Here is a 109,499-nt window from a genome sequence, read left to right as displayed (position 1 = left end):
AGTACCATCCTTGTCTCATCCACATTGCCACAGTGCATGTCAGATTACTTGTGGTATGGGATAGGCAAGTGGGAAGGGAATAACAACACAAAGCTGCCAGGGAATAGGTACAGGTAAATATTGCCAAACATCAAGGGCCACCATTGACCTGGGGTAATGGTGAATAAGGTTGAGGCTACTTCTTGGCATAGTGGCCAATGGTCCCCAGCAATAACCCAAAGAGAGTCTTTCCCACCTCTCCTGGTTAGCAAGAGGCCTTATTATAGCTGTGGTTTCAGGCATGAACCTCCCTACAAATTGCCATCTTGGCTCTGAGAATACTTTATTAGGTAAACCACTCCTGGTTCCTGGGTTTTTGGAAATACCTCCCATTTCTTGGGAAACTTCATTTATGTACATATCATTAGCACAATCATTAAGTCTTATCCATAAAAGTACCTGACACTGAGGGCTCAGGGCACTTGACTACTTGGCCAAGCTGCCTGCCCTCAGTTTCCTTTGCAGTGTACCATCACTTTATGACCCCTTGTGATTTAATAAAACCTAGTTTTACTTAAATAGATATGCTCTTTTGAAGCCTCTTCTGTGTGCCTACCCCTGAATTCTTTTTTTGGAAGAGACCAAGGCCTTGCCATTTTTCTCCCCTGACACTTGCATACTAGGTGCCAGGTAGAAGGAAGGGGAAAGGGTACTGGAGCTTCCAAAATAAACGAGGAATAAGAAAGTTATAAAAATGCATTAACACCACTGACTGGAGACTGGCAAGAGGAAACTTTCTGGGGTGATGGAAATGTTCTAAAACTATTTTATGCTAATGGCTGCACAAAAGTATACTGTATATTCTCAAATAATTGAATTTACAATTATAAGGGGTGAATTTTATGCTATGTAAATTAGACCTCAATGAATACCTTTAAAAATCCTAGGGTCCAAGCTTCCCTCCATATCCATTATATTAGAAAGTTTGGGACAAAGGCTGAAAATTAGTGTATTGCTTTTTGTGTGAAGACATTTACTTTTCTCTTGAATATATTTGTAAAAGCAAAATTATTGGATCATACAATTAGCTTCTGTATAAATTTTTGAAAAAACAGCCAAACTATTTTCCATAGTGTACCATTTTTCATTCTTACCCACAGTAACTAAGTGTTCCATTTTTTTTACCTCCGTGCTAATACTTGGTACTGTATGTTTTTAAATTTTTAGCCACTCTAGGCACTATGTAGAAATATGTCAATGTAATATTCATACTGTTTCCCTAATGACTGATATTAGATACCTTTTCAAGTATAAAAAAACCCCTAATATTAACAAAATGTTTGTGTAACCCTTGGATGGGCAGTATTATTGTAGCCCATCCAGTAAAACTTTGAGAAAAAAGAGAAGAAAAATTTTATTCACCATCAACTATTCCCTAAGGTTTTGGTTCATTGTGATCACAACCTACTTGGCCTTTGGTTCCACTGCATCCATCAGGTGATTTTGCATTTATTCCACAAAAAGAGGATGTATGACAGCACATACGGAACCATGGACGGTGTAGAGCAGAGCAGGAATGGAATGCAGAGATGAGGTCAACAAAGTTCCTCATTTTACAGATGAGGAAACTGAGAATATAATGTAACAATTTTAACCATTTTTCCATGAGCTCCAACTTGGGTGATCTGTTTGAGGGAGAAGGAAAAAAAGTGGGAAAAAAAGTTTTCTCGGTGAGGAAACTGAGAATATAATGTAACAATTTTAACCATTTTCCCATGAGCTTCTACTTGGGTGATTTGTTTGAGGGAGAAAAAGGAAAAAAACTTTAAGGCCTGATTTGATGGTGTCACGTGCCCTGATTTCTAAGACATTCAGGACACTCTGTCTCAAAAACAAAATAAAAACATAGGGGCTGGGGTCTGGCTCAAGTGGTAGAGTGAGGGAGGTCATATGCCTGTGCTTCTGAGAAGGGAAGGGTAAGTATCTGCGCATCTGATCCACTTTGCCTGTCCTGGTTCAGGGAATCCAGTGGAAAGTTATTTGCAGTCATTATGCCCTCAACTTGGATGCCTCACCTTGATATGGAGAATGGAGTATAAGGAAGATATGGGGCCATTAACTTAACCAATGGTCCAGGATATGAATCATATGGGGTTTTAGAATGGAATCTTGTGCCCTGAGACATTTCCTTGTTCCTACTAATGTCTATGTAGCTATCTCCTCTGACAGCATCTTCTTTTTTACTATAAGCAAAGTTAAACTTGGACAGAGTGGTTTCTTGCAAAGATCATGTGGCCCAAGAATTTCTTAACAGGTCCTAACTCTCAAATTTTAAACATAGTTAAAATTTTAGACATAGTTCTCTGTCTAGTACAACCATAATTCAACTTACCTCCCTGCTTATCAGCCCTTCCACTTTAAGACTCACTGAGTTATTGCCTTATATATCAGTTAGTGTATTGTATATAAAAAAAACCACCCAATACAGTATTTCTTGAACAGAATCTCTCTGTTCTACACACAGGTCTCTATACATAACAGAGTGGGATGTGGCCAGGGCAGTGCCAAGTGTGAGCTGTAGAGAGAAGGGTCCAGTCTCAGGCCCACATTGGAAGCTAAGACCCTAGTTGTGTGAGGACCACTGAAGGAGAGAGGCAGATAGTTTCTTTATAGAGAGATACCTCTCCCACTGAGGTCCCCATGGTAATAGAGGAAAATGGGCATAAGAGGGCTGGAGATATGGCTGAAGTGGTAGAGAGCCTACCTTACAAGCACAAATCCCCAGTACAAATCACAGAACCACCAAAAAGAAAATGAATATTAAGAGAAGGATGACACATTTAGAATACCTGCTCTGCCATTTACTTGCTGATATTTTGGAGTTTCCTTTTCAAGATTTAAAAAAAAAAACCATTCCATGGTCTTATTGCTGTTTTGTTATCTGCTATGATACTTTTGTTTGTGAATAGGTTGAAGAACCTTTAGGCTTGACACCCATTTTCTTGATCAATCCAGCCTTCCACATCTATTTGTCCTATACCACACACTTTCCTCCAGAACTGCCCCACCTGAAGGCATTAAACTTTGTGATCCTGGACTTATGTTTGAACCCTGTCAAATGTCAGACTCTAAAGAATGGTTGAACATAAAGGTTCAAGAGATACTTGCAGGAGATAATTGAGAATACCAGTCTCTGAAGGTACCAATGCCAGATGTGCAGACAACACATTTTCTGTTTTTTTTTTTGTTTTTGTTGCAGGAAAGCAATCTTACCCTGAGAATGGGTGGCCAGGTTGTACCTATTTACTTTATTAACTTCACTAGTGCAAAAATTTATCTTTAAGCCATCAATCAAAGAGAAGCTAAGCCTGACGTCCAGAATGGGCCTCATCTTCAACCACTCAGCCGCCACATCTGTGCCATCCCTAGGACATAACAGTTATGGGAAGGAAGTTGAAAGGAGAACAAGAAGTAATAACATGTGCTCTAAAACTACTGCTGCCTGCTCAGATGTGAGGTCACAGAAGGAAGTTGACTCTGAGGAAAGATGAGAGGTATTGAACTCAGATGAAATTTGATACAAATCCTGGCTTGCTATCACCTCCAAATTGGCCCTGAATCAATCATTTATGTACTCAACCATTTATCTTTCCATTAAGGAGGTGAAAAAAGAGTGATGGTTCCTTACCTAAAGAAAATTCTTAAAAGACTGAAAAGTAATAGTGAATTTAAAGTGATTTGTAAATCATAAAACATATCATAAAAGTTATAGCTAGATTGTGCTTCCTTCCTGCCTCCTTTCACAGACATGTATTTACTTCTGGCCTACTGAGATAACTCAGGTCAGAGTTAGTAAGAGTTAGAAGTGGAACTTTTCAGGCATCCAAAGAGTTTGGCCATAAAGCCTTTCCCATTTATTATAGCAGTCTGTTCTTTATCCTGTTTGTGTCTCAGAATGGGTCTCTGGAAAGTGAGCAAGACAGGGATGATTTATATATGGCCCTTGGACCCAGGGCTAAGTAAGGTGTGACCATAAGTAACCAAATCTGGAAAGAATAATTTTCTATTTTTAGAACACATCCTTTCTTAAGCTTCCATTAGGAATTTATTGTCATGTTATCTCCCATTGGATTGAACTGTGTCAGATGTCAACTCTCTTGTAGCTAGCCTGCTAAGCTTTTAGTTGGCTACTATCACAAGCCTGAACTCACCGGGTCCTGCAGCGTTCTATTTCCTCTTTTGTAATGGTACTGTGTTTAATGGGAGTCAAACCCAGTGCCTGTGCTTCCCTCACCTGGGCAGACACTGTGTACTTTGCAGAGGAGTCACCAGGTGAGAGCCTTCTCACCACTTAGAAACCCCACCCTATTTGACAGTAAAATCCCAAGTCCCAACAGCTTTGATGAAGTAAGTCCTTATCCAACTGCTCACCTCATGCTGCAAGGTGTCCTTTCCCCTGCTAAAAAATTGTTTCTTTCTGTCTTTCTACTCTTGTGGTTCTTTTGCTGTATCTTAATCTTAGAGTTTGTATCCAAAGGACTGGGAACATCTGGAGTACCTCCAATCACTGGTAAAAGTACTAATCCATTCCTTCTATAATTATCAATAACTGGGTGTTGTAAGGACTCCATGAGGCAATTTGCTTGCAAATGAAGTCTGTAATTGAGAGGGTATGATGAAATTTTCAATAGCAAAGCACCTGTGAGTCACTATGTGTTGCTCTTGTTATTCCACAGTTAATGCAGATGGGATAACTTTCTTAAACAGAAGGAGACACGAAGCTCTATGAGGAACAAGACTTGCAGATTCTTCAGATTGCAACAATTGGAAGAAAAGATATCTTTAGGAATTCTGTGAATTAGAGGATCCTTTGTTTCTCTAAAGTCATGGATTTCTATTAAGATTCCTTTTATCTCAATTGCAACACACATTAGCAGAAGCATTTTTGTGGATTACAGAGGGACATATTTCTAGCACTTCAACATATCACGGATCTGACACAAGAAATAAGAGTAGTTATAATAATTGAACTCTAACCTAAATTTTGTGCTGTAATATAAAACTTGAAACTATTATAAACAGGAACACTGGAAGAAGATCCTACATCTCATATCTGCTTTCCAATTAGAAGTAAGTTGTGCACTTTGAATGAAAGTACCCTGTTAGCTGATAAGGAAACCAAAGAAGATATAATTAGAATCAGTTCAGACACACTCAGGGCAGCCCAGCCCAGTGGGAAAGTATCAGCCATGACTCATGCAGCCAGGAGGTTAAATTCCAGCCCCTCCTTTTCTGGTACTTGGTGTTATCAGCTGCAAATTATGCCTTCAGAAAAGCAAGGCATAATTTAGTTCAAGTTTGGGAAAAGTAAACCGCCATTCATCCCACAGGTTGGTTTCAGTGTAGCATTTAGTTAGCTTCAAGAGAGAGTGTTAGGAAGAACACAGGCTTTATTTTATGAAAAATCTTGTTGACCTTGAGTTTTAGCTTTGCCTTGAAGGTTTTAAGGCTACAATTTCCACATTTGGCAAGCCTCAGTTTCCTTACATCTAAGAAGTTGACTGATTTGAACCTTGTAAAGTTGCACTTGAAAATATGCTCCAAAAGGGCAGCAGCATTTGATTTTTTATTCTGTTTATTGTCATATTGTTGGGGCTGAATGCTTGACACATAATACATGCTCAGTAAATATTTATACAATTACAGGATTGGGGTGTAGAAGGGTGAATACAGTGGAACTATTATGTACTTATGTATGAAAATCAAAAAATAAGACCTAGTGAGACTCTTCCAGAAATTGAGGGAAGGGAGGCAAAGGAGAGATGGAGAGGGTGAATTCGACTATGATATAATGTAAGGACTTTTTTTTTCTTTTTTTTAAATTTATTTTTTATTATTCATATGTGCATACAATGCTTGGGTCATTTCTCCCCCCACCCCCACCCCCTCCCTGTAAGCACGTTTGTAAATGTCACAATGTACCCCCAGTACAATAATGTGATAATGAAATATTTTTAAAAAGGAATTACAAGATTGGGAAATTATTTGAAATAATTTGTGGAACATATTGCTCAAGTGTCCAGAATATGCTGAAACATTTTGATATTGATTTTACAATATTATTACTTAAAAATACCCTTTGGAATGAGCTGGCTCAAAACACAAGAGAATATTCATTGTATCTACTTTTCTACTTTTCAAGTACTTGCCATATACATATACTAAGTGGAATTTTAAAGATAACTAAAATTTAAAACAATAAAAACCACTTTAGGGAGTGCGTATAAAGCACAACTCAACCTATTTAAGCTAGTGTCATTTATAGTCTCCATGTCTTGTTAAAGGTAAGTAGATATTTCATTTTCCTTTTTGTTTCTGCTTCTCCTTATTAAAAATCAGCTCTACTGCTGGGTGAGTATTCACCACTATAAAGGAAATTAGGTCATTTAAAAACTCAATAAAGATAGCCAATATTTAAATTTCTTCGTCAGGAAATACCACAGTAAGGATTACTCTCTATAGTGGTCTGGAAAACAGAATGAAGTTGGGGGAAATCTCTATGATAGGCAAGAGAGGGCTTAGGAAGTAGAGCTGGTCTGAAGCAATGCCCGGTCCAGGGAATGCTGGGCTGTGACCAACAGCAAGATGGCGTCACACTGGGGAAGGTTATCTGGAGACATCCCATTTTAAGCCATGGACTATAGGGATAAGAGGAGGAAAGGGTGAAGGAAGAGCTTTGTATTCTCACTCCTATAAATAACCAGTCACCCATTGAGAATTCCTCTTTTTAAACTGTCCATTCTCCAGAAAATACTGTCGATTGAAGGGGTTTAGGATGGACACGCTTTGGAGTCCCTGTGCAGTGCAGTAAAATTATTCAGGATTATCATCCCCTACAGAAGGCAGCAAAGAGTCAAAAGTTGACCTATGGAACTCACCTATGCATAGAGGTGGTGGTCTTTGGACTCCGTGCTGGAGCCCGCTCATATCCACACTTCTACCATTTGCTGAGCCTAACCTTCCAGGGTCTTCCTCTTTGTTCAGGAAAACCTAGAATGATGAATTGGAAGTGCTTTGTGGGATTTTACCAAGGCAGTTATACTCCTCCTTACTAGAATGGATCTTCTCTACATGGACAAGTCAGTGTATGTCTTGGAGAGAGGACATATGAGCACTCATGGGAGAAATGGAGATCAGGTGGTCAATCCACATATCAAATCAGATTTGCTGCTTAGTGAAGTGAGGATCATGGCAGCTCCTCAAAGGCAAAGGACATCTCCTTTACCTCTATTTCTCCATTCCCTTTCCTCCAGGGTTGAAGATTCTGCACCCAGTACCTCCACAGTGTTAATAATAGATTCAGGTATCCATGGAAAGGAACCCCTGTTCATGAAGGCACATGACAGATCCCTAGAGAAACCAAAGTGAGAATTTCCCTTCCACTGGTTCATCCAACCTACCATCAAGGCTGATTCTTCTTTTTTACATCTGTCTTGATTCTGTCACCTTGATTCCCTGTACTTGATTGGCACTTTGGTGCAGGCTGCCATCTTGCTTGCTAGACTCCTGTAAACACTTTGTAACAATACTCCACTTTCTCTATTTCCCCTTTTAATCTTCTCTGTACCCTGAAAAGTGAATGGACTTTGATCAAGACTTGTTGAAGTCATAGGATCCACCTACTCTAACTTGAAACTCTGAAATGGTTCCCATTATATTTAGTGCCTTCTGACCGGGATCTCAATCCAGTGGTCTTCTTTCCATTTCTCAGACAGACCACATTTGTCTTGCCAGGAATGTTCCTTCATATTTGTCTAGCTAAGTCTTAATCACCCTTTAATCCTCAACTATAATGTCACTTCCTTCAGAAGCCTCCCCTGGTCCTTCTGTCTCTAGCTACACACTCCAGTTGGTCTGCATCCTTATAGATGAGTGAGTGTTTATCTTTGGGCAGTCATTATGATTTATAAGTAGGTACTTGCATGCTTGTTTTGCTCAGGCTTTTTTCCAGACCCTAGCATTCTAGGTGTTTACAGAATCTTGCTTGGATGAATAAAGGATAGTACCTGCTATTCTGATTATGAGGCTTTGTATATATTTGCATGTCATTTCATTCCCACATGGAATTTATGATCTCAGTTTAGATGCATTTTACAAATGAAGAAAGTGAAGCTGTGAGAGGGCTAATTAATATGCTCAGGGTCACAGCATGGGGGAGTAAGGCCATAATTGGAGCTATGACTATTTGATGTCAAGTCCATGGCTCATAACCTCTGTTGCAGACAGTCAATTAGAAATCTCACTGCTCAGGATGGTTATTAGAGTTGATGCTAAAAGTCCATAGTAGAAGCAGTCTTTAGAGGTGAACTGGATCACTGGACTTAAAAGAATGACTAGAAAAAGTGGAAACAGTACCTTGGAATTCACACCTCAGCCTCTACCTATATTTGCTCAATTTTTGTATGAAAACAGTAAATGCAGCAGCCACTTTTCTGACATTTCAGTGACAGTCACCAAGCAGTGTCCAGTGGGTTTGCTCTTCTGGTTCTGCCTCTGGAGACTATACCAAAGAACATTACATTCCATTGGTTTTAGACAAACAAGGTCCACAGAGGCTGACCAAGATGATTAGAAAACAGGAGCAGGGACTGAAATTGCACAGTGTGGAGAGAGGATGCTGGAGGCGCAGGAGGGCTCTCTGCAGAGATCTTAAGAGTGGTGGGTGGTTGTGCTCAGAATTCTGTCTGTGAAGTCAGGGAATTTAACAGGGACCAATGCAGAAGAATTAAATGGAGATTACTTACTAAATTCAAAGTAAATTAGGTCCTATGGAGTGAGTATGGCATAGAATAAATGATCAGAAGAGATCTGGTTTTAAATTCAAAATCCTATCACTTTTTATAGTTGAGAGATCTCATGCATTTTTCTGAGCCTCAACTTCTCAGTCTGTGAGATGGGAATCACAGTTATTCTGAAAACTGAGTAAGATATTGTGGAAGATGTAATATGTTCTGTGCATAATTGTTGCTTATTAAGTGTTTGCTCCTTTCGCTCCCTTTCTAATAATTGATTTTGCATACTTTTTGTGGTGCTGGGATTTAAACTCAGGCCCTTGCACTTGTTAGGCAGACTCTACCACTTGAGTCAGGCTCACATTCATTTTTTGGTTTAGTTATTGTTCATATAGGATTTTGTATCTTTGGCCAGCATTCTCCATGGATTGAGGTTTTCCTATCTAAGGCCTCCCATGTAGCTGGGAGATGCACCCCACCACACCCAGCTTATTTGTTGAGATAGGATCTTGCTAAGTTTTTCCCTGGCTGGTCTGGAACCACAATCCTCACAATCTTCTGCCCCTGAGTAGATAGGATGACAGGTGTGAGCCACCACATCTGGCCCTAATATTGCATACTTTAGGTTGACTTTCTTTGTCAGACAGAAAGTTCTCTGTCATGGTGCTGCAAGTCATAGCTAGAAAGATACATGTGAGGACATTGTATTAGAAATATCTGTTTCAGTGTGATAGTATTGCAGTTTTCCATGTGCCCTTTCATATTCTTTCATAACCTTAGGACGGTGAAGAAGAATTTCCTCTCTCTCTTTCTCTCCCTCTCTCTGTGTTTCCATCATCTTAATGGGCATACGGAATCCATTAAGATATAATATCTTTCCTTCAATATGCATGTTGTATGAATTGTTTTGTTTTTGAGACAGAGTCTTGAAAGTAGATAAGGCTGGCTTTGACCTAGTGATCCTCCATCTGCGTTCTCCTGGGTTCTGGGATTCTAGACATTCACTACCACTCTCAACCCTGCATGTTGTATTTTAATAATCACCTGTTAATGTCTTCCAAACATTTTTGTATGGGATGCTCAAGTCTTTCTTATTGATATATAGCACTATTAATAAAAAGTTAAATATAATTTCTTTTCATTATGTGAAAATTTGAAACAATAGATGACAAAATCTTACAAAAGTGTTTATGAGTATGTATGTGTGTATGAGTGTGTGTGTTCGTGTGTACATGAGTGTGTTTGTTAGTGGTAGGGTGGATACAGGAGGGGCAAGATTATCTCTAGCTTGATAAACTTTAGTTTAAAATGTCTCATGTGTATTTACTGATTTTATATCTAAAAAGCACTTTGGGACTGGAGGTATGGCTCAAGCAACAGCACACTGGAGTACAAATCCCTGAATTCAAACCCCAATATCACCAAAAACTTAACTAATAAAGAAAAATGAAAAAAGAAAAATTTATTGAAATAAAGAATAAATCATTATAATAGTGGTTCTGGTGTTTTGAGTCATGGAATCCTTTGAAAAACCAGGGTATGCTATGGAGCTCTCCAGTAAATCCTGTACACATGAATACAGTTATGCATGTCTGTGTGCATTCCCTAGGACCTATAGAAACCTTCTCAGGAAAGTGACCTCACAGGTCATCTTTTGAGAGAGGTTGACTATACAGGAAAATGTGTAATTCACAGCAGAAGATGACATGCACTATAGTGCTGCAGAAAAGGATGTGATGCTTTTGCAAGAAGAGATGTTTTTGCACTGCAAATATCAGAGAACAATTCTAAGGGTCAGTAGTACCAGAACCAGATCTTAAATGAAAGTCAGGATGCCCAAAAAAGATATGTAGGTAAGACAAAAATATTTTAGGTTATGGGAAAAACAGAAGCAGATCCAAAGGCTGAGGAATGTTCATGTGTGGGAATAAAGGAATTACCCTGTCTGTTGGAATGAAGTTTCTCTAGAAAGCACTGCCAAGTCACAGGTAAATAACAGGTGCTGGGGAGGTCGATACCCCTGAACTTTAAGAAGGTCAGAATCTAATGGTGATAGATCAAAAGTCAGTTCTTACTTTACCATGTGTCTAATAAATTACTTGATGAGTGGAAGTTAGAAAGTACATAAGAGGACCAGGAATAGGGAAGGCTTCTGAAAAAATAATAGCTTCTTGTGACAAGGGAGATGGGCTGGCAAGTCTTAGACTTAGGAATCTTATCACCACATAAAATATTTGGGTCTCATTTGGCTTCCAATTAGGAGCCTGAAGATGCTTGAGGAGGAGAGGTGTTATAATGAGTTTTGAAGGGTTTGGGCATAGTGGTCCTATAACTGGTTTGAATCCAAGTTCTGTTTCTACTTCTACTTTCAGTGTGATTTGTAGGCAAATTACTGAAGTTTTGTATTTTGAAATGAAAAATATTTCTAGTTACCATAATTAGGTTTGTTATCATAAATAACTTTAATAATAGAATCAATATTTAAATTATCATCGTTATTGATATTTTAGGGAGTGTATTTTAGAAATGTGATTTTGGTAATGGTAGGATAATGGTATGGAAGGCAAAAACCAGTGAGCACACTATTGGGCTTATCCAGAAAATGGTTGGATAAATAATGCCTGGCATGAAATCAATAGTTTTTCTGGAGTTTGTTGCAATAGCTTTTCTTTTGTTTTTAGCAGTATTGTACTTTGAAGTCAGGGTCTTGTGCTTGCTAGGCAAGTGTTCTATACTTGAGCCATTTCTCTAGACTTGCAATAAACTTTCAAAGAAGGACATAGAGTGAAAATAATATTAATATGCACCAACAATATGCTAAGCATCCTGGAAGTTACTTGATATTCATCAACTTATTTTACATTTATAATACTCTTATAAAGTACTCCTAGTTTTAGAAAGAAGAGGCAAAGAGGTTTAGCACATAACTAGTGAGCATAATGCTTGTACAGAGTGTAGGTCTCCTCCCTCATGAAAGGATGAAGACATTTTTCCTCTATTCTTTTAAATGATGGAGCTTCCCCAGTATTAGCTGGCTACATGACTTTCTTATCAAAAATCACATTTCCTAACCTCTCTAATTGTGGCCAATCAGAGGTGAATAGTGGTTGTGTGTGTAACTTCTGGATCATAGCTTTAATGAAAGCTGCTTTCTTGCCACGTCCCCTTTGCCCCTTCCCATGGGCTAGAACTGAAATAAGATGGTGCTAGTGGAGGACTGTAACAATAACATGACAGGAACTAGTATTTTTGCATAATGTGTGATAAGAAACATTCACCATATCATGGATTTCCTGTGTACATCTGAACTCCTTTGTAAGAGAGAAGTAAATATCAATTTTTTCATCATTATATTTTTTGGATCACTTTGATACAAGCAGTTTGCTTGGTTACATGTAAACTAATATATTTATCTGCCTTATGTACCATTCTCCTACTTTAGTTTGATAAGACTTTCTTTCTGAAGTACTCCTGCAATCATGTAGTGAGAAAAGCCACATCAAACCTGCCACTACCTAGTCCTGTCTGGGTGTTGAGACTATTTAAACTGGAAGAATACAGGTGACTAAAAACTCCAACCAATGACTTGGACACAGATGCACAAATTCCAATGCAGAAACATAAGAAATAGCAATAGACAAGGCCATATGACTTCTACAAAAGCCAATAACCACAATAGTGGTTGTGAAGTGGATGAAATTCCAAAGCATATGAATGATCAATGAAACTAAAGTGGAGATAAACACCTGAGTTAAGTAAAAGAGAATACAAATAAATAACTGAATGAAATAAGGAAGACAACACAGGATCTGAAAGAAGAATGCCATAAAGATATGAGCCTGCTGGCTGAGTGTAGTGGTAAATGCGTGTAATCCCAGTTACTTAAGAGATGGAGATGGGAAGACTGTGGATTAAGGCTAGTCTGAGCAAAAAGTTAGTATGATCCCATCTCAAAGTCAAGTTGAGAATGGCAGTCCCAGATATGTAGGAGACATAGGTAGGAGGTTTATGAGTTGAGGCTGGCCCCATGCAAAAAGTATGAGACTCCAAGTTGGTATTTAATATAGCAAAAAAAAAAAAAAAAGCTGGAGGCAAGGCTTAAGTTGTAGAGCACCTGCCTAGCAAGTGAGAGGCCCTGAGTTCAAGACCCACCAAATAAATAAATAAATGACCCAAATAAAGATGCTGATAAAAATCTGAAATTCTAGAAATGAAAAGCTGAATAAATCAAATAAAAACCTCAGTTGAAAGCCTCACCAATAGCCATTTTCAAACCATATTTTCCTGACTCCAAACAATACCAAGACAATGCAGTGTTACAAAGGAAAACTATCTTTTACTCTTTATGGGTTCATAACCAACAGAAAATTATTCAACATCTACCCCAATGGGCTTTCCTTTGGGATTATTGGCATGCCTCCCACTCTGAAAACAAAACAACAATTTACACAAGTGCAAACACAAACAAACCAGGTAAAAGTTCAACAGATATTTAGATTGCCAAACACAGTATAATAGGGAAAACTCATGGTGCTGTTTTTATTCATAAGATCACCCAAAGAAAGAAGAGTTCCTTGCTGTATGCACCAGAGTGACTTGCCCTTCTCAAGTTCTCAGTTTGTAAATTCAGTTTCCCGTTTTCAAGCATAGATGAAAAGGCATTTGGTGATGGGTTAGGTATTCCTGGAAAGTCTCCAGAGGGAAAACAGTTCCAGCCACTGGAGACCACTGGAGACTAACCTGGAAAGGGCCCAGGCCAGGGCCAGCTAGCCACAAGCAAAAAACCGTCCTGGCTGGCTTGCCACAATTTGTTACTAAACCCAAGTTCATCTATTCTTTTCCTTGATTACACATCAATATAGATGTTATAAGTAGGAGGGTGACAGGGGAAAAAAGGAAAGGAAGCATATTTGAAAAAATAATGGCTATAAATTTACCAAATTTCATGAAAAACATTAATGTGCATATCCAAAAAGCTAATGGTCCCAAATAGGATAAATACAATGAGATCCATGCCCAAACACACCATAGTAAAACTGCTGAAATACAAGGAGAAATATATTACAAGCAACATGAGAAAAGTAGTTCACATAATACAAAGGAACCTCATAGGATTAACAGCTGACTTGTAATCAGCACAATGGAAGCCAGAAGGTAACAGTATGACATATTCAATGTGTGAAGGAAACACAGCAACACACACACACACACACACACACACACACACACACAGAGAGAGAGAGAGACAGAGAGAGAATCAACTAAACATCTTATGTTCATAATAATTTTATTTTCAATAGTGATAGCAAAAAAGATATCCCTGAATTCAAAAAGAAAAAAATGCCAGAATATTTTGCTAGCAGACCTGGCTTATAAGAAATACTTAGGAAGATCATTAGGCTTCTGGGCTTGATGGAACTTGCCTGTAATCTCAGTTATTTGGGAGGCAGAGGTAGGAGGATTGTTGTCCAGGAGCTCCCTATACAAAAATGTGTGATAATTTTTCTGAAAAACAGACTAGAAGAAGAATAAAGACTGGGGACATGGCTCAAGTGGTAGAGCACTTATTTGGCAAATGGGAGGTCCTGAATTCAATCTCCAGTATCTCCAAAAAAAGAAAAAAAGGAAATAGAAAGGAAGAAATGAAGGAAGGAAGGAATGAATAAAGGAAGAAAGAAAAAAGGAAGAAGTTAAGAAAGAAATTTCTTAGGCTGAACTAAGAATTAGGCAGTAATTAGCCTCCTCATGAAAACACAAAATGCAAATGTAATTATGCAATTACAGAAGATAGTATAAATACACATTCCTTCTCATTTCTCCTCTTAACTGGTATAAAGTGCATTTGTAAAGATGTCTTTTCCAGTCTAGTATGTAAGGGGCTTGGAACGCTCTAAAAATCAAATTATGGTCCTCTTTATTGTATTAGTACTAAGTTTACTAAATGTGTTAAATTATTTTGATTATGTGCATGCTGGAGCAGTTATGTATTAGATATTATGATGCTAGAATTAACTTAAATGATGGCTCAGAAAACATAAGTAGGAGTGAGGGGGTAAAGGGACTTGTTCACATGGGGAGAAAACATAAGCGGACCTTTGAACATAAAGAAGATACTTAGGTGATAAGCCAATAACTTCTGTCCTATTTTTGGTTTTGTTTCTTGATAGCTATAGAGCTTTCAGGGAATCACCTAACCTTTCTGAACTTCACCTTCAATGAAGGGGAGAGGAGCAATTCTAATTTCTTTCCATCAAAACTTCAGGGCATTCCAGTGAGATAGTGATTGTGAAAATGATTTGTGAAGTGCTTCTATTATGATATGTTTTATATTTTAATGAAGTTTCTCTTTAGCATTTATGCCCTGTATTAGTTATTTGCACTATTATACATACTAAAATTACTTTATGTGCATACTTTTAACTTGATAACTTTTATAAATTTGAATAATTCTATGTTTTAGAACAACTATACTAATTCAGACCATCACACACACACACACACACACAATATGGTATTACTGATTGAATTTAAATTTATGTTAAGTGCCTTCCCTTGTTTATTATTTTATAATCCTTTTACTTTGTTCTGTATACTTCTGACAAGGTATACAAATATTAACCCAACATATCTGATGAGATGGGAAAAACCAATGAAAATGAAGGAAGTATTAAGATAAAGTAACTATTGCAGAGGCTACTGAAGGTGATAAAAATGGAAAGTGATAAGGAAATGATATGCATTACACACATAAAGAGAGTGAAATATTTATTTTTAATAATAAACTCATGCAAGCAAAAACATTCACTATATATAACCAAAACCACAAAATGATCACAAGTCTAATTTGAAACTCAGAGTGCAGGATTAGAACTAGGAGAAGATCCCGGATTGGATTCAGGACATCTCCAAGTATCTAGTTTGCAGGAACCATTCCACCATCCTATCTGGTGCTGCTATTAGAATGAGTTTTTTTTCTTTTAGCTAGGAACTCCAGAATTAATTTATTTAGTTGTTTACTTTCTTTTACTTTTTTATTATCATATAATTGTTGTACAGGGAGTACATTGTGATATGTACAAGACTTCTCACACTATCATATAGTTGAATTCACCCCCTCCATCATTCTACTTTATCTGTCTCCCCACCTCCCATTCCTAGAATAGTCTCAGCAGGTCTCATTTTTCCATTTTCATATGTGAGTACATAATATTTTCACTACATTCACCCTCTCCCATCCTTTCCTTATATTTTCCTCCTAGTACTAATCTCCAGAAAGAAACTATTTCACCTTCCTGTTCTTTGTTTAGGAAAAAAGGCATTTTTGTTTGTTTAAGATATCTATACAGGGAGTTTATTGTGACATTTCCATGTATATATGTATTATAACCCTAGTTGGTTCATCTCCCTTATTTTTCTCCTTTCAGAATGAATGGTTTCCTGGTTTTTTCAGCACTCCAAATTTGAGAAGACATAATCCTGCCGGTCATGTACTTATTGCATGACTAGGAGATCCAGATGCCTTGATTTGTAACCCCATCAAAATCCACATAGAGTAAAAGCTATAACTTTGCCAAGAAAATTAGGTGCTATTAAGATAGGAGTGAGAAAAGAGGCTGATATTCAAAAAGGATATCTATGTATATACATACATGCATATATATGAGCACATACACATATATATTATATACATATAGAATTATAAAAGGTATATATGCACATGTAATGTGTATACACATATAGATATTTCTATACACACATTGCATCATAAAATAAGTAAAAATGCTAATAAGTGACACAAATCAACAAGAGACAGGGAAAGGAATTGATAAAATAGAAAATCAGGCTGGTGGGTAGGTGCAGTTGGAAGAATAGCATTGGCTTTTGGTGTGCTTTACCCCAATATCTGTCCAGATGAAGGTGAGTAGTTTGAGAACTGAAACGTTTGGTTCAATGACCGGGCACTGCAGTAACTCTGGTTACAATTCTACAATTCCCTTGTCTGGGTGTTAACGCCCTTTGGACTTTGTGCTAGTTCAGTGCAGGTGATGAGTTGGCCAATAGGTATTGCTATCAAGTAGCTGATAAGGAATTTTATTCCTCTCTGTCCATTGCCAATTATTGAACCTTTATCAAGCACCAGGTTATCTTAACACTTGATCTCCTGACCACAGATACAGCAGGAAGAGGACAACACCTCAGCTCTTGTAAAACTTAGGTTTACATTATGGGAACCTCACAATAAACTAATAAATAAAAAATAGAAAAATCTGATAACCCTATGAACTATTAAGAAAAATAAAACAGGGTTATATGAAAGACAGTGACTGGTGGCTTCTTGAGGTTTGGTGGCTTAGAAGTCTCCCTGCAAAGGAGCAGCGATTTACATATATATGCTAGTTAGGAACCAGAAACATTAGTACAGTTGAGGCAAGGTTGAATAATTCCTTGCAGAAGGACTACATAGTGTAAAGAACTAGTGGGAAGAACTGTGGCATAGTCACATGACCAGGACAGTGAGATTTGCTATACATACATTGCATCATTGTGACAAAATACCTGAGATAAACAACACAAAAGGAAACATTTCTTTTGGCTCACTGTTTCAGATCATTGACATTTGGTTTTAGTACTTTGGGCTTGAAATGAGGAAGGACATTATGGCAGGCTGCTTTTCATGGGGCAAAACTGATTACCTTCTGGCATCCAGGAAACAGAGAGAGTGATCTAGGTTTTATATCAAAACCCCTTGCCCAAAGGCACCCAGCTATGAATCCATAAAGGATTATGGATTAATAATCCATCCCTGAGGTCAGAGCCCTCATGATCCAATGGCTTCCCAAAGGTCATACCTCTGAACATTACTGCATTGGGGACCAAACCTTCACCACGTGAGCTTTTGGAGGAACATTTAAATTCCAAACAATAAGATTCCATCCCTGACCTCCCAAGGCTTATGTCTATCTCACAATTCAAAATACATTCAGTCCATCTCCCAAAGTTCTTATAGTATTAATGGTATCAGCATTGCTTGAAAGTCCAAGTTCAAAGTATCCTCTGAGACTCAAGACAAACTTGGCTGGGAGCCCATCTAAAATGAAAAAAAAAAAGTTGCATACATGTGAGACACAGGGCCAGAGTAAAATTCTCATTCTAAAAGGGAAGAATTGGAAAACAACAATGAAGAATTGGACCAATTTGGCAAGACCAAATGCCATCAGGGAAAACATTAAATCCTGTAGCTCCATTTTTGGCATCCAAGTTGCATGATGACATGATGTTAGGTTGAAAAGATTTGGGGAGTCCTGACTCTGTGGTTGTAGACTACATGGTCAGTACTTTGTTTAGTTCTCTCACTGTCTTCACCTTCCCTTAGCAGACATTCTATGTTCCTGGCATCTCCAAATACATGCAGGGTCCCAATTGCAGCTTTAGCTTCAGTCTCACAGTTTCATGCATCACCACCTCAAAGCTCCTTGCAAGGGCTACGACCTTGCCAAACACTGTCTGACCTCCCTTGCCTTCCTTTGAATTCTGGGTGAAAGCCTCTATGACCCCTCAGCACTTGAATTTTGCATGCCTGAAAAGCTGGCACCACATGGATGATGCTAAGGTCTTTCACTGGTAGGAGAAATAGATGGGCCCTTTAGATGGCTGCAGCACCCTGTGAGGGTTTAGAGGGCTTAGATGGGTGGACATAGGGAAATGAATCCTGGAGAGACAATTCCCTATGTGTCCCAGTGTGGCCACAGTGCCCAGGGCTCTTTTCCCAAACAAAAGTCTTTGAAAGTAGTTAATACTTTACACCCTTGAGCTTGCTATACTGATTCTGAAGATGCTCCCAAGACAGCTTTCCTCTTGTACCAGTGCAACATATTTGACTTATTTTAAGCAGATGTGATCTCTTCAGCAACCACAACTTTCTTGACATCACATTTTCACATGATGCTTTTCTGGTTAAACTGCAAATTTTTTAAATGTTTATGTTCTGCTTTTCCCCCGCAACAAACTCTCACTGCAAATCTGCTTAGAAGGAACCAGCAATGCCCATTCTGCAGCTTGAATGCTGTCCTACCATAAAACTTCTTCTACTTGATTCATTAGTCCACCACTTTTAAATTCAGTTTCACACAAAGTCTCAAGGCATGGACAAAATGTTCACAGGTTGTTTATCAGAAAATAAAATGAGTGGTCTTTAGTACACTTCCCAATAGAGTCCTCATTCATAACTGATACCTCACCAGCTCAGTCTTACTTGCAGCATTCCCATTGGCATTAAGTACCACGTAAAACATTCTGAGGTTTTTTTTTCAGCTTGCTTTTCCAAATTCCTTCCACAAACCAGCTCAAAATGTTTCTGAATCACATTGTCAGGCACAGTGACAGCAACAACTGTACTTCTTATCTATTTTCTGTTTAGTCACCTTTCTGTTGCTGGGACAAAATACCTGAATGAAACAGGTATTTTCTCATTGGTTCATGACTTCAGAGGTTTCAGTCCATGGTCACTTGTCCTTGTTGATTTGGGCCTGAGATGAGGCAGAGCATCATGGAGAGGGGTACATTCTAGAGCAAGCTTGCTCATCTCATGGTGGTTGGGAGAAAGAGAGAGAGAGGGAGAGAGGGAAGGGAAAAGAGGGGGAGAGGGAGGAAGAGGAAGAGCAAGAGAGGGAGAGAAGTATAGAGAGAGAAAGGGGGGGGGTAGAGCACTTTTATAATAAACCCCTCCCTCATAAGCCCATTAAGCTAAGAATCATAAATGTATTAATCCTCTCATGTGGTCAGAACTCTCATGATCTACTTTGGGGATTAAGCCTTCAACACATGAAATTTAGAGGAATACATAAGATACAAATCAAAACAGTGGGTGAAGGAGAAGGAGATTGAAGGTAAGGTTTGAGGGTCTAAGGGTAGACTTCAGTAGGCCAAAGAATTTGTAAGTCAGGGTAAGGAATTTTTGCCCTTATTTTAATGGTCACATAAAAGTTGTACATATTTGTAGGCTACCATATGATATTCCAATACATGCATGCATTGTATAATGTTCAAACCAGGATAAGCATAGATAGATAGATGCATAGATATGTAGATAAACAGAAAAACAAACATATAGCTGTAGATAGCTGGTTAGATCAATAGATGATATCCTCAAACATTTATCATTTCTTTGTGGTGAAAACAAACAAAGTCTTTTCTCCTATCTTTTTGAAATATATTGTGCATTATTATTTCTATACTCAATATACTATGTAATATAACACCATAATATCTTTATATAAGTATAGCTTAGTATCCATTGATCAATCTTTCTCAATCACTCCCTCCACTCTACTCTCCCCACCTTCTGGCAACCGCCATTCTACTTTCAACTTTTATATGACCAATGTTTTTAGTATCTACATGTGAGTGAGACCATGCAGTATTTCTATTATAGGAGTTTGCAGTATTAGGTTTCATTCTAAGTTTTATTAGAAGCCATTGAAATTTTATAATAAAAAGTGACATAATCCAACATTGTTTTCTATTCAAAATTACTGTCTTCCTTAAATGATAGGAGCGTCTCATAGTGAACAGGCTGGGGCATGACAGCAGCTTAGATTGATGATGGTAGATATGAAGGGAAGCACATGAATTTAGGACATGTGATTTGAGGTAGAGTGATTAAGACAAGCTGGCTCATAAGAAGAGAGTAATCAAAGATGAAGGCAGTGAGTGTACATTTTGAGGGGCTCTATGTGCTGGGCACATGGTAACGCAGTCTGTATAACCACACTCTGAAGGGGCATTATTATTATTATCCCCATTTTTCAGAAGAAGAAACACATATATTAACTAATTTTGAACAACTAAGTACAATTTGGGTAACATTGCAATTTCAGGTGATGGTGCTATTTGTTGAGATGGAGAAAAATGAAAGAAGTACAGGTTTTCTGGGAAAAAAAACTCTTCTCTTGATATTAAATTTGATGTGCTCAATTTGATACCCAAGCAGACATGTCATATAGATAGTTGAACATTCAGGCTTTGTATTTTTGGAAGAGTACCTTTATGTCACAGGAATGACTGGTGTCACCTAGGAAGAGGACATATAGAGGAGGAAAGATGTTCCAAGACAGTCTTGGATTTGCTGAAACTTAGAAGTTGAAAGTAAAGAAGAATCCACCAAGAGCCCTCAAATAAAGACCATACAAATGATAGAATGGGGAGGAAGTTTTTCATTGTTAGTAGGAGGGAAAGTCTGAGAGTACAATTGGTTCCCACTCCGAGTATTCACATGCTTTATGGGCACATGGCTAGCTTAGGAGACAATGGATATGGAGAGAGAGGAATGTGTGATTGGGACTATGTACATGTTAGCAAGAATTCTCCTAAGTTGGTAGCTTAAAGGCACACTAGTCTGGTGTTAGGAGAAGGGCAGCCTTAAAAGCAAGGTAGAGACTGCCTCTCCCATTTGGTAGCTTAGGATGGCAGAATGCAGACTGTATCCCATTCAGTATCCTAAGCCCCCAAATAAAGTTGTTTTTCTCATAAATGTCCTTGAAGTTGTTTTTAAGAAATAATGATCCCCATGAAGCATGGGCCAGTGACCAAGAGTCAACAAATGCTGCAAGGCATGTCTCATAATGGCAGCACAAGAAGATCTCCTTGATTATCTTCCTGGGGAAACAACCACATCTGGTAAAAATTATTCATAAATGCCCACTGTTTGAGCCCATGGAAATTGTTCTGAGGACACTAGCAAATGAAGACATTTTTGTCCAAGAAAAATCCTCTAAATCTTGGTTAAAGCTGCCAGAATCTGAGCCATGACTTGTTCCTCCCCCCTTTCTCTCCTCAGTGTCTAACTTTGCATGTACAGTCAAGAACATGTTCCCTTACTCCAAGTTGAAGTATATAGTATCCCTGAAATGGAAAGGCATCTGGCATTTCTCATCTCTACCTGTGATCTACTTGCTGCAGAAGCTCTATTCAAGGAAACAGTGACTAAGTGGTCCAGGGATATCACTTTCCATCCAGCCCCCAGTTGTAAAGCAGAAATGTTACCTGAGGCAACAGGTTGAGAATGTTGTGCCTCCCTTGGCCTCCCCAATTTTGCCTATAGAATAGAGGTCCCTCATTGGACAGGATGTTAGCCATATAGATCAGACATTACTGTCCTAAAAATAGAGATTTTGATCCTCGACAATTAAGAGAAGTCTGGTAGCTCCATGAAACAGTAGTAAAACTGCTGGTGGGTTGAGTATTCAGGAATAATCAGGGAAAGAGACAGCTTAGAATAGCCTTCCTGGGAACATAGCAAAGCCAAGACTGTCCTCAGACTCTTTCTGACAGGGAGCCCAAGCTTAAGTAGATCAGCGTATAAAACAATTTACTCCCTAGGGCATTGTTGAGAGTAACACAGTTGGAAGTTAGTGGAGACTAACTAACTGAGGTGTACAAATGGAAAAGTTTATGTGAACTTCATAAGCAAAGAACAAAAACATGAATAAACATATTCAACAAACACAGGCGGGCGTTTTGTAGGCAGGCTATAGCAAAGTGGGGAGGAAATCCATTCTATATGTTTCACATGATAAAGGCCTTCTCAGCTTTGGAGTTGGTGGATCCTCCTTATCTACTGAACTTAATACATTCTGAGAGGTTTACCTAATGGTCAACACATGTTAGGTCAGATTTCAAAGTGAAATTAAATGATGTGTTTTATTAAGGGATCTGAGGCAGCCCAAGATTGTTACATGGCTGTAGATGTGCAACCTTCCATTTCTTCACAATCACAAAGTTCTACTTAGACGTGGTCAAACAGTCTGCAGGGTCTATAATATTGATGTGGCTTCCACAGAGAGCTTCAGCATCACAGCACACATTCCAGCAATATAAGATCAGAAATGCAATGAAATGAAACTTTGTGAGAATGTATTGGGATGCAGCATCAGACTGAGGATGGAGCCACAATTAGACTATGAAGCTGGCTGGGGTTTTAACATATTGTTGTCTGTTCTTTAGGCATTTGGTAGAATTCATTGGCTAATTCTTCTTAAGTCAGTGTCAGTAGTTAATGATTTTTGGTTTTAGATTTTAGAGAAAATTTTCCATTTCATTCATGTTATGAGATATTTTATAAAAATTATAGGTGCTCATTCTTTTTATTTCTGAAATGTCATTAGTAATACACCTCGATTTTCCTGATCTTAGTACTTTGAATTCTCATGTGTCTCTCATCAGCTTAGCCAAAGTTTTTCAGCTTTATAATTTTTTCAAAGAACCAACTTTTGAGTTTTTATTATATGTATTTTTTTCAATTCCTTGTTGCATTTATGTCTTATCTATGTGATTTCCTTGTACTTATTTGTATAATTTACTTTCCTTTTATGAGTTTCTTAAGCCTTAAAAAGATGGGTTGTTAATTTGTGATTTTTTAATGTAGATGTTTACACCTATAGCTTTATTTCTACCTATTGCTTTAGCTGAATGCCACTAATTTGTTTTCAATGATCTCAATGTATTATCTAATGTCCTTTATGATTTCCTTTTGGAATCACTGGTTAGGCATCACAGGTTAAATTTTAAGTTAATGTTTGGGGTCCTTTATTCTTTAGTACTTACCAAAGCATGAAGAACATCTTTTAGGGTCTTTTGTAGACAGATATGCTACCAACAAATTCTTTGGTTTTGTTTGTCTGGAAATGGCTTATCCTCTCCCTTGTTCTTATAGAATGGATTTTCTATGTATAGGATTGATGATTGATAGGGCTTTTCTTTGAACACTTTTATATGTCATCCCACTGCTCTCAGACTTCAGTGAGCATGCAGTGATAATGACTGAAATAATGCAATAATTTCTTACTCTTTTCAAGATGCTCTCACTGTCTTTGTCTTTTGACACTGTGAATACATTTAGGTCCTTCATATTTATGCTATTTACAAGTTTAAAATGTAACTTTGCAGATTAATGTTTTCATTAAATTTGGGGACATGGGGGTCACTATTTCCCTAACTAAACTTTCTTCAGTGTCCTTTAAAATTCTCTCATTGTCTCCCCTCATCCATCAGTTAATACACTTAATGGTGTCTCATGGTCTTGAAAACTGGGCTCCTTTTCTTCATTCTCTTTTCCCTTTGTCCCATATACTCAAAAATTTCATTGACTGATCTTCAAGTTTAGCAGTCCCTCTTTTTGCCAGTGCAAGTATACTACTAGGCACCTCTAATAAATTTTAAAATTCAGTTATTATGTTTTTAACTCTAAAATACCTTTTGTTTGAAAATATTTTCTATCTCCTTGTGATTTTACATTCAATAAGAAATTATTTTTGCATTTACCTTCATTTCTAGAGGCATGGGTTCTTTATGTTCTTTGGACATACTTATTTAGAACTTCTGACTCAAATCCAATGCCTGGACTTCCTCAGGAATAGTTTGTAGTTTTTCCTTTTTCTTAACCCTAGAATGGATCATGATTTCCTGTTTCATTGCAGGGTTGGTAATTTTTGTTGAAATTTTGACAGTTTAAATGATATGTGCAAACTGTAGAAACCAGACCTGCTCCACACCAACCTCAGACCCTATTACTACTGTTTTTATTGCTTCTTATTTAGAGATTTACTTGGACTAATTCTGTAAGCATTCCATTCTTCATCATGCGCAGCCATTAGACTGTGGTCTGTTAGCGTAGTGTTCTACTAATTTGGGGCAGAATTTTGCTTACATGCCTGGAACTGAAACGTATGGAGGCCTCTGCCAAAGTGTTCTGTATGACTTGGGTTATACCTTTAACACTCCAACAGGTGGCTCATGACTGTTTTAGCCTTTCCTGCTTGCCTCAACAGAGCCTCACGGTCAACTAGGAGGAGAGATGATGTCCTTATTATGTCTTTTCCAGGGCATGCACATGGCTGTGCTTGCTCATGGATTTCCAGATGCCTAGGAATATGTTTGAATTTTTGAAGCCCCAGTGAACATCTCTTTCCAGTCTTTCCTTTTAATTCTGTAGTTAACACCAGCCAGTATTGCCACCTTGGGTTACTGCAGTGTTGTACAATATTCATTGATTCATTTACTGCTGTCACCTATAGGGGAGTTTACGCAGAGGTGAGCTTTAAGTCAGGTCAAATTCAAACCTGAAAAAGGAGCAAGCCAAAGTATGCAAAGTCACTTGGACTCACTAAAGCTCACTAAAGCCATTTTCTTACATTCTATTGCTCAAAAGACATGACTATCTCTGCTTGGAGTGAACAGAACTATAAGTAGATCTTACCTCTTGAAGGGAAGAGTTTAGAATCACTTTGAAAGAGTCTAGATACAAGGAAGGGAACTATTCTCAGCTAGGCTGAAGTTTATAAAAATAGCAGAGCATGGTATCAAACCTGCAGCCCTAGCTACTTGGGAGGTTGAGACAGGATGATTGAAAGTTTGAGGACAGTTGTGGCAAATTAGAAAGACCATGAAATAAATAGGAACTAGGAAGGTAGTGATATAGCTCAGTGATAGAATGCTCTCTTAGCATGTGAGGTTGTTGATTCAGTATGCAGTATTGAGAAACAAAACACAACAACAATACAACTGTGTGACGAGACTTCTATTTCAAACTGTGATTAACTAATATTGAACTAGCCCCTCACCATACACTTACAGAAAAATGGACAAAGTAAGTATACTAAAGTTTTCAGATATTTGAGAAGTGGAACTGCTAGACTGTGATTCCCTGAGAAAAGCAGAAATGAGGTGAACTCCACAACTATGAACATTCTTCCTGGATGCATTTAGTGGACTTTGCCACATGGAAGGAAACAATCAGAGCACAGTTGTCTTGAGCGGATGAAAAAAATGTAGACTGGTATTTGGGGTAAATGACATGGATGGAATTTGTAGGGCACAGAAGGGATGAAGCTGTGTCAAGGAAGAGCTCCATAATCTTGAGAGTGAGCAGCAAAATACTCAGCAAAACTGTGAACATGTAGAGCAATATTCCATGAGGCTGTTCAAAGAATAAATACCAGAGATAAGTAAGTATCAGAGAACTATAGACATAATTAGTGCCACAATTTTACTTATTGGAATTATTTGATTGCTAACTAGAGTGAAGAGACCACATTGAATATCTCTCAAGTAACCAGTAGAGAGGAAATGACACCTTGGGAAGCTACTCTCAACCCATTCTAACAAAATTTTATAAAAATCTTCAAGAGAATTCAGGTATTCTATAGGTAGATTAACAATCCACCAAAACTAAAGTCAATGTATTTGATACATTATAAGAATTTATAAATGCCACAGTGTACTCCTACCCAGCACAACAATAAAGGGAGGAAAAAAGAACAGTTTTTAAGGAAGAAAGCATATTCAAAAACTGAACAGTGAAAACCAACATAGTCATCTGTAATTACTAGACATATGAAGAAGTTGGAATATGTGATCTTTAACCAGATGAATAATCAGTAATAATGAAGAAATTATTGAAATAGTGCAATTACCACATAAGGAATTTAATTTAATTTAATTATTTTATTTTATTATTCGTATGTGTGTAAGGCTTGGGTCATTTTTCCCCCTGCCCCCACCCCCTCCCTTACCACCCACTCAGCCCCCTTCTTCTCCCCCCACCCTCTCAATACCCAGCAGAAACTATTTTGCCCTTATTTCTAATTTTGTTGTAGAGAGAGTATAAGCAATAATAGGAAGGAACAAGGGTTTTTGCTGGTTGAGATAAGGATAGCTATACAGGGAGTTGACTCACATTGATTTCCTGTGTGTGTGTGTTACCTTCTAGGTTAATTCTTTTTGATCTAATCTTTTCTCTAGTTCATGGTCCCCTTTTCCTATTGGCCTCAGTTGCTTTTAAGGTTCTGCTTTAGTTTCTCTGTGTTAAGGGCAACAAATGCTAGCTAATTGTTTAGGTGTCTTACCTATCCTCACCCCTCCCTTGTGTGCTCTCGCTTTTATCATGTGCTCAAAGTCCAATCCCCTTGTTGTGTTTGCCCTTGTTCTAATGTTCACATATGAGGGAGAACATACGATTTTTGGTCTTTTGGGCCAGAATAACCTCACTCAGAATGATGTTCTCCAATTCCATCCATTTACCAGCGAATGATAACATTTCGTTATTCTTCATGGCTGCATAAAATTCAATGTGTATAGATACCACATTTTCTTAATCCATTCATCGGTGGTGGGGCATCTTGGCTGTTTCCATAACTTGGCTATTGTGAATAGTGCCACACATTTATTGATTTTCATATGTTGAATCACCCCTGCATCCCTGGGATGAAGCCTACTTGGTCGTGGTGAATAATCTTTTTGATGTGTTGTTGAATTCGGTTTGCCATTATTTTGTTGAGGATTTTTGCATCAATGTTCATTAAGGAGATTGGCCTATAGTTCTCCTTTTTGGAGGTGTCTTTGCCTGGTTTTGGGATAAGTGTAATACTGGCTTCATAAAATGTGTTTGGCAGTTTTCCTTCCCTTTCTATTTCGTGGAACAGTTCAAGGAGGGTTGGTATCAGTTCTTCTTCAAAGGTCTGATAGAATTCAGCAGAGAATCCATCAGGTCCTGAACTTTGCTTTTTGGGGAGACTCTTGATTGCTGCTTCAATTTCATTTTGTGTTATAGATCTATTCAGGTGATTAATTTCCTCTTGGTTCAGTTTTGGATGATCATATGTATCTAGAAATCTGCCCATTTCTTTCAGATTTTCAAATTTATTTGAATACAGGTTCTCAAAGTAGTCTCTGATGATTTCCTGGACTTCCATGGTGTTTGTTGTTATCTCCCCTTTTGCATTCCTGATTCTACTAATTTGGGTTTTTTCTCTCCTCATTTTAGTCAGGTTTGCCAGGGGTCTATCGATCTTGTTTATTTTATCAAAGAGCCAACTTTTTGTTTCATTAATTCTTTGTATGGTTTTTTGGGTTTCTAGTTCATTGATTTTAGCTCTTATTTTTATTATTTCTCTCCTTCTATTTGTTTTGGGATTTGCTTATTCTTGTTTTTCTAGGAGTTTGAGATGTATCATTAGGTCATTGATTTGGGATCTTTCAGTCTTTTTAATATATGCACTCGTGGCTATAAACTTTCCTCTCAGGACTGCCTTAGCTGTGTCCCATAGGTTCCGGTAGGTTGTGTTTTCATTTTCATTGACTTCCAGGAACTTTTTAATTTCCTCTTTTATTTCATCGATGATCCATTCTTCATTAAGTAATGAGTTATTTAGTTTCCAGCTGTTTGCATGTTTGTCTTTACTTTTGTTGTTGAGTTCTACTTTTACTGCGTTGTGATCAGATAGAATGCACGGTATAATTTCTATTTTCTTATATTTACTGAGACTTGCTTTGTGCCCTAGGATATGATCTATTTTGGAGAAGGTTCTATGTACTGCTGAGAGGAATGTATATTGTGTAGAGGTTGGATGAAATGTTCTGTAGACATCTACTAGGTCCATTTGATCTATTGTATATTTTAGATCTTGGATTTCTTTATTGATTTTTTGTCTGGATGACCTATCTATTGATGACAATGGGGTGTTAAAGTCTCCCACAACCACTGTGTTGGCATTAATATATGCTTTTAGGTCTTTCATGGTATGTTTGATGAAATTCAGTGCGTTGACATTGGGTGCATACAGGTTGATGATTGTTATTTCCTTTTGGTCTATTTCCCCTTTTATTAGTATGGAATGTCCTTCTTTATCTTGTTTGATCAATGTAGGTTTGAAGTCTACTTTGTCAGAGATAAGTATTGCTACTCCTGCCTGTTTTTGGGGGCCATTGGCTTGGTAAATCTTCTTCCAGCCTTTCTTCCTAAGCCTATGCTTATTTCTGTCGGTGAGATGGGTCTCCTATAAGCAACAAATTGTTGGATCTTCCCTTTTAATTCATTTCATCAAGTGGTGCCTTTTGATGGGTGAATTAAGTCCATTAACATTAAGTGTTAGTACTGATAGGTATGTAGTGATTCCTGTCATTTAGTTGTCTTATTTGTTTGAAGGTTTGATTGTGTGTACCTCAGTTGAGGTTACTCTCTACTGTCTTGCTTTTTCTTTTCCTGTGGTTTGGTGCTGCCTGTCTTTTCATGGTTAAGTTGGGTTTCACTTTCTGTGTGCAGAATCCCTTGCAGAATCTTTTGTAGTGGTGGCTTTGTGGTCACATATTGTTTTAGTTTCTGCTTATCATGGAAGACTTTTATTGCTCCATCTATTTTGAATGATAGTTTTGCTGGGTAGAGTATCCTGGGGTTGAAGTTATTTTCATTCAGTGCCCAGACGATCTTACCCCACACTCTTTTTGCTTTTAATGTTTCTGTTGAGAAGTCTGCTGTGATTTTGATGGGTTTACCTTTGTATGTTACTTGTTTTTTCTCTCTTACAGCCTTCAATATTTTTTCCCTAGTTTCTGAACTTGTTGTTTTAATGATGATATGTTGTGGGGTAGTTCTATTTTGATTTGGTCTGTTTGATGTCTGGAGGCCTCTTGAATCTGTATGGGAATATCTTTCTATAGATTTGGGAAATTTTCCATTATAATTTTATTGAATATATTACACATTCCCTTTGCTTGTACCTCTTCTCCTTCTTCGATGCCCATGATTCTCAAGTTTGGTCTTTTGATGGAGTCGGTGAGTTCTTGCATTTTCTTTTCACAGGTCTTGAGTTGTTTAATTAATAGTTCTTCAGTTTTTCCTTTAATTACCATTTCATCTTCAAGTTCTGAGATTCTGTCTTCTGTTTGTTCTAATCTCTTGGATTGGCCTTCCGTTTTGTTTTGCAGTTCTGTTTCATTCTTTTTTCTGAGGTTTTCCATATCCTGGGTGGTTTCCTCTTTAATGTTGTCTATTTTTGTCCTGAGGTCATTTATCTGTTTATTCATCATGTTCTCTGTTTCACTTTGGTGTTTATACAGTGCTTCTATGGTTTCCTTTATTTCTTCTTTTGCTTTTTCAAATTCTCTATTTTTGTTGTCTTGGAATTTCTTGAGTGTCTCCTGTACATTTTGGTTGACCCTATCCAGTATCATCTCTATAAAATTCTCATTGAGTACCTGTAGTATGTCTTCTTTTAAATTATTCTTGTGGGCTTCATTGGGTCCTTTGGCATAGTTTATGTTCATTTTGTTGGAGTCTAGATCTGATTATCTGTTTTCTTCATTTCCCTCTGGTTCCTGTACTAATTTTTTGCTGTGGGGAAACTGGTTTCCCTGTTTTTTCTGTCTTCCCATCATTGTCTTTTGTGTTGTTACTGTCCCTGTACTGTGTGCAATTAAGTATTTTCTAGCTTGTAATACACATAAGGAATTTTAAATGGATAGTATAAATATAGTCAAGAATTTAAGAGAAAGCCACCAAAATAATCTAAAGAAATGCAAACTCTATCACCATCTCATTCTACAGTATAAAAATATCTGATATAAAAATAATTAATGGCTTAATGGGAAATTAAATACTGAAAAACAAAAAAAGTGAACAGTAATAGAAAGTATGCAATCTGAACCATAACAAAGAAGGATGAAAAAGGTTAATGGAACCACAGTGACCAGTAAGTCAACATGAATGAATCTAATATACATGCAACTGAAATTCTAGAAGCAGGAGAGTAGGGGATAGGTGTTAAAAATATTTGAAGAAATAATGCACAAAATTCATGCCAATTTTCTTAAAGCGATAAGCTCAACAATCTCCAGTTTAAGAAAAGACAAGGAAAACTGCAAAATAACATTATAACCAAATTATGGGGAAGTGATGATAAAGAAAAAAATCTGAAAAACAACCACTGGAGAAAGACTCTGAATGAAAAAGAACAAATATATGAAAATGTATAGCAATATTAATGAATAAGAACAAATATATGAATGACTGTGAATCTTTCATCAAAAGCAATGGAAGCCAGCAAACAATGGAAACCTTCCTAGTGCTAAAAGAAAAAAAAAGTGTTAATCAAGAGCTCTATATCTTATGAAATTTTTCCTCAGAAAACTAAACCTGAAAAGGAAATTCTGTAACAGAAGAAGAGTGATAAGGAAAAAAAGGAGGAGAGAGAGAAAATAGGGAGCAAGTCCAGGACACAATGTACTGCACTGGTTTTCAAGAGGTGAGGTGGAGAGAGTCACCCTGTGGAACTCTGCTAACATATAGTCCTTCCCACAGGAGATTGCTATGCAGTGATAGAAGTGGGGAAAGACGGTAAAGAGCTGTATATGTTTGACACATTTTTTCTTTTGTATTCATTCTCCAGTGGGGACCACTAATACTCATTCGTTTACTTCATGATAATCTCCATCCTCCACTCCATCAGCCCTGGAATGTGGACACTGAAATGGCCCTGTAGTTCCTCTTGTTAGACAATGTATATCTGTCCCATAGTATATGGCCAATAAATACTAGTTGAATTGACTTGAAAATACTGTTAATTTGAGGATTGATTTTGTAGTCGAACAACATCCACTCTTTCCAAGCAGAAGAAATAATGGCTAAGGCTTGGTTTTTCCACATTTAGAAAGACACCACCAGCATATGTGGGTATTGGAGAAAGCAATGTAATTTTAACAAATAAGAAAATGTTGACTGAGTAGCCATATTGTAGAATGCTGCCATGTGTACAAACTTAGTAAAAATAAAACAAAGGAGCATCTGGCATTACAAACATATCTGGAACCTGACTTTCAGAGTTTTAAAGATCTGCCCTTGACATTTGATTATATTCATCATCCCCTACACTTGGTATCTGATTAGCCTGGCCTGCCTTCAGCAAGTATCACATCAAGTTCGTTTAATCAGAACTGATGTATCCTTTCAGTAATTTTCTATCTGCTGATTCCCCTACACTGTTTCTGATACAAATTCCCAGTTGTCCAGGCTGTATTTGTAATCTATCTCAGTTCTGTAGTAAACTTTTCCAATTGCTCCTGAATAAATTTATGTTTGTGGAGTCAATTTCTGTACAGTTCTGGTGTATGCTGAGAGGAGTGTCTTGCTTTTTTCCCACATATCTCATATGAGGTGTAAGAGTGGCATGGATCCCCCTCACCAGGTGAAGGGAGTAAGCACAGCTGGTCTCTTACTTGCATTTTTCCTTTACAAGTCAGAGGGACCAAAGCCTTCTCCCTGTATCAAAAACTCAACCATTTCCTTCAGATACTTGTCCTTGACTCTCATAGCTATTAGGGTGACTCTAGCCAAACACTCCCTGTCCTACACTTTTCTCAGGCTGTTGATTGCTTCTGCTTTTCTCTGAATCCCAAGTATCAGGAAAGAAAAGCACCACAGCCTATTTGCCCATCTTGTTCTGTGCTATTTAAGTTCCTTATATCTAGCCAAGTCAGGAAAAAAATCTTTCAGTATGGCTTATACCAGTTTAACAGGTTGCTATGTTTGTTTGTTTTGGGTTGGGGTCAAGACCACATGGACAGCCAGCCAGTGTTACCATGCTTTCCATATTATAGCTGTTGTAAGGTGGCTCAGACAGTGAGGCAGGGTACCAAAACTTTCAGGAAGCCAGTTTATTAAGCAGGCTGGCAGAGAATCAGCTGATTCACATCCAAAGGCTGAGCCTCAAGAATAAAAGGGGTTCTCCTTATATACCATTTAGAATGTGTTATAGAACTGGGGTACAGCTTGTCCATTCATAGTCACATACTATTTCATTGGCCATTTTAACCTCTGGGGCGAGGTGACCCTTCTCTGGTCTCATCCCAGATGACATTCCTCAAATCTGTTTTTTGTTTGTTTGTTTCACTGTTGCACTTGTCTCTCATTATCTCCCTTTCCCTTCCCTGCCTTCCTGCCATGTTTCCCCCTTTGATGCTGGGATCTGCTTTTGGGTCAAAGAGCATCATCTTAATCTAGGGGTTTATATTTCCACAATGTCATTACATGAGCAGCTTTCCTCCTATAGTGGCTTCCATAAGGACTGCAGTACCAGAGGGTAATATCAGGCAGGCTCCTAAGACAAGGAACATTGCCCCTATTAATGTCTTGAACCCATCTACAGTTGAGAACCAGCCCCCGAACAGGTCAAGACTCCATCCCTTCCAGGTCTGTACAAGGACAAGGGCAATATTCTCATCTTGTAGGTAATTTAGTCGATTACCTTTTCCTCATCATCAATCTGTAAACAGTAGTTACTCAGATTGAACTTTCCACATACTCTGCCTGCTGAGGCTAGCAAATAGTCCAAAGCCAAACAGTTTTGGTAGATGCTGTTGCATATTTTAGTTTGTTGTTTGGCTAATATGTTAAGGGCTTTAACTACTTCATTAGTTATAATTTCAACCACTGACTGAAGCCTAACGATGTGGTTGAGCATCCAGACTGGGCTGTGATAGCCCCAGGAGCCATCTTCTGCCCATGTAGCAGGACCATAATATTGAATGATCTGTTCTGGAAGCCATTCATTGTCCTTCCAGTTCCCTATTTGTAGGCCATCTCGCTTTTTCCTGTTTATCCTTTCCTCGTATATGTAGGTTTCTAATTTTTCACCTTGTCTGAGGGGGAGCAAGAAGAAAGAAGGCCAGATGGTGCCCAGCACACAGGATCCAAACCAGTCATTGGGAAGCGTTGTGTAAGCTTTTTCCCCATAGATCCAATATAGCACCTTAGGCATCCACTACTCTTTGCCTGCAGTCAGATTATTCCAGGCTATTGCAAGTTTAGGGAAGTTAGCCAGTAGGTGGCGTTGGGGCTCCATGTGATTGGGAGCCTCCCACCACTGAGTCTCCTGAGCAGTATCTTTGTAAAACTTTTGTTCCAAGCAGATCAAGTCCCCTACTGGGGTGGAGAATTGGCCTTTTGGACAGAAGATACAGTAATTACCAATAATAGAAGTGTGTAGGAGACAAATGCTCTCCCCGTGGCTAGGGATAGTGGATTCATTAAAGAGCTCTTGTGGGTTTAGTTCTATTGCCTCCCATGGCCAATGGTCTCCCATATAAAACAAACATAACATGAAGTTACATTTAGAGTTTGGGTTATGGACTCAGCTAATTAGAGGACAGGTTTTTGTTTTTAACTGAGATAGGAAACTCACTTTGCATCTCCTTGTAGAAGGAGTGAAAGACCTAGCATGAGGAGTTACTAATTTGAGGTACAGTAGAGTCTGGGGATCAAGCCCCTTTCCATTTATCAGTATACCAACCTTATGTCCCTGTTCCCAACCTGAGGGCTTAAGTATAGTAAAACTTATGGGGTTACAGGTACCAAGAAAGCAGTTAGAACTTGATATTCATTTGTGAAGGTGGGTGGAGAGTTCTGCCTTTTGCCAGGTAGCCCATGAAACACAACTCCAGTATGGGTAGAGGCTCCAGCATTACATGGCCAAGAGTTGTTTCCCCAGCACATATGCTTATCATTTGACATACAAGCTTTCTCCCAGGCTGGGCCTCCATAGATGCTTCCAATACCCTGAGGTTGAAAGATTTTGTTTTTAGCTATTACAGTGCACACATCAAAGTATATAGATATTGGCTTTTTGGGGTTATAAACCTGTGTCTGGCTAATAAGCTCTCCACTGTTGGTGAAACTTTAGACCTCTAGCCATTGCTCCTGAGCACAATAGATGGTATTAAAATGGATATACTGACCATCATGAGAGCATATTGAGTATGTGGTATGGTTGTGGGCGCATGAACCAACAATTGTGTCTGCACATAAATAATAAGTGTGGAAAACCAGAGTTTTGGTAACAACACTTCCTGCTCAGGTAGTGTCTATACATGGGTCACAGTCCAAGGCCTGGGGGTCCCCAGCTAGAGAGTTGACCAAGATTAGCAAGAAGAAAACACAGAAGGCACTCATCCTCAAAGGTGAGATGGGCGACTCTTCAAGCTTCTGCCATGTGTAGACTAGTCAGCTTCCAGAGTGACTACAGCAGAGCTGATGTCTTGTCATTCATGGTCTCCTGTTGTCTCCTGGGAAGCAGGATCCTGCTGGGGAAGGGTGTGGGCCTTCCGGAGGGTGATCTTGCATGGAGAGGCTGGGTCAGGGATGCACTCCCACTCAAGGGAAGCTGGCTTCCCTCGGCTGTGGTGGATCCAGGGAATGATCTCTGCTACCTTAACTTTTGTTGTTGGATGAAACAACAACAAAAGGGCCTCTCCAGTGGGGCTTTAGTGGTTGAACATTCCATTCCTTTACCCAAAGAGCATTCCCTGGCTTATAAGTGTGTGTGGGGGTTGTCAGGCTAATGGGGAGTCTCTCCCTTATCCAGTCATTGATTTTTGAGAGAGTCAAGCTGAGGGCCTCCATCTGCTATCTCAGGGTGATGTTGACTAGTTCCTTAAGGTCCCCTTGCAGGCCCCTGACTAAAGAGATTGGTGCCCAAAAAGAATTTTAAAAGGGGAAAGACCCATCCACTTGGTGGGGCTTGACCTAATCCTTAGCAAGGCTATGGGCAGTAATTGATCCCATTGTAGGTGGGTCTTCTGGCATAGTTTTTCCAATTGAAATATTAGAGTCCTGTTGATATGTTCTACTTTCCCTGAACTCTAGGGGCAGTAGGTTGTGTGCAGCTTCCAAGTTATTCTTAAGCCCTTAGCCACCAATTATATCACTTCAGCCATGAAGGCCAGCCCATTGTCAATCCAATAGACATAGGTATTCTGAACTGAGGGGTGATTTCCTTTAATAGGCACCTGGCTACTTCCTGGGCTTTCTCAGTCTGAGTAGGGAAGGCTTCCACCCATCCTGAGAAGGTGAAGACAAATGCCAGCAAATATTTACATCCTTTGGCCCATGGCATCTCAGTAAAGCCCACAATCAGGTTTTCAAAAGGAGTTCCTCCAACACTTTGCATCTGGGGTGGTGCTCGTGGCTCTTGTTGGGGATTGTTTTTGGCACACAGACTGCACTTTCACATACTGTCTTACTTATGCTGGAGAGCTTGGGGATGTAAAAATGCTGGGCCAAGGTGATCTTGAGAGTTATCCATCCTGAGTGAGTTCCTTCACGGAACTGCTTGACAAATGTGGCAGCTAGAGACTCTGGAATTGTAATATGGCCATTAGCAAATTTCGACCACCCACCTAGCAGGAAACTTCCTCCTTCATTATCAAACCAAGGCTATTCTTGTGAAGTATACCATGGGTCCCATTCAGAAAAGGGGTACAGGAACAAGGCAGCTGACAGTGAGTTTGAGGTTTGTCCTCCTATGAGGGCTGATTGCTTGGCTTTCCTATTAGCTCTTTGGTTTTCCTGAATGGCTGTTGTCCCCCACCTTCTTGTGTCCTTGGCAGTGCATGACTGCTACCTACTTAGGGGCCCATACAGCTTCTAAGAATTCCAGAATTTTTTGTCCATACTTAACATGTTTTCCTCCTGAGTTAGTGAGTGCCCTTTCTTTTCATAGGACTCCATGGACATGAATGGTAGTAAAGGCATATTTGGAGTCCATACAGATGTTTACCCACACTCCTGCAGCAAGTTGGTGCACCCACATGTGAGCAATGTGCTCAGCCTTTTGTGCAGAGGTCCCGACTGGCAGTGAATGTGCTCCAATGACAGCATCCAGAGACACTACTGCATATTTGGCAAATGTATGTTGTCCCAGACAAAACTGCTGCCATCTGTGAAATACTCAAGTCTGGATGACTGATAGACTGATCAGTCAAGTCTGGCTACCTGGATAACACCTCATCCATCACCTCTAAACAGTCATGCTCTGGGGAGCCAGAATAAACCAGCAATAGCGTGGCTGGGTTTAGAGTCTTAACAACCTCTAGTTAGATATGCAGGTTTTCACATAACATGTTTAATATCTGACAATTTGGGAGTTTGTCAACCAATAATTTCCTTTATATTCCATAAGAATCAAAACAGAGTGGGAAACTTGGACTGAGTTCTTGTCCCAAAGTAAGTTTGTCTGCTTCAGCCACCAAGACAGCAGTGGCCACCAGGGCATGCAGGCAGAGCCACCAGCTTCAGGAAACTGCATCAACTTGTTTTGATAAATAGATCACCAGGTGATGCCAGGAACCTAGCAGCTGGGTCAAGACTCCTGTAGCTGTCCCCAGTCTCTCATGTACATATAGGAATAAGGGCTTCATCATATCTGGTAAGCCCAGAGCAGGGGTGTTTGTGAGTGCCCTCTTAATTTCTTTAAAGGCCTTTTCTTGCTCTTTTCCTCTTTCCATGGGTTCCTGTTCTCCCCCCTTTGTGGCTTCATAAAGGGGTTTTGCCAAGAGAGAGTAATTGGGGATCCAGATCTGGCAGCCCCTAGAAATTCTTTAATCTGTTGATGGGTCTTGGGGCTGGAATGGAACAGACAGCCTGTTTCCTCTCAGGGTACAGTTTACATTGTCCTTGTGACAGGTGAAACCCAAGGTATTTGACAGTATCCTGGAAAATCTGAGCTTTCTTTTGGGAAACTTATATCCTGTCTTCCACAAAAGGGAGAGAAGGAGGCAAGTTCCTTTCACACAATGCTCCTGAGTTGGTCCAGCCAACAGAAGGTCATCTACATACTGGAGAAGTGTACAGCCATGCTGGTCAAATCAAGAAAGCCTTTAGGTTGGATGCCAAGGCTGTCCCAAAGATAGTGGGAGAGTTTTTGAAGCCTTGTGGCAACCAAGTCCAAGTCAATTGTCCCTTCTCCCTAGTACTAGGAATTTCCCATTGAAACGTGAAGATGGGTTGGCTCTGTAGGGCCAAATGGATGTAGAAAAATGTGTCCTTAAAGTCCAGGTGGGTAAAGAACTTCGTCACAGCTCGGATAAGGCCTGAGAGTATGTATGGGTTTGGGACCACAAGGTGTAAAGTAACAGTTGCTGAGTTGACTGCATAGAGGTCCTCAACTGGCCTAAAGTCTTCAGTCCCTGGTGTTTGGACAGGCAGTAGGGAGGTGTTCCAGGGAGACTGACAAGGCCAGAGGATCCTATACTTCAGAAGTTTGTGAAGGTGCTTTTGGATCCCAATTTGGGCCTTGCAAGGAATGCAGTATTGCCTCTGGCTGACAGGAATGGCTCCCAGCTTTAATTCTTCCACCACCAGAGGTATGTTCTGAGCCAGTCTGGGTGTGTTTGGGGTTGTCCTCAGCCTATACTCCTGGAATCTTAAATTGAAGCTCAGGCATCTCAGGAATCTCTTTCTTAGAGGCATAGTGTCACCATTCCTCCTCCTTCACAACAATGAGACTTAGAATCTTGGTTTCAGGCCCTCTCAGGTTTAAGGCTGCTGTGCCATCAAGAGTCAAAAGTTATCTGTGCCCTTAGTTTGCACAGCAAGTCTCTGCCCATCAAGACCACAAGGCAATCAGGAAGGTAGAACTGCCAAGGTTATATGGGGTCACTCCTTAGTATTAAATAGAGTCAGAAGAAGCTGTTGGCAGTCTGGTTAGATGAACTTATGAGTATGGATGATGGACTGGATTAGATCAACCAGGGCTGCAGCTTTTCTGTGAAGGAGGGGATACAGTGGCACATAGAGGGGAGGGTCTCCTCAGGGTTTCTTGCTAATGTGGGTTTCTCTGGCTTTTTAAATTTTTTCTCACACGTGGAAGCTGCTGCCACCCTGGCAATGATGACCCTACACACTTCCTCTAGGTGGGACTTTAGCTACGTGGGCTGACTGAGGACTGCACCCTGCCAGCAATCAATATAAAAAAATTGATCTGGGTGTCCAGGATCCCCTACAACCACTTCAAACACTCTACTGATTATGACCTTATCTAGGAACCCCTCCAAGGGCCATCCTACACCAAAAGGAGGCCAGTCTATTTCACAGAAGGTCCTAATCTGGCCAGGAGTCAGCTTGACTCTGTAATTGCCATTAAATTCCTTTTTTAAGTTCTTAAGCATGTACCCTGGGGGGTGTGTTCTTACTCTGACCTCCTCCCATCCCTCCCATTGCTAGACTTCAAGACAGAGACAGAAATGGAAAAGATGAGCATTGTGGAGAGGAGGTAAAGGGGTTCTCCTCTCCAGCACACAAGGGAAAACAAATAACACCACTTGCTTCATCCTTCTCTGGCTGCTCTCCTTTTGGGGATTTAGGTTTCTCTTAGCTGCAGTGAGTCCATATAAACCCCATACCAGAGGCTCTGTTAGGGCTCACCCAAGACTATATGAGTTCCCCACGGACCTGTGGATTGGGGCTCTGCACTCATTTTGTAGCTGGGCTGTGTCTCAGGCTTGCACTTTCACATACTCTCATACACTATAGCATTTCCACCCCACTCCCTGAATCTGAGAGACATGGTTTCACCCCAAAAGGAGGTTATGTGGGTGTCTATGCTGGGAGTTGATCAGACTCCCTTTCTGCCTCCTAAGGCAGGCCTAAATTTGAACCTGCCTGTTCTTACCAGTCTGATGAGGATTCCCAATTTGGTTCCCAAGCCATTTGGGGTTCCTTTTTGCCACTGAAACTCGTCTCCTTGGTTTGCCAGGAGAGAGGATCCCTCCCCTCAGATCAACACATCCAGTGGCATCTGGCAGGGGTGGCCCTCCTGGTGGCCAGGGATGCTCAGCCAGTGACAAGGAGGTGAAAACACCACCCTCTGAATCCTGGATGATCCCCCAGAAATGTAGGATGGCTCAGACAGAGAGACCAGACACCAAAGCTTCCAGGAACCTAGTTTATTAAGCAGGCTGGCAGTGACTCAGCAGATTTTCATCTGAAGGCTGAGCCCTGAGAACAAAGGGGGCTCTCCTTATATACCATTTAGAGCAGGTTACCGAAATGGGGTACAGCTTGTCCATTCATAGTCACATACTATTTCACTGGCCATTTTAACCTCTGGGGTGAGGTGACCCTTCTCTGGTCTCACCCCAGGTAACATTCCTCAAGTCCATTTTTTTTGTTTATTTGTTTTACTGTTGCACTCATTATCTCTTATTATCTCCCTTTCCCCTCCCTGTCTTTCTGCCACATAGCCAGTATCTCCCCTCAGTGAGTCAGAAGCTGTCATTTCTGATTCCTTGGTATCCAATGTGAAATGTCATTGGGAATAAGTGCCTGACTGAGAACTTAAGGTAGAAGGTGATCTAAAGAAAGATAATCTTCCCAATTGCACCTCAAAAATTCTCCCCAGGTTTGCTTAAATGTGGTCACACCCTGTGTGGTCCTAGATCTAATGCCAAGATGGTTTCTTATGTAAATCATAGAAACTGTTTCAACACCTGCATGTGAATAGGAATCTTCCCAGACCTGTTAACTTTCCAGGGAAGCATCTAGTAAGAAAAAAGATAAAGTGCCCACAGTGCTAGCAAATGGGAGAGGTATTATGGCAAAACTCTGTGGACTCCAGCAATGTCCCAATGTTACCTCTCATGACTGTTTTGCACTACTTTGACATGGCCTTCTCAGGAGACCAGGAGCAAGTACATGTCTGTGAAAGGAGGCACAATGTAACTTAAATTTTATTATGCACTTGTGGTTTACAAACAACTTTAAATCCATTAGTGTACTTACTCTATGGAACTTGAGGAAGGAGGGAAAATAAAGAGAATGACAGAGAACCAACAGTATCAAATTTCTTTACATCTGTATTGAAAGTTGTTGAAAAATGGGGCTGAAAGGGATGGTAAGGGAGAGTAATGGAAGGGACTTAATAGACCAAAGTAAAGTATGCTTAAGCAGGGATACATGGAGAAACCCCTTTGAGCATTGATTTAGAAATTAATAACAAGAGACAAGACTGTGAAATAGGTACAGTGTGGGGGAGGTACTGGTGGGAGAGTGAGCAAAGGAGATTAAGGTGAGGGTATATGATTGATGGACTTCATATACTTACATGAAAGAGAACAATGAAACATCTTGCAATTGCTTTAAGTGGGGCTGGAGGGGGTGAGAGGGAGAGATGGTGGGGGCCATTTAACCAATGTACAATATAAGCCTGTTTGGAATTGTCACAATGAATCTCCTACACACAACAAATACATCCTAATAAAAAATTTAGAAAAAAGAAAGGAGACAGGAAGGAGGCACAATGTAACTTAATTTGTATGATGTACCTATGGTTTACAAATAACTTTAAATCCATTATATTCCTTGATTCTTATAAGAGCTTTCTCTACGCAAGGAATCATTATTCTCTTTTTACCTCTCAGATGAAAATATAAATCACTGAGCACATACATGATTTGTGCAGTGACAATCCTCATTGTTTCTCAGAGTCATCTTCGTTCTCTCTCCTCACATCTGATTAGGTACACATGGCTTCAGAGCACTTGTAATGCATTTTTGCTCCCCTTTTGATTTCCTTCACCAGCAATCTCATGCCCTAGGTACAGCACAGATGCGGTGGCTGACTGGGGAAAGGGTGAGGCCTGTTCTAAACATTGGGCTCAGCTTCTCATTCTTTGGGGGTTTGAAGGTGAATTTTTGCACAAGGGAAGAAAAGAAAATAAACAGCTCAGAGCAGGCTAATTGTTCTCCCAGGCAAGCTCGCTTTCCTGGAAGACAAAAACAGATGATCTGTTATCTTCACAGCTGGCATTGGTGCCTTCAGGAATTGGTATTCTCAATTACCATCTGCAAAACCCAAGCAGATTCCTTGCATTATGACCAGCCCTTTGTGTAACTCTGAAATTGCATATGTTCTACAAAGCACAGAAGGCTGAAGTCCAAGATTGAATAGTCTACTGCCTTCTGGGTGAGACAGTCCTGTGGAAAGATATAGGGTGTAGGACTTTAGGTGTAGATGCCTTGAGCTGATTGATAAAGTGGGTATCTAGACTAAAGGCTCTCAAACCTCATTTAACAAACCCAAACAACAGCCAAGCAGCAGAAAAATTCTATTTTTCAACCCTTCAAAAGGAATTCTGAAATATAAACAAGTGAGTGTCAAAGCACAGTTGCTAAAGTGTAAGTCATCTTTGCCTATGTCCATTTATAACAAGGAGATAGAGGCTGCTTAGTCCAAAAGCACTAACTTTTCAATAAGGCCTGCAGATGCTCTGTGGGTAAGTAAAATCAGTCTTAAGTTTGACAAGTCTGCATTTATTTTGTTTCTGTCTCCTTTGCCTTAAACTTTGGGCCAGATTCCCACTCAACTCTACATTTAGGCATGTCAATCATTTAAAAAGTAAAAAGTATACAAATAAAGCTGGTAATCTGTCTCTTCAAGGATGAAGACACCAAGTTATGAGTAACTAAAGAATTTTCAATAGATTTCCAACTGCCAGCTTTTTGACATCCTCCTGCCAACCCCTTGAGTGGCACCTAGACGTCTTTAGTCATTGCCCTACAACTTCCAGCAACACAAAGCCTTGCAGGCAGATTACCCAGAGATGAGACTGCCCCTCTAAACAGAAGTGATCATCTCATGGAACCAAACTGACCCATTTCAGCATCACAGGGCTCATACAACCTGCCCAGGAAATGCCAATTGAGCAGTGGGAATTTCCTCAGCACCACACCTCCAAGCAGAGGCAATTTCTTTCACACCAACAAGACTGTGACCATAATTGAGATAATGATCCACCAGATAGCAGTGTGACCAAGACATGTGACTGTACACACTTCTAACACCAATCCCTATATATCTTGTACCTCATGCCAGTATGGCCAAAGACTCACCGAAATGCCTGATTCCCCCTTGTCTTCCATGTATTATCTGATGGCATATTAAATTCCTTCCCTGTCATTCATCATTTTATTTTCTGTTCACTTTTTGTGGCAATTGACTGAATGTCATTTTGGGGGCACTCAGAATCAGGCCTTTGCTATAGGACTTTGGATATACATTGTCTTCCTGTACCTTGGAAGACGTCATTGAAAGTTTCGAAATAGAAACTGCTGCCCTCCCTCCCTCAGTGGTCCTTTCTCAACTAGAACCTTTGCTTCCAATGTGAGTCTGAGCTTCACATTATAGGCTCACACTTACCACTGCCATGGCCATAATATCCCACCCTGTTATGTGTGGAGACCTGGGGGAGAAGTCAGAGATTCTGTTCAGCAACTCCTAGTTACTAGCCATATGGTGGGCAAGTTAAGTAACTTTTCCAGGCATTTTTAATGAAAATGTGCCTATCTTCATGATGCAAGCTATTTCATGTAATGTTTGGGATACACACATTCAAATAAACCATGCAGTAATGAAGTCTGTTAAAATAACACTTGTATCTCATATTAACTTGATCTATTTTATTTTCAAAAAGCAAAAGAATTTCTAAGTGTACTTTAAATAAAAATTTTTGGTAGTATACTTACTCCAATAGTATTCTGTATACTATACTTCTTTATTATGACACTTTCCATAATTTGACTTTAATTCTGAAATAATTTCAAATGTACAGAAAACATGAAAAAATAACACAGAGAATTTGTTCTTCTGGAGTTATTTAAAAGTAAATGCCTATATTACTCATGAAAAATTTAATGTGTATTTTTCCAACTAAGGATTTTCTCTAATGTAACCCCCAAGGGAGGAAACTAACATGGGTGCATTAGCACCAACTTACCTTCACATCCCATTTAGGATTTTACAGTTGTTCCAATAATGACCTTCACTATAAGAGAGTCTGGCTCAATATCATCCATCACATTTAGCTGTCATGGCTCTTTGTTCTCCTTCAGAATCAAAGGACTTTAAAAACATGGCTTTGGCATTTTTGAAGATTACAAATGAATATTTCATAATTTTCTCTCATGTGTCCTCAAGAATACATTCACTTGTGAGGCTCTGGAGTTTTGGTAGGAATACCACTGAAGTGATGCTCTGTGCTTATGTCATCCTACTTGGTGGGGCACAATTTTGATGTTTCATTATTGGTGACCACTTAAAGATGGTGTCTATCAGGTCCTCCCCCGTACAATTTTTATTTTCTCTTTGTAATGAAAACTACTCTGAAGCTATGTGAATAAACCAATCATCCTTAAACTTTTATCCACTAGTTGTCATTGCTATTTCTTATCCAAATTATTTATCGCCTATGGCTCTAAAAGATGACTTTATAAACTCCATCATTGCTTCCACATTGATTAGCATTCTAATGCTTGCTCTCCTCCCCTTTATTTATTCTCTCACTTATTTTTATCAGTATGTATTCCTGGATTCCTGTTTTTATTTAGATGATTATAATATGCTAGTAATTTTTACTTGTTATGATGCCCTAAGTAGTCCAGATTTGGCCATTAGTAGCCCATTCAAACTGCGTATTGTGATTTTTAGGCATAACAATATGGTCCAGGCTTATCCTATGTTTGTCCTTCTTTCCCAACCCTGGACTGCCATTTCCCCAGGAGTCCTGGTTCTTTTTATGGAGTAATGGTGTGTAGAAATCAAAATCTGGGCATTATGCAAGCTCATTGTTCTCTGGGTGTTGTAGTTCTAGGTCATTTCAGTGGGCAGAGCTGGGGAATATAGGAATATATATAATGTGAGTCTTCACACAAATGTGCACATAGACACCTATATATGTGCCTAAATTCATTTCTTTATTTACATTTTTATTAGCATAATTGTATAGAGGGGTTTGATTGTGACATTGACATTCTACATTCATTTCCATATATACTTAATCTAATTACCACTAATCTATGTACTTGTCTATCTTTATAATGTAACTACTTATTAAGCTATCAACTGAATATCTGAGTTCATATAAGTAATTTTTTATTCAAATCAAGAACAGTCTAGGCTTCCATTGCCCATTCCCTGAATGAAAATACACTTCACCCCACTTGCTCTGTATCACTCCACACAGTCACTACCACAATCTTTCTTGTATGTATTATTAAAATCTCCCTTCCTTAGAAATACAAGTTCACTGAAAAAAAGAAAAAAATCAGGAAGAAGTATAAAGAAGACAATAAAAGATCTTTGAAATTGCACAATCCAGACAAAATCATTGCTAACACTTGGACGTGCTTCCTCATTGTCCTGTGGCTTCTCCTATAACAGGCATTATTCTTATAGATTATTCCATAAGATCCTTTGCTATATTCCCCATGAAATTAAATATTCTTGGAAATTTGTGATTGTAAGTACACATCCCAACAACAAGTTGTTGAGGAAATAAGATTAGATCAGACATTCAGAAGTGCAAGTGCTTAGTAACTGTAAATGTGTCACCATTATGTCATTATATTCTCTTGTACCTGCACTTCCCCACATCTTTATCTTATTACCTAATCACAGAGAATATAATTATCAACTTGTTAAAATGTTATCAAAGCAATTGTAGTGTAAATTTCCAAGGTTCTCCCAGAAAATTGAAATGTCATGACAAAATTAGACCTGCAAAGTCAGGAGCCTGGGTTGAAGAACTGGCTCCAAGTATGTGTTACATACACACACACACACACACACACACACACACACACACATATATATATATATATACACATACACACATATATATTTATATACATATATGGATATAGATATAGATAGATAGCATAATGAAACCCACCACTGTCTGGAAAAGGGTCAGAAAGAAGGAGGCATTAAGAAAATATAAGAGGGGTGAACTTGTTCAAAGTACACTATATACATTTATAGAATTATCACAATAAAATGTCCTGTTCTATAAATGTATGCTAATAAAAATAGTAAAAAAATGACTCCATCAGCAACCACTCTATGACTAGGACTAAACCACTCATTCTCATGCAAGTAAACCCTTCTCATTTGTTAAACATGTGAAATAACTCTCTCTCACTGGTGAGGCATAAGTGGGCAATAAGTATATGTGATTTCAAAGCATTGGCTTGTGTAATGGTTACTTTTGGTTATCAACTTGTCTGACTGAAAGACACCTAGAAAATTAGTATAGAACAATTCTGAGTGTGCCTGTGAGAGTGTTTCAGAAATGATTGGCGTATGGGTAAATGTGGTGAGGGGGAAGAACTTATTGCCACCTTGTGAGCAAACCAGTCTAGCTTACTGGAGGATGAGAGAAAATGGGAAAGAATATCATTGTTGCATCTTTGGTCAGCTTTAGCAGCTGATCTCAAACATGGAAGACAGTCCAATCAAGGTTAGCAAAGCCACTTACCTGACCTCTATGCTTATGAGGGTATAATTTTGGTTTGTTTGTAATGCAGCAATGAATTAATCAATACATATGGAATGAAGTAAACATATTTTTTTTTTGCAGTGCCTGGGATTGAACTCAGGGCCTTGTGTACGCCAGATAAGTGTGCTCTACTGCTGAGCACACTTCCCCAGCCATAGGTCAATGAATTGTAAAGTGAGAGAGCTAGACTAGAAGTATAAAAACTTGACTCTTAGGCCCTGTTCTACCAATTTTTGATCATATGATGTGATATAACAATTTTGTCTTATTTTGAATTTACTTACATTAAGAAACAGATATCAATCTTTTTCCTCTCTTATTAACTACTGGGTGTTTGCAGCAGTGCATGAGATAACATGTTTGCAAATTAATCTTTAATTGCAAGTGTGATAACATTCTCAATAGGTAAGCATTTGTGAGTCACTGTGTGTGACTCTTGTTATTCCACAGCTAATGCAGATGGAGAAATTCTTTTTAAAGGGGGAGACATGTAACACCTATGGGGCAGAGACTTTTGCAATATGAAGAAAAGGTATCCATCTAGGCATCACTAGGCTTGGATGATATCTCTTCCTTTTAAAGTTATGGATTTCTATTAAGCATCCTGCCATCACAGATACAGAATTTTTAGGTGAAACATTTTGGTGGAATTCATGTAGGGACATATTTCTAGCATTTCAGTATTTCATGATCTGATGTAAGAAGCAAACTATTGTAAACAGGAAGACTGGAATGAGTTCCTACATCTCAAATCAACTTTCTGATTACAAAGATTTGTGCAATATGAACAAAAGTGACATAGAAAGAGAGGAGGAAAGACAAAGAGGATGTAACCATACCAGCATAGACACAGCCAGAGAAGCCCTGCACTGTGGGAAAATATCACACCCACGAGGTCAAATTCACCTTCTTTCTTTTCTAAGTCTTAGTTTCATGAGCAGCAAATGACACTGCCTTGGAAAACTAAGGCATAGTTTATTTTAAGTTAAGGATAAGCACATTATCATGTATCCCACTGTGTAGTTTCTATGTAGCATTTAGTTACTTTTAGGAGATGGTGTTAGGAAGAACACAAGCTGTAGTTTTAGACAAATCTGGTTGATGTGGAGTCATAGCTCTGCTACATGAATTTTATGAGTTGACTTTCCACAGTCACATAGGCTTTTGTCTCCTTATCTCTACAGCAATGATAGTAATGTGAACCTTGTAAGATTACATGTGGAAATCTGCTCCAAATGGGCAGCTTTATTCTGTTTTCAAGTTCATTCACTGTTATAGTCTCATGCTGAATTCTGGTGTGTTTCTTTTGGAGGTGGGACTGGGGTTTGAACTCAAGGCTTTGTGTTTTCAAAGCAGGTGCTCCCATACCTCTAGTCCATTTTTGTTTTGGAGATGGGGCTTGTGAACTATTTGCCTGGATTTGCCTTCAACCATTATCCTCCAACCCAAGCAGCTAGGACTGCAGACATGAGCCACTGGCACCTGGATCATGGGTGAATTCTCAGTAAATATTTATGGAATTAAGGAATTTGGAAACCTGTACAACATGTTTATTTCATTGCCATGAAAACACAAAGACATTTTGTAATTTGTTTTACAATGCTATAGCTAATTATACTCCCTAACAACTGTCTGGCTCAAAAACACAAGAGAGAATTCATTGTGTTCCATCTTCTACCTTTAAAGTTGCAAATCATATGCATGTAGTAAATAGTCAAATAGTGAATAAAAAAAGGAAAGTTTGTATTTCCATCAGGTAGTGCTTATAGGTTAGAACCTAATTTAGTTAAGCTAGTGGCATTTAGTGGCCTTTTGAATGCTCTAATAGTAGAGAGGTTGCCTACCCCTCTTTTTTTCTGCCTTCTCATTCTCATCTTATTAAAATCGGGTCTAATTCTGGGTTACTCAGCAGTCCTTAAAAATAAATTGAACTGAGTTCAAACCATAGTGCCACCAAAATAAATAAATACCTAAACAAACTGTAAAAATTAAAAATGCTAAGCTTTTTTTTCTGAGAAAGATATAAGGTTTGGGTCTCTATCCACAGCATCCAGGAAAACAGAACAAAGGGAGGAAATCTTCATGAGAGGCAAGGGAGAGGTTTAGAGGTAGGGCTGGTCTGTAGCAGTACTTGGGAGTTGTGGGTTGTGACCAACAGTAAGATGGAGTCATATTGGGAAGAGTCATCTGGAGATATCCCAACTAAAGCAGAAGTCTACAGGGAAAAGAGGAGAGGCTGAGAGACAAACTGTTCACTTGCTCACCTATGGAGAAAGGCAGAAAGGATTCTCTCTTCTTAAACTGTCCATTTTCCAGAAAATGCTCCGGGTTGAAGGTATCTGGGGTGGCCCACTCTTTTGGGTCCCTATGTAGTGCAGTCAAATTAGTCAGGACCATGGTCCCCTAGAGAAGACAGAAAAGAGTCAAAGCTTGATCCCTGGAACTTACTCATGCAGAGGGACAGCTGTTTTTGAATTCCCATGCTGGAGCCTTCTCATATCCTGAGCTTCGTCCCTAATCTACTGAGCCTAACCCCTCTCCCACCAGGGCACTCTCCTTTGTGAAGGATAATTGAGGATGATGATTAGAAGTTCCTGCTGGGATTTTACAGCAGTTGGTAATTCAGACTTCAACCTCCACCCATGGGATGCTTAATGAGTAAGGAAATAGTGAATGCAGCAGAGCCACTAAGCAAGGCCCAGTGAGTTTACTCTTCTAGTCCTGCCTTTTTAGATTGTCCCAAAGAAGGACACATTTGGAGGGCTTAGACAAACAGATCCACAGAGGCCAACTGAATTGGCCAGAAAGCAAAGAAAGAAGTGTAGTTATGCATTGTGGCGAGAAGATACTGGCACACAGGAGTCCTGTCTGAAGAGTTATTAAGAATATTTGGTGTGATCCTATACATAACAGACCATAAAACCTCTACCAAAAACTGTTAGAAATCATAAACTCATTTGGCAAAGTAGCAGGATACAAAATTAACATACAGCAATCAGTAGCCTTCTTGTATACCAACAATGAATAGACTGAGAAAGAAACCAGGGAAACAGTACCATTTACAATAGCCTCAAAAATAATAATGTAGCTTGGATAAATTTAATGAAGGAAACCAAAGACCTTTTCAATGAAAACTATAAGTCACTGAAGAGAGAAAATGAAGAAGTCATCAGAAGATGGAAAGATCTCCCATGCTTGTGGATTGGTAGAATCAACATTGTGAAAATGGTCATACTACCAAAAACAATCTACATGATCAATACAATCTCTATCAAAATTCCAATGACATTCTTCACAGAAATAAGAAATCAATCCTAAAATACACATAGAAACCAGAAAGACCTTGAATAGTCAAAGCAATTCTCAGCAAAAAAGTCCAATGCTGGAGGTATCACAATACCCGACTTCAAACTATACTACAGAGCTGCCATAACAATAAAAACAGCATGATATTGACACAAAAGACAGGAAGACCAATGAATTAGAGTAGAAGACCCAGACATAAACTGCTATAGCCAACTGATCTTCAGCCAAGGAGCCCAAAACATGATGGATAAAAGACAGTCTCTTCAACAAATGTTGCCGGGAAAATTGGATACCCACATGTAGAACTGAAACTAGATCCCTGCCTCTCATCATGCACCAAAATCAACTCAACATAGATCAAAGACCTTAAAATAAGGTTGAAACTTTAAAACTACTACAGGAAGTAGCAGGGAATATACTGCAACAGATAGGCATAGAGAATGACTTCCTATGTAGAACTCAAAAGGCTCAATATCTAAGAGAAAGAATGAACAAATGGGACTGCATCAAATGAAAAAGCTTCTGCATAGAAAAAGAAACAGTCACTAGCAGCAAGACACTGTCCACAGAATGGGAGAAAATCTTTGCCAGCTATTCATCCGATAAGAGACTAATATCCAGAATCTACAGGGAACTCAAAAAGCTCAACCCCCAAAGAATCAATATCCCAATGAAGAAATGAGCACATGAATTAAACAGAAAATTCTCAAAGGAAGAGGTACAAATGGCCAGTAAATACATGAAGAAATGTTTAACTTCCCTGGCTCTAAGAGAGATAAAAATAAAAACTACACTAGGATTTCATCTCATCCCAGTTAGAATGGCCATATTCAAGGGCAATAACAATAACAGATACTGGTGTGATGAGGTGTAACAGGAACCATTACACACTGTTGGTGGGACTGCAAATTAGTACAACAATTGTTGTGGAAAACTCTATGGAGATTCCTCAAAAACTAAAGATAGAACTGCCATATGATCCACTGATACTGCTTCTAGGCATATACCTAAAGGAACATAAGTCATGATACAATGGGCACACCTGCACACCAATGTTCATTGCAGCACTTACTGACAATAGCCAAGCTATGGAAACAATCCGGATTACATAGAACCGATGGATGGATGAAGAAAATGTTATATATATATATATATATATATGTTTTATTCAGCCATAAGGAATAATGACATGTGGTGTATTTGGAAAGTAAATGGATACAATTGGAGAATGTCATGTTAAGTGAAGGAAGTCAGACTCAGAAAGACAAAGGTTGCATGATTTCTCTCATATGTAGAACACAGATGCAAAATATAACTATATACACAAAAAACCAAACATGAGCATATACAAACTCATGTGTAGAATATGTTTGTAATCATGGCACTACTCCATGGAACTCAGGGAAGGAGGGAAAGGAAAAGAGAATGCTAGAACACCAACAATATCATAAAACATAACATCTGTGAAGGTAGAGGATAGAAGGATATGCATTGAAAGCTATGGAAAAATGGGAGGCGGGAGGTAAAAGGTAAGGGAGAGCAAAGGAAGGGATTAAAGGGACCAAAGTAAAGTAGACTCAGAATGGGACACATTGAGAAGCCCCATGGAGCATCAGGTTAAATACTAATAACAAAGGACAGGACTGTAAAATAGGTACAATGTGTATATGTGTGTGTACTTGTGGAAGAGCGGAGACTGAATGAAGGAGATTAAAGTGAGGGCATATGGTGGACTGGCTTCATGTACATATATGAAATAGAACAAAGACACCTCCTGCAATTGCTTTAAGTGGTGTGGGGAGGAGGTCAAGGGGAACAGATGGTGGAGGTGATCTAACCAATGTACATATAAGCCTATTTGGAACTGTCACAATGAATACCCCTATACAATGAATATATCCTAATAAATAAAAAACAAGTATTGGGTGGTTGTGATCATAATTCCGTCTATGGAGTACATGGGGAATATAGGGCTGGAAGTGAAGATCAGGCCAAGTTTAACACCACTAATGAAAGAAGAAAAGAAAGAAAGAAAAGAAAACAGGCAGCAGTGCAGAAAAATTAAAGTCAAAGTAAAGAAAGTACTCTAAAGCAAACAGACAGGTCTGGTTCTGTATCCCAACTTATCACCAATTTCCCTGAGTCTCAACTTCTCAATCTGTAAGATGGGAATAAAAAACATTCTAAAAGTCAGTTAAGACATTTTGAAAGAGGCTAACATCTGTCACACAAAAGGATGCTTAATAAGTATTTGCTTCTTCATTTCTTTCTACTAATTAATATTGTACAGCTTTCAGTGGCTTTCTTTGTGAGAAGAAAGTTCTCTATGATTGGGCCACAAGTGAAATCTTGAAAAATACCTGTGGGGACATTAATTAGAAACACCAGCATAAATGTGACATTACTGAAGTGATCTCAAATGTCCTTTCACTTTTTAAGACGCTATAACCTCAGTATTATTAAGTACAATTTCCTAAATTAAGCCTGGCAGGTCTCTCTAGTCCTGAGAGATGCTCTACCAAACAAAGAAAATAGTTCTATGGCAAAGTCTTTTTTTTTTTTTAGAAATTCCAATCTCTTTAATACAGTATGTATTAACAAACTAGTATCTATTGAGAACAGGTAGTGTATTCCCATTTATAATGGGCAATAATCCAATTATAAATTGAAATGGGAAATATCCAATTTAAATATTTTAAGAAGGCAATGAACTTTGGGCCTAATGAGATGTTCTTCATAAGGAAACAAATAAGCCATGATACATGGAGATATTTAATTTTATAAAAAAAATTGGAGGCTGGGCACCTGTAATCCTAGCTACCCAAGAGGCAGAGATAAGGACTGCAGTTCGAAGTATGGCAAAGTCTTAACAGAGAACTCTTGCCTGCTGGGTGACCACAGAGATTCACAATGCACAGGAGCAAACAACAACAACAACAACAGAAAAATGAAATCCAGCCTAGCATATTTGACCTAGGAATTCTCACTTTTCTATTTCCTATGGTATTAATACCCAGGTTATCAGATGGTGAAAACTGGAATAATATCATGTATAACTTAACACCCTCCTTATTTATATGGTTACTTGGAACACAAATACATGTCACTAATCCATCTCAATCCATTTCAGTTTCCTTTGGTGAACTCACATCAACTTGTGGATCTGAGCCAGGCAGTCCCAACTCACCTTTGGCAGGTGGTATCCACCCAAAGTGGTATCCACTGCTACTTCCCTGGGATTGTTCAGTGGAATTATATTCCCCATTCTCTGCACCTCATGAATGACAGCATTGGTATATGGCAGGGACTCTCGGTCTGCCAAGCTTGGCAACTTCCATGGGCCAATCACTTCATCAATCTCAGCCTGTACTTTTTCTGGAAGAGAAGAGGAGTTTCTCTTGCTTTTTAAAACTTGAATGCTTTCTTCTAAAGATGTATGAGTGTTCAAGATTTCACCAATTATATTTCAACTAGCGATCAGTTTGCAAAGAAATAAAATACTCCCCAATCCATTAACACCCTTATGTACAGAATTGTCAAGCCTTTAACTTACTCTTGATTCTAGTTACTCAAAAGTAATATATTAACCAGGATCAAAATAGTTGAGCTCATAGTAAGCTGTCATTTTATTCATGACACTATAACAACATGCCTTACCTTAGGTGGATTGTGAATATCAGAAATTTATTTCTTATAGTTCAGGAGCCAGTAAAGTCCAATATCAATGCACCAGTAGACATGATGGTGCCTTCTGAGAACCCCCATTCTGATTCATATATGGCACTTTCTTACTGTGTCCTCACATATTGCAAGGAGCAAGGCAGATCTCTGGTACCTGTTTTATAAGGACACTGATCATATTCAGGAGGACTCACTCTCCAAAGTCCCCATCTTCTAATGCCATCACATTGATAATTAGATCATGTTGATAATTGAATTTGGGCAGAAAAACCTCAAACATTCAGACCACAGTACACCTTTAGACTCTAATTGCTCAAGGAAATATTTAAGAATGGAAAATAGATATAAAACTCATGTTTTATAACACTGCTGCATAAGCTACTAAAACAATTCAAGGTCAGTTTCCTCTTCTGATTAATAAGAATAAATCCACCTTACATTGAGAGTTAACTGAATAGATGTAAAGAAAATAACAAATGATAAAACTACTACCTATACTCCAATATATTTTCCTCTTTTTCTAGAGTAATAGAGATTTAGCTAGATACCTGGTTGTCTCCTAAAAACTACATTTCCAGGTTGGATTCCAAGATGGCAGCCAGAGGGAGGAATCAGAAAGCATGCCTCCTATAGTGAAATCTTGGAGAGACGCTGGAGACACACCTTGCAGGCAAAACCACTGAAAAAAGTCAAAACTTTGAGCCCTCCACATCTCCAGCTGGTGCAGAGCATCTCCACTTCATGTTAAACGGAGAAATCAGGAGGGCCCCTGGGGCGCCAGTTGCCCGTGCCCAGATGGCTTGGGAAGACGCAGACAAGGTAAGCTTAGTGGTACCACGGTACTCCCACAGACAACCCTGGGCCAGAGCAGCATAGCCCCCTGGACAGACCGACCTCCACACAGGGAAAAAAGAGAAACTGAGTAATAAGCAATAAGAACAATAAAGACATGCGGGAAAGAGGGTGGGGTACACTGAGTGCCGAAGAGTGGGGGAAGGGAATCCTTCCCAGGACTGTAAATAAACAAGCCAGGCAGGCCAGAGAGGCTCCGGTGGGAGCGGGGGTGTGTGCCCAGCAACCAGGAGCGGGAAAGCTTGTGAGAGTGGCGGAGGGAGGAAAACTCCACAGGAGAGGGGGGAGGACCCACTTTCCATGTGAACTGTAAATAAACACGCAGGCCTGAGAAAGCAGATGTAGTGTCACCCCCCCAGTGTGCTTGGAAAGGGGAAAGCTTGTAGCAGAGGCTCCCGTACAGGAAAAATCTGAGTAAACAAAGACTGCAGGGCCAGGTGAGTGCTAAGCTCACCCCTGAGATCTGCGTAAATAATGCCTCCAGCACCAGCAGGCTGACAACAGTGGGCAGACAAGCCACAGCTGCAGATACCATTCACAGAACTGTCTCCAGACTCCTTTTTTTTTTCTCTCTCCCTACATCTGATGAGAAAACAACTGAACTACACCTGCATGCTGAAAAACTTTCTGAAACTGTATTGCATTTGAACTTGGGACACTTTGTGGGTTTTTTTGTTTTTTGTTTTTTATTTTTTTGTGTGTGTGCAGTTTTGTTCTACTTTATGCATCCCCTTTGATGAAACAACAAGAGAACAACATCAGAGGCACCATCTCCAGGATTGGAGACGGAGATGGACACCAAAATAATTAAGACTGAAACTTCATTCCATTTGAACTTGGAGGTTTTTTTTTAAATTTTTTTTTATTTTCTATTTTTAATTTTGTTTTATTTTATTTTTATATACATATTACTTTAATTTACTTATTTTTTTATTTTTATTCTTATCTTTATTCTTTTTATTTTTTATTTTCAATCCTCTCTCTGTCTCTCTAAGGCCTGTTCAGCTTACTGTCAATTAGTACACTAACACTCCCTGTTTATACCTTTGAAACTTTCTTGTTTGATTCCTTGTTTTGTTTTTTCCTACCTGTTTGTTTTTCCCTTTTCTTTAACTTCTTGCTTTATATCTCCTCACACCCTTCCATTCTAAATATTACCATTGTTATTATTATAAGCTATAAAATACTTAATTGCACACAGTACAGGGACAGTAACAACAAGGACAATGATGGGAAGACAGAAAAAAAAGGGAAACGAGTTTCCCCACAGCTAAAAATTAGTACAGGAACCAGAGGGAAATGAAGAAAAGAGATACTCAGATCCAGACTCCAACAAAATGAAGATAAACTATGCCAAAGAACCCAATGAAGCCCACAAGAATAATTTAAAAGAAGACATACTACAGGCACTCAGTGAGAATTTTATAGAGATGATACTGGATAGGGTCAACCAAAATGTACAGGAGACACTCAAGATATTCCAAGACAACAAAAATAGAGAATTTGAGAAAGCAAAAGAAGAAATAAAGGAAACCATAGAAGCACTGTATAAACACCAAATTGAAACAGAGAACATGATTAATAAACAGATAAATGGACTCAGGACACAAATAGACAACATTAAAGAGGAAACCACCCAGGATATGGAAAACCTCAGAAAAAAGAATGAAACAGAACTGAAAAACAAAGCAGAAGGCCAATCCAGCAGAATACAAAAAATAGAAGACAGAATCTCAGAACTTGAAGATGAAATGGTAATTAAAGGAAAAACCGAAGAACTATTAATTAAACAAGTCAAGACCTGTGAAAAGAAAATGCAAGAACTTACCTACTCCATCAAAACACCAAACTTGAGAATCATGGGCATCGAAGAAGGAGAAGAGGTGCAAGCAAAGGGAATGCATAATATATTCAACAAAATTATAATGGAAAATTTCCCAAATCTAGAGAAAGATATTCCCATACAGATGCAAGAGGCCTCCAGGACACCAAACAGACCAGATCAAAATAGAACTATCCCACGACATATCATCATTAAAACAACAAGTTCAGAAACTAGGGAAAGAATATTGAAGGCTGCAAGAGAGAAAAAACAAATAACATACAAAGGTAAACCCATCAAAATCACAGCAGACTTCTCAACAGAAACATTAAAAGCAAGAAGAGCGTGGGGTGAGATCTTCTGGGCACTGAATGAAAATAACTTCAACCTCAGGATACTCTACCCACCAAAACTATCATTCAAAATAGATGGAGCAATAAAAGTCTTCCATGATAAGCAGAAACTAAAACAATATGTGACCATAAAGCCACCACTACAAAAGATTCTTCAAGGGATTCTGCACACAGAAAGTGAAACCCAACTTAACCATGAAAAGACAGGCAGCACCAAACCACAGGAATAGAAAAAGCAAGAAAGTAGAGAGTAACCTCAACTTAGGTACACACAATCAAACCTTCAAACAACTAAGACAACTAAATGACAGGAATCACTACATACCCATCAGTACTAACACTTAATGTTAATGGACTTAATTCACCCAACAAAAGGCACTGCTTGACGAAATGGATTAAAAGGGAAGATCCAACAATTTGTTGCTTACAGGAGACCCATCTCACTGACAGAAATAAGCATAGACTTAGGATGAAATGCTGGAAGAAGATTTACCAAGCCAATGGTCCCTGAAAACAGGCAGGAGTAGCAATACTTATACTTGCCAAAGTAGACTTCAAACCTACATTGATCAAATGAGATAAAGAAGGACATTCCATACTAATAAAGGGGAAATAGACCAAAAGGAAATAATAATCATCAACCTGTATGCACCTAATGTCAACGTACCCAATTTCATCAAACATACCCTGAAAGACCTAAAAGCATATATTAACTCCAACACAGTAGTTGTGGGAGACTTTAACACCCCATTATCATCAATAGATAGATCATCCAAACAAAAATTCAATAAAGAAATCCTAGATCTAAAATATACAACACATCAAATGGACCTACTTGATGTCTACAGAACATTTCATCCAACTTCTACACAATATACATTCTTCTCAGCAGCCCATGGAACCTTCTCCTAGGGCACAAAGCAAGTCTCAGCAAATATAAGAAAATAGAAATTATACCGTGCATACTATCTGATCACAATGCAGTAAAAGTAGAACTCAACAACAAAAGTAAAGACAAATAACATGCAAACAGCTGGAAACTAAATAACTCATTACTTAATGAAAAACGGATCATTGATGAAATAAAAGAGGAAATTAAAAGGTTCCTGGAAGTCAATGAAAATGAAAACACAACCTACCAGAACCTATGGGACACAGCTAAGACAGTCCTGAGAGGAAAGTTTATAGCCACGAGTGCATATATTAAAAAGACCGAAAGATCCCAAATCAATGACCTAATGATACATCTCAAACTCCTAGAAAAACAAGAACAAGCAAATCCCAAAACAAATAGAAGGAGAGAAATAATAAAAATAAGAGTTGAAATCAATGAAATAGAAACCAAAAAACCATACAAAGAATTAATGAAACAAAAAGTTGGTTCTTTGAAAAAATAAACAAGATTGATAGACCCCTGGCAAACCTGACTAAAATGAGGAGAGAAAAAACCCAAATTAGTAGAATCAGGAATGCAAAAGGGGAGATAACAACAAACACCATGGAAGTCCAGGAAATCATCAGAGACTACTTTGAGAACCTATATTCAAATAAATTTGAAAATCTTAAAGAAATGGACAGATTTCTAGATACATATGATCATCCAAAACTGAACCAAGAGGAAATTAATCACCTGAATAGACCTATAACACAAAATGAAATTGAAGAAGCAATCAAGAATCTCCCCAAAAAGAAAAGTCCAGGACCTGATGGATTCTCTGCTGAATTCTATCAGACCTTTAAAGAAGAACTGATACCAACCCTCCTTAAACTGTTCCACGAAATAGAAAGGGAAGGAAAACTGCCTAACACATTTTATGAAGCCAGTATTACACTTATCCCAAAACCAGGCAAAGACACCTCCAAAAAGGAGAACTATAGGCCAATCTCCTTAATGAACATTGATGCAAAAATCCTCAACAAAATAATGGCAAACCGAATTCAACAACACATCAAAAAGATTATTCACCACGACCAGGTAGGCTTCATCCCAGGGATGCAGGGGTGGTTCAACATACGAAAATCAATAAACGTAATAAACCACATTAACAGAAGCAAAGACAAAAACCACTTGATCATCTCAATAGATGCAGAAAAAGCCTTTGATAAGATCCAACACCATTTCATGATAAAAGCTCTAAGAAAACTAGGAATAGAAGGAAAGTACCTCAACATTATAAAAGCTATATATGACAAACCTACAGCCAGCATTATACTAAACAGAGAAAAACTGAAACCATTCCCTCTAAAATCAGGAGCCAGACAAGGATGCCCACTATCTCCACTCCTATTCAACATAGTACTGGAATTCCTAGCCAGAGCAATTAGGCAAGAAGAAGGAATAAAAGGAATACAAATAGGTAAAGAAACTGTCAAAATATCCCTATTTGCAGACAACATGATCCTATACCTTAAAGACCAAAAAACTCTACTCAGAAGCTCCTAGACATCATCAATAGCTACAGCAAGGTAGCAGGATATAAAATCAACATAGAAAAATCATTAGCATTTCTATACACTAACAATGAGCAAACTCAAAAAGAATGTATGAAAACAATTCCATTTACAATAGCCTCAAAAAAAATCAAATACCTAGGTGTAAACCTAACAAAAGAAGTGAATGACCTCTACAAGGAAAACTATAAGCTTCTGAAGAAAGAGATTGAGGAAGACTATAGAAAGTGGAGAGATCTCCCATGCTCATGGATTGGTAGAATCAACATAGCAAAAATGTCTATACTCCCAAAGGTAATCTACATGTTTAATGCAATTCCCATCAAAATTTCAATGACATTCATTAAAGAGATTGAAAAATCTACTGTGAAATTTATATGGAAACACAAGAGGCCACGAATAGCCAAGGCAATACTCAAAAGAACAATGCTGGAGGTATCACGATACCTGACTTCAAACTATATTACAAAGCAATAATGATAAAAACAGCATGGTACTGGCACAAAACCAGACATGAAGACCAGTGGAACAGAATAGAGGACCCAGATATGAAGCCACACAACTATAACCATTTGTCTTTGACAAAGGAGCTAAAAATATACGATGAAGTAGCAGCCTCTTCAACAAAAACTGCTGGGAAAACTGGTTAGCAGTCTGCAAAAAACTGAAACTAGATCCATGTATATCACCCTATACCAATATTAAATCAAAATGGATCAAGGATCTTAATATCAGACCACAAACTCTAAAGTTGATACAGGAAAGATTAGGAAATACTCTGGAGCAGAACAGAGACACAATTAAAGATAAAAGTGGGAGAAGACTGATCTAATTGCATACAGCAGGAGAATAAAAATTTCAGGAGGGAGAAAGAGGAGGGATGGAGAGGAGATGATTAAAAATTAATATTAAAGGCTGAGTATGTAGCTCACATCTGCAATTCCTGAACTTGGAGGCTAAAGCAGGGGACCACAAGTCCCAGGTGAGCCTGGGCTCTGTGAAGAGAACCTGTCTTAGTGTGTATGTGTGGCAGTATGTGGGTTTCAATTCAGGTACTCCCACTTCCTAAGCAGTGGCTCTACTGCTTGAACCAAATCTCCACCCCTTCTTTTGCTTTAACGCTTTTTGGATAGGATCTCACATTTTTGACTTGGGCATACTTCAGCCTGCAATACTCTTACCCATGCCTCCCACATCACTGGGATCATAGGCAAATGCCACCATACTGGATTATTGATTGGGAGGGGGTCTTTTAAGTTTTTGCTCTATGTGGCTTCAAACCATGATCCTCCTGATTTGTACCTCCTGAATCACTGGGATTGTAGGCATGAGCTACAATCCAACCTAAGCCTATACTGAAGACAGAAAAAAATGACAATAAAAATAAAACAACAATAACCAAAGTAACAAAAGGAAAAAACAGAGCATAAAAGGTCAAGAAAATCAGATGTTAAGTGGACAAGTAATATAAGGGAAATACAAAAGCAAAGAAAATGGAGAAAAGTAATTATATAAAAATAGGATAAAATTATGTATAAAGATTTAACTCAATCAGTGTGGTTTAAAACATCTATAGAAAAGCAGTCTATAAACAAAAAAAGTAAAAGAAAAAATAAGAACTAAAATAAATATAACAAGCATTTTAAACAGTAAGAAGATGATAGTTTTCTGTTCCTTTATATATGCCATTAGTATGTGCTCAGAGCTAAAAATAAAAACTGGCTTTTCTTTATTTAGCCCATTTGGCAGTCTACTCCCCTATGGGAGCTATTTGTCAGTTAGTTTGACTTCCTTTGTGTAGTTCTAGGGCTGAGTTGGTGGTTCTACTTTTCAGGACTGGATGGAGCAGACTGTAAGCATTCCACTGGCAGCCTAATCACTAGTGGTTCTCTGGCTATTCATATCACTTCCAAAGAGATGCTAGGGATGGTGGATGTCATTAGTCATCTTCATCTTCTCCTTTTATTTTTTATGTTTTGTTGTTGTGGAGAAAGCTTCTCTTTATGTAGCCCAGGTTGGCCTCAAACTCATGATTTTTCAGCCTCAGCATCCTAAGTGTTGGAATAATAAGTATCTGCCACCATGCTTGGCTCATCTTAACCATTTTTAAGTGTATAATTCAGCAACGTTAAATACATTCACAGTGCTGGACAAGCAATCACTAGAACTTTTTCTAGTGAAACCCTATATCCAATAAACAACTCCTCATTTTCCCTTCTCCCACCTATGACTACCAGCATTCTACCTTCTGTCTCAACAAATGTGACTATTCTAGATAATTCATTTCAGTGGCATATTATAGTATTTTTGTTTTTGCAATGGCTTATTTAACTTAGCATGATGTCTTCAAAATTAATCCAAGGTGTAGCATAAATGAGAATTTCATTCTCTTTAGGCCTGAATATATAGTATTCCATTTCAAACACAGTCCACATTTATCAGTTAATAATCCATGAACATTGGGCTGATTCAGCCTCTTGGCTGTTGTGAATATATTTACTATGAACACAGGTATAACATCTATCACTTTAATATTATATCACATTCATATTTTGTAAACTCAATTCCAGATATCAAATCTATATCCAACTCATTAGCTCTTAAACTCAAAAAAAATCACAGGTAAAAATGAATTTTATGTTATGGGCCAGGGTGCATGTGCATAAATATCCACATATATAAGCATGTATTTATAGATCAATTTATGAAAGAAATGAAAGGTTAAGAAAAATTTACCCTTAGGATTAGAAACACTCTGACTTTCTCTATTCTTGTTTATCTTAGAGCAAAAATAGTTCATCTTGATCCACTAAATTTATTTTATGCCTCATCAATATACTAACTGCTCATCACAATTTGGAAAACAGTACAATGGCAGTTCTCATCTTCCACCTACTCAAACTGTTCTAGAATACGGAGGAAGAAACATGGTAAACAGTCACTCTCCTTGAAGGGACAGCAGCATGTGGGGAAGATACATAAATAATGTGTGATACAGACAGCAAAGGAGGTGCATGATTGCATATCTGGAGGAAGACATGCTGATGATTCCCAGGTTAGTGATTTCCTAGAAGAATGAGAAGTGTCTTAGGGACATAAAACTTGAGCAGATTCTACCTGAAGAGAAAGAAATTCAACATGTGATGAACTGGGGAAGTATATTCTTGGTAGAGGAAAGAGCAGATGTCAAAACATAGAGGCATATATAAGGACAGTGCCAGGAGAATGACATGTAATTTAGTAGAGCCACCATTCAGGGTGGGTAAGGTTGAAACTAGAAAGGCAAAAGGGAGCACATTAGAGGGCACCATATCCCAGGCTAAGAATCTTGAATGCCATCTATGAGAAAATGAGAAGGCAATAGTAAAAAGAAGGGAAGGGTATGACTAGGTTTTCATTGAAGAATGTAACTCTTCATTAAACCTATTTAAAAGTTAATTCAGTTCACTGTTTCCCCTCCTTGATTCTGGGTTTCTCAAGAGCAGAGACTCTAATATTTGTACATTAGAGCCCATCAAAATCCTCACAGAAAAAGTGAAGAATTTTCTCAATCCAGGTGCATGTCACCTCATAACTATTCTACCAATCTTTCTATTCTACCATGCTGTCCTCTGGCCCTCCTTTGAGCCATATGTTGCAGGAGCACCATGCTGTCGTGCTCCTAACACAGTCAACAGGCTCACCTTGGATGTCTGGGTAGAGGGCCATGTACAGCAGACCCCAGCTCAGTGTTGTAGATGTTGTTTCAGTTCCAGCTAGGAAGAGGTCTAGCGTGGTGCACACGAGGTTTTCTTCATGGAAACTTGAAGTCTTGCCTGTGTTCTAGAAAGGAGTGTGTATTGATTTATTCAGAGCATTTTTGGTTGCCACAACCCACAGGGGCTTTATCATAGGGAAATAATTTGAAGTAAAGATCTGGAGAAATGACTGTCCATTTCATGTCCACAGGAAGCAGCAATACTGTGCAGATGTTCCTCCATAAATGCTGGAGGCTAACAGAAAGCTTCAAGCATTTGGTGATAAAAATCAAGACAACTATGTCCTTATGCATGTAATTTGTGGTAAACTCTTACTAGAGTGGAAAGAGAATAAAACATAAAAAACATTTTTTATCCTACCTTTTCAATTTCCTTGAGGTAAGCATCAATAAAGTCTCTTGTTTCTGTAGGATTCAAATCTCTCTTGTGTTTTTCAACCATGTGAGAAACAATTTCAGTTTTTCCCAGTGTCTGAAGACAGTTTGGTGTGGCCCAGGAAAGAATTTCATTATCTATGGAAACATATTGTAGAGCTAGTGAAGAAAAACAAAATAATCACGGGGAAAACATGGTGTCACTTTTTCATTTTCAAAGACAGTCTTGTCTTCCCATTCTTATTTTCTTACACTTCAACTATGGACTCATCCCTCTGGCAGGCATTTAACCTCTCCATGTAAAATGTATTGTGCTTCTGAGAAGTTGGGATTACAGGCATGAACTATCATGTTTGGCTCTTAGCTATATTCTTAAGTGAAACTGCTGACAGTATATGTGTGAAGCATTTGGCTAAGTGTTGTCAAATTGGTCTTCAGAAAGGGAGTTTAATTTATACTTTCCATAACCATGTTCCAGAACACTGTGTCTGTGCCCATAGTGTTAGCTAGTGTTCTTTTTGCCAATCTGATAGTTTTAAAATGATGTCATGTCTTAATTTATGTTTTTTTGGTTTGTAGAGAATTTGGACAGTATTTCCAAGTGTTTATTAATAGTTTTTATCTTTGAACATTTTAAAAATTAAGGTATTTTTCTTTTGAAAAAAAAATGTATTGTGCTTGAGACCACTTCTTACCACCCCAAGTGCTTGTCGTTCTCATCACTAACCTGGACGAGGTCATAATTTTCATTGGTTTTCCTTATTGCACATATAACCACACGTCAGCATATTTTCCACTGAGCCTACAGAGGTATCATTTAACTGTGCAACCACAGGGTTTCATTCCTTGGCTCAATCCTCAAGCCTTTTCCATTATACTCAAGTCCGAATTCATTCTTTGCTCTTGAAAACCCCACAGAACTATTCCCTGCAGTCCCATCTCCTTCTGTTTGTCATGGTTACTCTTTGCAGTCCAGCAGAGTAGCTTCTGTGATCACATTGAAGGCATTACTATTGCAGTCCTTGGCAGCAGTTACTTGTGCCTTTCCCTCTGAAAGTGGCATGACTCCAGTCCCTCACGTCATGAAGAAGTGGTTCAAATATCACCTCCTTGGAGCTGTCTTACCTGGTGATTCTCTAAGTGGAAGATATTTTTTAACCCTCAATTCCATTGTCATGATTTATTTTCCCTGATGGAAATATCACAAATGTGTATGCATTTGGGTAATTGCACATGTTGGTGCCCCTCAGTATGATGTAATTTCCATATGGTAAGAGTTCGCTATATTTTAACTGAAATAAAGTGATTGTTCAATAAGCCTTCTTTAGCATCTGGTAGAAAATGAATACCCTATTAAGGTGGAAAAATCCATAGACTTAAAATGAGAGAGAGACAGATTTATGCATTAGCTCATGTGGCTTCTGGTTATAGTGTTTGGTATAAAGTTATAATAATTGTATTAACAACAAGCTTTGTTGATCCTTTATCTAACTGCCAGTGGGGACCCACAGTGATTCTGGATACTGAATGATGTGAGATACACAAAATACCTAACATAGCACTGGTGATTGCATAATCACAAAGCAACTCTCACAAACTGTGTTGCTTCATCTCATCTTTTTAGGGTTGTTGTGAAAATTAACAGAGATAAAAGTATATACAGTTGTCCATCAAAGTGTCTTGACTCTAAGAAATTTATTACTCTTACTCTATAGCTATTTTGTACTGTCTGAGAAATTTCTCTTCCTTAAGACATACACGCAGAAGTCAGCTAGGTACCCATTGAAATTTCCTGACTCCCTAGTCTCTGTCTTGATAGAAAGAAAAAAAAAAAACAAATGAAATTGTTGAACTGCAGACTACCATGACTAAGAATGAAGACTAAGAATGAAAATATAACTTGAACAAGTTATTTTTGAAAGTTATTTAATTAGGATGTATTGATTGTACAAAGTAAGGGATTTCATTGTGACATTTCTGTATATACACATAATTTGGCTTGATAATATTCACCCCTTGTATTATTCTTTCTTATCCCTGCCTCCCTACATGCACCCTTTAAATTTTTTTACAATATTTTAAATGGGTTTCATTATTTCCTTTTCATGTGGGCATACCATATACTTTGTTCACACTCTACCTGCTTTACCTTCTCATCTCTTGCTGTTCATCTCTTCCAAAGAGTCCACCTTTTATGTTCATGTCCTTTTTTTGTAAAGTCTAGGTTCTACATATGAGAGAAATCTGCAATATTTCTCTGAGTCTGACTTATTTCACTTAACATGATGATATCCATTTCCCTCCATTTTCATGCAAATGATGCAGTTTCATTCTCCTTTATGGTTAAATGATAGTCCATTGTATATGTATGTAACATTTTCTTTATCCAGTCCTCTGGTGATGGGAACATAGGCTGATTCCATTACTTGTGAATAGTGCTGCAATAAACATGGGTGTGCAGGTATTTCTATTGTATGTTACTTACATTCCTTTTATGTATATGCTTGTGAGTGGCACAGCAGGATCATACGGTAGTTCTATTTTTAGTTTTATTGAGGAATCACCATAATGATTTCTGTAGTGGATGCAGCAATTTAGATTCACACCAATAGCATATAATGATTCCTTTTCCCTGCTCCCCCACCCTCTTCAGCATTTGTTGTTGCTTGTTTTCTTGATAGCCATTGAGATTGGGGTGAGACAGAATCTTAATGTTTTGATTTGTTTTTACCTTATGGCTAGGGATGATGAACACCTCTTCTACATCTGTTTATTGGATTTTTGTATTTCTTTCAAAAACCGTTTCTTCAACTCATTTTCCATGTATTAATTGGATTACTTATTCTTTTGTTATTTACTTTGTTGGGCTCTTTATATATTCTGGATCTCAGTCCTTTATCACATGAATAGCTGGCAAAAACTTTTTTCCCATTCTGCAGGCTTTCTCTTTTCTATGAAAATTGTTCCTTTTTTTTTATTGTTTTATTATTCATATGTGCATACAAGGCTTGGGTCATTTCTGCCCTCTGCCCCCACCCCCTCCCTTACCACCCACTCCACCCCCTCCCTCTCCCCCCACCCCCTCAATACCCAACAGAAACTATTTTGCCCTTATTTCTAATTTTGTTGTAGAGAGAGTATAAGCAATAATAGGAAGGAACAAGGGTTTTTGCTGGTTGAGATAAGGATAGCTATACAGGGAGTTGACTCACCTTAATTTCCTGTGCGTGTGTGTTACCTTCTAGGTTAATTCTTTTTGATCTAACCTTTTCTCTAGTTCCTGGTCCCCTTTTCCTATTGGCCTCAGTTGCTTTTAAGGTATCTGCTTTAGTTTCTCTGCCTTGAGGGCAACAAATACTAGCTAATTTTTTAGGTGTCTTACCTATCCTCACCCCTCCCTTGTGTGCTCTCGCTTTTATCATGTGCTCAAAGTCCAATCCCCTTGTTGTGTTTGCCCTTGATTTAATGTCTGCATATGAGGGAGAACATACGATTTTTGGTCTTTTGGGCCAGGCTAACCTCACTCAGAATGATGTTCTCCAACTCCATCCATTGACCAGCGAATGATAACATTTCGTTCTTCTTCATGGCTGCATAAAATTCCATTGTGTATAGATACCACATTTTCTTGATCCATTCATCAGTAGTGGGGCATCTTGGCTGTTTCCATAACTTGGCTATTGTGAATAGTGCTGCAATAAACATGGGTGTGCAGGTGCCTCTGGAGTAACCTGTGTCACAGTCTTTTGGGTATGTCCCCAAGAGTGGTATTGCTGGATCAAATGGTAGGTCAATGTTTAGTTTTTAAGTAGCCTCCAAATTTTTTTCCAGAGTGGTTGTACTAGTTTACATTCCCATCAACAGTGTAAGAGGGTTCCTTTTTCCCCGCATCCTTGCCAACACCTGTTGTTCGTGGTGTTGCTAATGATGGCTATTCTAACAGGGATGAGGTGGAATCTTAGAGTGGTTTTAATTTGCATTTCCTTTATTGCTAGAGATGGGGAGCATTTTTTCATGTGTTTTTTGGCCATTTGAATTTCTTCTTTTGAGAAAGTTCTGCTTAGTTCACTTGCCCATTTCTTTATTGGTTCATTAGTTTTGGGAGAATTTAGTTATTTAAAAGTTCCCTGTATATTCTGGTTATCAGTCCTTTGTCTGATGTGTAGCTGGCAAATATTTTCTCCCACTCTGTGGGTGTTCTCTTCAGTTTAGAGACCATTTCTTTTGATGAACAGAAGCTTTTTAGTTTTATGAGGTCTCATTTATCTATGCTATCTCTTAGTTGCTGTGCTGCTGGGGTTTCGTTGAGAAAGTTCTTACCTATACCTACTAACTCCAGAGTATTTCCTACTCTTTCCTGTATCAACTTTAGAGTTTGGGGTCTGATATTAAGCTCCTTGATCCATTTTGAGTTAATATTGGTACAAGGTGATATACATGGATCTAGTTTCAGTTTTTTGCAGATGGCTAACCAGTTTTCCCAGCAGTTTTTGTTGAAGAGGCTGCTATTTCTCCATTGTATATTTTTAGCGCCTTTGTCAAAGACAAGTTGGTTATAGTTGTGTGGCTTCATATCTGGGTCCTCTATTCTATTCCACTGGCCTTCATGTCTGTTTCTGTGCCAGTACCATGCTGTTTCTATCACTATTGCTTTGTAATATAGTTTGAAGTCAGCAAATATGCTGACTGTGATACCTCCAGCATATTTCATATGACTGAGTATTGCCTTGGCTATTCGCGGCCTCTTGTGTTTCCATATAAATTAAACGGTAGATTTTTCAATGTCTTTAATGAATGTCATTGGAATGTTGATGGGAATTGCATTAAACATGTAGATTACCTTTGGGAGTATAGACATTTTTACTATGCTGATTCTACCAATCCATGAGCATGGAAGATCTCTCCACTTTCTATAGTCTTCCTCAATCTCTTTCTTCAGAAGTTTATAGTTTTCCTTGTAGAGGTCGTTCACATCCTTTGTTAGGTTTACACCTAGGTATTTGATTTTTTTTGAGGCTATTGTAAATGGAATTGTTTTCATACATTCTTTTTCACTTTGTTCATTATTAGTGTATAGAAATGCTAATGATTTTTCTGTCTTGATTTCATATCCTGCTACCTTGCTGTAGCTATTGATGATGTCTAGGAGCTTCTGAGTAGAGTTTTTTGGTCTTTAAGGTATAGGATCATGTTGTCTGCAAATAGGGATATTTTGACAGTTTCTTTACCTATTTGTATTCCTTTTATTCCTTCTTCTTGCCTAATTGCTCTGGCTAGGAATTCCAGTACTATGTTGAATAGGAGTGGAGATAGTGGGCATCCTTGTCTGGTTCCTGATTTTAGAGGGAATGGTTTCAGTTTTTCTCTGTTTAGTATAATGCTGGCTGTAGGTCTGTCATATATAGCTTTTATAATGTTGAGGTACTTTCCTTCCATTCCTAGTTTTCTTAGAGCTTTTATCATGAAATGGTGTTGGATCTTATCAAAGGCTTTTTCTGCATCTATTGAGATGATCAAGTGGTTTTTGTCTTTGCTTCTGTTAATGTGGTTTATTATGTTTATTGATTTTCATATGTTGAACCACCCCTGCATTCCTGGGATGAAGCCTACTTTGCCGTGGTGAATAATCTTTTTGATGTGTTGTTGAATTCGGTTTGCCATTATTTTGTTGAGGATTTTTGCATCAATGTTCATTAAGGAGATTGGCCTATAGTTCTCCTTTTTGGAGGTGTCTTTGCCTGGTTTCGGGATAAGTGTAATACTGGCTTCATAAAATGTGTTAGGCAGTTTTCCTTCCCTTTCTATTTCATGGAACAGTTTAAGGAGGGTTGGTATCAGTTCTTCTTTAAAGGTCTGATAGAATTCAGCAGAGAATCCATCAGGTCCTGGACTTTTCTTTTTGGGGAGATTCTTGATTGCTCTTCAATTTCATCTTGTGTTATAGATCTATTCAGGTGATTAATTTCCTCTTGGTTCAGTTTTGGATGATCATATGTATCTAGAAATCTGTCCATTTCTTTAAGATTTTCAAATTTATTTGAATATAGGTTCTCGAAGTAGTCTCTGATGATTTCCTGGACTTCCATGGTGTTTGTTGTTATCTCCCCTTTTGCATTCCTGATTCTACTAATTTCAGTTTTTTCTCTTCTTATTTTAGTCAGGTTTGCCAGGGGTCTATCAATCTTGTTTATTTTCTCAAAGAACCAACTTTTTGTTTCATTAATTCTTGGTATGGTTTTTTTCGAATCTATTTCATTGATTTCAGCTCTTATTTTTATTATTTCTCTCCTTCTATTTGTTTTGGGATTTGCTTATTCTTGTTTTTCTAGGAGTTTGAGATATATCATTAGGTCATTGATTTGGGATCTTTCAGTCTTTTTATATATGCACTCATAGCTATAAACTTTCTTCTCAGGGCTGCCTTTGCTGTGCCCCATAGGTTTCGGTAGGTTGTGTTTTCATTTTCATTGACTTCCAGAAACTTTTTAATTTCCTCTTTTATTTCATCAATGATTCATTGTTCATTAACTAATGAGTTATTTAGTTTCCAGCTGTTTGCATGTTTTTTGTCTTTACTTTTGTTGTTGAGTTCTACTTTTACTACATTGTGATCAGATAGTATGCATGGTATAATTTCTATTTTCTTATATTTGCTGAGACTTGCTTTGTGCCCTAGGATATGATCTATTTTGGAGAAGGTTCCATGGGCTGCCAAGAAGAATGTATATTGTTTAGAAGTTGAATGAAATGTTCTGTAGACATCAAGTAGGTCCATTTGATCTATTGTATATTTTAGATCTTGGATTTCTTTATTGATTTTTTGTTTGGTTGACCTATCTATTGATGATAATGAGGTGTTAAAGCCTCCCACAACTACTACTACTGTGTTGGAGTTAGTATATGCTTTTAGGTCTTTCAGGGTATGTTTGATGAAATTGGGTGTGTTGACATTGGGTGCATACAGGTTGATGATTATTATTTCCTTTTGGTCTATTTCCCCTTTTATTAGTATGGAATGTCTTTCTTTATCTCATTTGATCAATGTAGGTTTGAAGTCTACTTTGTCAGAGATAAGTATTTCTACTCCTGCCTATTTTCAGGGGCCATTGGCTTGGTAAATCTTCTTCTAGCCTTTCATCCTAAGCCTATGCTTATTTCTGTTGGTGAGATGGGTCTCCTGTAAGCAACAAACTATTGAATCTTCCTTTTAATCCATTTCGTCAAGCGGTGCCTTTTGATGGGTAAATTAAGTCCATTAACATTAAGTGTTAGTACTGATAGTTATGTGGTGATTCCTGTCATTTAGTTGTCTTAGTTGTTTGAAGGTTTGATTGTGTGTACCTAAGTTGAGGTTACTCTCTACTTACTTGGTTTTTCTTTTCCTGTGGTTTTGTGCTGCCTGTCTTTTCATGGTTAAGTTGGGTTTCACTTTCTGTGTGCAGAATCCCTTGAAGAATCTTTTGTAGTGGTGGCTTTGTGGTCACATATTGTTTTAGTTTCTGCTTATCATGGAAGACTTTTATTGCTCCATCTATTTTGAATGATAGTTTTGGTGGGTAGAGTATCCTGGGGTTGAAGTTATTTTCATTCAGTGCCTGGAAGATCTCACCCCACGCTCTTCTTGCTTTTAATGTTTCTGTTGAGAAGTCTGCTGTGATTTTGATGGGTTTACCTTTGTATGTTATTTGTTTTTTCTCTCTTACAGCCTTCAATATTCTTTCCCTAATTTCTGAACTTGTTGCTTTAATGGTGATATGCCATGGGGTAGTTCTATTTTGATCTGGTCTGTTTGGTGTCCTGGAGGCCTCTTGCATCTGTATGGGAAAATCTTTCTCTAGATTTGGGAAATTTTCTGTTATTATTTTGTTGAATATATTATGCATTCCCTTTGCTTGCACCTCTTCTCCTTCTTCGATGCCCATGATTCTCAAGTTTGGTCTTTTGATTGAGTTGGCGAGTTATTGCATTTTCTTTTCACATGTCTTGAGTTTTTTAATTGATAGGTCTTCAGTTTTTTCTTTAATTACCATTTCATCTTCAAGTTCTGAGATTCTGTCTTCTGTTTGTTCTATTCTGCTGGATTGGCCTTCCGTTTTGTTTTGCAGTTCTGCTTCATTCTTTTTTTCTAGGTTTTCCATATCCTGGGTGGTTTCCTTTTTAATGTCTATTTTTGTCCTGAGTACATTTATCTGTTTATTAATTGTGTTCTCTGTTTCACTTTTGTGTTTATACAGTGCTTCTATGGTTTCCTTTATTTCTTCTTTTGCTTTCTCAAATTCTCTATTTTTGTTGTCTTGGAATATCTTGAGTGTCTCCTGTACATTTTGGTTGACACTATCCAGTATCATCTCTATAAAATTCTCATTTAGTACTTGTAGTATGTCTTCTTTTAAATTATTCTTGTGGGCTTCATTGGGTTCTTTGACATAGTTTATTTTCATTCTGTTGGAGTCTGGATCTGAGTATCTGTTTTCTTCATTTCCCTCTGGTGCCTGTACTAATTTTTTGCTGTGGGGAAACTGGTTTCCCTGTTTTTTCTGTCTTCCCATCATTGCCCTTGATGTTGTTATTGTCCCTGTATTGTGTGCAATTAAGTATTTTCTGTCTTATAATTATAGCACTAGTGATATTTAGAATGGAAGGGTGCACGGGGATGGAAAGCAAAGAAGTTAAAGGAAAAGGGAAGAACAAATAATGAAGTAGAAAAAAAAATAAAACAAAGAAACAAACAAAAAAAGTTTCAAAGATATAAACAGGGAGAGACAGTGTACTAATCAACCATAAGCTGAAAAGGTATTAGAGAGACAGAGAGAGGATTGAAAATAAAAAATAAAAAGAATAAAGGTAATAATAAAAATAAAAAATAAGTAAATGAAAGAAAAAATATATATAAATAAAATAAACCAAAATGAAAAATAGAAAAAAAAAACCCTCCAAGTTCAAATGCAATGAAGTTTCAGTCTTAATAATTTGGGTGTCTGTCTCAGCCTCCAATGTGGGAGATGGTGCCTCAGTTATTGTTCTGTAGTTGTCTCATCAAAGGGGATGCATAAAGTAAAACAAAACTGCACACACACACACACACACACACACACACACACACACACAAAGTGTCCCAAGTTCAAATGCAATACAGTTTCAGTAAGTTTTTCAACATGCAGGTGTAGTTCAGTTGTTTTCTTATCAAAGGTAGGGAGTGAGAAAAAAAAGAGTCTGGAGACAGTTCTGAGAATGGTATCTGTGGCTGTAGCTTGCCTGCCCACTGCTGTCAGCCTGCTGTTCCTGGAGGTGTTATTTATGCAGATCTCTGGGGTGAGTTTAGCACTCACCTGGCCCTGCAGGCTTTGTTTACTCAGAGTTCTCCAGTGCGTGTGCCACTGCTACAAGCTTTCCCCTTTCCAAGCACACTGGGGGAGGTGACACTGCACCCGCATTCTCTGGCCTGCATGTTTGTTTACAGCTCACATGGGATGTGGGTCTTCCCCTCTCTCCTGTGTAGTTTTCCTCCCACTGCCGCTTTTACAAGCTTTCCCGCTCATGCTTGCTGGGCGTGTACTGCTGCTCCTGCCAGTCAGCGTGTTTGTTTACAGCTCATGTAGGAGGTGGGTCTTCCTCCCTCTCCTGTGGGGTTTTCCTCCCTCCACCACTCTCACAAGCTTTCCTGCTCCTGGTTGCTGGGTGAGCGCCCCCTGCTCCTGCTGGAGCCACTCCAGCCAGGCCCAGCTTGTTTATTTACAGTTCCAGGAAGGATTCCCCTCCCCCCCTTCGGTGCTCAGTGTGCCCCACCCTCTTTGCAACATGTCATATTGTTCTTATTGCTTATTACTCAGTTTCTCTTTTTTCCCCGGGTGAAGGTCGGTCTGTCCAGGGGGCTATGCTGCTCTGGCCCAGGCTTGTCTGTGGGAGAACTGAGTGCTGCTTAGTTCACCTTGTCCGTGTCTTCCCAAGCTGTCTGGGCGTGGGCATCTGGCAGCCTGGGGGCCCTCCTCGTTTCTCCATTTAATGTGAAGTGGAGATGCTCTGCGCCAGCTGGAGGTGTAGAGGGGTCAAAGTTTTGCCTCTTCTCGGTGATCTTGCCTGCAAGGTGTGTCTCCAGTGTCTCTCCAAGATTTCACTATAGGAGTCACGCTTTCTGCTTCCTCCCTCTAGCTGCCATCTTGGAATTCCTGTTTCTTTTGATGTGCAGAAGCTTTTTAATCTGATGCAGTCTCATTTGTCAATTCTTGCTCCTATTTCCTGAGCTATAGAGTCCTATTCAGAAAAACATTGCCTATGCCTGTAGTTTGTGTGTTTTTCTATTTTTCCTCTCATAGTTTCTAATTTTCAGGTCTTACTATAAGGTGTTTGATCTATTTTGAATTGATTTTTGTAGAGGTTGATAAGTAGAGATTAGTTTTAGTATTTTACTTGTGGCCATCCAGTTTTTCCAGTACCATTTGCTGAAGAGTCTGACCATCTCCAATGTGAAGTTTTTGGTTCCTTTGTTGAGAATCAGTTGGCTGTAGCCGTGTTGACTTATTTCTGGGTCCTCTATTCTTTGCAATTGGTCCATGTGTCTGTATTTGTGCCAATATCATGCTGCTTTTGTTACTATGGCTTTGTGGTATAATTTGAAGCCAAGTATTTGATATCCCCAGCATTGCTTTTTTTTTTGCTCAGAATCGCTTTGGTTATTCTAGGTCATTTTTGCTTTCCTATGGATGTCAGGATTTTTTTTTCTATTTTGGTGAGGAATGTCATTGGGATTTTGATGGGAATTTAATTGAATATCTTGCTTCCTTTCAGTACTACAGCCATTAACACAATATTAATTCTGTCAATCTATTAACATGGGAAGTCTTTCCATTTCTTACTGCCTTCTAAATTTCTTTCATTAGTGTTTTATCATTTTAATTTTAGAAGTCTTTCACCTTCCTAGTTAAGTTGATTCCTAGGTATTTTATTTTACTTGAAACCATCATGAATGGGAATGTTTTACTGATTGTTTTCTGAGCATGTTTGTTATAGTTATGTACTACTGAGTTTTCTATGCAAATTTTTTATCCTGATACTTTGTTGAAAGTGTTTATCAGATCTAAGAGTGTTCTCATGGAGTCTTTAGAGTCTTTTAAGTATAGGCTGAAGAGGAATAACTGGACTTATTCCTTTCCTATTTGGATCCCTGTTGTTTCTTTCTGTTGCCTTTTGCTCTAAGAAGTTGAACACTATATTCATTAAGACTGGACACTCTTATTTCATTCCTGATTTCAGAGGAAATGTTTTCATTTTTTCCCCATTTAATAAAATGTTGGCTATATGTGTTTTTTTTTGCATGTTGCCTGTATTATGTTATGGTATATTCCTTCTATTCTTAGCTTTTTATGGGTTTTATCATGAAGAGGTGTTGAAATTTGTCAAAGTGTGATTTTTATCCTTGATTCTATTTATGTGCTGTACTATGTATATTATGAAGCATCTTTGCATTCTTATAATGAAACTAACTTGTTCCTGGTGAATGAGATTTTCAATGTATTGTTAAATTTGATCTGCAAGTGTATTATTAACAATTTTTGCATGTATATTAATCAACCTTGAGAAACATTGATGTTTGTTCTTTCTTAAGGGTCTGGTAGAATTCAGCAGTGAATCCAGCAGTCCTAGGCTCTTCTTTTTCTGGACATTCTTTATTACTTCTGTAATCTCATTGTTCATTACAGATTGGTATAAGTTATTCATTTCTTCTTCAATTTCAGAAGGTCATATGTGTTTAAAAATTTATCCCTTTCTTATAGATTTTCTAATTTATCAGAATATATATTCACAAACTATATCCTATGAGTTTCATTGACATCTATTGTAACATCTCCCCTTTTATCTCTAGTTTTATTAATTTGGTCTCCTCTCCCTTTTTCTGGTTACTTTGGCAAAGGTTTTGACAATCTTAATCTCTGTGCCTTTGTATAGTCCCCATAGTTTCTCTTGCTATTGATGTCTAATTTTATTCCATTATGATCTGATACAAGGAACTATTTTACTTTCCTTGTATTTGTTAAAAGTTGCTTTATGAACTAAAGTGTGATCTATTTAGGAGAAAGTTCCCAGGACTTCTGAGAAAAATGCATATTCTGTGGCTGTGGTTGCTATATTCTGTGGATGTCTATTAAGTCTATATGTTCTAGGTGAAATTTAACTCAAGTTTCTTTGTTGATTTTTTTTTTTGTCTGAATGATTTGTCTATTGATGAGAGTAGGGTACTGGAGTCATCTACTATGTTTGTATCTGGACTTATCTATCCTTTTTGTACACAATAACAATTGTTTTATGAAATTGAATGTGGCAATAATTGATACATATAAGTGTATATCTTCTTAATGCATTATTCTCTTTATTAATATATAGTGACCTTTTTTATCTCTTCTGAACAATTTTACCTTGAAGTCTACTTTATCAGATATAGCTGTTCCTCCTTCCTTTTGGTATCTACTTGCTTGGTAGATTGTTTTTATCCTTTCACTTTCAGTTTTTGTGTGTCTTTGCTAGTGAGGTGTAGTTCTTGAACACAACAAAGAGTTAAGTCTTGTTTCTTAATCCAATAAGCCAATCTGTATATTTTAATTAGAGAATTAAGACCATTTGCACTTATTATTATTGAAAAGTGTGCACTGACTTCACTGTTTTTCCCCCTTGGTTTATTCAATTGCTGTTTGTTCTTTTCTTTCTAAGTTGTCTCTGTTAGGAGTTTGCTGAATTGAACATTTTGATTCTTTCTTTCTTTTGTTTATCTATTCTTCTTTTAAAATTTATTTTTTCCTCACATTTGCAAATTTCTTTGTTATGTGTGTAGGATTCCTTTAAGTATCTTCTGTAATACTGACTGTGTGGTCATGAATTACTTTAATTTTTCCTACACTTGCAAGTTCTTTATTGCTCTGCTGATATTAAATGATAACTTTTCTGGAGATAGTAATCCTGTTTGATATTTATTTACTTTTAGAGATTGAATTATACCATTCCATGCTTTTCTAGCTTTTGGAATTTCTGCTGAGAGGTCTCATGTAATTTGGGGTTTGCATTTGTAAATGATTTGGCAATTTTATTTTACATCTTTGAATGTTGATTCTTTGTTTGGTTTCTTAACATTTTAATTATAATATGATGTAGAGAATTTCTTTTCTGGTCATGTTTAATTTGGGTTTACATGCTTCCTATATTTGAATATTCATATTTTTCCCTAGACTTGGGAAATTTTCTGCTATGATCTCATTGAGTAACTTTTTTGTGCCTTTAGTTTGTTTCTTAGATCCATCTCCTATCCCACAAATTCTTAATGTGATCTCTTGATCATGTACCAGAGTTCTTGAAAGTTGTGGTTATGTATCTTAATTTTTTCCTTTATGCTATCTGAATGTAGCATTTCCATGACTTTGTCTTCAATCCCTCATAGTCTTTCTTTTGCTTAGTTTAGGCTATTGGTGAAGATTTTCACTGTGTTTTAAAATTTGATTCATTTAGTTTTTTCATTTCCATCATTTCTGGGTTTTTTTGTTGCCTTTTTTAATAAAATGCCAAAATTGTTTCTGGTTTTTTTCATCTAAGTCTTGAATTGACTCCTTTACTTCATTCATCTGTTTGTTTGAATTCTTTTTGAGTTCATTGATCATTTTTTCAAATTAGGCATTGTGAATTTTTTTTTGGCATTTCAGCCATTTCAGTCTTTGAATTCAGTTATTAGGGAGTTATGAGATTTTGGAGGAGAAATATTGCCTCACATTTCACTTTTCTTGTGTTTCTAGGCTGTGATTTGTGCATCTGTTGGGGTGGATATCTCTTCCAATTTTATATGGCTTAATTCATAAAAAGCAACCTTCACTTGAAGGCTCGATCTCCAGTATTACTCAAAGAGGAGAAAACAAAGTGCTATAATAGCAACAATTGTGTCAGGATGGTGCTGCATACAGTTTGAAAGCTAGAGCTGTCAAGGAGCAGTTGTGTCAGGTCTGTAGTCACTTTAGAAGTTTCCTTTCTTTGCATATCTGCAGCCACTGCTGGCCCCAAGGAGTTCTGCAGCCTGTGGTTGGGCAGGTTCCTTCTTACTCCAGACTCTACAGTTTGTGATCTCAAGGGGAGTAAATGTCCGTGGCTAGGGGTTTTTCATGAGTGTGCCAGAGTGTGAGGGAGAAAACAGAGCCCTAATTTCTACACTGAAGGGGGAGAACTGAAGAAAGGAAACCAGGTGCTCTGCCTACAAGTTTCAGAGCTTTCAGATCTGCCGAGCAGAAAATCTCCCTGAGAAGAGAGAGGAAGGTAGGGAAATATTATGGTTCACTGGACATGAGATCAGCAGGGAACCAGAACAATACTCTGACCAGGAGCTCATGCTTGGCTCCCTCAATCTCTGGTGATACACTGGCACTTGGACTCACTCTTCATCACAGGAGTGGCACCACCAATCACTGTGCCCTTCATAATGTAAACTCTGCAGCCTAGACTTCTCAGTCTACTGGTTTCAGAGCTTTCAGATACTTCCAAGTAGCAAAACACCCTGGTAGAATGATGGAGGGGGGTGAATTCAAGTATGATATATTTGATATATTGTAAAGACATTTGTAAATGCCACAATGTATTCTCACCTAGCACAATAATAAAAACAAAACAAAACAAACAAATAAAACCCCTGGTATATAGTGGAGTCCACTAGACCTGAGCTACCAGTGAGGCAGCTTGGGAGACTGAGTAACCCAAGCTTTAGCTTGGATTTCTCAGTCTCTGTAGTGATGCATAGGTCATGGGGCTTGCTCCTTGCCACAGAGGAGGAGCCATAGAATATGGCACTTTTCATATTCTGAGCTTCTCTCTGCCCAGACTCTTAATGGGACTGAGACTCTCACAATCTCTCTCCCTATTACCACCTCTCAAAAAACTGAAGGAGGGGGTGTTCCCAGACTCTAACTTGTGTTTGTTCCTTGTTGTTAGTTCTGAGAGTAGTTTGGTTTTAGACAACAGGGCACCTATCAAGATGGTACCCGGCTATAGCTCTCTGAGATGTGGGGAGTGAGAAAATGGATTTCCTTTTCAATGCTGGAGAAGTCACTGTTGTAGCAAATCCCTTCACTGGAGTTAAGACTTCAGAGAACAGTATTTTGTCCTATGGTTAGGATGGCTAGTGTTTCATCAGGGCCTCATAGTTTACCTTGTGGTTGTAACTTTGGCTCCCCAGCCCTACCTAGGAACTGAGTTGGTGTTGCAGGTGGTTTCCTGTCTTTGTTTTTCTCCTGAATTTTCAGCTGTACTGTTGCCTCTTTTGTGATTCCTGATGCTCTTCTTCTTTCTCTCCCTGGAATAAAGTCTGTCCTTCAATACCCTGACTTTTTCATTCACAGAGTCACATGAAGGAAGCTGCTTTTTTTGCCATCTTACCCTAGAGTTCTCTATTTCTTATTCTTTATGCCTTTTTCTATTTGCTAGAAGTCAAGCTTACTGGATTTATCAATTGCTCTGCTGGGGTCCATAAAGCTCCAGGAAAGGCTCAGAATATGCCTCTAAGGGAGTAGGAGGACAGATATGTTGGGATGAATTAGAAAGAAGAGGCTCAGAGGCAATGGCAATATTGGTTGTTCTCTTTAAAAGCTAAGCCTACATGCACACTATATCATGGGCAATTTTGAACTTTGCATGAATGCTCAGAATGCTTTTTTATATAGTGACTGTTTCATATTATTGAAAAATACAGAGTCAGTTAAAGGATTTCATATAACTTTGTATGAAACTCAATGTAGGATATTTTAGTTTAAAAAAAGTTTTAAAAAGCAAATGGGAGAAACTTATCTCCTTATCCAAGATATGGGAAGTCAAACTGCTTACCTGACTCATCACTGATGCTTCCAAACATAAGATCTCATCCAGTAACCTCAGCAGCTCCTGAAACTGATCATCCTCATACTCAAAGAGCTCCCCAAAGGTGATAGAACAAATGATATTGGAAACTGCATTGTTTATCTTGAAGTGTGGATCAAAAGGCTGACCTGGAAGTGGAAGAAGGGAGAGATGGATCCTTCCAGATCATTGGATTATTTCTAGATTCTTTAGATAGTCTACTCAATATGACACAAGACACACCTTGTAGATAAACTTGGCTACATTAACCTAAACAGTTTCTAACAAACAGAAAGGACACAAGTCAATGTCAGGCAAGTCAAAATGATCAGCAGGGTTAAATTAGTATTGTGATTAATTTCTTTCCTTTTGTGCTTAATTTTAGCACTCCTAGAGCAGGGTCATGGCTAGATGTTCACTGTTCTATACTCATTGCCTAGCAGAGGGATGTTCACTTATTAGGCACTTAAAAGCATCTGATTAATGAATGAATGGGTCACAACATCTTGGACCAGTTCCACAAAAATGCTCACCATTCTCTTCTTGTATGGCCTCAACAAGGTGCTGAGCCTCCTCCTGAATGCGCTGTTCTAAGCTCTTCTTTCCTAAACCAAAGTTCCTTAGTGTTGTCAAGGTGAACTTTCTTTGCTCCTTCCATATCTGACCATTGGACATGAGCAAGCCTGGGAAATGAAAGTCAAGATTAAGGTATGATTCTTTACATAAATATTTTGCAAATGATACAGAAATGTGTACCACATGGAAAGAAGAAGAGACATAAAGGTATATGAAAACTATTCAAAGAAACAGTATTAAAGCAATGAACATACTGTCTGACACTGCAGCAGCTTGTACTATCAGGTTCTTTTACTATGCATTTTAATGTATTATGTAATTCAGTACTCACACAAACTCTACAGGTTGAGTACCACACTCTGACTCAGTTTTAGTGATGTGAAAACTGAGAAGCAGGGAAAGAATAAAGTAAACTGTGCAAGGACATACAAGTACTAAGTTACTAATCAGGTGTTCGAATGCAAGTTGTCCTGATTTCAAAGCTTATGATTTGATTAGTAGTCACATGAGTATAAAGCACTATTTATGTTAAGCTGAATACCAAAAAGCACTCTTGAGTAAGCCATGATCTGTATGCTTTAGAAGGCAAAGAAAGGCTTTACAGAAGGTCTTATCCATGGATAGCCTTAAAAGATGAAGAATGATTCAAGAAGGAAAGAGGGTACATATTCCATACAGAAAGAGCATCAAAGGAAAAGAGAAGAACAGCCTGGTGTTCTCAACAGACCGTCATTTCTTTTAAGCTTTAAATGAAGCATTTCTTCACTTTTTTGTATTATTAGCAATTCAACCCAGGACCTTAGATTCACATTGAAGTGCTCTAGCTCTTGTTTCATGCCCCTGCCGTTTTGTTTATGCCTTGCTTCATTTCTTCACTTGCAGACTTCTCAACACCTTTTAATATCGGCCTTGGCTTCCACCATCCCAATGAAATTGCCATCTTTGTTGTGAAGTCCAGGGAACCCACTCAACTTTGCCTCAAGTTGTCTTTCAGCAGCTAGATTATTTCTTTCTTGAAACAATCCTTTCCAGTGGAACTCCAGTACCACACTTCCATATTTTCTTCCTAATTTTCTGTATCAACCACTCATTTTTCTGGTGGTTCTTTTTTTTTTTTTAAATCTTGAAATAGTGGAATTCTTCAGTTATAAAACCTCCTCTCCTTTCTTCTCATTCTCCATTTCTGGAAAAACTCATTAATTCCTCCAATTTTAAATAGTATCTCTTGATAGTCACCATCTAGTTCTGTCTCTGTGCTCCAGACTCATGTGTGTGTTTATGTATGTATGTATATGTTGCTTGACTTTGCCAATGTAAATGCAGGCAACCCTCTGCACAGCCATAGCTGACTTCATGATTTTATCTATAGAAGCCAAAAAAAGGCCAAACCCAACTGAATACCTTGTACTCATCTCAGTGCTCCTCTCTCCATCATGTTTCCTTGTGGGAGTCATGACCATAGCTGTAAATCACTCTGTCTACTCAATGTAGCTATCTATCCTGGTCTAACCTTTTCTCATTTCTGCCACCTCCCTAGTCTGAGCTACACCCACAGTAACCAACAATAAAGCAAAATTTCTCATTTGTTTTTATGCTATTCTCTACATGGCTTCAAAAATGAATCTTAAGCATATACAGCATATGATTTCCTTTTTCACTTAAAACCATTTATGAGCATCTATTCTCATTAGGGTAAAAACCAATATGTTTGGCAAGAACTTGCACATGCTTTCCCTGGCTAAGTTCATCATTTCATCTGCATTTAATTATCATCTTTAAATTTTGTATTTATAACACTGGACCCATTTCAGTTACTCAAAGTCATTGTCCTCTTTTCAGGGACACTCTATTCTATTCTATTCTATTTGATTGATTATTTCTTCACTTTCTTAAATTGTAATTCACTTTCAATAACTTTCTTGAATTCTAAAACAACTTTACATGCTTCTGAAAAGTACTTTGTACACTTATTTTTATAACAATATAGGGTTTTATTTATTATAGGTAACTGATCCGTTCTTTTTTCCAGCATAGAGCATGTATTCCATAACATCATGGATTTTGTCTGCTATATCACTCATGCCTAATGCTCTGCTTCACATAGCAAATAATACAATGAATGGATATAAAATTAATTGATCAATTATTTCCAAGAGGAACTGGGGTCCATCTAAGTCAATAGACTTCAGGCTCTAATTTCAGCTTTTAAATGTGTAAATGTATTTAATGATAATTTTGAGTATTCATACCAATCTGCTATATGTTGACTGAAAGGCTAGAGTACCCAGTGTGAGAAGGCATTAGTGATAGAGAATAAGGAACTAGAGGGGAAGAAAAGGCAGTAGCAGAAGGAAGCAGACCCATATCCATTTTCCTAAGTGAAGAGATTTGTAACCAGAAAAAGAAGAACACATTGTGTCCTCCTAGCTACAACTGGGCAGTGTGGTTACTTCCTTATGGAAGCATCTAGAGTGGATTTATGAAGTACATACGACTTCTTCCAAAGCTCTATGGGGTTGACCCTGCTAAATCCTCTGAGGGATGGTCTTAATCAGGAAATTTGGGCATCCAATTTCCTTTAGTGGAAGGCATTTCATAATAGGGCTGGTTTCTGGGAGGACTGGTAAATTAAAGGTACAGAGAAGCAGTTTATCAGACCATAAGAATTTCAAGAACACTTTTTAGTGGCAAAAACTTACCATTCTTATTAAAGGTATGTTGTCTCATATGTGAGATAGGTCGGTCCAGAAAGTTTTGTTCCGTGTTAGTGAAGACTTCTTTGATTAAAGGCAGTCCTGTTATAAGTACTGAATGTATGTAAGCAAACTCCAGGCTAAAAATGTTCCCATATTTCTTCACAAACTGAAAAATAGTAAAATAGACAAAGTTGAGTGTGCCCACGTCTGTGCGTTCAGGGATAGCAGGTATATGTATAGCTAAAGGCACTCATAATTAGGGGAGTCTGTGTTCATGTGTTTGTTGAGGGTTTTACTTTATTCTCATGGTAGTGTTTCTGAACTTTTATCTCATCTTCTCCACTAAAATTAAGTTCAATTCACTTCACTACTGGAAGTTTCCTTACAAATCATTTATTCATATATTCAACCTATATGAATGGAATAAACATCAACCATATGTCCATAGAATGAGGCATAAGGCTATAAGTACACAAAATAAGCAAGGTCTCTAACCTGAGCCATCCAATGGGATACTGGAGACAGTACAAATTGGACTATCTGAAGAAGTTGAGGAGTGATTGTGCAAGTCTGATGTAGCAAGCCTGAACTTGTTTGCTAGTTTACAGTGATGGAGATCAAACCCAGGGCCTTGTACATGTTAGAAGCCTGGACTTTTTACATTTTTATGTAAAAAGTCTGAGGAACAAAAATGTCTGTTTAGCCAGAGGAAGATGCAACCTCCTGAACACCTGTTAATATGCAAAGTGCAGTAGTGCAGTGAAGAGTGGCCACAGTGGTGTGTGTGTGTGTGTGTGTGTGTGTGTGTGTGTAAATCTCCATAGCTCTGGGATTATATGAGCATATGCTTCTATGGTTGACTAGCCATGTCTCTTGGGGAAGTTGTTTTACTTTTGAAGCCTCAGCTCCTCAGCTATGGGAAGAGAAAACTATTTCTCCTCAGAAATATTTTGTGAGGAAGAATGAGAGAAAGAACATGAAAGGTATTTTATTTTCTGGTTCCAGGCACACAGTCAGTCAGTATATCTCTGACAAATGAATGAACTCTGTGTGCAAATGTATATTGACACACACCATGGTGACAACAAAGACAAGGGCACACACTGATGTGCAGGAAGATAACACTCCAGGTCATGGACAGCTACATTCACAGGGTTTGCTGTTAGGCATCTTTCATGTTTTATATCATTAATCTCATAACCACTCCATGGCAGTAAAGTAGCCAAGTGGCAAAACTATTGCCTGGGATCAGGAATTTGTTTGGCATTTTGTAAGACAGGAAAACAAGATAAGAATATTAGATGACTCTGTGACCTCACAGATCCATGGGAGTGAAAGAGCAGACATTGGAATGAGTGGGAGGGTGAGAGAAGTGGAGAGAGAAGAGGAAACAATAATAGAAGAGCATGTATATGAAAATGCACAAATGTGCAAATTTGTACAGATGTGGATCAAATGACAGCATATGGTCTGTAATCAAATTCCTTCCAACCTGTCTGTTCAAGAGACAACTCTGAGTAGACTGTATCTCAATCTACTGTTCATCTGGGTCATCTCCAGCTGTAGTCATAGAATCAACAGAAAGGCTTAATTCCTCCAGGGGTCTGTGGTTCTCCTCTTTACCTCCTTTCCCATGCACTCACACAACCAATGTCACTCATAGTGTCCTAGACTTATGAGGGCCCACTAGAGCTGATGAAATGGATTTAGTATGTCTCCACTACTCCCCACTCACATTAAAGACAGAGCCTAAACTCTATCTTTCCTTTGTTGCTGGTGGTGGTGGTTTTTTTTTTTTTTTGATGCAGAGTCCCTGTTAACTTCATTCACCTCTAGAACAGAATATCTTGTCTTGTTAGAAAGGGAAGACCCCAGAACTACATGTCTTTTCTTCTAACTAATCGTAGTAATGGATCCACAGTAATGAAGCAAATTTTTAACTCATCTTCATGAATGCCCAGACTAACGTTTTAGACCTTACAAGAAAGATTTCTCGGCTAACTTGGAATATTCTATAAAGATGTTGGGGAACAGATGAAAATCTCAGATTAAGTTAAATGACTCCCAACTAGCAATGTATATAACTAGAGTCTTAACTTGTACTTGGGGCAGATTCAGCACACCAATGTCAATGTGTTTACTTAAATGAACTTCAGTCTTCTATTTTTGCCACTTTTTTACTAATTTATATTTCTATTTCAACAGAACTGAATCAAAAATTTTTATAGTGTCGTCAACTAGGCAAACATGGATAGGTAAAACAATATCCTGCAACTCTACTTAACAATTCTGAAATGTGCTAGGTTTTATTGTCACTTGCTTCATGGGTATTAAATGACCCAGATGGTGTCTGAAAAGATTTCATAACACAGAGCTCACTTTTCAATGTACTATATTGAAAAGTCATTTTAAAGACTTAAAACAATGGGTAATGAAACAAAAGAGGTAAAAATAAGATGGTTCAAGAAGCCAATACAGTTTTGAAATCATAAAGGATAACAGAAAAAGAAAACAGAAAGGACTGAAATGGGAGCAAGAAAAGCAAACAAAGGCAGTAAGAGATAGGAAAATTAATTGTATGAATGAAACTCCAAATGTAACATCATGAAGACCAAGCAAGGGAAACTTGAGATTTCACATAATCTAAGTTCTTAACCAACAAAGACATAAAAAGAGGAAAAGACTGCACCAAGTAAGCCTTCCAGGAGCAGTGGTTGAGTGATCTATTACTCAGAATTCTCTGTAACCAGAACAATGTGTGTGTGTGTGTGTGTGTGTGTGTGTGTGTGTGTGTGTGTGTGTGCACTGCCTAATGGACACAAGAAATGCATACTTTTTCTATATTTATCTTAGGCTTAATATATTTCCTTCAAAAATTTTGTTGCATTTAAAAAATTACCTGTTTATATCTTTTAAAATTTTTGTATGGGGTGCTCTTTGTTCTTGTTAATATGTAGACACTAGATGCTGATACATAAAATTGTAATGAAAGGTTACAAATATAATTTTATTTTCATTACGTTCAAATCTTGAATGATATATGACAAAGTCCTATGAATTTACTGATGAGTATGTGTTTGTATGTGTATGCGTGTATGCATGAGTGTGTGTGTTGATGACAGCAAGGCACAATGGTTTGCCTTTCTTGCTAAATTTATTAAAAAATGTCTCATTGTGCAGGTATTTATACCTAAGAGCATTTTATCCAATAGAAAGGAAATAAGAATAAAGCTTCATAACAGTGGCTCTTATCATTTTATGAGTTATGGAATCCTTTGAAAATCAAGTGGATGTCATGGATCTCTTCTCCCGTAAATCTCATACATGTGAACACATTTATGCAGAGAAATGGGTAATGACATATGATATAGTGCTGGTAGAAAGGGAGGTGAAACAATTAGAAGAAGAAACAAAGTTCCACTGAAGAAAAGGGAGGACACATATAAGGAGAAATGGAGTTTGAGCCAGATCTTAAATGAAGATCAGGGTGCCAGCAAAAGGACATGTAGCATGACGGCAAGTACAGTTTAGATTGTGGGATCATCATATAAAGACAGAAAGGTTGAAAAATGGGGTGTTTGGTAACAAAAGAGTTACTCAAACTGGATGGAGTTAAGGTTTTTGATAGTTGCGGTCCAGTTCAATAGGTCCTTAGCCTCAAGAAATTTATAATTTAATGGAACAAACAGATGAAAAAATCAGATCTTATAAATTATTTAGTGAGTGAAGGATAGGGAGCATGTAATAGGACCAGGGGCCTGGCAAGGCCCCTGTTTGAATCCTGATTTTGCTTCCTACTTTCTGATTGATCATTGTATCTTAATTTCTAAATGTATGAAATGGGGACTATTGCATCTTTAGGTTTGAGGTCATAAATAGCCATAATAACAGAACCAATCACCAAATTATCTTTATTATTGATACTAAAGGAGTGTATTTTTGCAATGGGGTTCTTGTAATAGAAGACGCAAAGGAATAGAAGAACAGAGTAAAGAGTGGGCTGATGCAGATTATCTACAACCAGGTCAGATAAATCCTGCCTGATGTGCAAGCAACTGGCTTTTCTGGAATTTGTGGAACAAGCTTTTTAAAAAGGGGCCGAGTAAAAACAATCAACTATGAGTTAGGCATCCTGGCAATTACTTGATATTCATTTTGTATTCATAATAATCCTATGGATTATTCTGTTTTTAGAAAAAAGTCATAGAGATTTAGCACACAGATAGTGGGCATAAAGTTTGGGCTCTTTCCAACACACTCTGCAGGTCTCATCGTTCAGTGAAAGAATGAATATGATTTCCTTCTATTTTGGGTAATGGACCCACGTAAGTGTTAGTTGGCCACGTGACTTCCTAATCAATAATCCCAGTTCCCAGTCTCATAGGTGTGATCATTTGGAGGTCGGAGTGTACAACTTCTGGATCACATCCTTAATGAAAGCTGCTTCTGCTTGCTCACTGCCTCCCCTTTCCCACTTCCCATGAGCCAGAATTCATACAAGATAGAAGATCAAAGTAACAAAAAAGAAAGAGTTTGGCAATGAGTTTGTGGTCCAAAGTGGCCACCTTATCCTAGACTGCTGCCAGAATTGAACTCTTTGTGACAGGGAAGTAAATTTTGATCTTGTTTATACCATTTAAATTTGGGGTCCCTTTGTTACAGGCTGCTTGATGTGCATGCCAACCAATATCTCACTTATGTGCCATTTTCTCACTTTAGTCCAGTAAGAGTTTCTCTCTTTAAATAAATTCTCTTATAATAAGATTTATAGCTATGGAAGAGGAAGCTTAGAAAATGAGAGGGGAGCTAAAGTTCCCCACATGCCACATAAACATGCCAGTATCTTCACTGTCCTTTCCCTGTGTAAGAGCATGTAGTTTTCCTCCATTTAAAAGTTTCCCTCCACTTTAGCATCTTGCAAACATCCCTTTAGAGTTCAGCCCATTCTATTCCAACATTCCCCAGTATTTACATCCACAATAATCCCATCTCCTTATGTACCACTTGGATACCAGATATATACTAAACATTTCATCATACACCGTCTTGTATTGTTGTTGGAATGGTGAACACCTAATAGTTATCTTGAATAAATAAGTCTATGAATATACATCTTCTAACTATGTCATGAAGAGTGAATTATCCTATACTTCCTTATGAAAGGCCAGTTGGCATACCCAAGGAATAAATGTACAATTCAAATAATCTTGGATTTAAGCCCTTGCTTAAGCGGAATGACCTGGGAAAATCACATTACTGTTTGTTCTCACCCAGTGTCCTCACTGGTAAAATAGAAATGTCACAAAATGGAAACTAACATGTTTACCTATCATAAAGATTAAGTGAAAATGAACATAAAAATCCAGATGTTTCCCAAATGCAAGAACTTAAATTGAATTGTAACAATTAAAACAATTAACTGGTTTTATACCCAAAATTATAAAAATGAGAAGCTTTATAAAATAGAAATAGACAATGTGGTGAAAATTCACTGGGTAGGCTTAAGATCTTAGCCTCAGTTTAATCACTAGACACTTTTGTGACATTAGGCAAATCATTGAAATTCTGTGGTCACATCTACCTTAGTAGCAAAACAAAAACACTGATCAAACATCTTAATGCAGACAAGATCAAAGTTTTCTCTCTTAATACTACTAAACAATGATCACACTTAACAGATATTTAACATCAACAAAAGGTTACTTTCTTTAGACAAAAGCCAGGAAAACTACAGCTCAAAGGAAAACAAAACAAAACAAAAAAATTTTAGCTTTCCTAACTTCTATGTTCTGTACATGAACAACATGAAAAAGCTGTGGCTCTAAAAGGCATTGCAGCAATTGTCATGGATGCAATCTTGTCTTTCACCTTTCTTGTGTGTCCCTCTTGCACTGAATCTGTGGGTTGAATTGGGACTTTCTTCTCTTTAAAGAGACAGCTGTAAAGAGATTCCGTGAAGTAGTCTAATGGCAGAATTCTGATTCCACTCTTGTTCTACGGGAAAAATAAGGTGCCCTTCCCCATGCAGCAGATGCAGGCAGATCTCTGGCTTCTATCTCCCCTGAAGTAAATATGTGGCTATCTTACCCTTAAGGGTTGCAGTTTCATGTCTCTTATTAACCAAGCACCAGGGGAATTTCTATTAGACTAAATCACACAGAATTTGGAATTATAGGTCATGACATATTTTAAAACAGCTGTTTGAAAAATGTTCCAATGAAAAATTACAAAAACCCTTAAAACAAATAAAATAGGAAATATGAGGAAAAAAATTAAAAGACAGAGGTGAGCCAAAAGGAAATGTTAGGGCAGACAACTACAAAAGCTAAACTTAAAAACCCCATAGAGCTGCTCAAAAACATAACAGTAATGTTAGAAGTATCTGTTAAAGTGAAGTGAGAACAGAGGAAAATACATGATCTGAACAACACAGAGACAATGTATTGAAAACCACAAAGCCTGAGACTCAGGTCATGGTGACTCAACACCAAGAGAGCTCACAGTTGTCCCACCTGAGTCCAACCATCTAGAAGGAAAGGAAAAGAATGTGAGATTGAAAAAAATACTTGATGAGAGAATAGCTGAAATTCAGCCATCTGCCAAAATGCATTCAGACTAAAGAATCCAAACAACATAACCTATTTACAATAAATTCTATGAAAACTAATAAATAAATAATAAAAATTTGTGGAAAGCAGGCAGAGAGAAAACCTCATTACCCTTGGGCACTAACAAGACACATCACAGCAGACTTCTCACCAGAAACCACAAAGACCAGAAGCACACATTTAAAATGGTTTGGTGCAAGAACTGGTAATATGGAATCCTACATCAGTGAATATATGCTCAGAATGAAGGTAAAATTAGATATCCTCAGATGAAAGAAAGCTAAGAGAATTGTTTGTTTTTGCTAGAATTCCTCTACATGTCTGGCTCTGATTAGAAGGGAAATTATAAACCTGGAATACCAGGAAAGCAGAAAAAGCAATGAAAAGGGTAAATAAATGCATCAATACAATAGGCTATTTCTCTCCTCCTGAATTTTCAAAATTGCATTTGTATTTAAAAGCAAAATTATAGTGCTGTCTAATGTTGTTCTTGGTGTATGCAGAAACAACATTTAAGATAATTATATTATTAGGAAGGAGAGTAAAGAGCCTTGAATGTTTGGTAATTTGTGTATATATCACTTGAAGTGGAAAATGTTGGCATTAGCAAATTCCAATAAGCTACATAAGCATATTGTAATCTTTATTCCAACCACTTGAATAACAATACAGAGATACACTCCAAAATACCACAGACAAATAAAATAAGAATTATTTAAAAGATGTCAAGGTATCCCACAAAAGATGGGTAAAGGGAAACAGAAATGAAAACTGAGCAAAAGCCTGAAAACAATAAAATTATAAACTCAATAAATACATTTAGTAGAAATTGCCTACATTTTCCAAAGGACAGAAAGGGAAGTAATTTAAAAAATGACCCAAGTATATGATCTCTAGAAGCATTCATTTTAAATCTGATGATGTAAGCTGAATAGAGTAAAAGAATTAAAATATATAACTCAAATACTAATCAAAAGAGAGCTAGCATGGCTATATTATATCCCATAACATCAGGTTGGGGCAAAGAAAATTACTAGCTATAAAAAGGGACATTACATGGTAAAAGGGTCAATTCATTAAAAATAAGTGTCAGTCTTAAATATGCATTATGTACAAAACAGAGTTTCCAAACATGTGAAGGAAAAGCTACTAGAACTGAATGGAGAGAATGAACAAACTCACACTGGAGTTGGCTGTTGGAACATATATTTGTCAGTAGTTGACAGAATCAGTAGGTAAGAAGTGAGCAAGTATATAGAAGAAATAAACAATGCTATTACCCAATGAGATTGAGTTGATATCTGTAGAAAATCCTCCAGAAGAGAGTAGAATACATATTTTTTAAAGAGCATGGTTCATTTATCAAGATATACTATATCTTGTGTCATCAAATCGACCTTGATATATTTAAAAGAATTGAAATCATATTGAGTATGTTCACTAGCCATAATGAAATCATGCTGGAAGCCTGGGCTTCATAGTAAGAGCTTGTCTGGAAAACAAACAAAAAAGAGAGAAGAGCCTGGCTCTGGTGGCTCACACCTGTAATCCTAGCTACTCAGGAGACAGAGATCAGGAGGACTCTGGTTTGAAACCAGCCTGGGCCAACAGTTCCACGAGACCCTGCTGGAATAAACCCTTCAAGAAAAAGGGCTGGTTGAGTGTCTCAAGGTGTAGGCCCTGAGTTCAAGCTACAGTACTTCAGGAAAAAGAAAAAGAAGAAAAGAGAGAAGGAGGAAGAGGAAATGGAAGAGGAGGAGAAAGTAAGGAAGAAAAGGAACTCACATTGGAAATACTGGGAATCATTAACATAAAGATAACAGGAAAATTCCCAAGTATTTGGAAATTGATCATACCATTTTTTAAATCAAGAACGCAGGTTTAGGGCTTTAGATTAAAAATTCTGTGATGAATTTTCTAATATGACCAGTGGGTGCTTTTGTTCTAGAGTATAGAAGGTTGTCCACCTGAACTCAAGTGCACAAACAGATGTTCAAAACACCTCAGGAATCTTGCAGAGAGAAGGGAACTACTATGGTTGGTACCAGCTTTAAGTGGTGCTCCTGTAGATCATTCACTATTAAATCTTCACAATCACCTGACACAGTGTGGTCTCCACTAATGGCAATGTTTAGTGGCAAGGAAGCCAGCTGAAGATTCTTGAGAACGTTTGGATATTTGAGAGCACTTCCAAGAAGCAGAGTCCTGGGAGTTAGGAAGCTCTAGAGGGAGAAGTTTATAGAGGTGGACAGCGGCTGAGGCAAGGAATGTGAGTTCCACTTGTAGACAGTGAGTGCACTGAGAAAATTTAAGAAGTCTGAGATTTTAAATCATTACTTAGTGTGAGTGCACTGCAGGGGCAGGAGTCAGAAGGCTAGGGGGCTCAGTGTGGCTGGAGTCGGCCTTAACCAGCTGAGAAATTATAAGGATTTAGGTGGCATTGCCATCATTTTACATAGATGATGGAGTAGCCCAGAAGGAAAGTAAGCATTTTAAAGGATAATAGTATAAAACGAAGATAAGATGTTTCAACTAAGATAAATGTGTCAACAACACTTAAGAAGATAACATACAATTAAGTGAGCTAAGGAACATAACATACCCAATAAACTAATAGTAGACATTGAATTTATTTCCAGGACTAGAAGGGGCAGGTAGAATGGTGCCAGTTGACAGGTAAGTTTCAAAACAATTCAGAGTGGGTTTGGCAGTTGCCAGTATCAGCCTTAGAGCCACCCATCCTCCTGCCCAGGTTAACACTGCAGACACCTTTGCTTTCTCCTACCTTCTGAAGCTGTAGGTGCGTCTGCCCAAAGTCCACTTGAACCAAGTTGCCAATGAATGGCAGGCGGCAGGGCCCTGGCGGGTACTTTCTGGGGCGCCGGCTTTTGAGGAAGTCAACAACGAACAGAAAGACGACAGCAGCCAGCAGGAGCGTCCGGAGATGGAGCGTCGCCCAGAAGGCGGCCACCAGGGAGCCCACCGCCGCCAACATGGCTCTGAAGACCGCTGGCTCTTCTGTGGTCTGAACAGGGGACCATCCCTGTGGGTCAGCACCTAGTGCGCTTAGCTTTGCTCCTCCCTCCGCCCCGCCCTCTCCAAGTCCACGCCTCGCCCCTCCGCCCCGCCCCTCCCTGGTCCCGAAGCCAACCACACCACGCCCTCGCCACGCCCCTTTCCCTCCCCCAGGCCCCGCCTCCTCGCCGCGTCCGTCACTGCCTCTCAGCGCTCCTCCTCTGGCCCCGCCCCACCCCGGCCTTCTCCGCCCTGCCATGGTAGTCTGTCATCCTGTTTGCTGCAACTCCTGGCCCCTAGGCGGGGACCTCTCTGCAAGGCCCCTCCCAGAAGCTTCTCGCTGTCACCACTCTTCACAGAGCCCCTTCCCCACAGCCCTCCCCGCCTCTCCGCAACCCCTCCTGGGCATATTTCCCCAAGCTGTCACAGTGCTTCTTCCATCCACTCCTGGGCCACTCTTTGACCCTCTGCCTGCCTCTTCTCCCAGGAGTCTCCTTCCTAGTGTAGCTCTGTAGCTTTTGGTCACCGGCTGCTACAGAAAAGATGCCCAAAGCTGGATTTGCAGGGAAAAGGTCAGGCTAAAAGAGGCTATCAGTTTAAAAGTCCTTGTTTCTCCCACAGAGTTGGGACCTTGGGTTTAGATGCTCAAGCATCTCAGAAAGTGCCTCAGACATTTGAGTTCCTGATTTCCGGTCCCCTCTCACCTGCAGACTGCAGCCTTCCTGCTTCACGACTGGAGCTTTTCTGGAACTTTTACTGTATGCCCTGCAGCACACTCAGCTCTTTACGTGAGTAACTTCGCTTTCACAGTTTTGCAGGAGGTGATCTTGTTAGCACCATCTTGAGTTGAGAAAACAAAGGTTAAATATGAAGTACATGGTGGATAAGTGAATCCATGGGTCTGAAACAATCTAACCAAGTTCCTCTAATTGGAAGTGTTTTAAAGATTCCAAGGCATTACGTCAAAGCTCCTAGCCCAGAGTGTAGCCAATAAAATAGATGATTAGTTAATTTTTGTTACAGGAATGTCTTGGTCCTGGTCCTTTTGCTGTGGTCACCTGTGAATTGGAAAGTTTAATTACAGTGTTTTCCCACAGAGACCTTGTGATCTCTTCCTCCTGTGGTCACTGCTTATATTTACCTGATACATAATATTTTACCCCTAAAGGACTGGAGTTCTTGAAGAATCTTCCATTTTAGGTACACCTAACAAATACACCAAATCTTGATAAAAAGCAGCCAGAGTTTGAGTCATAATTCTAAAGCTCAGCAATGGTTTCTTCATTCTCTTTTCATTTATTTGGTAGAATTGATAATTTTACTGACTTCACTTCAAATTTACTGAGTCTCCATCTGCCAGCTCAAATATACTGCTAGGCCCCTCTAGTAAATTTGAAATTTCAGTTATTATATTTTTCAACTCTAGAATTTCTAATTGTTTTCTTTTCAAAATAGTTTCTATCACCTTGTTATGGCTTTCCATTCAGTGAGAAATCATTCTTATCCCTACCTTCAATTCTTCAGACATGGTTTCTTTAGGTTCTTTGAACATACTTATTTTAGGTTCTGTCCCGTAAATCCGATGCCTGGGCTTCTGCTGGGACAGGTTATAGCAACTGCTTTCTCTTAGTCTAATGTATGGGTGACCTTTTCCTGTTTCATTGCATGGCTAATAATTTTTGTTGGTAACTTGATATTTTAAATGTTATGTTGAAATCATACACACCACACACACTCTCTAGAGCCTGTTCTTGCTACTGATGTATTTTTATTGCTTCCAGTTCAGAAACTTACTTGGACTATTTGTGTAGCACTCCATTCTTGTTCATGTGAAGCCACTGGATTCTCTGTTCTACTAGCACAGTGTTTGACTGATTTTGGACAGTTTTCCTTACCTGCCTTGAACTGATAAGTCACTCAGCCAGGTACTTGAGTTTTACCTTCAACCCTACAGCAGCTTTCTCATGACTCATGATTTCCTGCTTACATAGAACCTCAGGGTCAACCATGGGGGAGAGGTGAGTACTTCCTCAGGACTTTTCCTGGGCATATACACAGCCTGTGCGCGTGCATGGCCGTTTTAAACCTAGTGGACATATCCTTTCCCAGTTTTCCTTTTTAATCCTCTAGTGAGCAACAACTAGAATTATCCCTTTGTGTTACCACAGCATCATACAATAACAACTGATTTCTGAAAAAGATCCTCTATAGGGATCTTGGGTAGGTCAAGTGCAAATCTTGAGAAAAGAGTGAGCCAAAGCACAGAAATTCTCTTGGACTGTAACCTCAGAAAAGCCATTTCCTCACATTCTTTTAGTCAAAAACACATCAATTGCTCAGTTCAGAGTGAACACAACTGTAAATAGATTCTATCTTTTGTGGAGAATGTTTTTACTTTACAGTACTGCAGTTTCAATTCAGGGCCTCACACTTGCTAAGAAGGGGCTATACCTCCACCAGCCCAAAGAGGATTTGTGAAGTCACCTGGAAAGTGGAACAGATACAAGGAAGGGAAGCATTCTTAGGCTGCCTTAATTTCTGTTAAAAACACAACAGCATAGCAGAGCTTGGTGATCCCAGATACTTGGGAGGCTAGGACAGGAGGATTGCAAATTCTGGGACAGCCTTGGCAAATTAGCAAGACCATGTCTCAAAATGAGATGTTTATAAAAGGCTATGGATGTAAGGATGTATGGACATGTTCTCCTAGCATGTGCAAGACACTTGATTCAATTTACAGTAGCAAAAAGGAAAATAAAGCAAAAACTCAACAGATTGATGAGACTTTTGTATACAACTCTGTGTAGGAGACTGATGGAGAGAAGATTCGTGTCCTGGGTTGCTCTGGTAAAAGTACTGCCCCATCCACAATGACTCATATTGTATCTTATGGTTTGCACACTAGGTGACAGATAAAAAGGAAGAGGGTAAGTATCTTGGAGCTTCCAAAATCAAAAAGGAACAAGAGAGTTATAAAAGTGCCTTCACATAATATTTGTTTAATGCTTGGATGGGAAGAGGACTCACATTTATAGTATCTACAACAAACTTTGAGAAAAGAGAGAAGCCATTTTTTATGGCTGGAACATAGTCAACTACTTCCCAGGTTTTCTGGTTCATTTTGCACACAACCTACTTGACCCTGAGTTCCACTAAATCTGTCAGAACAAGATGAGTCCTCAGTGGTTTTATATTTATTCCACAAATAGTGACTGTTAGGCAGCTCATCTGGATACATGGAAAATATAAAGCACAGCAGGATTCGAACACAGAGATGATATCAACAAAGTTCTTATTCTACACATGAGGAAACAGACATATAATGTAATTATGTTTTTTTCATGGGGCTTCTACTTGAGTGATCTGATTGGGGTGAAAAGAAACGAAATGGAAAGAAGCTGATGTTGGGTTACTACAAGGCCTGATTTGACTGGTTATATTCCTAAACTCTAATTTGCTATTCTAGAGATTCGAGTTCCAGTGCCTCACAAAGGAAAGAAGCAAAGCTGGCATCTTACTCCCAATATTCTATTACCTCACAAGAGAGACCTCAACCAACACCCCATATTAAAAGTCCAACCATTTCTTCCAGTTACTAGCTCTTCAGCTAGCTTAGCCTAGACCAGGCAAAAACTCCCTCTTCTATACGTTTCTGCTGTTCCTTTTCTCAAGGTATAAGCTGGATCAATTTTTCTCGGAACTCAAACAAGAAGAAAGAAAAAACTCATGCACTCTTGGTCTGCATTGTTCTGAGCTATTTAAATTACTTGGGTTTAATCACCTTAGGAAAAGAAAAGCTTTTGATATGATTTAGTCCAGTTTACCAAGTTGTTTTGTTTGTTTGTCTTGGAGTTGAAATAAAAACTCCATGGATGACAAAGTTACCTGCCCTTCATTTTATGGGCATTATATTCCCTGAGTGATCACATGCAACAGGATTAGGCAGGCGTCTGCCATTTCTGATGCCCTTCTAGTAAATGCTCTGTCAGTGCTCAGTGAGTTTGGGTTGATAATACAAACCATCAAAAGCTTATAGGTTAGTTTTGAGAGAAGTTCACACATGACACACTCATATCCAATGAGAAATGGCCTAAAAATAAAGGCCTGATTGCAAACTAACGGCCACAAGGTGCTCTAAAGACAGAAAATATTTCCACATTTGCTTCCCAAACTGATTTCCCCATTTTCGTTCACTATAGTACATCCTATTTGGCCCTGGGTCCAAGGCTAGAAGGTTCATCCTTAAGCATCACAGAAACTACTTCTATACCTGCATCTGAATAAGGATCTTCCCTGCCCTGCTCACTCTCCAGAGGACTATTCCCAGTTAGAAACAAGATATAGTGTACTCAGCACTAACAGATGGGAGAGATTTTATGTCCAAATTCTTTGGATGTCATCAAAGTCCATTTCTAACTCTTATTGATTCTTTTGAAACACTCTGACTTGAATGTATCAATAGCCTAGAAGCAAATACATGTGTATGAAAGGAGACAAGAAGGAAATACATTACCACACTACATTTTAGGATGTGTTTTATGGTTTACAGACCAGTCTAAATCCATTATTTCCTTTAATCGTTGTGAGAACTTTTTTTAGGCAAGGAATCATCATTCTCTTTTCATCTTGTGGATGGAAAGACAAATCACTGAGTACATAAATGATTTTTCCAGGCCAATATAGAGTCAAGCAGAGCCAGGATATGGGCTACTTTTTTCTTAGTTCAAGTCCTCTCATCTTTCCTCGGAGTCCCTTCATTTTCTTCCATCACATCTGATTAGGCACAGTTGGCTTCTGCTCTTGCTTCTTGCTCTCCTTTCATCTCTTTCTCCAACAACATCATTCCTTAGGGATAGCAGTGATGCAGTAACTGACAAGAGAAAGGGTGATGCTCATTCTGACTTTCAGGCTCAGTTTCTCATTCTTTGGGGATTTGAGGTGAATTTTTGCACAAGGGAAGTGAAGAAAATAAGCAGCTCAGACCAGGCTAATTGCTCTCCCAGGCAAGATTGCTTTCCAGCAAGACAAAACAGGAGAACAGTTACTTACATACCTAGCATTTGTGTCTTAAGGGATTGGTACCCAAAGTAATTCCTGCAAAGCCTGAATATATTCCCCAACTTTATGTCCAGCTGTTTATTTTAGTCTCACACTTGCCTGAGTTCACAAAGGATGGAAGGCAGAAGTCCAGGATCACAACTAATGCCTTCAAGGGTGAGGCAGTTCTGTGGTGGAAGTGCAGGTTATAGAATTAGAGATGTAGGACATGAGGGATGATAGAGAAAGTGGATGTCAATCTGAAAAGATTCAAACCTCATTTAACATATCAAAAGGACAACAGCAGCAACAACACTCTGCAACATTTATCAATCCTTAAAAGAAAAACTCTAAAATATAATCAAAGTACATGTTAACTAGGGTTGCCAAAGACTAAGTCGTCTTTTGCCTATGTTCATATACACAACTGGTACTTAGATGATATTTTTGTCAAAAGCACTCACTCTTAACTTGGGCCTAAACATGTTTCAGGGATAACTAAAACAGAATAAACCTTGGCTTTCCGCCTGCATTTTGTATCTGTTTCCTTTGCCTTAAATTTTGTGTTAGATTTCTGCTCACTTCCACATGTAGGCACATCAATCATTTAAGCAGTATATATCTAACACTGGAAATCCTTCCCCTTCAAGGCTGAAGACACCAAGATATAAGTAACTAAGGTACTCTCAACAAGTTGTCAAGTTCCAAGGTTCCTCTTCTAGATCCCTGAAGTGGCACCTAGCAGTCTTCAGTCATTACTCTACAATGTCCATCAACAGTGAGCCTTGTAGAAAGATCAGTTGTGACAAGACTTCCCCCTCTAAACAGAACAATCTTCTCATGGAACCCAACTGACCCATTCCAGCTTCACAGGTCTGATGCACAAACATCCTGCACAGCCAATGGAGATTTTCCCTGATTGCCTTCCTCAGCATTAAGAATGTCCTCAGCATCAAATGGAGATTGCCTCATCCCATCCCTCCACTCCAACAAGCCTTTGTTTATCAGACCTGAAATAATGTCAACCAAGTAAGACTTTGACCAAGACAGTTGATTATGCACACGTCTTCTGTTCCCTATGTAATCTTGGAGCTCATGTCAGTATGGCCAAAGACTCATTGAGATATCTGATCTCCCTTGCTTTTCCATATTAACATATGGAATATTAAATTCATTTCCTGCCTTTCTCATTTTATTTTTTTGTTTAATTTCTGAGACAAATGGCTGGACTTGATTTCTTGGGACCCCTAGAGTCAGGCCTGTATTCTAGGTATCTTTGTTCTCCTCTATCTTGGGAGACCTTAGTGACATGGGTGTCTCTCTGTATTGGAACTGCTTGGATATCCTCCTTGGGTGTTCTTTCTCAACTAGGACCTTTCCTTACATTGTGGCCTGAGGTTGGATTCTCTTCTCCACAGCTCACACTTGCCACTACCTGAAAACATCCTACTTTGTCGTGTGTGAAGAACTGGGACAGAAGACAGAGATTCTGTTCAGTCACTCTTGGTTTATAGCCACGTGACTGAGCAAGTTAAGCAACCTCTCTAGGCATTGATAAAAATGCATCCATATTTATGGTAAAAGCTACTTTACATACTATTTTGGCTATACACTTAATCCAAATAAACCAATTAATTTGACAAGGATTAAATCAGACATGCAGAAGTGCTTATCTAATTTTCTGAATTTAATTTTCTCCATCTGAAACAGAGATGATGACAACAAAACAGCTCTGATTTCCCCTTTTTGCTGGTTTGACATCATTTGTAATGTGACTTCAAAGCTATTCCAATAAAATTTGCAGTAATTTCCCCTCCCCTTGCTTGGGTGTGTCTTATGACTTGAATTGGCCATCAGAGTGCAAGGAAAGCCATGGTGTGCCAGTTCTAAGTCTTCACCTCAAGAGGTTTATGTGCATCTGTTATACCTCTTGGGATCTTATGGCCACTATGTGAAGAAGCCAGTCTAGCTTGCTGGTGGATGAGAGATAATGTGGGAAAAAACACTAGTGTCCCAGCTGAGGCTATCCTAGATCAGTCTTCAAGAGCTGTGCTTTACTACAGTAATATAGTTTATAATGCAGCAGTGTAATGAATATATTATGAATCCAGTGAATCTTGAAGAAGAACTGCTTTTATGTGGGCAGGAAAGTTACTATCTGGTTGTGCATGAGAAAAAATTAGAACAGAGTGTAAAAACTTGAGTCTCAGTTCCTGTTCTATCAATTCTATGGACATAGGATGTTGGATAGAAACAACTCTGTCTTATTTTGAGTTTGCTTATTGAAAATAAGTATATCCATCATTTTCCATTCTAATTAATAATAATATTAAGGCACCTACATAATTACGAGAGAGAATTTGTTTGTAATTGAAATTTACATTTGAAAGAGCATAATGCAGTTATCAATAGGAAAGCACCATTGAGTCACTGTGTTTGGCTCTTGTTATTCCACAGCTAATGAGAGAACTTTTTCTTAACAGGGGGAGACATGCAGCACCTATAGGACAGAGGCCTTTGCAATATCCATCTAGGCATTACTAGGCTTAGAGGATCCTTCTTCCTTTTAAAATAGTGGATTTCCATTAAGATTCTTCTCATCACTGTTGCACTAGTCGTTAGGTGAACTGTTTTTGTGACATTCATAGAGGGACATATTTCTAGTGTTTTAGCATTTCGTGGATTTGATTTGAGAACCAAGAGGCAAGCTTAGTTGTATTAATTGATATATATCAATTAATAATAATTGATATATTATATAAAAATATTGCAATATATAATAAAATAATACGATTGCAATATATAATATATAACTGAAACTTTTTGCAGCAATGCAAAACTTGAAACTATCATAAACAGGAAGACTAGAAGGACTTCCTACATCTCATATCTGCTTTCTGATTAGAAATGAGTTGTGCAATGTGAGCAAAGGTTACATAGAAGCAGATGACAAAAGACAAAGTGGATATAACCAGAATAAACCCAGACACACCCAGGGAAGCCCATCACAGTGGGAAAACATCAGCTTTGGAATTGCATTGCTGTGAGTTCAAATTTCAGCTGCAAATGACAGTACCCCCAGAATAGCAAGGTATATTTTATTTTAAGGTAAAGATAAGCAAACAGTCATGCAGCCCACTGTTTGGTTTCTATATAGCACTCAGTTGTTGTCAACAAGTAGTGCTAGGAAAAACACTAGCTTTATTTTTGATAAATTAGCTTTACATGGAGTCTTGGCTCTGCCACATAAGTTTTATGAGTTTACCTTCCACATTTGGTTACCCTTAGTTTCCTTATCTCTAAAGTGTTGAAAATAATTTGAATCTTGTAAAGTGACATTGGGACATATGCTCGAATAGGGCAACTTTCTTTCAGATATGTTTTATTCACTATCATAACCTCAAGATTCAATGTTGCACTCATAAGAGATGGTCAGTAAATCTTCATGGAATAATGGAATTAGGAAACTATTTAAAACAATCTGTGTGACATAACTAACTCATTGCCTAGAATATACAAAGACTTTACTCATTTATTTTACAATGATATAAGTTAAAAATACCCTTTCTGGTTGCTTGGCTACAAAGCACAAGCATTTTCATTGTATCTACTTTTATACCCTCAAGTTCCCTATCACATACATGTACTGAATAACCATTAAAACAAGTAATAAAAATTAGAATAGAAAAAACCCTCTTTAGGAAGTGCTCATAAGGTAGAACTCAATCTAGTTAAAGTAGTGGTGTTTAGAGTCCCTGTCTAATACTGTAAAAGCAAGCCGATATCCCTTTTCTCTTCATGCTGCCATCTCCTTATTAAAAATCAGCTCTAACTCTGAGTAAGGAGATAGCCCTCACAAAGAACATAGGAATTTTTAAAATTCCACACAGGTAGCAGATGTCCAAACTTCTTTCTAAGCAAGAATCAGGGTTGGGGTCTCTGTCCTCAAAATACTGGGAAACAGAAAAAGGAAGAAATTAACCCATAGAGGCAAAGGAGGGCTTGAGAAGTAGGACTGGTCTGAAGTTGGTTGAGGGAGTGCTGGGTTGTGACCAAAACAAGATGGAGGCGCACTGGACAGTGCACCATCTGGAGACATCCAACAAAAGCAGAGGATTACCCAATCCAAAAGGCAGAAAGGATTTCGTCTTCTTAAACTGTCCTTTCTCCAGAAAATGCTCTGGGCTTAAAGTATCTGGAGCGGCCTACTCTTTGGGGACTTTGTGAGTCAAATTGGTGAATATCATAATCTCCTAAAGAAAGCAGCAGAGTCAAAACTTGATCACTGGATTTTACCCATGATGAGGATGGTGGTCCTTAAACTCCCATGCCAGAAACTGCTCATTTCCTGATACCTTCCCCATCATTTGCTGAGCCCAACCCCAGGACCCTTCTTTATGCAGAACAACTTAGAAACATGATTGGAAGTGCCTTCTGGGATTTTACCACGAAAGTTAGACTATTCTTCACTGCATCATGGATATTGTCTACAGGGGCAGGTCAGTATAGGTCTGGGAGGGGAAATGTGAGCACCCGTCAGGGAAGAATGTGAAGGTGGTCAGTCCATATGGATTAAATTAGCTCTGATGCTCATGAAGTGTGGATCAAAGAATTTCTGCTTCCCCTTTCTTCCAGTGTCAAGGATCCTGTACCAAGTACATCTTCAGGATTAGTAATAGATTCAGATATCCAGAGAAAGGAACCCCTGTCCATACAGGTACATGTCAAGATGCCCAGAGTCATAAGAGTGAGCCTTTGCTTCCTAGTACCTCATTCAACTCATCAGCAAGGCTGATCCTTCTTCTTTACAGCTGTCTTGTTTCCATTACCTTGATTCCTGCTTCCCACCCACCTAGGACTCTCCCACTCTCCTATAATAACCTCAAGCTATACCTTACATTCTCAAATCCACACACTGTAAGCAGAGTGTGCTGTGACACACTCTGAGTGGCTTCCTATCACTTCTGGGAAGTCATTTGACCCACCAAGACCACTCCCTCCACTGTCTAGGATCACACTACATTGGATTGATAAATAATAGCAACTGCTACTGTGAATATAAAGCTTTGCATATATAACTAAATTTCAGCCCTGCATGGATCTTGTAATCTGAGTTTAAATGCATTTTATAGACGAAGACATTGACATTGTGAGAGGTAAAATAATGTGCTCAGAGTCACACAGGGGAAGTAGAACCATATTTAGAATTAGGTCTTGCTGATGTCAAAACCATGGTTCTAGCCTCTGTTACATGTAGTCTACTAGATTTCTCAGAGTCCAGGATGGTTGTTAGAGTTGAAGTTAAAAATCTATGGTAGACAGAGTCTTGGGAAATGGGATGGTTCATTGCTAGAATAATGCAGCAGCACTTGGGGAATTCAGACCTCAGCTTTTACCCACAGATGCTCAAAGGATAAGAAAATAGTAAATGTGGGGTTTAGGGTACAATTCAAATGGTAGAGAGCCTGCCTAGCATGTGCAAGGTCCTGAGTTCATACCAAAGAAAGAGAGAAAGAAAAAAACAAACAAAAGGAAAGGAAGGAACAAAGGCAGGGAGGGAGAGAGTGAGGTAGGGAGGGAGAGAGGGAGGGAAGGAGAGAGAGAGAAAGAGAGAAAGAAAGAAAGAAAGAAAGAAAGAGAAAGAAAAAGAAAGAAAGAAAGAAAGAAAGAAAGAGAAAGAAAGAAAGAAAGAAAAAGAAAGAAAATGTGGCAGCTGTTTTTCTGGCTCAGCAGTGGCAGACACCAAGGGGTGACCTGCTTATCAGCTATAATCTATGTTTCCCAAATTCCTTTGTCAGAATGTGTGAACATGTGACTAAATTCTGGTCAAAAGAATGTAAATTGAAGTGAAGTTTCATCCTTGGAACAAACATTAAAGGGAGGGTGCCTGTTTCCTTTTCCTTTTTCCCTTTCTGCAAGTGGAAAGGCAGCTGTCTTCATGGCCACCTTGGAGACTGCCAAGAAGGCCAAATTCTAGACACAACAGAGTAACAAATTAAATGGAGATTGAAACCCAAAGGTCTTCAAAGAGTCCAGCTTAGAAGGTTTTACCAGAGAAAGAAATAAATGTCTATGATTTGCTCTAGCATCCATACAAAAACATTATCTAATTGGGATAAAGCAGATATCATGTAAATTTTTCCTTTAAAATTTTTTTGTTTGTTTTTTTAGGCAGGTTCTCTTTACGTAGCCCTGGCTATCCTTAAATTCACAACCCTCCTGAAACAGTCTCCTGAGTCTTGGAATCATAGGCATATAACAACACCCAAAGTTCATCTTAACCTTTTATTGTTGTTGTTGTGTTGGTTTGGTTTTTGGGTAGTTTTTGAGGTGAGGGGTCTGGGTATGTAGTCCAGACTGTCCTCAAATTCAAGATCCTTCTGAGTGTTAGGAGCTAACACACACTGCTCCTTAAAACCATTTTAGTTCTAAAGTTTTGTGATGATAAATAGGTCCAGTAAGCTTGCAAAAGTGGCATTCTATTATCCACTAAACTCCTCACTGCCTCCTCTCCCACCATGTAGTCACCACCATGCTACCTTCTATTTCCATAAATTTGACTATTCTAGATAACTCATTTCAATGGAATATCACAGTATTTGTACCTCTGTGACTGACTTATTTATCTTAATAGGTGTCCTCATGTTCTATCCATGTTATAACATGGATAGAACTTCATTTTTGGGCTGGATAGTATTCCATTTAATTTATATTCCAAGTTTCTGTTTATCTATTCATGGTTAAACAAACCATGGGTTGTTTCTATACCTTGACTCTAGTGACTTGCTATACGAACATGGGTATAACCTTCTATCACTTTAATCCCATTTATATTTTGGATCCCCTATTCTGGGAGCCAAATCTGTATACAAACTCATTAACATTTATTTTTTGTTTGGTTTGGTTTTTGAGACAGAGTCTCATAGCTCAGGCTGGCCTGGAATTTGCTATGTAGCCCAGATTGGCCTCATACTCAAAATCTTCCTATGTCCACCTCCAGAATGCTGTGATGACAAGTGTGTACCACCACGTTCAGCTCTTGTTAGCTTTTAAACTCTTAAAAGTATAATATCAGGTTGAAAATAATACCTTTTAAATCATGACCGAAGATGCATGTACATAAATATATAATCATATAAAATAAATATTTATGCTTAAATATATGAAAGAAATAAAATATCATGAACAAATTTATCCTTAATACTTGGGAAGCACTCTGAACTTCTCTAGCCTATTATTATTTTAGGGCAAAAGTAGTTAATCTTGATCCATTAAATTGATTTTATTCCTCATTAACAAATTATTACCGACAATCTGAAAAATTACTGTGAAATTTCTCATCCCTCACCTTCTCAATCTGTACAAGAACCTGGAAGAAAAAAAATGTTGGGAACAACCACTTTTCTTGAAGGGATGTCAGTTCGAGGGGAAGATGTATAAATAATGGGCAATATGCCCAGCAATGGAACTGCATTAGGGCATCTCTTGAGGAAGAAAATGCTAATGATTCCATAGCTAGTAATTTCCTGGGTGAGTGGAGAAACTTTAGCAGATTCCACTAAAACAGGAGAGATTCATCATATGAAGTTGGAAAAATACATTCCAGATAGAAGTACAGATGCCAAATATAGAGACATGAATAAGAACAGTGGCAGAGAATGGTGGGTTCCAGGAAAGAATTGTATTATCCATGGAAAGACATTGTAGAGCTAGTTGAGAAAAACAAAATCACCATAGAGACAACATAATACTACTTTTGCACTTTAAAGACAGTCTTATCCTTATCCATCTTGTTTACTTGCCTACACTTCAACTATGGACTCATCCCTGACTCCTCTTTTCTCTTTCACCCCTCTGGCAAACATTTGAAGTACCAGTCCAAAATATATTGAGCATGAGACCACACCATGTCCTTGCTACCTTCATCACTAACCTGGATGCTCTCATGATTTTCCTGATTGCACTTTTTTATTAGCATATAATAGTTGTGCCGTGTGTACATCGTGACATTTGAAAAAGTGCTTACAATATATCTTAGCTAGACTCCCCCCCTCCATCTTTCTCCTTTATCCATCCTTCTTAGAACAGTTTTAACAGGTCTCATTGTTGTATTTTCATATATGAGTACATAATACTTCCACTATATTCACCTTTCTTCCCCCTTCTCTTATGCCCTCCCCTATCCCACTGGTACCAATCCCCAGAAATTCTTGACTTCAAACCCAGCCTATTTTCAACAGAGCTGCCTGAGAGATCATTTAACAGTGCAACCATATGTTTTCACTCCTTAACTCTCAATCCTCAGTGGTTTTACTTTGCACTTAAGTCTGAAGTCACTCTCTTGCCTATAAGCCCTACAGAGCCCATCTCTGCAGATCCGTCACCTCCTTTCTGTCTCTGTTACTCTGTACAGTCATGCCACAGTGGCATCTGTGATCACATTGAGCACATTTCTGTTTTAGGCCTTTGCTGTGGCTATCCACTGTGCCTAAAAACCTCTTTCTTTGATATCAACACAACCCACACCTCTCACTTCATGATGGGGCTGCTCAAATGTTACCTCCTCAGAGCTGTTCTACCTGGTAATTCTTTAACAGTAGTTCTTTCACCCTCATATATTCCCTTGGCATCCTTTTTTCCCTCAAAAATTATCACTAATATGTGTGGGGGTTGGTGCCCCTCACTATGATACAATTTCCTTATTGGTAAGACTATATTTGTTACTGAATAAAGTAGTTGTTGAATGAATGTTTACTAATATATAGTGGATAATGAATAGCATAACACAATGGAAAATCACCTAGATTTAAAATGAGACTGACACAAGTATGATTACTAGTTCTGCCGCTTTGTAGTGGTAATAATAATAATGATCATAATTATGATAGTAATAATCATATTAATGAGTCAGGCATGGTAGCTCATGTCTGTTATCCAGCTATTCTGGGGGTGGAAATAGGAACATCATGTTTTGAGGCCAGCCCAGCAAAAAATTAAGAAGACCTTATCTCAAGGAGCAATCTGGACATGGTGGTACACACCTGGAAGTTCAATTACAAAGTAGATTTAGGTAGGATTATAGCCCTAGGCCAGCCCACGAAAAAGTGCAAAACCTTATCTCAAAAGTAACTAAAGAAAAAGTTCTGGTTGCATGGCCAAGGGGTAGAGTGGTTGCCTAGTAAGTGTAAGGCTCTGAGTTCAAAACCCTAGTTCTGCCAAAACTGGTAATAATGATGTTGATGATGTGCTCTGTTGATATTTGGTTAAATTGACTGCCAGTGGGGTACCAAAATGATTATGGGGACTCGGTGCTATGAGATACACAGAGGTGGTTGACTGGCTGGTACTTGCTTACACATATCATGTTGCTTCATTTCATTTTCACAGAATTGTTGTGAAAATTAATGGAGGTAAGTATTGCAGTTGTCCATCCATGTGCCTGGTATACTCTGGGACTCTAAGAAATGTTTATTTCTCCTACTCTATGACTCCTTTGTTCCCTCTAAGGAATTTTATTTCCTTAAAACATATGCAGAAGTCAGCTTGGCACCCACTGGACTCTCCTGATTCCCTAGGCTCTGTCTTGATAGGAAGAAAATAAATGGAACCACTGAACTATGGGATACCATGACTAGGAGTAAAAAACCAGGAGTACAAAATAACTTTGATAAGAAAAACAACAAGTCCTCATTCCTTCTGCCCTTTTCATTTGTCAGGAAATATGCTAGCCAATACTGACTTTGTGTGATGGGGGTCCATAAAACTTCCAGAAATCTAGACACATGATAGGAAGGATTATAATCACAGAAAACAGTGAAGTCTTTCATATAGCCATGGCAAAGGAAAAAGTATGTATGGAGGACCATCAATTATACTTCTAGCTATTCTTCAGGCATCAGTGTGAACACAGGATGGTGAAAGAGTAGTTTCAATGTGCAACAGGAAAAAATAAGTATAATTTTAAAAAAATTGATTTGAGCAAAATAAGATGTTATAAATTTGGCTGATATATTTACTACTATGGCTTCCATTTTTGGACATGATATCAGTAAATTGAAATACAGTTTTACTCCATCATCTTCGTCCAAATTAAGCTCCCTCTTTGTCTGTGATTGGCTTTAATATAACCTGCTTATTCCCTTATCCCACTGACCTCAAATCTAACACATCTTACAGTTGCTAATGGTTAATACCAGAGTCAGGTAAGCCTTGATAATGTGATATGATAATAATATGATAATAAAAATAAAATAAAGGAAGTGTCTGGAGGCAGATTTGTATATCATGTAAAATCTTGCACTTCACATGAATGCTAGGAATGTTTTAGGTATATAGCAATATTTAATTACTAAAAATCAAAGTCAACAGATTTCAAATAAGTTTCTGCCAAATTTAATTTAAGATGATTTATTTTTGCCTCAAAAAATCAAAGGCATTGTTGTTCTATTTAGGAAGTTGTTCTCAATGCCTATATTTTCCAGTGTATTTCCTACTACTTCCTGTAGTAGTTTCAAAGTTTCAGACTTATTTTGAGGTCTTTGATCCACTTTGAGTTTGAGGGTGAGAGACAGGGATCTAGTTTCAGTCTTCTATATGGAGAAATTTGTTTTCCCAGCAACACTTGTTGAAGAGGCTCTCTTTTCTCCATCATGAGCTTTGGCTCCCTTGTGGAAGATCAGCTGTCTGTAACAGTGTGTTTTTATGTCTGGGTCTTCTATTCTAATTCATTGGTCTTTATGTCTGTTTTTGTTCCAGTACCATGCTATTTTTATTGTTATAGCTCTGTAATATATAGTTTGAAATCTGGAATGGATTAGCATCTAAGAGAAAGAATAAACAAATGGGACAGCATCAAACTTAAAAGCTGCTGCATAGTAAAAGAAACAGTCACTAGACTTAAGAGACTGCCCACAGAATGGAATACAATCTTTGCCAGCTATTCATTGGATAAGGAATTAATATATAGAATCTACAGAGAACTTATAAAATTCAACCTCCAAAGAATCAACATCCCAATGAAGAAATGGGTGCATAAATTGAATAAGGAATTTTCAAAGGAAGATGACCAATAAATATATGAAGAAGTGTTCAACTTCCCTGGCTATAAAAGAAATGCAAATCAAAACTACACTAAGATTTCATCTGACCCTGTTAGAATAACTGTTCAAAGCAAAACAAAAACAAATGCTGGCGAGGACCCAGTGAAACAGGAACCCTTGTATACTGTTGGTGGGAATGCAAATTAATGCAATTATTATGGAAAGCAGTATGAAGATCCCTCAAAAAGCTAAAGGTAAGAACTGCCATTTGATCAAGTGATGCTGCTCCTGGCCATCTATCCAGAGGAATGTAATTCAGGATATAATAGAGACATTTGCATTCCAATATTTATTGCAGCACTGTTCTCAATAACCAAGCTATGGAAACAATCTAGATGCCCTACAACTGATGAATGGATAAAGAAAATGTGGTTTATGTGTGTATATATATATACATATATATATATGTATATATATATATACACATACACACATATATATATATACACATACACACACACACACATACACACACACACACTATGACATCTTACTAAGCAATAAGGACGAATGACACCATGTGATTTGAAGGTAAATGGATGCAATTGGAGGACATCATGTTAAGTGAAATAAGTCAGGTTCAGAAAGATAAAGGCCATATGTTTTCTCTCAAATGTGGAAGATAGATCCAAAAAATACACATATATACAAAAAACAAACATGATCATATACATATGTATATGTGGAACATGATTGTAATAGTGGAACTACTCTATGGAATTTGGGGAAGGAGGGAAAGGAGAAGGGAATGATAGAGCATCAATAATATCATCTTAAGCAAAGTTAGCCAGGCTAAGAAGGCCAAAAATCGCATGTTCTCCCTCATATGTGGATTAGAGACCTAAAACAAATGCACTAATATTATTGTACATGGGCCACACACTAAAGGGAGAATGCACACGGGAGAAATAGGGAAAAGGAAGGAAACTTAAAACTTGAATGTGGTTGATGTGCTCCCTATTGAGGAGCGAATAAAGTAATCTTAAATTAGCAGAGGCCACTAGGGAGGGGACCAAGAAGTAGCAAAGAGGTCTGGTAGAGATGAGCCAATGTGGGTCACAATATACAAGTGCATGGAAGCAACACTAGGAATCTCTCTGTTTAGTTATCTTTATCCAAAACTAGCAAAAATGCTATGTCTTTCTTATTATCTCTTAAGTTTTCTCTTCAACAAAATCAGAGAAAAGGGTGGAACAAGTTCTGACTGGAAGCAGTGGAGCGGGGTGGGGGGGTGGTTGGGAGTGTGTGTAGGTGTGTGGGGGAGGTGGCACAAACAATGTATACACATGTAAGTAAATGTAAAATGATAAAAGGAGAAAAAAACCAATATCATAATACAAAACATCTGTGAAGGTAGAGGATATAAGGATATGTATTGAAAGCTGCTGAAAATGGGAGGCGAGAAGGAAGGGGTAAGATAGAGGAATGAACAGGGATGAATGGACAGAAGTAAAGTATACTCACAGCGGGGATACATCAAGAAACCCCTTTAAACATCGATTTAGAAATTAATAAGGAAAGACAGTAATGTAAAATAGGTACAGTGTGTAGAGGGTACTGGTAGGAGGGGGAGGGTGAATCAAGGATGTTAAGGTGAGGGAATACAGTTGATGCACTTCATAAACTTACACAAAATAGAACAATGTAACCTCTTGCAATTGCTTTCAGTGGGCTGGGAAGGGGGTTGGAGGGAAAGACAATGCAGGTGATGTAACCAATGTCAAAAATAAGCCTATTTGGAATTGTCACAATGATTCCTCCCTTTACAATGAATTTTCCAAATAAATTTTTAAAAATCAAAGATGAACAGAAAGAACCTGTGTCTGGATAGGCCCCAACGTCCTTTTCCAAAATGGGAAAACAAACTGCTTACCTGGCACATCAATGATGTCTCCAACGATGTGACCTCATTCAGTAAGTTCAGAAGTTCCTGAAACTGACCATCCTGATACTCAAAGCACTCCCCAAAAGTGATGGAGCAAATGATACTGAAAACAGCATTGCTGAGCTTGAAGAGAGGGTCAAAGGCAGTTCTGGTTGTGGAGGAAGGAAGAGTTTTTTTTCTGTTTTCTATAAAAAGTTTACTTTATATAATACAAGATATAACTGGAAGATAACCATATAACAGGCTCTGGCCACAGAGCCCTAACAGTGTCTAACAAATAGCCAAGGGCTCAGTCAATAGTAGGTGAGTCAAATTGATAACTAGGGTAAATTAAGTACCAGCATCTTATATGTTCAATTCTAGCATCCCTAGGGTAGGATCATGATTAGACGTATCTTGTTCTATCCTCAGTGTGTAGCATAATGCTGGG

At 38.3% G+C, this 109,499-nt stretch overlaps 1 protein-coding gene across 1 annotated transcript; it reads right to left on the bottom strand.

Moving 5' to 3' along the window:
- Positions 1-39,309: 39,309 nt before the first annotated feature.
- LOC109695365 (cytochrome P450 2J2-like) lies at positions 39,310-91,114 on the bottom strand. Its single transcript, XM_074079965.1, is given in 10 exon segments — positions 39,310-41,135; positions 47,969-48,107; positions 52,198-52,385; positions 61,853-61,991; positions 62,288-62,379; positions 62,382-62,460; positions 78,142-78,302; positions 78,687-78,836; positions 81,429-81,591; positions 90,819-91,114. Coding segments are annotated over 10 exon segments (1,500 nt in total). The 5' UTR covers positions 91,029-91,114; the 3' UTR covers positions 39,310-40,956.
- Positions 91,115-109,499: the final 18,385 nt, after the last annotated feature.

This window comes from Castor canadensis, chromosome 7 (assembly GCF_047511655.1).
Source record: "Castor canadensis chromosome 7, mCasCan1.hap1v2, whole genome shotgun sequence".
Lineage (NCBI taxonomy): Eukaryota > Metazoa > Chordata > Mammalia > Rodentia > Castoridae > Castor > Castor canadensis.
The sequence above is the reverse complement of the archived record's forward strand: the minus strand, read 5'-3'. Positions and strand labels throughout refer to the sequence as shown.